The 142,562-nt window shown below is 41.3% G+C and overlaps 2 protein-coding genes across 2 annotated transcripts; both read right to left on the bottom strand.

Annotated features, from left to right (window-relative positions):
• Positions 1 to 31,958: 31,958 nt before the first annotated feature.
• On the bottom strand, positions 31,959 to 95,620 carry LOC131105977 (complexin-2-like). Its single transcript, XM_078788480.1, has 4 exons — positions 95,416 to 95,620; positions 94,327 to 94,435; positions 39,551 to 39,726; positions 31,959 to 33,636 (listed from the first exon to the last, which is right to left on the bottom strand). Exons 2-4 carry the CDS (start codon positions 94,355 to 94,357, stop codon positions 33,442 to 33,444), a joined length of 402 nt encoding a protein of 133 aa, XP_078644606.1. The 5' UTR covers positions 94,358 to 94,435; positions 95,416 to 95,620; the 3' UTR covers positions 31,959 to 33,441.
• Positions 95,621 to 131,428: 35,808 nt separating this feature from the next.
• On the bottom strand, positions 131,429 to 136,799 carry LOC131106486 (major histocompatibility complex class I-related protein 1-like). The gene is made up of 8 exons (XM_078788585.1): positions 136,630 to 136,799; positions 135,887 to 136,153; positions 135,382 to 135,660; positions 134,902 to 135,210; positions 134,606 to 134,698; positions 134,506 to 134,523; positions 134,003 to 134,067; positions 131,429 to 133,903 (listed from the first exon to the last, which is right to left on the bottom strand). Exons 1-7 carry the CDS (start codon positions 136,682 to 136,684, stop codon positions 134,018 to 134,020), a joined length of 1,071 nt encoding a protein of 356 aa, XP_078644711.1. The 5' UTR covers positions 136,685 to 136,799; the 3' UTR covers positions 131,429 to 133,903; positions 134,003 to 134,017.
• Between the last annotated feature and the right edge of the window lie 5,763 nt (positions 136,800 to 142,562).

Here is a 142,562-nt window from a genome sequence, read left to right on the forward strand (position 1 = left end):
GTCTTGAAGGCACGGAGGAAAGTTAAAGCTTGAATGTGACAAAAGCAGTTATTTGTTTGTATGTTAAATGTTTGTCAACTAGTTGTGCTGATTCATTATGCCGATACATATTAACTTGTCCAAACGGCAGCGAGCTACACACACTAACCCGGAAATACGAAGAGTACTTCCGACCCTTCAAAATTAAGTATCATTTGTTAGTAGAGAGAAAAGAATAAATTCAAACAACATACAAAGTCGACTCAACCGTCCTCGGTGTCGTCAGCAGAGGGCGCTGCACACACAGCTTTGACTCTCTGGCCCTTCTCCACGCTCATTTTTGCCTCTGAAGGTCTTTCAAGGTTAAGATGTTATGCTGCTCACCGCCGAGCGCTCGACTTTGATTGTGGTGCCTAATCATGACATAATCCCACTGTGAGCTGCCTCCATGCTGGAAGTGGATCGCTAGCCGAGGACGCTTGGGTTTTGTGTGCTTTTTTCCTATGGAAGGGGCGCAGAGGATGAGAGGGATCAGAGGGGAAGGCACGGTGCTTTTCAGTGGCTGCCAAGCCATTGTGAATACATCAACATACCAGGAGCAGGAGGGAGGCGTCAGTTTGATTTCAGCGTCCCCGGCATGACAAAGCAGAGGCTGCTTGGGGAATGATTAGCGGCGAGATTGACGGCGGAATCAAAGACGCCATGGGACGTGAAGGCCAAAACAATCTAAATGTATATGAGGCGCAGGGCGGGAAAGAAATTGAGCTGTTTGGGTTTGTTCTACGAAAGCAAACACGTCCTCACTCTGTCCTGTTTCAGTGATGCAACCTTTCTTTTCACGGCAAATTATACTTATTATCACCATTTCAACATGAATTGGCAGCATGCGATATGTTTAATGTCCTCATTCTGACACTTGGTCAGCCTGCCGACTCTCCCTGTCCTTTATCTGAAAAGAGCACAGTGAGCGTGACTGGCTTATGAACATTTTTCATCGTGCTTTGAGGCTGCAAATGATTATCTTCCGCCAATTCTGCCTGGCAACAACAGACATATAGTTAAAAATATCAAACATTTTTCGAAATTTTTCTTTATTTTTCTAGGAAGAAAAATTCTCCTCTCAGAAAAATCCTTTATTTAAAATTATTTTATATTAATTTTACAGAAAAATTTCCTTATTTTTCCACAGATGTTTTCTCACCATTTCCTTTATTTTTTGCAGTAAAAATACATTATCTATCCATTATTTATCCATTATAGAATGTCCTTTATTATTTATAGAAAAAAAATGTAGTTCTCTTAATTTTCCAGAAAAATGTCCCTATTTCTGACAGAGGAATTTCCTTTATTTTTATGAAAAAGTCCCTTATTTCTTTCCTGTAATTTTTTCCTCTGAATTACGCACATTTTTCCAGAAATTTTCCTTATTTTTACAAGTCCCTTATTTCTTTCCTGTAATTTTTTCCTCTGAATTACGCACATTTTTCCAGAAATTTTCCTTATTTTTACTAATTTCTCATTTATCCAGAAAAAATTCCTGATTTTCCCTGAAAATATGAATTATTTAGCCTCATTGTCTTTTATCTTTCTCATTTTTTTAAACCTTAATTTCTCGGAAAAATATTCCCTTACTTCCCCTATTTTTTTTTTTTTTTCATTTTAGGGTCACAGGTTAGCCGGAGCTGCACCCTGGACTGGTCACCTGTCAATCACAGGACTGTTCACACTGACAAAGGGTGGATTCCACGGAATGAAATAGATCCTATTTCCTAGTGCAGCCCTTACGAAAATAAAACATATTTATCAATATATTACTTTAAATACATTGTATTATGTTATAATATATTATTTTTCCATTATATTTTCCAATACATTATATATTATAAATAAATGGAATAATATATTTTTGTACAAATATTGTACAATATATTATATATTCATGTAATATATGGCAATATATCGCAGAATATACAAATGATTGCCGCTTTCAATATATTGAAATATATTAAATCCAAATATATAATATATGAGTTTATATATCCCAAATTATATGCAATTTTATATATGTAAAAATATAGTCCTTTTTTGGTCTTGATCGCAAGATATTTTTTACATGTATCAATATATACACATATATGATCTATGCATATATTGCAATAAATTGGAAAATATAAACATAAGATCCCATATATGGAAATATATTTCCTAATACATTGCATTATATTTGCCAATATATTGCCATATATTGTTTTTCCATGACGGAGGACTATGGAGTGCTGGTGGGCGGAAGCCACCTGTAGGTGTGAGATGTATTGACAGTCGGGTAGAAGAGGGTCATCATCCAGGTGCTAAATCCTGATGGATGTGCCCCAGTTGGCCGAGCGCCGCTCCGCTCAACCAAATGGGATTCATTGGGAACCTTTTCAGTCTTCCTGACACAAAACAGGACGCGGTGTTGCATGAGAAGACTGACAGGACACGGAGGTGATAAAGCTGCGGGCTGCAAATGGGATTGTGCTTGCAAGAAGGTGTTCCAGGCACGTGCAGGTATATTTATTAGCCCCTCAGCAGCCTGGATAAGGCAGGTGTGGAGCACCGAGATAATGTACAAAGAGACTTCCCGGGCGCTTGTGAGCTACAAAGCTCTGTGCTATTCTCACTGAAAAAAAAAGAAAAAAAGAAGCCCATAAAGTGCTGATACGAGTGCTCGGCTTGGAACAAGGTGAGTGCTCCATCACCGCGTAATGCTGCACCTCCACTTCTGCAAATGGAAGCGTCACAATGAAGGCTGTGTGGAGATAAGGATGAAACATCGCACACATGTTCTCCATAAGACTATACACTCATGACAAATTGGTTTTTAATTATTCTACAATCCAGAAGCGACAGAAAGATGGCAGATATTATCGGCTGATGTAAATATTGGTGGCAATGCTCACCAAATGATGAAAAGAAGAAGAAGCGGGTAAGTACACAATGTACTGATTGAAGTGTACTCACGGAAGTATTCTATTTGAGAATAAAAGATTACCTCCCCCATACTCACCCGACTCCCTCCTGTTTAGTATGCTGTATCATACTTTAAAGGGGGCCTATTATGCTTTTTCCACTTTTCTGACCAATAAATGTAGTTAGAATGTTGTATTCTTGTTTTAAACGATACCAACGTTTCAGATAATGAGGTTTTCGCATTTGGAAGTGAGCCTTGAAAGAAATTTGGGATGGCTCTGAACGCTCGGTTTCAAAAGGCGTGGTGAAACTGCCCCTTTGTGATGTCACAGAGAGGCGGACTTCCTTATATATATATATATATATATACGTATATATATATATATATATATATATTCTCAAAAAAATTTCTTTATTTCAACTTATTTTCTATTAATTTTACAGAAAATGTTCCCTATTTTCCCATGGATTTTTTTCTCTCCATTTCCCTTTATTTTTTGCTGTAAAAAATCCATTATTTCCTTTTGTTTTTTCTGAGAATGTCCTTTATTTGTCTAGAAAAAAATGTATTTCTCTTAATTTTTGAGAAAAAAAAAATATGAGTGTGTATTTGCATTTTGCATGACATCATCGTGCATTAGAAAGTCCACAGTCCACAGTCCTTATTTCTTTATTTTTTTTCGAAAATTGTTCTTTTTTTCTAGAAAGAAATCTCCTATTTTCTCAGAAAAATTCCTTTATTTCAACTTATTTTCTATTAATTTTACAGAAAAATTCCCCTATTTTTCCATAGATTCTTTTCTCTCCATTTCCCTTTATTTTTTGCTGTAAAAAATCCATTATTTCCTTTTGTTTTTTTCTGAGAATGTCCTTTATTTGTCTCGAAAAAAAATTGTATTTCTCTTAATTTTTGAGAAAAAAAATAAAATTATATAAGTGTGTATTTGCAGGTTGCATGACATCATTGTGCATTAGAAAGTCCACAGTCCTTATTTCTTTATTTTTTTTCGAAAATTGTTCTTTTTTTCTAGAAAGAAATCTCCTATTTTCTCAGAAAAATTCCTTTATTTCAACTTATTTTCTATTAATTTTACAGAAAAATTTCCCTTTTTTTCCATCGATTTTTTTCTCTCCATTTCCTTTTATTTTTTGCGGTAAAAAATCCATTATTTCCCTTTGTTTTTTCTAAGAATGTCCTTTATTTGTCCAGAAAAAAATTGTATTTTTCTTAATTTTCCCAAAAAATGTCCCAATTTTTGACAGGGGAATTTCCTTGAAAAAGTTCCCTTATTTTTTTCTGTAATTTTTTCCCCTGAATTGTGCACATTTTTCCAGAAATTTCCCTTATTTTTAATAATTTCTCATTTATCCAGAATTTTTTTTTTAGAATTAATTAGCCTCATTGTCTTTTATTTTTCAATTTTTTAAAATCTTAATTTCCCAGAAAATGATTCCTTTACTACATACTTCCATATGCAAATGCTGACAGACATGTATACTATGTACGTATGGCTGTGCATGCAAAAGCCTGCTTTAATGGCCTAAACCACTTCCTGTTACCGCATGCTACTTTTCCTACAAGGTTTCTGGGCCACAATTAAAAGCTAATTGTGTTCATGAGACCGTTTGGATGTGGCAGGTTGAAATGAGGCTATTATGCAGAACACAGAAGAAAGTGCAAAGCTATTTGCGGTTAATTAACGTGCTAAATTTCTGCCTCACCATTCATAGGGAAGGTGGGACGTCGATGCCTTTTGGTTTGCTTCCAATTTATGCCGCCTGGTTTGTAGGCCAGCATGGCGAGGTTTTCCGGGGACAGACTTTGCACTCGCACCGGGACGTATTGATCCGCATTGGCAAGCACATGCACCATAATAAGTAAATCCATCTTCCGCAGTCCTGAGGGAGAAGTGGGCAATTCAGGTGCAATTTTCCCATCTCTTATGGAATTGTTTCCTGCTTTTGCATCCCAACAGGCTACAGTGAGCAGACGCAGACAGACTGACTGACTGAGCGAATCCAAGCCTAATAACAATTCATGGTGTTTTAATTGAGGCGTGCTGTTGGAGCGGAACCAAGCTGATGGGTCTAATGTACACGGTGGACACAGTCCCTCCCTGCTGCACACAGGTTTTCATCCACGGTTTCATAACTAGACGTCTCCCCTTGGGGATCCATGAAGGTTTTCTAATTCTAATACATAATGAGAAAATGAACAACATGCTAATGTATTCACTCTAAATCCCATACATAAATATGTTTTTGTTGTTTGGGCTCGTGGCTATGTTTACAGCGGGATTTGGATTTTCATGAGGTTTTTGAGATACATTTTAGACGCATTTTTTTTGAATGTTGTGAAAAACTGTTTCATATCATCAAATAAATGTAAACAGCAGCCAATGACAACACAATTGAACACCAAATGCAGTTTTTAAATGTTTAAATGTTTCTAAAAGTGATTGCACCCCTTTTAAAACATAACTTAGCTGAAATTAATAAAGATTTATTAGTCTGGAAAAGGTTTATAAAGGCATTTTTAAAACTTTGGGACTCCAGCAAAGCACAGTGAGAGCCTTTATCCACGAATGGTAAATATAGAAGAGTGGTGAACCTTCCCAGATGTGGCCGACCAACCAAAATGACCCAAAGAGCGCAGCGACAACTCATCCAAGAGGTCACAAAAGACCCCACAACAACAACCGCAGGCCTCATTTGTCTCATTAAAGGCCTGTGAAGGAAAGATACAGGACAAAAATGGCCTCCAAGGTAGAGTTCCAAGAGAAAAGATTCTGTAATTAGTAAGGTAAACTGTCCATCACTCAAATATCATTCTCTTCAAGTAAATAATCTCACAAAATATCATTGTGACTAACATCCATCCATCCATCCATACATTTTCTATACCGCTTATCCTCACGAGGGTTGCGGGCATGCTGGAGCCTATCCCAGCTGTCTTCAGGCGAGAAGCGGGGTACACCCTGGACTGGTGGCCAGCCAATCACAGGGCACATATAGACAAACAACCATTCACACTCACATTCATACCTATGGACAATTTGGAGTCGCTAATTAACCTAGCATGTTTTTGGAATGTGGGAGGAAACCGGAATACCCGGAGAAAACCCACGCATGCACGGGGAGAACATGCAAACTCCACACAGAGATGGCCGAGGGTGGAATTGAATTAATTGTTTATGAAACATTGGGTTTAACATTCTGTAGACATTAGTAAGGTAAACTGTCCATCACTCAAATATCATTCTCTTCAAGTAAATAATCTCACTAAATATCATTGTGACTAACATCCATCCATACATTTTCTGCGTGCTGGAGCCTATCCCAGCTGTCTTCGGGCGAGAGGCGGGGTACACCCTGGACTGGTGGCCAGCCAATCACAGGGCACATATAGACAAACAACCATTCACATCACCGCAGTCAGTCATATTGTTGGTAATTAAGTTCAATTCATTTAGCAAGCAAACTCAAGACTGATCTTTTTACATATGGCTCCCCTAAAATACTCCCATTTCCCTCCCTCCCCCTGTCCTGAGCAATCCTTGTCATCACGCCTCTTCGGAACGGTCCGCAAGATGACGAGCACAAAGGTCTGAGTGTGAGAGCGGGACTCAGGTGGCCTCATTCATAACTCCAATTTCAACGTGTTTGATTTGTGACGCGTGGAAATGATGAAAAGCGGAGATGGCGAATTTAGACGGAGTAAATAATACTTCATTCAGTACACCTGCAGCATCTAGTGACATCTGTAAAGCCAAAGATAATGATGCTGGCTTTTGATTGACACTTTTATTCATTTAACAATATGCTTGTACAAATACACTGTATCATACTATTATATACTATATCCACTCCATACTGTACATCATTTCATGTTTAATTGCATGGTTTATCACCACAGATCATAGCACTTTATACATACTAAATATTATCATTTATTTATTTGAGGGCTGCATGGCGGTCGAGTGGTTAGCGCACACCCTCACAGCTACGAGACCCAAGTTCAATTCCACCCTCCATCTCTGTGTGAAGTTTGCACGTTCTCCCGGTGCATGCGTAGGTTTTCTCCGGGTACTCCAAAAACATGCTAGTTAATGTTAATTAGCGACTCTAAATGGAAAGCAGGAAGTGAACAAATGTAACAGTTACTGATTGTAAAAGTAGCAGATGGAGGGGTAGGATTTAATAAGCTTTGCTTCTTCCTACTCCTTTTGGACATGTGGAACTGTGAACTGATGATGTGATGCATTCAATTGTAATCTGATGCATGTTCAAATGAAATAAAACCATTACCATTACCATTACCATTACCATTACCATTACCATTACCATTACCATTACCATTACCATTACCATTACCATTACCATTACCATTACCATTACCATTACCGTTACCAAATTGTCCATAGGTTGTCACGCCCTGTGCGGGTTTGTGCATGACAGTTTGTTTGGTTTTTGTGTTGGACTTCCTCTGTTGCCTTGTCTGCCTTGGTTGCCATGGTTACCCACACCTGTCCCTAATTTGTCCTTCTATTTAGTTCAGGTGTGTGCGTCTCCCTGTGTGGGATCATTATCATTTGTCCTTCTGCTACCTGAGTTGCCTTTTTCCTGCTGCCGCAATTATTGCAAAAATAAATATTTTTACCTGCATTCGGTCCTGCTCTCTGCATCCTGGGGTCGCACCGCAACGCAGACATGCCGCATCGTGACATAGGTACTAGGAGACCCTAGTTCAATTCCACCTTCGGCCATCTCTGTGTGGTGTTTGCACGTTCTCCCGGTGCATGCTTAGGTTTCTCTGGGTACTCCAAAAACATGCTAGGTTAATTAGCGAATCCAAATGGAAAGCAGGAAGTGAACAAATGTAACTGTTTGTAAAAGTACCAGTTGGAGGGGTAGGATTCAATAAGCTTTGCTTCTTCCTACTCCTTTTGGACATGTGGAACTGTGAACTGATTATGGGATGCATTCAATTGTAATCTGATGCATGTTCAAATGAAATTAAACCATTACCATTACCATTACCAAATTGTCCATAGGTATGAATGTGAGTGTGAATGGTTGTTTGTCTATATGTGCCCTGTGATTGGCTGGCCACCAGTCCAGGGTGTACCCCGCCTCTCGCCCGAAGACAGCTGGGATAGGCTCCAGCACGCAGAAAAAGGATGGATGGATGTTAGTCACAATGATATTTAGTGAGATTATTTACTTGAAGAGAATGATATTTGAGTGATGGACAGTTTACCTTACTAATGTCTACAGAATGTTAAACCCAATGTTTCATAAACAATTAATTCAATTCCACCCTCGGCCATCTCTGTGTGGAGTTTGCATGTTCTCCCCGTGCATGCGTGGGTTTTCTCCGGGTAGTCCGGTTTCCTCCCACATTCCAAAAACATGCTAGCACCCCGCCGACCCTCGTGAGGATAAGCGGTAGAAAATGAATGAATGAATTTATTTATTTGGAATTTCTTTTGTAGATTATCTACCATTCTTTGACGGTTTATGCAAGCAGGTGTAATTTCCAACATTGGGTGAATTACTTTGACATACAGCATATGTGATATATGATTGACATCTTTGTTTCACATACTACATAAATTATACCTATTGAATTCTTGGACAGGAACTAAATGCTGAAATGTCAGCCGGTGTGTGTGTGTGTGTGTCTGTTCAACATCCGAATGTTCTGCAGTAAAGTGGGTGTGGCCTCCCCCAGACTGCACACAGAATGTGTTTAAGACCACTGCAGTGAACGTACGTGAAGGCGGCCCCCGTGTTGTCCATCTGTCCACATGGACAATAAACACAGGCTGTGTCCTACAATGCACCTGTCTTACTGCAACGACACTCATTGGTCTATTTCAGGCACAAACACAAACAAGTCACCGAGGAAGGCACACACACACACACACACACACACACACGTCAATCATCCTCTCCTCCCTGAGCTTCAAACGTCGTCGCAGAAGCGGAACGTGACGAGAAAGAGAAACATGTCGGTGGTTTGATGCCGCACACCACATGAGAAACAGAAAGACACGCCGCCTGCTCCGCGTTGACTTAAATGTTTCAAAGTCAGAGTCGATCTACCCCTGCAGCACAGAACACCCCCCCCTGCCCACCCCCTCCCTTCTCTGTTTCTATGGAGGAAGGGGAATGGTAATGATGGTGGTGATGAGGGAGGTGGAACAGAGGTCAACATTGAGCTTGCTGCTAATTCAATAAATGTACAAAAATGTAGTATAACCTCACTCGGGACCCACGCGGGCATGCTGGAGCCTATTCTACCTGTTTTGGGGCGAGAGGCGGGGTACACCCTGGACTGGTGGCCAGCCAATCACAGGGCACATATAGACAAACAACCATTCACACTCATACCTATGGACAATTTGGAGTCGCCAATTAACGTAGCATGCAAACAGTAAGTAACAATATATACTGTATTAGTGTCCTGTGTAGCATTATAGAGTGTGCATACAGGGAGCTGGATGCAAATTACAAGCTGACTGATTCTGGAGTTGCTAATAGCAATTTCCCACCAAAATTCATGCCTCTACATGTAATGACCACGTTACATTTTTTCCCCGATATTGTAGAAAACGGTAAATGGGACTGTCCAATCTCTACTTTCGGATTGGATTTGGGATCCAACACATATGGCTGTATGCTAAAAGACAATATTTTTAAAAGATAAAATGACATTTATTATCAACCAGCTATCTGGAAGTCCTTGTGAGCGCTTGGGAGCGTGACCAACCACAGTGGAGTGGGCGTGCCTGGAGGCGGGTCGTGGATGGAATACATTAAAACAGGTGGAATAGGTGCAGATTCTGAAAATCTAGAAAGCTTTCTGTGCTGGTTATTGTGTGTAGCTGCTCTATAGGAGAAAAGAATGTATATTTTTGATAGAAAAGTGGTATATTATTTAAAAATAATAAAATAATAAAATAATAAAATAATAAAATAATAAAATAATAAAATAATAAAATAATAAAATAATAAAATAATAAAATAATAAAATAATAACAACAATTATTAAATTATTAAATTATTAAATTATTAAATTATTAAATTATTAAATTATTAAATTATTAAATTATTAAATTATTAAATTATTAAATTATTAAATTATTAAATTATTAAATTATTAAATTATTAAATTACACTATAACTATAACTACAAATTGATTCACAAATAGACAGAAATTTGACAGAAAACAGTTACATGCTTTCTATTTAAAAGAAAGTCATACACTTTTCATTTTTGTAAAATCTGTGTAAAAAAGTGATCGCTCGCTGGTTAAAACACAACTTAACTGTGATTAATTTAGATTAATCAGTCTGGAAAAGGTTCCAAAGTCATTTCTAAAGCTTTGGGACTCCAGCAAACGACTTAAACTGTGGACGTTTGTTTTATTCTGAAAAGGAAATAAAAGTCTTCTGTATGCTCAGCCATCGTTATTGGTATTAAAGCCAATTTTATTATTTTTGGGAGTTATTCAACATCAGTAGATCTTTAATATGGTTCACTTGTGACATTCCTTTATTACCGTTTCATTCTTAATTCCTCTTATCTTCATGTGAGCTCATCAAAGTTTGCAGCCTGTCTCATAGCGTCTATATTACTTTATAATGAGTCTCTTGTACTATTTTCCATTATTAAACTATAAATATTGCTATTTATTTGAAGTTTCCAGACATTGGAATATGTTTGGAGGCTCATATTTGTTGGGAAATGTTGTAAATAGAAACAATCTGTTCCAGTTTAAGCGTACAGGCAAAGTTTTATGTGTGCTAGTTCTAACTTTGCTAATACACAAACAGTGACGCTGGAGTCTAACTGCTTTGAATGTTACCTAACATCCTGTCTCCATACACCTCGCTGACACTCATCCTTTTCCAAAACCAATTCAACATGCAAGGTTAATACTCAGATGCTCGCTGAACCACATTTTGGACACCTTCGATGTCGAGGTTCCATGCGATTTCTGTGTTTCCGACCGCTACATCCCTGATGGAGGTAAACCCCAATGGTCGTTATCTTCGACAACGTCAACGAGTCCTCAAGTGGCCGCTTTGCTCGTCACATCAAACGTGACGCAGAGACTAATTGGGCCGCTTGATGGACGACGAAAAGAGAAGACTCAAAAATGGAACACACACGATGACAGCGAAGGGTCAGCATCAGGGGTTCTGCTGTCAGGTGTGTGTTAAATAAATATGGCTGCAGGGTTTTTTTTTGTTTTTTTTTGTAGCCTCTCACTGTGTGCCGTCCTTCATGTCTCGCTGAGCTCCTGACAGATGGAGCGGCCTGTCCGACACGCAAGTGGACTACAAAAACGCTCTTCCTCTAAATGAGAAATGTCTTCCTCTGATGAAAGCTTGAACAGCTTCCACCCTTCTGGGGAGACTTTTGACAAGATATTGGAGTGTCCATTTGTGAGCTCACTGGAGCTGGTCCACTTCTTCCACACCAAACTCCCCCAAGCGGGCCTCTAATGACCTTGCATTGTGCACCGGGAACAGAAAAGGGCCGTCCTCAAAGTGGCCCCATAGTGTGGACTGAGAAGGCAGGATCCGTTTTAGTGCAGATGTAAACAGCTGATCTAGGTTTGGAAAAAAAATTTTAAGTGAATTTTTTGTGAATAACGGGATTTTTTTTAAAAATACACTTTTGAGAAAAAAGTTCACTATCACAAAAAATGTTTGTCATATTTTTTAAATATCATATTTTATGGGAAAAAAACTTTTTCAGAAAAAAGTATTGTGATTAATTTTTGTCTATTTTTGAGGGAACTGTTGTATATGTTTAAGACCTCATTTGTAAATTTAAGGAAAAAAAAAGTCATATATTTTAATGAAAAAGGCTCTAAAGGCTTTAATGAAAAGATTTGTTACCAAAATGTGATTAATCACAATTAAATATTTTAATCAATTGATAGCGCTGATATTTGTATTTACGAAGTTGTCAATTTTATAAAATTATTTATTCATTATTATGAAAGTGTTTTATTTATTATTTTGTATTATTTTGTATTATTTTTATTTTTATTTATTTATTTTTATTTGAAATTTAGTTTAGTAAAAAATATTTTTTATATAAAATGTTATATTTTACAGAAAAAAGTTAACTATCACAAAAAATGTTTGTCATATTTTTTGAAATATCATATTTTCTGGGAAAAAACTTTTTGAGAAAAAAGTATTGTAATTAATTTTTGTCTATTTTTGAGGGAACTGCTGTATATGTTTAAGACCTCATTTGTAAATTTAAGGGAAAAAAAGTCATTTATTATAAGGAAAAAGGCTCAAGATTTCTCAAAAGAGATTTACATCCCTACGATTAATTATTTGTTACCAGAATGTGATTAATCATGATTAAATATTTTAATCAATTGATAGCCCTGATATTTGTATTTAAGAAGTTGTCAATTTTACAAATTATTTATTCATTATTATTAATGTTTATTAATTATTATTTTTTAAAATTATATTATTATATTATTATTATTTATTAATTTTTATTTATTAATTTTTATTTCAAATGTAGTTTATTTTTGAGAAAAAAAATATTTTTTTATATAAAACGCTATATTTTACAGAAAAACATTTTCTATTTAAAGAGCTTTATATTTTACAGATATATTTTCAAAATATTTATTCATGAAAAACGTTGAATGTTTTTGTTTATTTATTATTTTTTATAGAAAAGGTTGTATATTTCAGAGGAAATACTCTCCATTTAAAAGTTGTGTATTTTTTTTTTCAAAAACATTGTGTATTTCTTCCTGAAAGGGAACCTGTTATGCAAATTTTCAGCGCTGTTGTATTGAATTATGAACTCCTATAGAGCAGCTACACACAATAACCTGCACAGAAAGCTTTCTACATCTTCCAAAACCTGCACTTATTCCAGCTGTATTTCCTTAGATTTCCAAAACGGTCTGTTTGAATTTATTACATCTGTAGCCTGCTTCTGGGCACGCCCACTCCGCTGTGATTGGTCCAACTCAGCTTGTATGTAAATGTACAAACCTCATTATCTGAAGCTTTGGCATGATTTAACGCAATAATCCAACATTCTAACTACATTTATAGGTCAGAAAAGTATAAAAAGCATCATAGGTCCCCTTAAGCCCAGAGCGGTGTGATCATAACGGGATGTCATCCGGTCCGATCCACAAGGGTTGTGCTGAATTATTGATGGTAACAAATTGATAGCCCGGCTAAAGGTGGGGCTTATCATTAATTCTCTCCCTTTTTTCATCATCTTTTTATGGTACCAATGAATAATTGACAAGTTCATAACGCCACTGTTACTAAGAACATCTTGTTTTTTTTAAGGGGTGACATCACTATATTTTATATCACTATATATTATATTTTCTAAGGAGATTCTCATCTGGTTTTGTAGTGAGGTACGTGTATTACTGCTCTCAGCACGCGTGTGGCTTTACTTAACGTGTATTATTTCTAAAATGATGAATAAATGATGAATAAATGATGCATTCATGCGGAAAATGCAAATGATGGCGGCTCTTTTACCTCACTACTTGTATGTATATATATACTAATATACTATGTACCTATGTTACTGCTGACATCCACCAGGGGGCATACTATGTGCTGTACGTCGGGATTGCTATGCTGTGCTGTGATATATCAACCTGTGTTATGTCTCGCTTTTGTTTTTGTGCTGTTACGAAACATCAGCGCCTAAAATACGACACGCAGCTGATTGGTTCGACGCAGTGAGGGCGGGACAAGCTAACAGACACGGAGACTGTTAAGTTGCGAACTTCACTATTTTGCACATCCCCTGTGAGAAGTACGACATATTTGCCATCTCACCATAATAAACCACCATAATAAAAATTGTACAATAAAGTCAAAATAGTTGTAATCGAAGAAGATGTATTTTTCAGAGCATCAAGTTCAAATGTTAAAGAAAAAATACTTAATTTTTTTAAGTCATAAAATTATGAGAAGCAAGTAAAATAATGAATAAAGATGTTATGTTGGAAAATCCTGTTTGGGGAAAAAAAAGTGACAATGTGACAAGAATAAAATAAAAATATTATGGGAATAAAGTCAGAAGAACGTTGAAATAGTTGGAAAATTAAAAAAATAATAACAACAGCAAAAGTTGACAAAAACAGCTGTAAATTTATGAAAATAAAGTCAAAATTTGAAGAGAAAAAAGTCATAATAAGAAAAAAAATCACAATTTTACTTTTAATATTATTTATCAAAATAATGTACATTTTGGAAAATAAAAACAGCTCTAATAGCATGGCTATAAAGTCAAAATATTATAAGAAAAAGTCAGAAGAACATTGAAATAGTTGGATTTTTTTTTAAATAACAGCAGAAGTTGACAAAAAACAGCTGTAAATTTATGAAAATAAAGTCAAAATGTGATGAGAAAAACATCCCTTTAATAAAAAAAAGTCGCAATTTTACAAGAATGAACTTGTAATATTAGGAGAAATAATGTCATTTTAGTTAACATTGAAGAAATTTTTTTTTCAAACCTCATAAAATTAAAAAACAAAAAATCAAAATAATGTAAATTTAGGAAAATAAGGTTAGGGAAAAAGCTCTAATATTGTGGCTATAAAGTCAAAATATTATGTGAATAAAGTCAGGAGAACGTTGAAATAGTTGGAATATTTTAAGTAACAACAGCAAAAGTTGACAAAAAATTTACTAATTTATGAAAATAAAGTCAAAATGTGAAGAGAAAAAAGTCATTCTAATAAGAAAAAAGTCACAACGAAAAATAATGTCAGTTCCAGTTTAGTTAACATTGAAGAAAAAGTTTTTTTAAACCTCATAAAATGAGAAATAAAAAATCAAAATAATGTAAATTTTGGAAAATAAGGTTAGGGAAAAAGCTCTAATATTATGGCTGTTAAGTCAAAATATTATGTGAATAAAGTCAAAGTATTACAAAAAGATAAATTGATATTAATAATAGTTTTTTTTGCCTTTTTTAACTTCTTGAAATATCCACGTATAAGGAAACGCAGCCATAAGGACACATGGGCGGAGAAGTACTACAGTCTACAATTCCAAAACGTGTCACCGATCCCGCCACCAACGAGCCATCCCGTTGGGTCCCCGTACGCCCACTGCTTGATCCCGGGTCACATGACTGTGCGAGCGTGATTTGGGCGTTGGAGGCAGCGGCACACACATGGCCTTTCAAGCACTCCAGCGCTCTGCTAAATTATTGATTGAGCCCTTTTTCCTGTGGGAGTAAAAGTAGGCCAACATGTCTGCCTTCTTTTTCTGCCTCTGTCTGCCACAGCAAAGCATGTCCATGTTGGAGACGCACCCGATCCCAAAACCAAAATTATACTCCACAGTCTCCACTTGGCTTCACTTTGCACTCAGGCTAAGTTATTCTCATTCGATTTGAATATTTTCTCTTAATATTTTGATTGCATTCTTATAAAATGACTACTGATTTTCTTGCTAAATGATATTTTTATATTGGGCCATAGCTGGGATAGGTTCAAGCGCTGTAAAAAAAATGTATGAATGGAGATAGAAGCCTGCTAGACAAAGATCAATGCATGACATGCTTGCAACTAATTCCTCAATCAGTGTGTGACAAGATGGAAAAAGAGGATGTTGGCAGCTGTCATGCGTCACCGTGGTGGGCTGGGTGTGGGTGTGTGTGTGTGTGTGTGCTACATCTTAAGGGTCCAAGAGAGTGTGTGTGTGTGTGTTTGTGTGTGTGCTCTCCTCTCTGCACGCCTTCATGGTTCCCGTCACATCTGGACTCTGAATGGCTGAGTGGATTTTCACCATTAAATCTCATTATTTTTAAATATTATTTTTATTTCAAGCTGTTGCCGTGCGCTCATTCATTCGGGGGAATTCAAAGTAAATGTTGCATCAGGTGAGCTCCTGACTCTACCGGATCCAGAACCAGAAGCGACAGAATACAAGTCAGTCTTGCAGAGGAGAATATTTATGTGTGTGTGTCGTGCATCCATGTTTCATAAGGACTACACAGTGGACCTTTTTTTAACATTACTGTCATAAACTTAAAGGGAAAATAATAATAAACATGTTCCTAGTCGCAGCACGGTGGACGAGTGGTTAGCGCGCAGACCTCACAGCTAGGAGACCAGGGTTCAATTCCACCCTCGCCCATCTCTGTGTGGAGTTTGCATGTTCTCCCCGTGCATGCGTGGGTTTTCTCCGGGTACTCCGGTTTCCTCCCACATTCCAAAAACATGCTAGGTTAATAAATAACACCAATACGTAATACAGAAGTGGGTTCAGAGTCCGCACTGTCATGACGCAATACGTACGAGAAATCGGTTGTACGCATGTTCAGTATTAACTCATTCAATACCAAAGACGTATTTATATATAAATATTTTTTAAACTTGAATGCCCAATCCCAATGACGTATTGATACTTCTTTTACATTTTTTTACACAAAAGCCAAAAAGAGGTGATGATGCAACTGTACAATAGAGGAGCTCATGTTTGGTGCACCTTTCATTCATTTTCTACAGCTTGCTGGAGCCTATACCAGCTGTATTCGTGCAAGAGGCGGGGTACACCCTGGACTGGTGGCCAGCCAATCACAGGGCACATATAGACAAACAACCATTCACACTCACATTCATACCTATGGACAATTTGGAGTGGCCAATTAACCTAGCATGTTTTTGGAATGTGGGAGGAAACCGGAGTACCCGGAGAAAACCCACGCATGCACGGGGAGAACATGCAAACTCCACACAGAGATGGCCGAAGGTGGAATCGAACTCGGGTCTCCTTGGAAATATTTACAAAAAACAAAAACATTTTGTGTGATCAAGAGTTTTGTTATTGCCAACTATGAACATAAACAGATATTGTTGTTTTGTCACGGTTCGGCTGATAATAGCCTGTTTTGTGCCGCAAATGGCCCCCAGCCTGCATTTTGGAGACTGCTGGTTTAGACCAAAGGTCAAATAATTTCATTCATTCATTCATTTTCTACCGCTTATCCTCATGATGGTCACGGGGGTGCTGGAGCCTATCCCAGCTGTCTTCGGGCGAGAGGCGGGGTACACCCTGGACTGGTGGCCATCCAATCACAGGGCACATATAGACAAACAACCATTCACACTCACATTCATACCTATGGACAATTTGGAGTGGCCAATTAACCTAGCATGTTTTTGGAATGTGGGAGGAAACCGGAGTACCCGGAGAAAACCCACGCATGCACGGGGAGAACATGCAAACTCCACACAGAGATGGTTGAGGGTGGGATTGAACTTGGGTCTCCGAGCTGTGAGGGCTGCATGCTAACCACTCGCCCGCCGTGCAGGTTTAAGCTGTAAAAATGGTGGCATAAGTGCATTTTCCCATATAAATACATTCTGCACAGCAACCAGGAAGGGAAAAGGCATGTAGCCGTGTAGCGTGCAGGAGGTTACGCATTTTAATGTATGCACACGCAAACACAAACACAAACACATACATGGTTCAGTTCCAAATGTGAAAATTATAAATAGCTCATGGTGTTTTATTTGTAAATAAATTCTTATTTTCATGTGTTGTTTATGTTGAAGGCGGCACGGCGGTCTAGTGGTTAGCGCGCAGACCTCACAGCTAGGAGACCTGAGTTCAATTCCACCCTCGGCCATCTCTGTGTGGAGTTTGCATGTTCTCCCCGTGCATGCGTGGGTTTTCTCCGGGTACTCCGGTTTCCTCCCACATTCCAAAAACATGCTAGGTTAATTGGCCACTCCAAATTGTCCATAGGCATGAATTTGAGTGTGAATGGTTGTTTGTCTATATGTGCCCTGCGATTGCCTGAAGACAGCTGGGATAGGCTCCAGCACCCCGCGACCCTCATGAGGAAAAAGCGGTAGAAAATGAATGAATGTTTATGTTGTGGCATAGTTTAGATATTTTGACTACTGTATAAGGTTACATTTGTGTCATAGTGAAAGTTATGCTTAAAATGTATATGAATGTATTTTCTCCCTGATATTTTCCTGACAAACTATTTTTATCTCGTGGAAAAAAACGACGCCTTGCTAACCGCTCGTCTCAGCGTCATTCACAAACGAAAGAGTGGACACCTAGCTCTCAATGTCGCTACCAAAACTCAACAAGATGCTCGTTTTCCATACGCATTTTTTTCACCCGAGGACCTCATGTGCTGGAAGATACAGCTACCCCAATGGGAGTAGCTGTTGTTGACAGAATTAGCATAACTATTTGATATTGTTATCAAAATAAATGCTATCATCATGATATCAAGCCATGCAACGTTCATAGCCCAAATGACGTGCATTGTTAGCTAGCTCGTTTTCTTGTGCTATAATGCACATAAATATGTGTTCACATATAGCACAGGTGAATCTGTTAACTGAAGACTAAAATAAGAATCTATATACGTAGTAACTATCTAATTGTAGCCATCTCTGATTGTTTTATTGTGCGTCGCCTCTAAACGAATGAAATCCGTGGAGAGACCGCAAATAAAAATGTTATTTCCAAAGCGCTTAAAGGCATTTCACGACGACGTGATTATTAAACACTTTGATTCTAATCATGGTGTGCATGGCTGATTTGAATATTCATGAAGCCCAAGAATAGCGCGTGTACTTTCAATGGAAAAATACAAGTGTCAAGGAAGTGTCAAATGGGAATTAAATGAGCAGGATGATGGAATATCATCTTCACAAAGGGAATGGGAAAACTAGCGCTGGTATCTGTTTTACTCCGATTAAATGTGCGGAGATGTAATTGGACCTTAGCACCTGTGTGACTTGGAATACATTTCCAGGTGATTTACGTGTGTTTGTGCATTTTTTTTTCAATTTTATTTGGGCAAATATATGAAAAATTACAGTGCATTTCTTACATCAATCAAAATATAACTTTCCATTATTTACATTTGTATTCAACTATCTGATCACAAGCCCAAAAGGAGTAGGCTGAAGCAAAAGCTTATAAATTCCTACCCCTTTTTGCAAGATATAATCATGTTCATGCCACAGTCTTGTTTTCCCCTGTTATTATTATCATTGTAATATTATTATCATTATTATCATTATTAGATATGGCATTACAAGTGTGGAATATAGGATGTGCCATTTTTTTTGCTGTGTAGTTTTAGGAAATGGATAAAAATTGAAAAAAAAAAATTCAATGTGATTTCCAGTTTAATTGGCTATCGAGAATTACACTTAAAAATCGGATTTCATTAACTTGTGTGATTGTTTCTCCTCTAATTGAAATTTTGATCTCTTTGTTTTTTGATTATTTTCCAAAAATATACACATTTTGTCTTGTTCATGTTCAGTGATAATTTGTTTGAATCGAACTGTAATTTAATCTTGAAAAATTCTGATGATATGTTTTTTTCAAAACAAACTAGTGTCATCGGCAAAAAGAACTGGTTTTAAAAAGTCTGACACATGACAAAGATCATTAATATATAAAGAGAAAAATTTCGGTCCTAGCACAGAGCCCTGGGGGACCCCACAGGCTACTTGCAAATGTTCCAAGTTATAATGGTCCATACTAACATACTGTACTCTTTGTTCTAGGTAACTTTGAATCCACAAAACACGACTATAGTCACATTTATACTCTTTTTATTTACAACATATTGCGCAACTGCAGGGTCTTGAGACACATGCTAACTCGCAAACTAGAGAGCTAGCGACCTAAACGGTAGCCTTCAAGTTATTTCCTTTAAACTTAAATAGCCAAAAACTTACCACTTCCACACGGATAGGGAGGATAACTATTAACAGTTATTTAACCTTTAACATGAACATTAATCAAATGTAATAATTTTTTCTGGGTACATGATACCATACAGCATCCATATCAAATTTGCGCGGGCCGCACTAACATTAAACTTTCATATCAAGGCAGGGGCCTCAAACTAGTGGGCCGCGTGTTTGAGACCCCTGATCTATGGCATCAAAAGCTTTGCTTGGTTTCTACCAAGCAGTCAGTATATAGACAAATGTATAATAATGAAATAAACTCATGCACATGAATAAATAATGATCATAGTAAAAATAGAAAATGTGAATTTCTCAGTTAGTTTGGAGAAAAAAAGGAATTATAAAGCAACTCTTACCAAATAAAAATATAAAATAAATGCACACAATGCCCCTTTTAGCTGATGTAGGGATCTGGAGGCGTATTTTTCCTGATAATGTTGGGTGAATTCCAAACGATACGACCTCAGGGTGAATTTAGAGCTTCCCAATGTTCACAGCATCCTCAGCTTACATTCATCTCAGTCCAAGTAAGTCAAAGTGCACTTAGCAGCTTCATGGACAGATGTTTCCAGCATCTCCAACATCTCTCCTATCAGTTTTCCCAAGACAAAAATGCGGAATATAAATCGCATAAATCTATTCCCGGTGATTTATGCCAGAGACGAGCGTCCATATGGTGTCAGAGATAAGGAGAGGGCCAAAAACGAAACATATTCTCTGACCTATTTTTTTATATCTGACTGCTAACTTCTTCATTTGAAAGCAGAACGACCCACTTCACCAAAAGGAACCTATACTGTATTAATATTGTATTATACTGAATACATATACACCATAACCACATACATTATACAAATAACTAGCAAAATGACATTTACAATTTTTTTTACTAATTAAATAAAAAAATACAGCATTTATTTATACATTAAATTCCACATTAATTAAATTTTTTACATTTATTCACTAATATATAGTATTGATATAATAATGTAATATATTTATTTTAAATTACTTAACATTGTATGATTTACAAATAATGTAATAATTATTTAAAAATGAAATCTGACAATCATTAGTGCCGATAATTATCAGTCCATGACATTTACAATTTTTTTATAATTTTACTAATTTAATAAAAAAATACAGCATTTATTTATATATTAAATTCCACATTAATTATTTTTTTAAATTTATTTGCTAATATATAATATTCATATAATAATGTAATATATTTATTTTAAATTACTTAACATTTTATTATTTACAAATAATGTAACAATTATTTAAAAATGAAATCTGACAATTATCAGTGCCGATAATTATCAGTGTCCATGACATTTACTAATTTTTTTATAATTTTACTAATGAAATTAAAAAATACAGCATTTATTTATACATTAAATTCCACATTATTAAATTTTTTAAATGTATTTACTAATATATAATATTCATATAATAATGTAAAATATTTATTTTAAATTACTTAACATTTTATGATATACAAATAATGCAATAATTATTTAAAAATGAAATCTGACAATTATCAGTGCCGATAATTATCAGCATGAAAAGGCAATATTGGTTGATACCAGTATCAGATTTTTTTTCCAGATAAAAAAAATGCTGCATACCACATGTGTTCATTCCACCACAGGAGATATGTCATGTTATATATAAATCGGTATCAGTATATCGGTATATATATAAACATATATCGGTATAGATATCGGTAGATATCGGTACCGGAAATTGAGAGTTTTCTGCAATATAAATTTCGGCATATCAGCCATTAATAATAATATAAATAAAAGAATAAATATCAATAAATACATTAAAATAAAGAAATTGATATTGATAATTGATATTGTACTTTATATATATATGAAATATAAATATAAAAATATAAAATTTCAACATTGCAATTCTTCATCTTATCCTTTTATATTATTATAATATATTATATTCCAACGTTGAGGGAACGGAGAGAATAGATTAACAGTAACTGAGCTGAAGCTGTTTAATCACTTCCTGTCCATGTCCCAATACTTCTGCCCGTACAGTGAGCCGTGTCTGGCCCACAGATGGAACACAGGGTTGTATTTGATTGATGAATTTCAGTCATGTAAGTGAAAAAGAGAGTAAGGGTTGCTTGTGATGATCTCCAGTTAATTCTCTCAAAGCATCCGACTTCAGGAGCAACATCAGCACCAGCGAGCGGCCTTTCAATTTCAAAGCAACACGTTCACTTGAAGATCAGCTTTCTTGACTGCGGAACAAATGAGCGTCTTAAATTAAATTTGAGACAATTAGTGCTCCCACTGCTTGTAATTGGTTTTCACGGAAGGATCAAACGGTCACATCTGGGGGCGAGATGAGAGGAAGGAGTCGGAGGCACAATAAGGAGGTCCAGATGTTTCATGAAAAAGGGATGTTTTTGTGTCTCCTCACTTCCTCGTTCACCGCCTCATAACGGGTACTCACCGGGTACTCCGGTTTCCTCCCACATTCCAAAAACATGCTAGGTTAATTGGCCACTCCAAATTGTCCATAGGTATGAATGTGAGTGTGAATGGTTGTTTGTCTATTGAGGATAAGCGGCATAGAAGCTAGATAGATAGGATTAATCAACACCCACCAAACATGGTGCATGGACGGATCGAAGCATGCTCACCCTCCCCCAGGGAAACGATTGGATCAGTTTGTAATTACCATTTCTATTAGGTTACAATGAATCAGTGATGTGAGGTAGAAGAGGAATTGAACTGTATTGAATTGTATTTTCTTTTTTAATAAAACTGGACTTGTGAATGGCATATAGAAGGGTTTAGATCAGGGGTCTCAAACACGCAGCCCGCAGGACACTAGTTTGAGACCCCCCCGCCTTGATATGAAAGTTTAATGTTAGTGCGGCCTGCACAAGTTTGATATGGATGCTGTATGGTATCATGTACCCAGAAAAAATGATTATGTTTGATTAATGTTCATGTTAAAGGTTAAATAACTGTTAATAGTTATCCTCCCTATCCGTGTGGAAGTGGTACGTTTTTGGCTATTTAAGATTAAAGAAAATAACTTGAAGGCTACCGTTTAGGTCGCTAGCTCTCTAGTTTGCGAGTTAGCATGTGTCTCAAGACCCTGCAGTTGCGCAATATGTTGTAAATAAAAAGAGTATAAATGTGACTATACAGTAAAGTCTCGTTATATCAATATCGGTTATAACGAATTACTACTTATTACAATACTATTTTCATTTCCCGGCAAATTTCTAGTCTTTTATGATATAATTAGTTCCGTTAGTACGATACCCGGTTATTATGATAATCCGGTTACTACGATGCCCTTTTCATCTCCCGCCAACCAATTTGGTCTGCTTATATCGATACAAAATCAGCTTAAATCAATCTTTGCTTAAGGATTTCAATACCAAAAAAGAACACGGCGAACGGCTGCTTCCAGTCAACTTTATTTTTCACACTTCCACCACCAGAGCACAGCACACACACCGATTCCCGCACTTCCTGGTTCACAGGTCATGCTCAACCCGCCCCACATAGCTGGCCAAACACATGCCTGCAACAGAAGAACCAACTGACATAGCATACACACCTATTCCAACGAAGACACAAGCGTTGAATCGTTTGTGTTAAAAGGTGAAAAGAGGAAGCAGAAGAATAAGTACAATAATAGTAATGTAAACGTTGCAGTTTTTGTTTTCCATACATGTACTCATACAAAATTACATGCCATATCAAAGATCCGCCCACTTTTAATGCAGTTCGGTGCAGGATCGGATATATGGATAGTCCGGTTATATCGGTATTTTTTCCGACTCCTGAGAATATCGATATAACGAGACTTTACTGTAGTCGTGTTTTGTCATGTCTACAGGGCTCTAATAATGCTTTGTTCATTTTAATCTGAAAAAAATAATTTGTCTACCCACCAACTATATGTGGTTTCTTAAGTTTTTATTATTTGCTGTTTTATTATTATTATTATTATTATTATATGTATTTATTACTGATTGATTGATTTTCTTTATTCTTGATTTGTTTATTTATTTTTCATCTTATTTTATGCAGAAAAATAAAAATTAAGATATTTGAGAACAGTGGAATGTTTTATCAGAGCTTTTATTGTAGAAAATCGGAACCAAAGCACTGAAAAAGTTTGTATATTTTTCAGTTTTTAATAAATGCGTTTTTTTTTTTTGGAAAACCTGATGAGGCCCAGCCTTGCCCAGACCCTAGCTCCAGTGGCCCCCAGGTAAATTGAGTTTGAGACCCCTGGTTTAGATTCTGTTCCACAGATGGCGCTAATGCACACGAAAGCTGCTTGCCAACCGCCAATAAACAACAGAAGAAGAAAAACACCACAAAGAAGAACGCAGTCTGACAACTTTCCGTTTGAGCGGGTACAAGATACCTCAATCGGATTGGGGAAAGGAATATTCCACCCCTGGGAATCCGATTATATATTCATTCGGATTGGCACTTTTCTTTGGGAATGAGGTGTATACAAAGGTTACATTCTTTCCGTTTGAGCAAATAACCCGAATGGAATTGGAATATTTAGGTCCATGTATACGTGGCTAGTATGTGATGGAGGAGTGATTAAATAAAGGGTTCAATGCTAATAAAAACAAATATCCTCCAGACTAATTTTGAGGTATTTATGATTTTTAAGGAGCATATTAATTGCATTTGCGATGAGATTTGTTTGACAGCCTCCCCCAAGGAAACATTAACATAAGGAATCAGTATTTATAGACGAGCAAAACATCCTGTTGGTTCCTCTCTGATCTTGACGGAGGAACATGAAGTATTCATACAACACTCGCCCATGCAGTATTCATGTACTTTATTACTGATGCAAACATATATTATGCACTATGCAGGTCTGTGCACAGATGCTTGTTAGATAGTTTGTCGTCAGACATCACTAGGCTAGCTCACTAAATTGGGGTCATGTGACGCCACTTTTTAGGACGCTTTTTTAGAAATGACATCCCGGGAGACGTGTGCTGGAATTGATATGAGAATATTCATCATAGGTCATGTGACTGCCATTACAGTTCCTAATAATCTATTGAGATCCATTGCAAACTAACAATGTTGTTCAGGGGTCTCAAACTCAATTTACCTGGGGGCCGCTGGAGTTAGGTTCTGGGTGAAGACAGGCCGCATTTATTAAAAGTTTATAATTTTTATTTATTTATTAAAAACAGGGGAAAAAATCAATAAAAAAACTATCATCAATGCTTTTGCTTCTGCTATACCCTACACTTTTTCAGTGCTTTAATTCCGGTTTTCCACAAGAAAATCTCGAATAAAACATTCCACAGTCCTCAAATATTTTAGTTTTCTATAAATAATAAATAATAAATAATAAATAATAAATAATAAATAATAAATAATAAATAATAAATAATAAATAATAAATAATAAATAATAAATAATAAATAATAAATAATAAATATAAATAAACAAATTAAGAATAAAGACAATAAATCAATCAATCAGTAATAAATAAGTCAAATAATAATAAAACAGCAAATAAGAAAAACGTAAGAAACCACATACAGTTGGTAGAGAAATTATTGTTTTCAGATTCAAATGTACAGTATTAACAGTTATTTAACCTTTAACATGAACATTAATGAAACTTAATCATTTTACCCAATTAGCAAGTTAGCATCGTACTCGCGTCGTAACTTTAACCACATGTTTGATGAGCTGCTTTATCTTGTGACGTGTATTTACCGTTTTTTTTTTCCAAATCATTTCCTGCATTTATTTGTACCCAGCGTCATAAGCCTTTAGCTTCATTGCTAATCCAAAGCAAAACAGGGCGGGGTAACAGGGTAGGGTAACACTATGGGCGGGGCAAAATCGCATCAATTGTGTTGTGCGTTGTGCACACAGCTTTAAGCTGTCATTTCCGGGCCGTTCGTATTGAGGTGGGGGTCTCAAACTCGCGTCTCGCGGGCCGCATTTGGCCCGTGGGCTGCGAGTTTGAGACCCCTGATGTTGTTGTTACTGGGAACTGTTTGAATTTTGATGAACTTCTTTTAAACCTTCACAGGCGAGCCAGTCAGTAGATTTAATTGAATTGATGGACTGAATGGACGCCGAGCGTTGGCGTGTAGAAGTCGGCGGTGGCGGCGAGCAGCTGGAGTGTTGTGGAGAGCGCACAAAGACATCTCGCTGGGTTTGCTCAGACTATGAATGCTAATGGAATTGATTTAAAGCTCCCATTCCTGCTGGGAGACGACTTTTATTGCAGAGGAGAAGGAGAGAGATCCTCGTAAGCGCTCGACAAGCTCGAGTGGACCAAGGGGACCTCGACAGTGAAATCTATGAGGACCCCGAAGTCTGTCACAGACACAAAAACAAGCACGCAGGAATTATACTGCTTATTTAAAGGTCGCCTGTTATGTAAAAGTGACTTTTTTATGATGTTTATCCCCGGAGCTTGTTTATGAGCATCGAGGGTGAGAAAAATCTATCATCTTGCTCATGTTAGCTCCACTTTTGAAGGAAAAAACCTCCTTCCACATGGACTCACACGCCCTCGGATAGATAATCCCAATACCAGGCTTCACTACACAGCTTAAAATATCATGCTGCCAGTTTTTCTTAAGCGAATATGCTAAGCTCTTAGCTTAGCTCTATGCTAAGCTCGGTCTTCCCTGTCCGGGAGACATCCTGACCAGATACCTGAGCCACTTCCAAATCTATTCCGAGCTTCTCCCGGATGACAGTCACCTTATCTCTAAGGAAGAGCCCAGTCGCCCTATGGGGGAAACTCATTTAGGGCTGCTTATACCTCCAGAATGGAGTACTGCAACAGTATTCTCTACGGTACACATTCCAAAACCCTCAATAAACTACAATATATTCAGAACTCCGCTTCCCGCCTCCTCACCTCCACCCGCTTTCGGGAAAACATTACCCCGGTCCTTAAAAACCTCCACTAGCTTCCTGTTCCCCAAAGCATTCACTTCAAAGTTCTTCTCATAATCTACAAAGCTCTCCATGATCTGACCCCCCCATATCTCACAGACCTGCTCCATCCACACAATCCCCCACGTCCCCTTTGCTCCTCAGACTCCAACCTCCTGGCACTCCCCTGTAAGACCAAGCTCCGAACCTGGGGAGACTTCTTCATTACTGCCCCCACCCTCTGGAACTCTTTGCCCCATTCACTCCGTGCTTGCCCTGACCTTCAAAAAACAACTAAAAACCCACCTCTTTAAATCTGTTTTTAATGTCTAACTTTTTAGAAAGTTAAAAGCCCCTCTTTTACTCATGTTTTAACTTTGTATAAACGAACAACTGTTGTATTTTAATGTATATTTTACTCTGTTTACTTGTTTTTATTCAACTCCATTTTCTGTAAAGTGTCTTTGAGTATTTTGAAAAGCGCTTTTGAAGATCTCTGCTGGGTGGAAGAAGGCAGTCTCTCTCCTTTTGTCACATTCACACACGCGCATTCACATACACAAGCACGCTTATGCACACATATATGAATGTATACACAGAAGTACACACTACACAGAAGGCACTCACAGCACATGGGTGCTTCTCGACACAATCTACCATCTTATCCCTGATGTTTATATAGTATGTGTATGCTATTATTACAGTAATAATGATGTCAAGCAGTGAGATTTTAATTACTGTAACCGTATGGTTGCAATTGTGTTTACTATCACGGTTCATGTCTTCATCGTTACTATTGCTACTGGTAAGTTGGACTGTTTCATTTCACTGATATCATCTCCAGTGTGACCCTTAGCCATCATTGACATTTAACTGTTCTGTTTGTCACTGTTGTTGTTTTGGGAATTCTTGTTGCTGCTGTTTTTGTCTCTCTCTCGACTGCCCCCCCCACCCCAGTTTCTCTTCTTCTTTTCTGTGTTTGTTTTTGCTCCGGTCCGGTCGCTCCAAATGCGCATAACATGGTACAGGGAAGTTGTAGCCAACACCTTTCCTGACACAGAGCAAATCTGTCTAGCATGTAAGGGCATTTAGATCAACAATACTATCTGCCCCAAAGGCTGGACGGGACAAAAAAAAAAAAGCGCTATAAAAATAAAATGTATTATTATTATTATTATATTACAATCTTGTCGTCACTACCCAAAGCTCATAATCACAGGTAAGCGTTGGTACTTCAACTCAACAGTTCAGTACACAAAGCAGGTTTTTGCATGTTTAATGAACAAAAATGTTTGGATCCCCTCACTCTACTGCAACGACAGGAAAGATCACCATCCCAACAACACATTGCAATCCGTTCACAGCCCTTTTTTGCTTTTTATTGAATTGCCGACAAATAAAAAAAAAAACAAAGTTTCAAAAGAAACGTCTCCATTGGGCGTCAAACATGCATCGAAGTAGCACAGAGACACAAAAGGACAATGACAGCTTCTAGGAAATCACTTTATTCTCAGAGTGCGCGGTGAGTTTCCATTTTTTTTATGTGTTTATATTTTTGCATGTAGGTTTACAGACTAAAATATCTGTCTTCAAATGGCATGCAAGTGAGGCTAACAAGGTGGCGCTTTGAAAACACAGACAGGACACCGAAAACGCTTATATCAACAATCGCACACCACGGAGCATGCATACATTTTTCTGGACAGAATAAGGAAGAAGAAGAAGAAGAAGAAGAAGAAGTGAGAAGACTTTGCAGTAGAAAAAGAATGCACCTTTGAAAAAAAAATAAAAAAATCCAAAACACAGAAGGAATTCAACCCAAAAAAATTAAAAACAACCACCAACTACCAGAGGACGGAAACAAGACCGGCTAGAGGACGAGAACACAAAAATACAAAAATAGCGCGCTAGCTAAGTCGAGGACAGATGCAAGAGGACGGTTACATTCAAGTCACATCTAAGAGTACTTTTATTATTAAGCGGCGTCTTTTTCTCTTCTTATGACATTAATGAGACAGTTTGTCCAGGCAGTGTCCGAGTAGCCATCTGGAGCGTAACCAACCCCAAAAATTATTCAAAATAAATTAAAAAAATAAATAAATGTGAAGGTGGTCTTATGTCATAAAGAAGGGCACAGGAGTTTGGACTCGTTACAAAATTATCTGCGTAAAAGTGGGGCAGTAGTAGCTTTTGTGGAACGTTGTTGCACGAGAAACGACGACAGAATTACAATTCGTGCAGAGCTTATCCAGGACGCGATGTTAGCCAATTGGTAGAATACCTGAGATATGCAGAAAAAAAAAAAAGACAAGAGAATGTCATCTAAGTGTTCTTTGGTTTAACTGGATGACGTCTCTAGTAACGACTCGCGCGTCCGATTGAGCACAAAGGCAGTTTCCTAGCACGGTAAAAACCACAGCAGGTTGTAGGATACACAACGCTGGCACCACGGTCGATACAAGCTGGGTTTGAGCAACTTTAACATGGGGATGGATACCAGATTTTGGAAGCTTTGTAGCTGGAAGAATATCAGCGTACGTCCTCTGCCAGATGCGTTCACAGCCGCACAGAACAGTAGAACGTTGCAAAATCTGTTTGTTTTAACTCTGCACACAACTTCCAGGTCGCAATAAAGCAGGGGTCTCAAACACGCGGCCCGCAGGCCAAATGTGGCCCGCAGGACACTAGTTTGAGGCCCCCGCCTTGATATGAAAGTTTAATGTTAGTTTGATATGGATGCTGTATGGTATCATGTACCCAGAAAAAATTATTACGTTTGATTCATGTTCATGTTAAAGGTTAAATAACTGTTAATAGTTATCCTCCCTATCCGTGTGGAAGTGGTAAGTTTTTGGCTATTTAAATTTAAAGGAAATAACTTGAAGGCTACCGTTTAGGTCGCTAGCTCTCTAGTTTGCGAGTTAGCATGTGTCTCAAGACCCTGCAGTTGCGCAATATGTTGTAAATAAAAAGAGTATAAATGTGACTATAGTCGTGTTTTGTCATGTCTACAGGGCTCTAATAATGCTTTGTGCATTTTAATCTGAAAAAAATAATTTGTCTACCCACCAACTATATGTGGTTTCTTACGTTTTTATTATTTTTATTATTTTATTATTTTATTTTATTATTAGTTTTATTATTATTATTATTATTATATTTATTTATTACTGATTGATTGATTTTCTTTATTCTTGATTTGTTTATTTATTTTTCATCTTATTTTGTGCAGAAAAAATAAAAAGTAAGATATTTGAGAACAGAGGAATGTTTTATCAGAGCTTTTATTGTAGAAAATTGGAACCAAAGCACTGAGTTTGTATATTTTTCTGTTTTTAATAAATGCGTTTTGTTATTTTTGAAAAACCTGAGCCTTGCCCAGACCCTAGCTCCAGTGGCCCCCAGGTAAATTGAGTTTGAGACCCCTGCTATAAAGAGTTTACACCCTCCTTATATCAAATCAAAAAGATGCCATATTAAAAGTTCTGTGTTGTCTGAGTGGTTGTGAACGCATCAAGCTACATTCGCGGATGTTCTTCTAGCTATTTTTGCTGATATTCCTTTAGCATGGTTGCAGCTCCGGTATCGGAATGCATCAATCTGTGCATCCCGAATTGAAAGCCATTAGTACTTTTTCTCACATTTGTGACTCTGCAGGGTAAAAAAAAAATGTAAATGACAAACGCAGGTTATAACTTGTCCATTTCAGACATACGCTACGCCAAATCGTAAAATGATCATGCTGATTTATTTACTACAAATAATGTATCTTTGTTTATCTATATGTGCCATTGATGTATAGTACTTCTAATATAAAATAGATTGGGAAGTACTGCACTACTCTACTGTGTCATTCTTTGTATTGGTGTATAATGCTGTAGCTTCAGGCCATGTCCACACTAACATGGATATTTTTATAGGTGCTTGGGACTTTTTGACATAAATGTAGGTTTTTAGCGCTAAAAACAGCCGGGCTGAAAATGACCCAAGGCCATGTTCAGGAGTAAAACTAAACCATGTAGAACCTTTACAACCACGAGTAATGATGTTAAACTATAAGAAACTACTTTAATTTGTCCCTTTACAAATTTGTGCTCAGAGTCCTGTACAGTCATCCCTCGTTTATAGTAATTAATGGGTTTAAGACCCGATATAGCATTCAATGTTAATAAATAAATAAAAGCACAGAATACGTTTTTTAAACATTATTACAGCTCTGTTGACTCTCCTATTATTAATGTTGACACACTGCGTAACTCTTATGCTGCAGTGACTCCGGACGGCCACTAGCTAGCGAGCTAACATGCTAACGACCTCACCAGCTAGCCTCAAATTGATTTCTTCGAAACTTAGAAGCAAAAAACTTACCACTTCCCGACAGGATGGGAGGAGAACCTTTTTTTTCTCTATCACGTCGGACATGTCATTGCTAACTTCGTGCAATGTTAAGTTAATGTAATGTTAGCTAATGTCTCAATGTTTTGTGTAGTACCAGTAATGGAAGTCTACCATGAAACTGTCATAAATTATGAATTAATTTCTGAAAATGTAGAAAAGAGGGTGATAACTGAACTCTGAATTGCGAGGGACAACTGTATATTCATGTTATGTCATGTGACTAACCCAGGATATGGCTTCAAACCCCCCCTCACAATTGTAACGCTCTAATAGAGTGGAAAAATGTACCATTTAACAATTTTTAACGTATTTCTTCAATTATTTCACATAAAAGAAATAGGAAAATACCGCTAAAGCCAGACAAAAATGCTAATAAGCCACTCAATAAATGTCACTGTTATTTTTAAATGAGTACACGCCGCTTCGTTCAATTGTGGTCATAAACACAAAAACGCCTTATGTACATATTTTTGATATTATGTGACACACGCGTTTTTGTTATTGTTATTGTGGCCGCTTGTACCAGTGAATATGCTACATATGATGCTAAATGTATAATTATGTTATTATACAATTGCCCGTGCAGGTGATAATTGATGGATAACCAAAGTATTTATTTTTGATTGCGAAAAAAATTATTGGGATAATATTATTCACGCGTTCATTCATTTTCTACCGCTTTTTCCTCACGAGGGTCGCGGGCATGCTGGAGCCTATTCCAGCTGTCTTCGGGCGAGAGGCGGGGTACACCCTGGACTGGTGGCCAGCCAATCACAGGGCACATATAGACAAACAACCATTCACACTCACATTCATACCTATCGCCAATTAACCTAGCATGTTTTTGGAATGTGGGAGGAAACCGGAGTACCCGGAGAAAACCCACGGGTGGAGGGTTGAATTGAACCCTGGTCTCCTAGCTGTGAGGTCTGCGCGCTAAACACTAGACCACCGTGCCGCCCGATAATATTATTATTGTTAAAATTATGTTAAAAAGCCATTAAGCAAGAAAGTGATATATTGACGCAAATTTTTTCCAGGCTTTTGCAGGCCACATGAAACGATATACGGACCAAGTCTGGCCCCCGAGCCATTAGTTTGACACCTGTGGTATAACGGATGCAAAATATAGTTCAATTTTTATACATTTATGCATTCATTTGACTTTTTCAGGCTTCTGCTTTGGCCAAAATATGCATAAAAATATGCACAATGGACAGAGATCCACTGGCGAGTTTTTTTTAGATGACATAATATGCATTTTTTTGCAAATATCCTCATTGGTGCGGACATGGCCTTAGGCTCACACTGAGGCCACAGGACTGGCGGAATGTCTGAAATAGCTGGAATGTTTTGGACAGATGTCATGGAATGATTACGATTTGATAACCCTTCATCTTATGAGTATAATAATAATAATCATAATAATGCTAACTACAATACAAAGGCTGTACCACTTCACTTTGTAAAGACGGTGTGCTCAACATTCATGGAGTAACGTTATATATATATACATATATATATATATTCCTTCACGTTTAAAAGACACAACAATGAAGATTGTCATTGTCGACATGATAAACAATATATTGCACTGTTGCCACTGTTGTCTGTCTGCGCTTTTGAAGCTTCTGCTTGTTTTTTATTGTTTCCTTTTATAGAAAAAAAAACATCGCAAAAGTAAAGAGGCGGTGAAAATGACAAAGCAGAACCACTTGGGGCTGCCACAGGACGACAACTAAAAGATCTCTAAACAATCTTTTCACTGCTTGGAGACAAACTTTATGTCTTTTTTTTTTTGTACATTTTTATAACCACCCCTTTCTTTGTGGAAGAACATTTGAAGTCAACAATGGAGGCCGATACCGAAATGAAAAGTGGGAAAAGCAGTTATTGCCTCAAAGAGTTGATGACTACATCACAGTGTCACAAATCATGCCAAGTAAAAACGTCTGCTGGGACATCAAACCACGGTCTTGTTACGTAATGGACTTCACTTTGTCGCACATTCACGGCTAATAAGTGACACAGGAAAAAGGCGCACCCAAGCGCACCCACGCACCCCGTGTGTATCAAATATTACTAAGAACATAAAAGGAGAATGATTTGGAAAGTTAAAAATATGGCTTGTACTCATCTATGTGTTATATGTCGTATATTTATATATTATTATCTGTGTTTGGAATGTATTTACAAATAAAAGTGGGGGTGATAAACTTCTCATCAGGCAGGACGCATGTTTTAAAAAGCAAAAATAAAACTAGGACCCCCTTTTATCAGAGGAGCGTTGTGCAGTCGCAGCACATTTAGAAGAGAAGAAGAAGAAGAAGAAGAGCGTTTGGATGGACATGAGCGCAGTATGGAGGTTTCAGCCGAGAACGCGGTTACTTTTTACTGAACATATCCATGAGCGGAGTCGGGATGAACTTCATGACCGTGTCCACGATGCTCTCCTCTTCCTCCTCGTCGCCGCAGCCGGTGGGCACCGCCTTTTTGGGACGGGTCAGGCTGCCCTCGGAGGCCTGCTCCATGGCGGCGGCCGCCTCCGCTTCTTTCTCCTCCTTCTTCTTGATGCCGTACTGCACAGCAAGCACAGAGACAACGCAGGTTCACGCGTTAAAAACACGTGCGGTCAGTCATGCAGATGCTTCTGGACCCATGCAGCAGCTCCACAGTCGCAAAGGAAGCGTTTGTATAGTTCATGTATTATTTAAGAGTACCGACAATTATCCACCCCCCAAAAATCCAACTGCTGACCCCTGGTGGTTTAATGGTACATGCTTCTGTCTTTCATGATACATGACATGGCTTCCAGGACGGGCATCTGGCCTATTGACTTGCTGTGGTGACCCCTAACCGGGGCTAAAACTGCTGTGACTCAGAGGGGTCTAAAGGTACCTCCGTGGGTTTAGAGTACTGTTGTCATCAGACGGCAACAATGGCGGCACTACAAGACTATTATATACAGAAAATACACTTTGATACTGGGTCAGTAGCCACGTATACATGGAGCCAAATATTCCAATTCCATTTGGGTTATTTGCTCAAATGGAAAGAATGTAACCTTTGTATACACCTCATTCCCAAAGAAAAGTGCCAATCCCAATGAATATATAATGGGATTCCCAGGGGTGGAATATTCCTTTCCCCAATCCGATTGAGGTATCTTGTACCCGCTCAAACGGAAAGTTTCTTTGTGGTGTTTTTCTTCTTCTGTTGTTTATTAGCAGTTGGCAAGCAGCTTTCGTGTGCATTAGCGCCATCTGTGGAACACAATCTAAACCCTTCTATACTTTTCTATTATTCATAAGTCCAGTTTTTCTTTAAAAAGAAAATATATGTCTATATAAAACATGCCCCGAGTTTAATTATAAAATATTAGCAAGATTGAATTTGATCTGATTTGACGTAACACGCAACTCCAGACGTTCTTTGGTTTTAAAAAATGGAGGTGAGCAATCGGCACTGGACTGCTAAGGAAAGTTTGTTTTTGATTCAAACTAAATTTCAAGACTGGACCAACGAAAAACTGGAAATACGGAGTTATTCCAACAAGTGAAAGAACAACTCGGGGAAGTCGGTATCACGTGATGTTGATGTTTACGTTTTACTGCGTATGCCCCATTGACTATTCTGGTTGATTATAGCAGCGCATGTAGACAAGAGATTGGAATATTCCTTTCCATGTTTTCAGAAAAGCCATTCAGAAAGATTCCATTCGGGAAGAGAAAAAACTCCTCATGTAAACGTGGCTAGTGTTACGTAAAAGGAAACAGCCCTTTTTTTATTTTGCCCATCATTCATGATAATTTCTTTCCCTTTTCTGTGCATTCTAGTGCGAGAAAACGAGTTAGACTGAGCTAGCTAATAACAGATAGCATATCTATTTTGATGATAAAGCCCTCACAAAAAAACAACAAAAAATACGGCAACAGTGTTCCATTTACATAACTGACTTGTATATCAACCAAGCTGCAGCGATATTATTATCATAACAGACAATTTCGCTTCAAGACTCAACAAGCATTTTCTACCCGAGGACTGGAGCACACGTAATGTGCTGGAAGACACAACCATTCCAAGGAGAGCGGACGTCCTAAGTGTCGTCTCTGTATCTATGTTGCTGTTGTTGATGGAACTAACATAAGTATGTATCAATGCGCTTAGCAAAATTTTTTGGGGGTGTTTTGAATCATCAAAAATACGGAAAGATACCACAACTATTACATGTACCTGTACATATATCAAATGATGCAACGTTGTTAGAGGGCTTCATAGTTGAAATAGATGCATCCCAATGACATGCATTGTTAGCTAGCTCATATTAACTCATTTTCTTATAATGCACAGAAAAGGGAAAGAAATGTGTTAATGTTTCACATAAGGATTGTGAATGGCGGGCAAAATAAAAAAAATGCAGCTTTAAGAAGAAGAGTTTTCTAGTCATTTAAAAATTATAGTAATAATAGTTAAAAGTGTAGAAAAACATTTCAGGTTGAGCGCGGCACAATTGACCCCCCCTCCCCAATCTTTGAATAGAACTAGCCACCGCAAATGCACACAGGCCTTTTTTTGTATGTATATTCATATGAGTGCTGACTTCATAAAGATGAAAGATGCAGTTTTGCATGCCGTTTGAGACGCCGTCTGTTGCCTCCGCCTGCGGGGATTTCATCATTGCCGCAGAGGAGCAACAGCGAATGTCATGTGACATCTACATTTGGGTTACGGTATTGTTGCACCTCTGGTTTGTACGTATTTATTGCATCAATACTGCTGTGTACAAACAGTATCTCCCAAAAGTACATTGTGCACATTGTGAATTTTTATACATTTTTTCAATTTTAACAGTTTTTTATGTTTTGTTTCACTTGGACAATGTACAGCGAGGCATTTCCTGTAAATAGCCCCTGGGTTGCACTTTGGAAACCCCTTCTTTTATAGCACTTTTTAGCTTGTTAGCTTCCTGTTGTGAGCGAACAATGGTAATTAAAGAGAGGAGTAGGATGTTACTACTGACTAGTGTCAGTAAAGCCAAACTCAGAGGAGAAAGCGTTCGCAAAAGTGGGCTGTCCGTCCTCTGAATGAGTCGTATAAGTAAAAAATAATAATATTCCCAAAGCCGACTGAGTAGTCAGTCACATTTATTGCAAATGTTAATCCAAAATTGGAAAATGTACTAAAAGCCGACCAATCAGTGCCTTTATGGGTGGTATCTACGTGACGCAAGTGTTACTGTTTAATTCCCACACCACATTGTGCTTGATGATGTGCCCAATGCAGGAGAGCGAGGCGCACGACGCCGAGCCCAGGCTGGTCAACAGGCAACAGGAGCCTTGATCTTGAGGCAGAGATGCGGAAAATGAGATGAACTCCTCCGTGACCCGGTTGCTGCACCCCCCGAGCTCCTTATAATGGGATTGTGGAGCAATAAATATCCTAAAGGAAGACGACCCCGCTTTCTGCTGCGTCGACACGCTCGGGTGTGTGTTTAGAGAGAGGGGCCGTAGAGTCGTCCTGGGATCACTTAGACTAAAATAACTGCAGACTAAACAGCTTGTCAGCCTTTCTTTGCCGTCATTTGCCTGCAATCCACTCATTCATTTACTACCGCTTATCCTCACCAGGGTCGCTAGAGCCTATCCCAGCTGTCTTCAGGCGAGAGGCGGGGTACACCCTGCTCTGGTGGCCAGCCAATCACAGGGCACATATAGACAAACAACCATTCACACTCACATTCATACCTATGGACAATTTGGAGTCGCCAATTAACCTAGCATGTTTTTGGAATGTGGGAGGAAACCGGAGTACCCGGAGAAAACCCACGCATGCACGGGGAGAACATGCAAACTCCACACAGAGATGGCCGAGGGTGGAATTGAACTCGGGTCTCCTAGCTGTGAGGCCTGTGTCCTAACCACTCGACTGCGTATGTTAAAGTAAATAATGCAAAATAGGCAAAACTCACCACTCTATGCAAGTTTTTATTTTATAATACCGCGTACTTCAACTTTTTTTTTACAATGTCAACATCTGCCGCAGTAAAGTATGATCACAGGCCTGCGTGCTAACCACTTGTCCACCGTGCAGCCATACAATCAGTCTAATTACTTCTATTTTGTTTGACACAATGGCGACACGATACGTTAACATTACTACACCAATCGGCTACATTATTATCTTTTTATGATACCATATATACCTTCAATTAAAATCAAGTAAGTTTATGTAATTGCTCCAAGCTACGTTATTTTCCTTCTGGACAAGTAAACAAGCTATTTCATTGTCAACAGTAATAACTGAAGTCATTACTCCATGGGTACATAAAGTGCCATCTTGGATCCGTATTCGGACTGAGGTCTGCCATTTGGTGATGGCTGATATATAGCATACTGCATACATACATGCACCATTAAGAGTTTTATTAGCTTTTTGACACATATTGCATTAACTGTGAAAGATTGAATTAAAAAAAATGAATGCATTGTCCATGTTTCAGCATAATGGACTGTCAAGAGGCCCTACTATAATATGGCACATATATGGACCCACTGCATGTATTACATTATATTCATCATAGCACTTATTTCTTAACTGAAGGCTTTTAGTAAAACGCTGCTGCTACGGGATTGTTGCGACTAAACTGACAAAGAAAAGGCAGAACAAAAAGTTTCACATGACATCCATATATAAGTCCCCCCCCCAACCCCACAGACCCCAAAAGATTCATGTCTTTCTGTGTTGGGTTCTGTCTCCATGTTTGCGCTTCTTGCCGCCCGCCGTCTCGTTACGCTGCCATCTGCCCCGCTCAGCCTTTCAGAGTTATTCCAGAGTAACAAAAGCTCAGAGAGACGACAGATACGCTCAGTCAAGCCCTTGCCACGCGTCCCCGAGACGCGCTGTTGCATGGCGGGCTCGCTTCTTTCTTCCCTTTCAAAACAACTGTGACACTGTGACTTCGCCATGTAGACATATTTTTATGTAGTTATATAAAAAAAAAATGAAAAAGTCAATTCAAAATATAATCAACATTGAGTGTATTCATCAACAATGTAAACTGGTTTATCTGGTTCCAGACCAGGACTGTGATAAGTGGAATTCCAGGAAGTAGAGTATAGAACCTAATTACAACCTTGAAACTACAGTATGGCTTTTAACATTATTAGAGCCCTCCAGACATGAAATAACAACCCTATAATCACATTTACACTCCGATTACTCAACATAGTAGATGTAAATACAGAAAATAAGCAATTTGAAACATAAATAAGACATAATCGAGACTCACATTAGCATGGGGGGTCATTATCACCGCGCACGTGACTGTAGAACATGCAGTGTTTTTTTGTTTTTTTTGCCCGGACAGCAAATGACATGCATCAGATTACAATTGAATGCATCACATAATCAGTTCCCAGTTCCACATGTCCAAAAGGAGTAGGAAGAAGCAAAGCTTATTAAATCCTACCCCTCCATCTGGTACTTTTACAATCAGTAACTGTTACATTTGTTCACTTCCTGCTTTCCTAATATAGTTTATTGGTTTTTTTTTTGTCTCGTAACGAAGTAGGAGGTGATATGAGCATCCAATGCCATAATGGGTACCATAGTAAGTGTCAATATAGTGATATGTATAGCACATCATGACTGGTTCAAGACTCTTCATCCTTGTATTTAGCAAACATCAACTGCTTGTATTGTTTCTTGAATTGGCTCATCGTTGTGCATTGTTTGAGGGTCTTACTCAATCCATTCCATAGTTTGATTCCACATACTGAAATGCTATGGCTAGCATAACGTAGTCCTAGCATAGAAGTGTTTCAAATGTACTTCTTTCCTGAGATCATATTTCTCCTCTCTTGTAGAGAAGTATTGGATGACATTTTTAGCTAATTGCTTATTTTTAGCCTTATGCATTATTTTAGCTGTTTGAAGATGAACTATATCAGCAAGTTGAAGTATTTGTGATTTTAGAAATAAGGAGTTAGTATGTTCTCTGTCGGCGGCATTATGAATTATCCTTACTGACCTTTTTTGCAGTACATTTATCGAGTGAAGATTGCTTTTATAGTTATTATCCCATATTTCCACACAATAAGTAAGATATGGTAGAACCAGAGAGCAATAAAGAGTGTGGAGTGATTTCTGATTGAGAACAAATTTTGCTTTTTTTCAATATTGAAATATTTCTGGCCACCTTATGTTGTATATTTGTAATATGAGGTTTCCTGCTCATATTTTCATCTATTGTGATCCCCAGAAATGTATTTTCCTTTTGATTTGACTCTTGACTACGCTTGTATGCTTCACTGCTATTCATTTTGTTGCATTTCGCTGGTTTGAGTTTGGAGGTCAGTCTGTACGGTTCAGATCAATAAATAGATATCTGTTTCTAAATGTTTTTCCGTGTTTACATTCCGTGACGGTGTGTTCAAGTTCTGTCTGTTAGATGGGCTCCATCTTCTCATGTTAGTGCTGATAAGTGTCAGTTACCTTATCCCTGATGCCCTGTCGGATGTTTTCTCTCTCTGCCTCCATTCTTGCATATTTGGCCTTCCTCTCCTCCTCCTGTTGCCTCAGTGCTTCTTGCCTCTCCTCCTCCTTTTTCTGAGCATCGGGGTCCTTCTCCTCCTCCCCTCCGAGCATCTTCCCCATGTCTTTGGTGGCCCCTGGCATGTGAGAGACATGAAACCATTGTTCATTCATTCATTTTGGACCACTTTTCCTCACGAGGGTTGTTGGGGGGGGTTGGGGTGCTGGAGCCTATCCCAGCTGTCTTCGGGTGGGGAGAAAACCCACGCATGCACAGGGAGAACATGCAAACTCCACACAGAGATGGCCGAGGGTGGAATTGAATTAATTGTTTATGAAACATTGGGTTTAACATTCTGTAGACATTAGTAAGGTAAACTGTCCATCACTCAAATATCATTCTCTTCAAGTAAATAATCTCACTAAATATCATTGTGACTAACATCCATCCATACATTTTCTATACTGCTTATCCTCACATGGGTCATGGGGGGGTGCTGGAGCCTATCCCAGCTGTCTTCGGGCGAATGTGGGAGGAAACCGGAGTACCCGGAGAAAACCCACGCATGCACGGGAAGAACATGCAAACTCCACACAGAGATGGCCGAGGGTGGAATTGAACCCCGGTCTCCAAGCTGCGAGGTCTGCGCGCTAACCACTCGTTAGGCACACGTTCTGCTTAGGGATCATTGAAAAGTCGCGGCGCTGCTGTTTAAAGGCCCTCAAAGTCAAACACAAACGCAACTGGCCTTCACTTGAACCAAAGGCAAAAGCGGCCCTGCCAACGGAGGCGATGAGGTGGGCGTCGAGATGAAAGGCACGGCAATAAATTATTACTCATTCTCTCAAAAGGAATTTACATCTCCTCATGCAAAGTGTCCACTTGGACCTCGGGTTAGGACCCGAGGTCCAAAAGGCTGAAAGGGACTCTGATAACTAGACAATTGGACCAATTGAGACGTTGACCTTATGATCTTATCGCCATTCTGTGATCTTTAGACGCACTAATATTATTCATAATCATAACTTTGCACTCCGGTCATACCAATTTGGGTCAGGTATTCTATAATATGGAACTGGTTTTATTCTGACTGGAATAGTAACCAAAGAAAATGTGACTTTAGGAGACATAGAAGAGCCCACTTTCACCTTCAACATCAGGAGCCTTGGCGGAATTCTGACTGACCCCCACTTGCTAAATAAATTGAACGGCACCGTTTTTTAGTCAACTGCAAATTTGAACGCTGAATTACGTGATGCATTTGAACGCAACCCATCATTGTGCATAACAACACAGTGTGAGCTCTGCTACTATTGAAGAGACTCGTAGACAAATACATATTTAGACTTGTGTGGTATCTTTTAGCTTGATGGACATATTCAGTTCATTTTGGAGCTGCTAATACACAAATATATGGAAATCTGTCATTTATGTCTCCGGAGTACCCGGAGAAACATCCCGGAGAACATGCAAAATCTGAAATATAACATAAATACCTGTGCCACATAATGCAAACATTTGTAAATAAGGGAATAAATATTGATAGTCATGAATTATAAATACAATATTCATTCATTTTCTACCGCTTATCCTCACAAGGTTCGCGGAGGGTGCTGGAGCCTATCCCAGCTGTCTTCGGGCGAAAGGCAGAGTACACATATTAGACAAACAACCATTCATACCTATGGAAAATTTTGAGTCGCCAATTAACCTAGCATGTTTTTGGAATGTGGGAGGAAACCGGAGTACCCGGAGAAAACATGCAAACTCCACACAGAGATGCCCAAGCGGCCAACATGCAAACCACTTGTCCACCATGTAGCCCCCTAATGGCAATTAATCATTAATTAATGAAAACGTTTAATCATTTGACAGCACTAAAATAAATAATTAAATAAAAATCTGAAATATACTCTATTTTCTGGACTATAAGTTGCTTCGGAGTATAAGTCACACAAGGCCAGAAATGCATAATTAGGTAGAAAAAAACATCCATAAGTCACACTGCAGTAAAAGTCGCATTTTTGCGGGTAATTTATTTTCCAAACTACTTGACCAAAACAGACATTACGTCATCTTGGAGGAGCAGGTTCTAGAATTAATAAAAGAACAAAGAAACCGGCTGAATAGGTTTAAGATATGCTAACACAATGGTTATTCAGCTACACAAAAAATAAACATAAACAGAAAAGGTGTCCATTGTTTATGGAACATAAACAGTTTTTTTCATTTATAAGTTGCTCTGGAGTATAAGTCACAGGAACAGCCAACCTATGAAACAAAGTGTGACTTATAGTGCGGAAAATACGGTAATATAAATACCTGTGCCACATTATGCAAACATCTGTAAATAAGGTGATTGATAGTCATGAATTATAAATACAATATTAATTCATTTTCTACCGCTTATCCTCACGAGGTTCGCGGGGGTGCTGGAGCCTATCCCAGCTGTGTTGGGGCGAGAGGTGGGGTACACCCTGGACTGGTGGCCAGCCAATCACAGGGCACATATAGACAAACAACCATTCACACTCACATTCATACCTATGGACAATTTGGAGTGGCCAATTAACCTAGCATGTTTTTGGAATGTGGGAGGAAACCGGAGTACCCGGAGAAAACCCACGCATGCACGGGGAGAACATGCAGACTCCTTACAGAGATGGCCGAGGGTGGAATTGAATTAATTGTTTATTAAACATTCGGTTTAACATTCTGTAGACATTAGTAAGGTAAACTGTCCATCACTCAAATATCATTCTCTTCAAGTAAATAATCTCACAAAATATCATTGTGACTAACATCCATCCATCCATCCATCCAAACCGGAGTACCCCGAGAAAACCGGGGAGAACATGCAAACTCCTCACAGAGATGGCTGAGGGTGGAATTGAACTCGAGTTTTTGAGCTGTGAGTCCTGCGTGCTAACGACTCCACACCCGTGCAGCCATACATACAACAATCGGCATCAAACAATTCAAATAACTGGAAGCAATTAAACACTGTAAATGAGGAATTACTGTACTAAATTACAAAATTTAGACTTATTATCATATAATTGGTGCATATTTGAATTAATGTGTGATTTTCCCATTTCAAGAGCTCATAGTAAGAACTAGTTTCAATCTAATTACATCCATCTATTTTCTATGCCTCTTAACCTCACTCGGGTCAGCTGACTAATATGGTACATTTGCATCTTCATCCTCTTCCTCATCCTCCACACCTCCTGAACATCCCCACTGCAAGACTAATAAAGGTGCATCACATCCCGTGTCATGCTGAGGTTCCACAGACAAATCCAGATGGTCTGCGTGTGTGTTTGGCGTTTTCCAGTCGAGCGGTTGGAACCAAGCCACCTCGCCGACGTCGCTCTCACGAACCTTGAACTTCCACCACTCTCTGCTCACTTCCAAGCCGCCGGAAACAAATTGATTGTAACGAAAACCGAGCCTCCCGTTCTCACAGGATGTATGAGAAAGGTGTAACTCCCTCCCTGAAAGAAGCCCGGCAGCCCCCCCCCTCTGGAGGAACGACTCCACACAATCGTCTGCTTGAGCCCTGAAATTGAAGTGACAGCAGCGACCTTGAGGTTCCTGGCTACGGTTTGGAACTAGCGGTGTTGACAGCATCCGTCCATCGTCTTACAAGCGGGGTGACGACGCGTTAATAAAACGGCCGCGCTGATGTTGACCCCGTGTGGTGTTAATGAACTCTTTGTATGCCGACAACTGACAACATCCTGTGTGGGCGCTTTGATCACATGGAGGATTTAGTCATGTATGCGACGGACTGTGACGATACTTCTGTGGGTATGAAGTACGTAGTATATGCATATGCATATGCATATACTACATATACATACATAGTAGTGTGTAAAAGTTTCAGGCTGTCATTAGATTTCACAAGATGGTGGAGACTAGCGCTGTGCCTCAAATCACAGTACTTATGAGTTTACAGCAACCACACAAATACTGCAATAAGTTTCAGAAAAGGTACCATATTAATGTTAAATATTTTATCTCAACAACAAGAATACAATTACTAACAATAACAAGTAATGAAGTACACAAGAAATTACTATCACTATCTACTACTATCACTAATTTTGCCGGCCTCCATATATTTCCATGTACATGGGTTGTTATCTGCACTGTCTGCATCCTAGACGCTTAGAACAACGGCGTTCCATAGAACAAAAAAAGTGAGACCTCTTGTCGGCCATAAAGTCCCTTAGTCTCTGTGGGAGGAGACGGGGCCGCCGGCATACACACACATAGTGCAGCAAGGTGGTCTCATAGGCAGCATTCATTCATTTTCTACCGCTTATCGTCACGAGGGTCGCCAGCCAATCACAGGGCACATATAGACAAACAACCATTCACACTCACATTCATACCTATGGACAATTTGGAGTCGCTAATTAACCTAGCATGTTTTTGGAATGTGGGAGGAAACTGGAGTACCCGGAGAAAACCCACGCATCCACGGGGAGAACATGCAAACAAAGAGATGGCCGAGGGTGGAATTGAACTCGGGTCTCCTAGCTGTGTGACCTGTGCACTAACCACTCGTCCACCGTGCAGTCTTTAATAATAACATTCATTAATTTTCTACCGCTTATCCTCACAAAAGTCGAGGGGGTGCTGGAGCCTATCCCAGCGGTCTTCAGGCAAGAGGCGGGGTACACCCTGGACTGGTGGCCAGCCAATCACAGGGCACATATAGACAAACAACCATTCACACTCACATTCATACCTATGGACAATTTGGAGTCACCAATTAACCTAGCATGTTTTTGGAATGTGGGAGGAAACCGGAGTACCCGGAGAAAACTGGCATTGAACTCGGGTCTCCTAACTGTGAGGTCTGTGTCCTAACCACTCGACTACCGTATATTAAAGTAAATAATGCAATATAGGCAAAACTTAGCATGATGTCACCACTCTATGAAAGTTTTTATTGTGTAATCCTGCATGTGTCCTACTTTTTTACAATATCAACATGGCCGCAGTAAAGTATGATCACTTTTACTCCAACTCTTGCATCGTTTCTTACCAGAGAGTTTCGCCGCATACATAAAAGAGCAGAACTTCCTGCAGTGACTTTCATGAGTAAACGCCTGGAAGCACGCCTTGCATCGGGCTTCACTCCGGGACAATAAATGTGCTGATTGGGACCGAAAACTTTGTGTTTGACTTTTTTGCTTTCAGCTTGAGGAGGTTTTCCGAAACTTGTTGGGATAATATATTCTAATATATATAAGGAGGACAAATTGGAAGCATGATTACCTCCAATCCCTGCTCCAATCCCGCCATGGTGACATTTTTCTCATCAACTAAGTAATCATTTTGAAATGTCATTGCTTGACAAATGGAAAAGGGAGCATTCGATGCCGTATGGTAATGTCCTGAGTGGAAAGGAAAGTCTTGAATTCTAAATATCCACAAAGTACTTCCTGTCTGCTTGGCGACGCCGATCGTCAATCACCAAATGCAGATGAATGCACTTCAGACGTAATATTCTCTCTCATATTTCACCTGCTCTGGCGTGTCTCCCCCAAGGCTACGCGCTGCTAATCTTGATGTTCAAGGCTAATTAGCTTGTGCGATGGCGACAAAAATGCTGTGCGGCAGCGCGAGACAGACGTCCTTCCCAAAAGACTTCACGTCGCCCAACTGTGGAATCTGTGGAACGGTGAACAAAACCAGGAAATCCGGAAGAAACAATTACTGAGCCTGAGGGACTACAAAAAAAAGTATGTACTCTCTTTCGGGGTACTTTGTCAATGGGATGGCACCAACATACTTTGTCTGACAGTGTGGAGGGTGATGATCTTTCACGGTATCTTGTCTTTGGCGGAGATTGAGGAGAATCCAGTATGTGCTTTCCCAAGGTCAGGGATTATTTGATGGATTTCCTTTGTGGAGCGAGACTCGCAGTTGCAATCCTGTGTTCACTTGATGGCGAGATATGTTGCCATGACAACCACAGGTAAAGATAGACACATATAGAGCTTCTGGGAAGTCTTTGTACAACAACTGGGAGTGTGCTTGTTGGGAATTTTTTTATTCCAGATCATCCCAAAGGTTTGAGGTTCAGGAGTTCCGGTTCTTCCACATTCCATTAATATTTTTGGGTGTTTGCAATGGATGAATTGGATTTACATCAGTTTCAGTTTCAGTTTCAATGTTTCAGTTAGGCTGCACGGCGGTCGAGTGGTTAGCGCAAAGACCTCACAAGCTAGGAGACCCGACTTCAATTCCACTCTCGGCCATCTCTGTGTGGAGTTTGCGTAGGTTTTCTCCGGGTACTCCGGTTTCCTCCCACATTCCAAAAACATGCTAGGTTAATTAGCGACTCCAAGGTATGAATGTGAGTGTGAATGGTTGTTTGCCCATATGTGCCCTGTGATTGGCTGGCCACCAGCCTCTCGCCCCAAGACAGCTGGGATAGGCTCCAGCGCCCCTGCGACCCTCGTGAGGATAAGCGGTAGAAAATAAAGGAATGAATGTTTCAGTTAATTCAGTTAATTAATTCGCCAACCAGACTAACCACGGTCCATTGTACCGAGTTCCTAAGTGTACAAATATGGACCATCTGTTGTTTGATGCCAATATTCACTCACTTCTTAGTCATGTTCTTGCAAAACCATTCGACAAATATTCTGGAAAATGAAGGAAAATTCTAATCCACCATAGGAATTTCCACCAAACCTCCACAAAGTCGGACACATACAAATGATCGGTCGTGATCTGTGTTGTCGCTTTCTGATGCCTTTTTGTTACAGGGCACCCTGTGATTGGCAGGTGGCTCTCTGTCCCACCTGCTGCCAATTATCATGTTGGCGTTTTAAGCATGGCAGCTCGTGCTGAATTTCGCCAGATTGTCCCCTGACGCTTCCTCATGCTCGGCAACATATTAGTCTTGTCTGACTAATTTTTTACGGTATTTTTTGTTTCTACTTGTTGGTTTTGCCCGCTTGACTTTTAGCCAGCAGTGTTTTTTGTCTTTCATTTGTAGTTTTGGTTTGTGTTCAAGTCCTCGCATCATTTTTTCTTTGTTTAGACTTACTGTGGACCATTTGTATTCAAATAAATATTTTTGTTACTTGAAGTGTCTCTGGGGGCTGCACGGCGGTCGAGTGGTTAGTGCGCAGACCTCACAGCTAGGAGACCCGAGTTCAATTCCACTCTCTGTCATCTCTGTTTGGAGTTTGCATGTTCTCCCCGTTCTCCGGTTTCCTCCCACATTCCAAAAACATGCTAGGTTAATTGGCCACTCCAAATTGTCCATAGGTATGAATGTGAGTGTGAATGGTTGTTTGTCTATATGTGCCCTGTGATTGGCTGGCCACCAGTCCAGGGTGTACCCCGCTGGGATAGGCTCCAGCACCCGCCACGACCCTCGTGAGGACAAGCGGTAGAAAATGAATGAATGAAGTGTCTCTGCATCTTGGGTTCCAGAGTCTTAACATGATCCAAAATGTCTTGAAGAATCAGGGACTACTTTACTTCTGAAGACGAGTGTCGGACATGACGGCTTTGTGGGAACTTGTGGCTCAACTGGGGACTCATTTTAGCAGGAGACCGCCGCCTCTTAGCGGGAAGAAGAGCAGGATTGTAAAGAAGTGTGTGAAAAGAAGTCATGGATGGTCGACTCACTTTCTGGATTAGACTTCCTGTAACAGAAAGACTGTGTGTGTATTTTTGTATGCGTGTCGCAGTGGCGGGTGCTGCGAAATAAGAACAAAATGTACGACTCTTCATTGCCGGCGTGTGTGGCTTGTGTTTGTGTGCGAACGCTGCAGGTTTCCTGGGTGAGAGACCACATGAGGATGTCTCCCCTGAGAACGCACAAAGCAGGAAGACCATGGATGACTTAATGTGGTTAATCGGCCAATTACAACCACAAAGTGACTGAATAAAAGTGAAAACAGCCCAGAAGTAGAAGAGAGATGTCGTGTGAGTCCAACAGGATTAAAAGGCTGTCTCTCATTTTGTTCACTTCCGTACTGAAGTATGCCAAAATGCAAGGCACTGTCCGTACCTGGATGTTGCACCCAAAATGCTCCAAATGGCGAGTGTCCACCCATAACAGAAGAGGAGGAACTAAGTTTATGGGTTGATATTTACCACATTCATTGTCTATTCAAGTCTGTAATAATTACTACATACAGTACTTGATAATACAGGTTGCATAGAAAATGGAAGGATGATGCTATAGGCAAAATATACAGCATACATGTACTACCACTGCTAAAAAAAAAGGCAACATTTTGTACATGTTTCTATCTTTATGCTTCACCGATAATGCTTTTTGCCAATCGTCTGTATTTTGTACTTTCTTTGGCACCCTTGAACACATCATAGTTGTGTGCTGGGATGCTATGGAAACACTAACTTCGAAAGTGAGCATTAGTCTTCTATTATTGTTCATTAGTGGTGAGTACCTATATATTCATTTTCTACCACTTATCCTCATGAGTGCCGCGGAGGGTGCTGGAGCTTATCCCAGCCAATCACAGGGCACATTTAGGCAAACAACCACTCACACTCACATTCATACCTATGGACAATTTGGAGTCGCTAATTAACCTAGCATGTTTTTGGAATGTGGGAGGAAACCGGAGTACCCGGAGAAAACCCACGCATGCACGAGGAGAACATGCAAACTCCACACAGAGATGGCCAAGGGTGGAATTGAACTCGGGTCTCCTAGTTATGAGGCCTGTGTGCTAACCACTCGCCGCCGTGCAGCCCCATAATATATTATTCATTCCGCTTATCCTCACGAAGGTCGCGGGGGTGCTGGAGCCTATCCCAGCTGTCTCTGGGCAAGAGGCGGGGTACACCCTGGACTGGTGGCCAGCCAATCACAGGGCACATATAGACAAACAACCATTCACACTCACATTCATACCTATGGACAATTTGGAGTCGCTAATTAACCTAGCATGTTTTTGGAATGTGGGAGGAAACCGGAGTACCCGGAGAAAACATGCAAACCCCACAAAGAGATGGCAAGGGTGGAAGTGAACCGGAGTCTACTAGCTGTGAGGCCTGCATGCTAACCACCCAACCTCCGTGCAACTGAGTACCTATAAATTTTAACTTTAAATGAGTTTAATAAATATGAGGCCAATGGAGGGGCTTAAACCTGACTGGTGTCCCAAGTGAACAATGGCAATTGAAGAGAGAACGGAAGAATGGTGGAGCTTAATGTCATTTAATAATTCCGACAATAAATGACCTTTATTGCAAATGTTGATTGTATCGATTACTTATGTTAGTTACTCCCGAAAAGCTGGGCTCAACTGTAGTCCAATTGAGACAATGCTTTCCAATGTCATCCATCATTTGAGGTGTGAAGGTACGCCATAGTTAGCGTTTGGGACGTATTTCGGTTGGGTTCATTTTGGGTACAGTCATGAAAATAAATGCAAAATTTAAATATTCACCAGGAAGACCAAGAGGTCCCAAACAGGAGACTTTAATGACGGAAGAGGTTTTCCAAGCTCTGTTTTCTCCCTGGCATTATAGCTAGGTTGATTTCCTGCATTCTGTATGCATGTCCGCCACTGCCATTGCACGCCAAGCCTGATATTCATGCCTGAGAATGGAGCAGTACAAGAACGAGGGGGGGGGGGGGGGTAAACAGACGCTAAATGTTCTTTATATAGCTTAGAGTTTGTGTTAGTCTTTAACTGGCTGGCCAAGGGAATCAATTGTGTTGCATGTTCACTTGTTTTTCCCAGATAAAAACAGAATAAATTGACTTTAATTGGACTCTTTATTCTGCAACACCAAATCAATATGCTAATTTACCTCGCCTGCTGCACGGCGTGCTGCTTAAAGCCACATCATAAAAATAATAATAATGTGCACTTGCTTTACCGCAACGAAAGTGCAGATTTATTTTGTTTCAAAATGGACCAGTAAAGATTTCACAAGCTATCAACTAGAAAATGTGTCTAATGAGCGTCATTATCCAATACTTTCAAATACTGAAATCATCAAAGCAGCTTGGTAGGCTATTATGACGTCTTTTTGAAGGTCATGCACAAGTCGCAGTTGCATGGCGATGCTCAAAGAGCTCCGTGGGTGTGATTCCACTCCCACGTTGTGTTTTTGCGAGTGCCAGACCTTGAAAGGGTGTAAAAAAAAATCACTTTTCACGCTCCTTTTTGGAACCTGAAGAGCTTCATATGAATTTATTTAAGTATTTAAGTATTGACCAAAGCCGAGGCAATGGTTTGACTCTGGAACAGACCATTTTTAATTCAGTTATTTCCTATGGGGAAAAAAAACATGTTTTTTTAAAAGCTGCATTTTGCACCAAAATACAGTTTGAAGTTGGGATTTATGACCCATTTTTCTGCATCTAATTGACACAGTGTTTGTTCACGGTGTGAGGTAAAGAGGAGACATAAAGAACATGCAGCCCACCACTGACCCAAAATATCTCGGTGAGTCTCAGGGGTACAAGAGGCGAGCATCAGTCCTGTTTGTGAGCATTATCATTAGAAGACAGCCTCATCCGGCACGACACAAAGAGACAGGCCACATTTATCACCGTCGAGGTCGCATCAAGGACAAGGCCGACCACACACACACACACAGATAATGCAGGTCTTCACAATCCAGTAAACAAGCTAATGGACATTTGAACAAACTGGAACTGCTTTTGAGTATGACAGCTTGTGAAATGTGAACTGCGGAGCAGCAATTACAATACAGTTGGCTACGCTGCACATTCATTTGTGTCAATATTCGTCCATCTACCACACTCAAGTGGAAAAGGTAGGGCGGCATTTTGTAAAAGAGCGTACAAAAAACAATCAATATGTGAACAAGTTGTATACAGTACATTGAAATCAAAATACACACGTGAAACGCATTGTGTTATCAGTAAGGATGGCATACTGATACTGTAACATGCAACATACCGATAACAGAGGAGGGGGAGTGGTATCTGTAATGGTAATGGTTTTATTTCATTTGAACATGCATCAGATTACAATTGAATGCATCACATAATCAGTTCACAGTTCCACATGTCCAAAAGGAGTAGGAAGAAGCAAAGCTTATTAAATCCTACCCCTCCATCTGGTACTTTTACAATCAGTAACTGTTATGATCTCATTTAATTTTTAAAAATTTTGTCTGTATTTTTTTATTTATTTATTTTTGTCACATACCGTAGTACAAGGTGGTGTGACTATACAATGACAAAATGGGTACCATAGTAACTGTCAATATAGTGATATACTGTATTTTCCAGACTATAAGTCGCACTTTGTTTCATAGGTTGGCTGTTCCTGCGACTTATACTCCAGAGCGACTTAAAAATTGAAAAAACTGTTTATGTTATGTTATGGACACCTTTTTTGTTCTTGTTTATTTTTTGTGTAGCTGAATAACCATTGTGTTAGCATATCTTACACCTATTTAGCCTGTTCTTTAATATTATTAATATATTATTATCAATTATATTAATATTATTAATGTTAGAACTTGCCTTCCAAGATGACGTAATGTCTGTTTTGGTCAAGTAGTTTGGAAAATAAATTACCTGCAAAAAATGTGACTACAGTAAAGTCTCGTTATATCGATATTCTCGGGAGTCGGAAAAAATACCGATATAACCGGACTATCCATATATCCGATCCTGCGCCGAACTGCATTAAAAGTCGCTCCGGAGTATAAGTCGCACAAAGCCAAAAATGCATAATTAGGTAGAAAAAAACATACATAAGTCGTACTGGAGTATAAGTAGCATTTTTTGCGGTAATTTATTTTACAAACTACTTGACCAAAACAGACATTACGTCATCTTAGACAAAACATATCATGACTGGTTCAAGACTCTTCTTCCTCGTATTTAGCAAACATCAACTGCTTGTATTGTTTCTTGTATCTGTACTCGTTTCTCACCTTTATCCATTGTTATGAAGTATAAATTAGGATTATTCTAGCACTTGTCTTTTTTTTTTTGGCCCCATGGAGGGTTATTTCGGGCCCTATGATTTCTGCGTTAATGGAACCACAGAACATGGAAATGTACATATCAATGAAATGTTCTCATCGTGATGAAGTATTTCCCTGGCCGGACCGCTCAATTGTGGTAGAATCTCACTAGGCTGCCTCCTCCGGAACTAAACATGCTGAACACACAGAGATGCCATAGCAGCCGATCTCCTGACTGTGTGGCCGACATGCTAACCACTCACGCACCGTGCGGCCTTTGAATTGGGCCATCCCGAGTTACTGTATTTGCATTAAGATGTCAACTTTTTTGTCTTACATTGCACTTTTGTTCATGCATTATTAGAACGAGATGACAAAATGACCCCCAGGCTGCACGTTGAACACCCCTATGTTAAATGAATAAACATAACTTAGCATGGTTATGTTATGGTTGGTTAAAGACATCTGATGAGATAGCGTATGGTGCAAGTTAGGTCTGAATGAGACATTAGCTGCTGGCCTGACGATGCTCCAGTTGCCTTTAAGTCTCGTCTTCACGTGCGGGACAAACAATTACACTGGACCAGCTTGACTTGACAGTTCCAAACATGGAATCAAACAAATTTAAACCAACAAGAAGCAGACAGAATTGTTCCACTTGCAACAAAACGCGAAACACTCGGAATGATCCTCAGCTTGTTGGATGCTGCTCTATATGTGAAGCAGCGGGAACGCTTTCACCTGTCATCCCCCCTCAAATCAAATGGTCGGCAGCTGGCGGCTCAGCGTACCAAATCAACAAGCATTCAACCTTGGAAAAAGAAAAAAAATCTGAAGAATCGCCTGAAGAAGCAAAGCATGAAGCAACCACCTGCTATCGACTTTTAATGTACCGCGACGACGGTCACGTGGAAACATTACGGAAACTCATTTGTGAAAGGAAATGCTTCTGCTCCTGAAATATGTGGGAAAATATGCAATATGTTATATATTATATACCTAATCAGATGGACATTTGTCAAATAGCTGAATGGATAAAATACACAACTGTAACTTTAAAGTGTTTAGCTTCATCATCACCAAATCTGGTACACTAAGAAGCATTCATTCATTCATTTGCTACCGCTTATCCTCACGAGGGGTGCTGGAGCCTATCCCAGCTGTCTTCGGGCGAGAGGCGGGGTACAATCACAGGGCACATATAGACAAACAACCATTCACACTCACATTCATACCTATGGACAATTTGGAGTGGCCAATTAACCTAGCATGTTTTTGGAATGTGGGAGGAAACCGGAGTACCTGGAGAAAACCCACGCATGCACGGGGAGAACATGCAAACCGAGGATCGAAGGTGGAATTGAACCCGGGTCTCCTAGTAAGGCCTGCGTGCTAACCACTCAAACACCGTGCAGCCATATTACTTTTTCCCAAACAATTTTCCAAATATTAGAGCATTATTTTGGTATTAAATGACATTTTCCTCATAATATTCCATCATTGAATATGACTTTTTTTCTTTTGGTATTGTGACTTAATTCTCTTACAGCTGTCTTCTACATTTTCTTATTGTAATATGATAACTTTTTTCCCCATGGTATTTTGATTAATTACAACTTTATTATGTTGTGTTTGTCACATTCGTCAATTAAGCCACCAATTAACCTAGCATGTTTTTGGAATGTGGGAGGAAACCGGAGTACCCGGAGAAAACCCACACATGCACGGGGAGAACATGCAAACAGAGGCCGCACTAACATTAAACTTTCATATCAAACTGGTGTCCTGCGGGCCACATTAGGCCCGCGGGCCGCATGTTTGAGACCCCTGCCTTATAAGATTGCATAATCACATAGCATAGCACAAAGCTAAAAGGAAATATTAGCACGCAGCATAAATGATGCAGACGAGTCGTTGTCACCTTATGCATCGATGGCACCAAGCCAGCTGCTGCTTCACTTCTATGTATTCATCACATTACGCTCATACTTTGATCCCGAACACCAAAATATGTGCCCCCCCATCCACCAACCCCACCCCACAGTTATGCCTTTGACTCCAATTTCCCAGCCAGCCTCTATGCTAATGCCGGGAGCCTCCATTCAATCCTTCTATGCCTCCAACGGCTTTGGAGAGGCTCGGCCTGCGAATTAGCTCCACGGATGTGTGGCTTCCCGCCACGCATAATCACCCGGGTCTCATCCTCTCCTTCCACTGTCTGAGTGCACTCATCCATCAAGGGGCGGGCGAGCCGGATGGGGTGGGGGGGTGATAAATCTGAATTCAATGATACCTAATGGCATTAATCAAACAAGAGATTGATGACCAGTCGCCAGCCTCCACCCCTCGTTTACATTCGGCTATGGGACATTTTGACCCGGTGAGTTATGTACTGTATAAATATAGAATGTTCACGCTCTGACTGTCTGTGTGCTTCCACTGGACGCAACACTGGAATGTTTACAAAGCAAAAATTCTCTAATATATGACACAATAATGTAATATTGGAACATATACAATATTCGTCACAATCCTATGAAGTCCAATACAACAAAACAAAACACCATGTCCACATATAGTAGTGGCGGGGGCGATTATTTACTCAACGACAGAGAGTACTAGTACTAAACGATATATGAGATTGGGTCGTTTTAACATTACTTTTCTTAAAAGTACAATGAAAAAATATAATCTGCTAATATACTTTCAGCGGCATGGCGGTTGAGTGGTTAGCGCGCAGACCTCACAGCTAGGAGACCAGGGTTCAATTCCACCCTCGGCCAGCTCTGTGTGGAATTTGCATGTTCTCCCCATGCATGCGTGGGTTTTCTCCGGGTACTCCGGTTTCCTCCCACATTCCAAAAACATGCTAGGTTAATTAGCGACTCCAAATTGTCCATAGGTATGAATGTGAGTGTGAATGGTTGTTTGTCTATATGTGCCCTGTGATTGGCTGGCGACCAGTCCAGGGTGTACCCTGCCTCTTGCCCGGAGACAGCTGGGATAGGCGCCAGCACCCCTGCGACCCTCGTGAGGAAAAGCGGTAGAAAATTAATGAATGAAAAAAGTTGTCATATTACAATAAGAAAATGTACAAGAATAAATTTTAAAAGTAGAAAACAGCTGTAAGAGAATTAAGTCACAATAATAAAAGAAAAAAAGTCATATTCAATGATAAAAAAATAAATAAACTTGGAATATTATGAGGAAAAAGACATTTAATACCAAAATAATGCTCTAATATTTGGAAAATTGTTTGGGGAAAAAGTAATATGGCTGCACGGTGTTTGAGTGGTTAGCACGCAGGCCTTACTAGGAGACCCGGGTTCAATTCCACCTTCGATCCTCGGTTTGCATGTTCTCCCCGTGCATGCGTGGGTTTTCTCCGGGTACTCCGGTTTCCTCCCACATTCCAAAAACATGCTAGGTTAATTAGCGACTCCAAATTGTCCATAGGTATGAATGTGAGTGTGAATGGTTGTTTGTCTATATGTGCCCTGTGATTGGCTGGTGACCAGTCCAGGGTGTACCCTGCCTCTTGCCCGGAGACAGCTGGGATAGGCTCCAGCACCCCTGCGACCCTCGTGAGGATAAGCGGTAGAAAATGAATGAATGAATATACTTTCAACTATGTTACACTTTTCCGCACTCGGTGCGTATGCTATCTGCCCAGCCTCCACCCGCTTGTATGACTTATGGCACAAACACGCCAAGGAGTGAACTCTCTTCCTGACTACTTGGAGGTGAAATAAGAGGACAACAGACACAACCTTGTTGCTAAGTCAGGTTAGCATACCGTAACAGTAGACGTACTTAAAGTTGTGGCCAATGGGACCCACGGCAGCCAATAAAATATTGTTAGATTTCCACGACTGTGTCCTTGTATGCAGAAACATGAGGAGAAGACGAGCTGAAAGCATCACAATGTTTCTTAAAGCGGAGCAACCGCATGGATGTGATTTATTCCGCACCGTCCCGCCTGGAAGCAGCACGACAGTTATTAGTAAAAATAACACATGATTCACGCTGTGCGTCAGTTCCTCTCCAATAATTGCAGCCCGTCTCCTTCTCCGTTGTAATGATGTAATGGCGTGTAATAAAACATTTGCCATGCCACCTCGTGGGGAGTGGGTACATTTATTCTCATTATCAAACATGCAGCACATTGTTATTGATTCTTTGCTTTGTTGGGTTTTTTTTTTTTGGTCGATTTAATCGGCGGCGTTGCTTATTCCAGATGACCTGTGACCTCTCTGCCTTATTACCAGGTTCTTTTGGTGTTTGTCACCCAGGCAACCTGATTTCATTTGCATCGCTTTGTTTTTTGGGCGTGGTGATGTTTTTATTTGGTTACTTTGAAGAAATGCCGACACTACGTACAGGAACGAAAGCTAATTGGTGGAGAGCAGGCTGTTTTGAAGGGTTCAAATAAACAGCAGACCTCAATGGATCAATATCCCTTTTTCTTTGGCTTTTTTAGACACAATCCTTTTGGACAGGAAGTTATCTGCAGAAAGTCAAAGTAGGACAATGGAGCAGATCACTTCTTTTTCCATGATTCCATGTGGGGCCCCAATTTACACTAACCTGAATTTAATTTGATGCATGTTTCAGAGTAATATCAATACATGGGAAATAAACTGTTAAATAATATACTCTTCAGAATAAAACATTAAATGAAGAACCAGTCATGATGTGCTATACATATCACTATATTGACACTTACTATGGTACCCATTATGGCATTGGATGCTCATATCACCTCCTACGAGGTATGTGACAAAAAAACCTTAAACTATATTAGGAAAGCAGGAAGTGAACAAATGTAACAGTTACCGATTGTAAAAGTACCAGATGGAGGGGTAGGATTTAATAAGCTTTGCTTCTTCCTACTCCTTTTGGACATGTGGAACTGTGAACTGATTATGTGATGCATTCAATTGTAATCTGATGCATGTTCAAATGAAATTAAACGTTACCATTTTCTACAGCTTATCCTCACAAGGGTCATGGGGGGTGCTGGAGCCTATCCCAGCTGTCTTCGAGCCAGAGGTGGGGTACACCCTGGACTGGTGGCCAGCCAATCACAGGGCACATATAGACAAACAACCATTCACACTCACATTCATACCTATGGACAATTTGAAATGTTTTTGGAATGTGGGAGGAAACCGGAGTACCCGGAGAAAACCCACGCATGCACGGGGAGAACATGCAAACTCCACACAGAGATGGCCGAGGGTGGAATCGAACTCGGGTCTCCAAGCTGTGAGGCCTGTCAAGTCAATGCAAAGTACAACCAGGCATATTTAAGCAAAATATGTTAAAAAAAAAGTGCAATAAGTGTGATCAAACACGATGGCATCAATCCGTGTAGCCTGTGTAGCTTTGTAGCTGTGTAGCAACCCTACGTAACACAGCAGACATGTTGGATTTGCTGTCGCACACTGATCACGTTTTTTGATTGATTCAAAAAAAATGTTTAATCTTGGCTTTTATCAATACTGATAATTATCTCTCATGTTTACTGACATATGTTTTTTTTTTACGGAAGTCGGTCAATAAGGGCATACTTGATAACAATGTACTACTTAGTTAAAAAGTGCATGGAGTGCCGTAGTTCATACTTGAAAAGAACTTTAGGTGGGTGTACTTCTAATAAAATAGAAAAGTTTGCTACAGAACAGATGCCTACTGAGTTAAGCGAGGGACAGGAAGTGTAATATAGTCGCAACGTGTACTCTGGAAACAAAAACAGTGCGGCCCAGCCTGAGCTTGAGCTAGCGGGAGTCATGGTTCGTGATGTACTTTGGTGGGCGTACTTGAAAACAACTCGGGTGGACTTTCGGCACCAAACATGTTTTTTAGTCTCCTCTTCAAGTGTTGATGTATTATATATAAAAAAGAGATCGAAGTTAGGAGAATTGTTGTTAGGAAGAGGATAGCCTTGTTATGTTTCAGCGCTTCCTCCTTTGTGGAGGCTGAGGCGCAGATGAAAAATCATCACTGGGTTCTCATCACTGATTCCATAAGAGCAGCACGGCGTGGCCCACATAGCAACAGCGTTGCATTGCTAGATAGACCTGTGATGTTCATCGGGCGAGCAGAGACTCCCCCTGCCTCCGCACCAATTTGAAAGGCTTCTTGCGGAGAAACTGCATTAAAAAAAAAGTGCGAATCCAGGTCAGCTTTTGGAATTAAAAAAAAAGATGAATTCCTGAATATGAAGCTAAAGATGAAAGCGAATTAAACGGTGAATAAGTCCGGTCTTTCTCCAACCACAGTATGACGGAGTTAGACCGGAATGGAGGATGGAGTTGAGCTACATGCAGTTTGTCCTCATTCCACCTCCGAGACGGAGAAGTAGAATCGGCTTCCTGTTATTAGTTATGTGCGGTCTTGCCTTCAAACAAGTCAGTGAGCGTACATCCAAATGATGGAGCTGAGCAAACATCTGCACGGAAACACATCTGAAGGCTGTGCGACTATAAAGGGAGGCCGTCAAGGTGAGGTCAGCCAGGACGCCGCCAGGTATTATTAGACCCAAAGCACACACGGAGCCTCTAATGGTGGAAGCCATGAGTGTGAGGAGAATCACTAATGCAAATACGAAGTTATCAGCGGCAAATGCAATTACAGAGAAAGCTTTCCATAGCGTAATTCAGTAAAGATGCAGACGTGAGTATTCAAAAATAAAAGTAAAAGTGACACGGCTGCCTTATTTTAACATCCATGTAACTCAGGGTGTACTCTCGCCCGAAGTCAGCTTGGATAGGCTCCAGCAAAACCCTAGCGTGTTTCACACATTCATGTACCTTTATGCGGTCCCTCGTGGAAAAGATTTGGACGTGCTCGCACAAACAGTCATGATGTGCTATACATATCACTATATTGACACTTACTATGGTACCCATTATGGCATTGGATGCTCATATCACCTTCTACTTTGGTACGGGACTAAAATAAAATAAAAAATAATACAAAAATAATTTAAAAAATAACTTAAACTACATTAGGAAAGCAGGAAGTGAACAAATGTAACAGTTACTGATTGTAAAAGTACCAGATGGAGGGGTAGGATTTAATAAGCTTTGCTTCTTCCTACTCCTTTTGGACATGTGGAACTGTGAACTGATTATGTGATGCATTCAATTGTAATCTGATGCATGTTCAAATGAAATTAAACCATTACCAAGTTTGATGCTCGATTTCAAAGCAGCACATTTATAGTGACAATGAAACCCTCCCAGACCACAACATTGGTAATGGTATTATATATTTTTTATATTATATTATATTTATTTTTTATTATTTTTTTATCACATATTAAAGTAGGAGGTGATATGATCATCCAATGCCATAATGGGTACCATAGTAAGTGTCAATATAGTGATATGTATAGCACATCATGACTGGTTCAAGACTCTTCATCCTTGTATTTAGCAAACATCAACTGCTTGTATTGTTTCTTGAATTGGCTCATCGTTGTGCATTGTTTGATGGTCTTACTCAATCCATTCCATAGTTTGATTCCACATACTGAAATGCTATGGCTAGCATAACGTAGTCCTAGCATAGAAGTGTTTCAAATGTACTTCTTCCCTGAGATCATATTTCTCCTCTCTTGTAGAGAAGTATTGGATGACATTTTTAGGTACGTGACAAAAATAAAAAAATTAATTGAAATTTTTTAAAAAACTTCAACTATATTAGGAAAGCAGGAAGTGAACAAATATTACAGTCACTGAATGTAAAAGTACCAGATGGAGGGGTAGGATTTAATAAGCTTTGCTTCTTCCTACTCCTTTTGGACATGTGGAACTGTGAACTGATTATGTGATGCATTCAATTGTAATCTGATGCATGTTCAAATGAAATAAAACCATGTTTCACACATTCATGTACCTTTATGCGGTCCCTTGTGGAAAAGATCTGGACGTCCTCGCACAACAAAGCTACTATACATGCACCACAGCTAATAAAACTGCAGCCTCTTGATGCTATCTATACTACCTTTAAGGGTTAAAGTAATAACAGAAAATGTAAGGGTGGTGCAGGAGTGATGGATAGCGCAATAGTCGGGGAAAAAAATGATCCTGTAATCAGGGCGAGGGATTACTACGGTAACACAGCCCGTCTTTGTTCTCAGTCGAGCAACAGATGTCTCACTCTGACACTTTAACAACTGTCTGCTGTTCAAACAAGCTTGTGGCTGGCTAAGAGGTTCTAATTTTACATCACATAGAAACGACACTACAGTTGGAACCTGAGGTCTGCGTGGGCAGCCATGTTAGCATCCATTACACCTGATGACAAGTAGTTTAAGTTTAAATCAGGGGTGTCCAAACTTTTTCCACATACTTTGACTATAGACCAGGGGTCTCAAACTCAATTTACCTGGGGGCCACTGGAGCTAGGGTCTGGGCAAGGCTGGGCCGCATCAGGTTTTCAAAAAAAAAAAAAAAAACGCATTTATTAAAAACAGAAAAATATACAAACTTTTTCAGTGCTTTGGTTCCGATTTTCTACAATAAAAGCTCTGATAAAACATTCCACTGTTCACAAATATCTTCATTTTTATTTTTCTACACAAAATAAGATAAAAAATAAATAAACAAATCAAGAATAATGAAAATCAATCAATCAGTAATAAATAAATAAATATAATAATAATAATAAAACGGCAAATAATAAAAACTTAAGAAACCACATATAGTTGGTGGGTAGACAAATTATTTTTTTCAGATTAAAATGAACAAAGCATTATTAGAGCCCTGTAGACATGACAAAACACGACTATAGTCACATTTATACTCTTTTTATTTACAACATATTGCGCAACTGCAGGGTCTTGAGACACATGCTAACTCGCAAACTAGAGAGCTAGCGACCTAAACGGTAGCCTTCAAGTTATTTCCTTTCAACTTAAATAGCCAAAAACTTACCACTTCCACACGGATAGGGAGGATAACTATTAACAGATATTTAACCTTTAACATGAACATTAATCAAACGTAATCATTTTTTCTGGGTACATGATACCATACAGCATCCATATCAAACTTGCGCGGGCCGCACTAACATTGAACTTTCATATCAAGGCAGGGGCCTCAAACTAGTGTCCTGCGGGCCACATTTGGCCCGCGGGCCGCGTGTTTGAGACCCCTGGTATAGAGCATGGGTGTCCAAACTTTGTTGTTGTTTTTCCAGATGACAAAGCATATAGTATCTCATTAATAACAATACAATATGCCAAGGAATAATGACTATCAAGCTGCAGGCTGAAAATGGCCCCTGGGCTGCTCCATGTTCTGTACTGCAAACAACTATTCACACTTCCATTCACACCTATGGACAATTTACAGTCTCCAATTAGCCCAACAGCAGAAGTAGCAGAAGAAAACCCACACAAGCAGGGGGGGACAACAACATGCAAACTGTGGAACAAACAAGTGAATCACTGCATAATTTCAGTGTAGTTACTCTACCTCACCTGGAAGTGTCATTTTACTCGTGATAATGATATCAAAATAATCATGAATATTGTCCACTGATGTGCGTTATAAATAATTTGCATATATAATGTGCATTTGGCAATCAACTACAGGACAGATATTCGCAAGATTGATCCCATATTTTGCGGAAAATGTCCCCTATTTTGAAATACAAATGCTGACACGGTGGTCGAGTGGTTAGCGCACAGACCTCACAGCTAAAAGACCAGGGTTCAATTCCACCCTCGGCCATCTCTGTGTGGAGTTTGCATGTTCTCCCCGTTTTCCGGGTACTCCGGTTTCCTCCCACATTCCAAAAACATGCTAGGTTAATTGGTGACTCCAAATTGTCCATAGGTATGAATGTGAGTGTGAATGGTTGTTTGTCTATATGTGCCCTGTGATTGGCTGGCCACCAGTCCAGGGTGTACCCCGCCTCTCGCCCGAAGACAGCTGGGATAGGCTCCAGCACCCCTGCGACCCTCATGAGGATAAGCGGTAGAAAATGAATGAATGAAATGCTGACAGGTATGCACCAGCCATCATTTCTCCTGGGGGACACCGAGGCACCTGGAATGCCTGGAACGCCTCACCAGGAAGGCATCTGGACTAGATACCCAAGCCACCTCAAATGGCGGCTCTGCATGCGTCCACTGTGAGCTCCTCACCCTCTCTTTCAGCTGCTTGTACCCGCGATCTTGCTCTATTGGTTCTTCCCCAAAGCTCATCCAGCATCGGTGAGGACTGCTCTTCACCATGACGGTCCGGTACAGCAAACACATGACTTCACCTCATGCGTTAACAAGATCCAGAGATACTTTAAGTCCTCCACATGAAGCAAGACCTCACTCCCAACCCCAAGAAGAACCATGTCTCAAAGAGCATTGTTAGTTTTTAATTGTTGCCCACACACAGCAGACCTAGAACCAGAACTACGAGTTCCAACCATCCCATTGGGCCACCATCATATTTCCATATCACCACAGTTGAGGGCTTTCCACAAGTTCATCTCAAGTGCAAGTTCTAGCTCCAAGAAGGACCGCTTGTGCTTTCTAACACTTCTTATGATCCCGCCTCCAGCTGCATGTTCACTTTCTCAAATGCTCACACCAACTAGACTCTGCCAGGGTGATGCATTCAGTGCCTGGCCTCATCTTCACACCAACTCCTACACTGTGTGTGCCACTCCCGGACGTTATTGCACATGACAAGAGCAGCTCAGTCGGAAAATAAAGCCTCGTTCTTCGGTCAGGGCTGAATGGGGAAAAGGTGGGAAGAGTTGTGCGTGCGGAGATTTTAAGAGGCTAACCCGGACCGGAGGGTGTCGGGGAAGTGATGTCACTTTGGATGAAGGTTCAACAGCACACCGACATCATTTAGCGGACAAAAGGCTGGCAAGAAAACCAACTCATCAACACTTCTCAACTATTAGCACGACTTTGGCACTGAATTGTAAATTAGACTCATTGCCATCTGCAATCTCCTCATCAAGACCTCGTCTTCCTCCATTTGCATTTTCTAAATGCTAATGTCCATTTTGTCTCTGGACGGATGCTACAGTAAAATATGCATGCAGAAGACTAAAAACTTTTAGCATATCCGTATGTGAATTCAAATTATACAACAGATGCCAGTCAAAGAACCAGCACAAATATTGTATTTATCAGAGATGCAGCAATTAATTAGTGATTAATTGATTATCTAATTAATCCACAACTGTTTTGCTAATTTTTCAGCCCCTTGTACCGAGTTATGGACTGCTATAGAGCAGCTACACACAATAACCAGCACAGAAACCTTCCTAGATCTTCCAGAATCTGCACCTATTCCAGCTGTCTTTCTTTGGATTTCGTGCTTTCCGACAAATACAGCCCGTCTCCAGGCACGCCCACTCCCAAGTGCTTAGGAGTTTTGTGCTACTAGCTGCCAAACCCAACAGAGAGCATACCTGGACTAAAGCGCACGTCCACATAAAGAAGCCCAGCCCATCTGTGACATCACAAATCGCCAGTGTTTGAATGCCTTCTGAAACTGATTTCCAGATTTATGTTGATGTTTTCTACAAATGTTTTCCACAAATGGCTCAGTTTTCAGCCATTTGTACGGAGTTGTGGACTGCTATAGAGCAGCTACACACAATAACCAGCACAGAGAGCTTTCTAGAGCTTCCAGAATCTGCACCTATTCCAGCTGTATTTCTTTGGATTTGATGCTTCCCGACAAATACAGCCCGTCTCCAGGCACGCCCACTCCCAAGTGCTTAGGAGTTTTGTGCTACTAGCTGCCAAACCCAACAGAGAGCATACCTGGACTAAAGCGCACGTCCACATAAAGAAGCCCAGCCCATCTGTGACATCACAAATCGCCAGTGTTTGAATGCCTTCTGAAACTGATTTCCAGATTTATGTTGATGTTTTCTACAAATGTTTTCCACAAATGGCTCAGTTTTCAGCCATTTGTACGGAGTTGTGGACTGCTATAGAGCAGCTACACACAATAACCAGCACAGAGAGCTTTCTAGAGCTTCCAGAATCTGCACCTATTCCAGCTGTATTTCTTTGGATTTGATGCTTCCCGACAAATACAGCCCGTCTCCAGGCACGCCCACTCCCAAGTGCTTAGGAGTTTTGTGCTACTAGCTGCCAAACCCAACAGAGAGCATACCTGGACTAAAGCGCACGTCCACATAAAGAAGCCCAGCCCATCTGTGACATCACAAATGACCAGTGTTTGAACGCCTTCTGAAACTGATTTCCAGATTTATGTTGATGTTTTCTACAAATGGCTCATTTTTCAGCCATTTGTACAGAGTTGTGGACTGCTATAGAGCAGCTACACACAATAACCAGCACAGAAACCTTCCTAGATCTTCCAGAATCCACACCTATTCCAGCTGTATTTCGTGCTTTCCGACAAATAAAGCCCGCCTCCAGGCACGCCCACTCCAATGTGGTTGGCCACACTCCCAAGTGCTTAGGAGTTTTGTGCTAAACCCAACAGAGAGCATACCTGGACTATAGCACACATCCACATAAAGAAGCCCAGCAATCTGTGACATCACAAATGACCAGTGTTTGAACGCCCTCTGAAACGGAGCGTTTTGAGCCATCCCAAACTTCTTTCAGGTGTCACTTCCCAAAGCGCAAACCTTGTTATTTGAAACTTTGGCATCGTTTAACACGAGAATATTACATTCTAACTACATTTATAGGTCAGAAAAGTGGAAAAAAGCATAACAGGTCCACTTTAAATCCAGTTGAACAATTGCAAGAAATTATCCTGTGCAATGTTGGATCCTCAGAAGGTCCTAAGTAGAGCTTCAAAATGCAAAAAGAAGAAACGGGTGTGAAATATAAAAAGCAAGTATTAATGCAAAATACGTTGTCAAAAGGCTATCAAGGAAAGACCGCAGCCTTTGAAAGCCAAAATCTTGACAAAAATGTGCAATGTTAAAATTCACTCATTCATTTCCAGATTCATTTTCTACCAATGTTTTCCACAAATGACTCACTCAGCAACGAGCGGTCAACAGAATGACGGCGAGTGAGATTTAATACGCCGTTTACTGCCGTACACATAACATATTTTATACTGTTAACCTGCCGTCGCCTCCACAATAGACACAAATTCAACATGTCGTCCACTATTGTGTCGGCTTTAGATGCTCACCGATAACACAGCCCCTCTCCCTTTGTCTTGCAGCACAGAGACGGCCATTGATGTCGGAAGTGTGCACCGACGTGATAACAAAGCCGACTGTTCTCTCTCTGGAGTTGCACGGTCACTGAAAGTGCGGTCCTGTCTTTCTGGCTACCACTGACTCCATTGTTTTTTTTAATATTGGGACACATGACTTACAGGAAGTGAGACGTGTAGTGCCGCCTTTTTGCAGCCGCAACAACTACCACTGTGCACGAGAGACCAGATTGGGGTTCAGTGCACTTCAACAGGCCTCTCTCCCCAGTGTACTTATTTGTCCACAGTAGGACTTGAAAGGTCTTAGTTCTGAGCTACTGCCGATAGCTCTATGCTATCTCCTCTGTTCTTCAACAGGGTTGCTTTCCTGACTCAGGCCATTAGAGATATGACATGTCTTTATTACACACTCCAATGTAGTTGCAGAGGACCAAGCATACTGGTCGGGTCTGGAACTAATCCAACTAGGAGGACTGGATTCCACACTGGTCACTAGGTGTCTGTAATGTTACTGTAATGTCCGGTGAGATTTGAATTATCTCACAACAGGCACAAAAATCCTAAACATGATAATATACATGATATACTAACCTCTTGGCGTCACTTCCTGTGCTCCCCCCACTCAGCTCCCTAGCACCGGAACAAATTTACAGCAACAGAAATGGCTAATTTACTCTTATTGTGTCTAGTATATTGGGTAATATGAGTGTAAAGATGACTATGGAGGTGTTATTTCATGTCTGGAGGTCTCTAATGATGTTAAGGTCTTAAACAGGTTTTCTATGCTTAGTGATATTATCACACATCCCCACATTCTGGTCATTCTATGACTCGGCTATATTATATACGATTCCAATCACACGTCCATATAAGGAGGCCAGACAATCTGTGACATCACAAATCGCAAGTGTTTGAACACCCTCTGAAACTGAGCGTTTTGAGCCACCCCAAACACTAATGATGTTAAGGTCCTAAACAGGTTTTCTATGCTTAGTGATATTATCACACATCCCCACATTCTGGTCATTTTGTGACTCAGCTATATTATACACGATTCCAATCACATGTCCACATAAGGAAGCCCGACAATCTGTGACATCACAAATCGCAAGTGTTTGAACACCCTCTGAAACTGAGCGTTTTGAGCCACCCCAAACACTAATGATGTTAAGGTCCTAAACAGGTTTTCTATGCTTAGGGATATTATCACACATCCCCACATTATAGTCATTCTATGACTCGGCTATATTCGATTCCAATCACATGTCCACATAAGGAAGCCCGACAATCTGTGACATCACAAATCGCAAGTGTTTGAACGCCCTCTGAAACTGAACGTTTTGAGCCATCCCAAACTCTAATGATGTTAAGGTCCTTATTTACTCTTATTGTGTCTCTTATATTGAGTAATATGAGTGTAAAGATGACTATGGAGGTGTTATTTCACGTCTGGAGGTCTCTAATGATGTTAAGGTCCTAAACAGGTTTTCTATGCTTTGTGATATTATCACACATCCCCACATTAGTCATTCTATGACTTGGCTATATTATATACGATTCCAATCACACGTCCATATAAGGAAGCTGACAATCTGTGACATCACAAATCGCAAGTGTTTGAACGCTCTCTGAAACCGAGCGTTTTGAGCCATCCCTGATGTAATTATACCTCTTGGCCTCATGTAGAGTACACTCGTCGTATATTTTTCATTCAGGTTATTTGTGTTATGACTACTTGAGGTGTCAAGCACGCCCGAGCGCTTTCTAAATTGCATAGTGCAAGCCCCTAAATATCATAGTAGGCTATGTGCTTAAATGCACTATTTAAAAATACGCAGAGTACTACTGCAGCCTGTTGTCAAAATGCTGGGTGAAATCACAAAAGCCAATTGACATTGTGGTAGATGGCTGCAAGGCAGCGTGACTACAGCACGGCTCTTTATTAAAGTGCATTGTTCATAAAAATCACAACAGAAAGTGGGTTTAGCCATTTTTCACAATAGGCCAAACATTACAATGTACAGCTCCTTCAGTGTCGCTGAATACGGAAAAAGAGCTGATTGGAATGTTTTTAATTTGAGTCTTCCTTCCAGATGTGAATGAAGCACAGCGTGAGGCGGGAATCTCTGGCGGTTGCCGTGTCGTAATTCACATTGGCAATCAAGAAGGTCCGCGTTCATCAAACAGAATGTTGGATTCTAAATGAAGCTTGGGATTCGTCACCTACAAAAAAATAACTTTCTTGGTTGCTTTAATGTGCACGGCCTCATTGCACATTCTGTCTGATGTGCTGATGAGATGTTGCTAGTGTTGTTGAGGTGTTTGCAAATGTGAGAAAGATGCTTTATTTTAATCCTCGTGCTCGTTCGCGGTGATTTACCGGCAATGCGGGACTAAGCAGACTCATTTCGTGCGCCTCTCCTGCGGCCACAGACACATTTAGCCGTCCCCCAAAATCGAGGCGGTCGCCATTCAGTTCACATCTGCAAACTAATTAGAGCGCCATTGTGTCGGCTGGCATCATTTCCACGTCTGTTTTATTCCCACTGTTGCTCTCCTTTGCAGGAGTTGGCATCGTGTAAAGGACACGACGTGCTGTTGTCTGAGTCGGACTTCAGTGACTGAGCTGTGGATTGGTCTGAATCCATCTACATGGCATGGACGCACACCGGAACAAAGGTTTAGTTAATACACAATACACAAGTATTAGGACAAGGGCGTACTTGCCAACTAGCTAGGTATACTTGGTTGTGTAACAGTAAATTAGACCTCACTCACAATTAAAAATCTCATTTTATGCCAATAATATTGGTTGGATGTCCAACATTGGTGTAAACGTGGACTTAGGACGAATCGTACGTGGCTGGGCCTGCTTCACACCAAGTTTGGCGAGTGTAGCACACTGATTTGTGCCCAGACGCAGCACACTGAGGTGGGCAAGGGCATGGCACGATCTGCACCTGTAACTCATTGCAGGTTGATAATAATAATAATAATAATAATAACAATGGGCGGCACAGCGGTCGAGTGGTTAGCGCGCAGACCTCACAGCTAGGAGACCAGGGTTCAATTTGCATGTTCTCCCCGTGCATGTGTGGGTTTTCTCCTGGTACTCCGGTTTCCTCCCACATTCCAAAAACATGCTAGGTTAATTGGCCACTCCAAATTGTCCATAGGTATGAATGTGAGTGTGAATGGTTGTTTGTCTATATGTGCCCTGTGATTGGCTGGCCACCAGTCCAGGGTGTACCCCGCCTCTCGCCCAAAGACAGCTGGGATAGGCTCTAGCACCCCCTGCGACCCTCGTGAGGAAAAGTGGTAGAAAATGAATAATAATAATAATAATAACAAAAAGCACCAAATTTCACAATAGAAATACCCCCCCCCCCCCGTGTGAGTACAGGTAGATTGGGATGCACAATATTTCATTACCAATACCTGTATACCCGACAGAGAGCATACCTGGACTAAAGCGCACATCCACATAAGGAAGCCCAGCAATCTGTGACATCACAAATCGCCTTCTGAAACTGAGTGTTTTGAGCCATCCCAAAACTTCTCTCAGGGGTCACTTCCAAAAGCACAAACCTCATTATCTGAAACTTTGGCATCGTTTAACACAATAATATTACATTCTAACTACATTTATGGGTCAGAAAAGTGGAAAAAAGCAACAGGTCCACTTTAAATCCAGATGAACAATTGCAAGAAATTATCCTGTGCAATGTTGGATCCTAAGGAGGTCCTAAGTAGATAATATTCATGTTGATGTTTTCCACAAATTACTCATTAAGCAACGAGCGGTCAACAGAATGACGGCGAGTTAGATTTAATACGCCGTTTACTTGCCGCTGTATATCTGCCGATGCCGATACAATTCCGTGACCAGAGCTCTGTTTGCGTTCATATGCCAGCCAGTCCTGCGTCACAGACATGCTAGCAAAGGTAATCAAAACACAGAATGCATGAATTACACCGGTATTGGAACCCCATACTGATGCTGGATCAGACTGGCCCAATCTGTAGTGACGTGGCCAAAGACGTGTTATGTAATTCATCTCACAAGTAATTAATGATAGCTGCCACTTTGCAAAATATAAAAAAAAAACAATCAGGGAAACCCTAAAATCAGGTAAATTGACAGTAAAATAGCATAATTCCTGGTGGTGTGATAGTACACTACGATTGCCTTGCATGGCGAGGGTTGCGTCAGGAATGGCATCGGGCATAAAAACTAAGCCAAAACCATTTATGCAACTGACTTCCTGTGGGGATCTTTGAAAAGGTAAAGTCTAAAGTGAAAAACAAAACAAACAAATAAAATAGCAGAATAATGATGGAACAAACTTAAGTAACCAAATGTTTTGTACATGTCTGTCTCCCTCTTAAGTGAGACCCGTTTTGTTTAAAAAAAAAAGTGTGGCACTGAAGAAAGTGTATGCAGGATGCCCGTGTAGCAAAAATGCAGCAAGCTAAGGCAGCTATAAACAAACACTTTGAAGTTGACTTCATTTTGCCTTCCTACTGATGTTTGGCTACCCGACTTTACAAACGCAACTCTTAGAAAGAAAAACACTACAAAGATAACTGCCGCAAGATATGTGTGCATGTGTGTGTGTGTGTGTGTGTGTGTGTGTTCTGGCCGTGCCACCAGAGCCGTATAGAAAGCCCAGACTGGAGCAGGCTGTGGGCAGCATATTCATCCTTTGAAAGCTTAGAATCAGCCTCGGGACTGAGTGAGTCATCCCTCCCTCAGCTGTCACCTGAGCTCAGATGCTTGCCGGTCAGGGAGACAACCCAAAATCCCAAAATCAAGGCAGACTATCAAATCCGGCCCTAAATGAAACCTTAAATGCTCTGCATTAGTCCGTAGTGCAACTGCACTCGCCGACATTGAACTAACTAGCTATGTTATCAGATCGATACTGGAGCGTTGCGGAAATATGACTGCTTTCTGTGACGTAAGTACGGTCCCACTCATGCACTAAAAATACTTTTGTTTTCCATTTGCATACATTGTAAGGCTGCTCCGAAATCCTACGCGGTGCGCATTAAAAAAAAAAAAGCGAGGAATATTTTTTGTATTCAGTCATCAAGAAGAATGACTGGATGGCACCTCCACAAGCCCGATGTGTGTGCACTGCTTTGGAAGCCTGACCAGCTTTGGAAGTACATTATTGCATATAATAAATTCAAGTCGGGCGGCACGGCAGTCGTGTGGTTAGAGCACAGACCTCACAGCTAGGAGCCCAGGGTTCAATTCCACCCTCGGCCATCTCTGTGTGGAGTTTGCATGTTCTCCCCGTGCATGCGTGGGTTTTCTCCGGGTACTCCGGTTTCCTCCCACATTCCAAAAACATGCTAGGTTAATTAGTGACTCCAAATTGTCCATAGGTATGAATGTGAGTGTGAATGGTTGTTTGTCTATATGTGCCCTGTGATTGGCTGGCCACCAGTCCAGGGTGTACCCCGCCTCTCGCCTGAAGACAGCTGGGATAGGCTCCAGCACCCCCGTGACCCTCGTGAGGAAAAGCGGTAGAAAATGAATGAATGAATGAAATTCAAGTCGAAATAAAATAAAATAAATTAATGTTATAGCTCCTCCCCCAAGCTGATGCCAGAGGAGTGATCACATTCAGTGAAATTTTTATTTTTTTGTGAATTATTTTAGATTTTTTCTATTAAGAAAGTTTGTGGAATTTAACTGCAAAGGAGCAACTGCAATACAAATTGCCGATGTACAAATACGCATGCGTGTGCACACCAAACCTAACTGTAGAGGAGTGATCACATAACAGTTGGCTTGGCTACATACGTGTGCACGTTTTCATATTCATATTTCATATGTGACTTTCAACTGCAGCCAACTCCAGCATCCTGGATTGGATTTCATTTCAAAACAAAAAAGGTGATTTTACTAAAAATGGCCTGCACGGCAGACGAGTGGGAAGCATGCACACCACACAGCTTGGAGACCCGTGTTCGATTCCAACCTCAGCCATCTCTAGTGTGGAGTTTGCATGTTCTCTCCAAGGGTTAATTGGTGACTCCAAATTGTTCTCCAGGTGGTTGTTTGTCTATATGTGCCCTGTGATTGGCTGGCCACCAGTCCAGGGTGTACCCCGCCTCTTGCCCGAAGACAGCTGGGATAGGCTCCAGCACCTCTGTGACCCTCACAATGATAATGGGTAGAAAATGAATGTCATCGACATCAAACGCTCCCATCACCAGTGACCTGGGAAGCAGCAGGCCATCTCCATCCGACCAACAAATATCCTCCTTAATCAAATAAAGCAAGAAATCAAATCAGGTGAGGAGGAGTGACATAAATCTTTGATGTTTACATGAGAACTTTCCCAACACAAGCAATGTACGCGCATCAATGACTAACATAAATCACATATGAGATGGGATATTTGAAAAACGTTGTTAGTGTCACTTTGAACGTGACGCATTTGCTAGCCTGATTCCACCTTCCATCTCCATCCTGTTGCATTCCGCACCGTGGAGGTACTATCTTCACGAGACAGATGGCAACTGACATCGCTCCAATCCTACCACCGGCATCGTGGGTCCCGGACCCCCTGCATTGGCCACCTCCCCTCGTCCACATGGCCCGGGCGTGTCTCCCCTCCCAAACTATTTCAGCATGGCTGGGCCCGGCAGGGATCAAAGCACAGAAATTCAAGGGGTGTGTGACTCGGCGCTCCACGGCACACTCGGCATATGATGAGCAGCGGGACGCGCAGAGGATTAGGAGCAGGAAGGACAACACGTTCATTAGCTCAGCACAGGACGACCCAGCGCGTGTTAGCATCCGACCTCTACGCTGATAGAATTCCTCATCTGAATAGCGTTTCTCTGCCAAAGTAACCGTGGGTTAAACCATGAACCCAGGAACCTGTTAAAGCCTTTTAACAGGCGGGATGGTGAACTGCAGTTGTCCTACATTGACATCGCAGCACCACACTCGACAATAAGCATGGAGGTGCAAAAGGAGGTGAACATCAAATACTATTTGTCATATTTGGCCATAAACTTGCATCATTTGTGCACTCAGTCATCGCTTGTTTATTGTGGTTAATTGGTTCCTGACTCAACCACAACAAGTGAATTTCCGGTCGTAGGATTAATTTTCATAGCTATGAATATTTATATTGAATATTATATTAATATTTACATACATTTTAACAGCCCTCTACATATGAAATAACATCCATGTAGTCACCTTTACTTTTGTATTAGCCAACATAAAAGATATAATCAAAGAAAATAAGGCAAATATCACCCACCAAAATAAGAAAAATAAGACAAATAAGACAGACATATAAGTCTGTTATCTTATTTATGTTTGTTCCTTGTTTTTTGTCTCATCAATGGCAAAAAAGGCGAAAATGCCTCTCGCCCATTTTCGCCTTGGGTACACCCAAAACTGGTGGCCAGCCAATCACAGGGCACATATAGACAAACAACCATTCACACTCACATTCATACCTATGGACAATTTGGAGTCGCTAATTAACCTAGCATGTTTTTGGAATGTGGGAGGAAACCGGAGTACCCGGAGAAAACCCACGCATGCACGGGGAGAACATGCAAACTCCACACAGAGATGGCCGAGGGTGGAATTGAACCCTGGTCTTCTAGCTGTGAGGTCTGCGCGCTAACCACTCGACCACCGTGTCGCCAGCTTTACACTTATATTAGCCAATATAGTAAACATAACAATGGCAAATAAGACGTGAATAAAAGTCCTGCCAATGTGTGTCACAGTAAATATGTTCCCTAAAGGGGCCTTAGTGGCGGGCGGACAGATGTATGTGGAAAACAGGAAATGACATCGGAGGTTTAGAGTTGAGCTTTACCTTGCCATGGGTTATGGCTCCAACAGTAGCCCGTGTTATTATGATTATTATGTTATTATTAAGGGCTGCATGGCGGTCGAGTGGTTAGCGCGCAGGCCACATATCTAGGAGACCCGAGTTCGATTCCACCCTCTGCAATCTCTGTGTGGAGTTTGCATGTTCTCCCCGTGCATGCGTGGGTTTTCTCCGGGTACTCCGGTTTCCTCCCACATTCCAAAAACATGCTAGGTTAATTAGCGACTCCAAATTGTCCATAGGTATGAATGTGAGTGTGAATGGTTGTTTGTCTATATGTGCCCTGTGATTGGCTGACGAGGTCCAGGGTGTACCCCGCCTCTCGCCCGAAGACAGCTGGGATAGGCTCCAATACCCCCGTGACCTTCGTGAGGATAAGCGGCATAGAAAATGGATGTATGTATGTTATTATTATTATTGCACATTATTATTCACGTAGCAAACCAACAAACAAACAGCTCAACACGTACAAAATACAAACTTAAACTGTTATACATGTTTGCAAGGCATGCTGGGTACACCACACTACAATATAGTGAGATATTTAATGTACAAAATAACTTCACCGTCTGTTAAATATTATTTGAAAACAGCACATTTTTGATAACACAAAGACAAAAAAAAGCTTTCTTTTGTCTGTTCACACACAAACACGGAGCCTTGTCACGGCCAATTATGCAAATGAAGGGTGAAGTCACTCTACCCGCCCCCATTGTTAAATGAATACCTCTCTCACAGTAGCAATCAAAAGTCACTATTACTACCTTTGTATCGTGCATAATCTTTCATAAGAGTGCTTGTACTGGATCACATTAGATGACACTTCACTTATGGACTTAGAACGTAGAACGTTATCACGCCAGGAAATGGCTTTGCTATTGGCGACAGTGTTACCAAGTGGGTCAGAAGGTGCCAGAAAAAGCAATGTTTACCAGTCAGGAGAGAGCCAGCGTGGAGATGATGACTGCCAGATAAAGGACATCATTCCGGCTTGCTTTCATCTTACATCTCTTCTGCTGTGTGATGGTAAAGATACAAGCATGCGAGTCCATCAACTCTCTTAAAAAAAAAAGACAATCAAGACCGGGATGGTGTGGGAGAACACGGGTGGGGAGGTTGGATCATTTACTCCTCTCTGTGGAGTGGTGGGGGAGACACTCCGCATCCATGACGACACGCTGGAAGCTGACATATTGAGGAGGGCGGCCATTTTGGAGGCTGTTCAAGAACAGGTGGCAAGTCTCAGATGTCGGGTTGCACCCTCGCCAGGGAAAAAGGCATCCAGCAGTCATCAAACTGGGAGCGAGAGCCAAAACTGGCGACGTCACCCGTGTTATTTTAGGCAACAGTGGTTCCAAAATGGAGCTTTTGTATGCAGACGGACAACAGTTAATCTCTCAGGTTAGTAAACGATCCATATAATATTCTATCTGGATGACTCAGGCGAGGCTTGGGAGAATGCGATACGCTCGGATGAGACCAAAATTGAGCTCTTTGGCATCAAATCGACTCAATGTGTTTAGGCAGAGAGATGCTGAATATGAGCCCAGCGCCATCATCCTTACTCTCAAACATGGAGGTTGTCTCTCTCACAGCAACTACCCTCACGTCCATCTTCACTACATCCATAAACTTCCTCTTTGGTCTTCTTCTACGCCTCCTACCTCCTACCTGGCAGCTCTAAACGCAGCATCCTTCAGTCCCAACCATCTCAGTCTGGCCTCTCTAACATGTAATGTCCCTGTGATGGATTCATTCCTGATCCTATCCATCCTGGTCACTCCCAATGAGAACCTCAGCATCCTCATCTCTGCTACCTCCAGTTCTGCTTCCTGTCTTTTCCTCAGTCTGACTGACAGTCGGAGTGTCTCTAGACCAGAGGTGGGCAAACTACGGCCCGGGGGCCAAATTCGGCCTGCCAACTGCTGAAATACGGCCCGCCCGTTCTTTCCAAAGTATTCCATTGAAACTTAACATACAACCTGGCATCACGGCTTGAGCCAACCTTTTGATGGTTTAGGTAGCTTTTTCATTAATTTGGTTATTTGATGTCCCTGGAAAAAGGGACACAAGCACATATAGAATCAGAATCAGAATATGGTTTATTGCCAGGTATGGTCAAACACATACTAGGAATTTGTTTTGGTATAGTAGGTGCAGACACATCTATTAAAAAAGAATGAAAAATACAAAATATACAGAATAAACTGTATAAATATAAGTACACAGTCTGTTTTTAGCAGGTTGCATGACACTTTTACACTGATACAATAATTCCAGGTGGACTGTTAGAATTATGTGTGTAAAATATATAGTCTGTTTTGTTAAATCAATTCGGCCGGCGAGTCAAAAACTTTGCCCACCTCTGCTCTAAACCAAACAACATCACCTTGGTCTTACCCTCCATGTTCCTTGCCACCTCTTCAAGCGAGATCTACAACAATTTACCATGAACCCCTCTGATGTTGAATGACCTCCAATTGGAGAGACTGTCGGCACAGAGGTCCTTTCGGTTCTGGCAGAGTTTTTGGCCGCTAAACGCGTCAAATCTCTTCAAACAGGCAACGTTGCGTAATGCAGGTGCAAATATTCAGTGCAAACAGATGACTCATCCCAGCAGAGCCACTGCAGAGGTGGCTGGGAGATCGTCTGTAGTGAGATGAATGAACGTTTGTCAATCTGTTCATTTTTAGCATCCGTCACCAGCGTGGTTGACGGTGCTCGCACGTGGTGATGGAGCACCGTGCATAATTCTGCCTTTGCAACGAGAGGGTAAGAGGTATTAAGCACTATCATTTGCTAGAGCTCTTGTGGGAGGTCATGTTTAAATGTTTAATAGCCGTTTGTCTGTTAGTTAGCGGGATTACGCAAACACTGCTAAAGCTCTTTCTGTGAGATTTAGTTGGGGGGCGTAGGAAGCCAACCAATGAAGACCCCGTTAAATGTTCTTGTCTCCTGGTGTCAAAAGTATCTTTAAAAAAGTCCCTTATTATGCAAAATATACTTTTTAATAATGTTCTAACAGTAATGTATGTCCCTTGAGTCTGTCTATGAGCACCAACTTCTCTTCATGACATCATGAAGGAAAAATATCAAGGATGTGATTATCACTAAATTAAGATTTTTAAATCTTCACTACACGTGCTAAAATTACATTTTGAGCTTTTTCGACTATCCGTCAGTCAGCTACAGACGTGGGAGATGCAAGTTTCCTTCAAAAAATAAGCTAACCTAGCATGATGTCCCTGTTACCATGTGAGTGTCTTAGAGATGTTAGCATTTTAGCATCACATAGCTTTGCTAGTGTTGCTAACATTTGTGTCCTCCTGCCCCGCTCCTTCATTTTATGTTATATGTAATGTCTTTATTTTCTCTTTGTTACGCCAAATTGACAAGCTAAAAACTTACCACTTCCACATGAAATGGGAGAACTCCTGCCATGTCTGACTCTATGCAGTGTTAAGGTAATGTGACGTAACTTAGTGTCTCTCCAATGCAACGTTACTGATGTGTAGTGACCAGAACACTACATATGACTTGTGTTTTTTGGCTAACAGGCTATAGTCAACCACTAAACAGCGATGCAATGTAGCGAAAGTCGACTGTTCGGTGTCTAAACAGCAATGCAATGTAGCGAAAGTCGACTGTTCCGTGTCTAGTGCGTTGGACATGTGCAGAATTACAAATGACACGTTTTACAGCAGGGCCTACAAAAGCGAGGCTTGATTTTGGACAACACGCTTCCAACGCTTCCACAAATGAAAAATACCATACTGTGGGGCTTTTCATGCAATCACTGTGCACGAAGGCGTTAGTCGGGCCATTCTGTTGCATGCAATCTTTTTGCAAACAAACATATGCTAACTACCGTGAACTATATAGCTCTAAGTCATGTTTTTCCAGCCTGATGACATAAACGTCCCCCGGTACGTCTGTAAGGGTTCAAGAGCAGCACTTGTGACTCAGCCATTTCTTGGCATCCAACTTTCAGGTCTACACTGAAATGTGTATGAGCAAATAAACTGTGACAGCTCCTGCAGGCACAGTCGATACTTTGCTTGAAACTCGGATATACAGTATAGCCGCATTACTACTGTATACAGTCTTTGCGGACACGTTATGGTGAAAGAATACGCTAAAGCAGGGGTCTCAAACACACGGCCCGCGGGCCAAATGTGGCCCGCAGGACACTAGTTTGAGGCCCCCGCCTTGATATGAAAGTTTAATGTTAGTGCGGTTTGATATGGATGCTGTATGGTATCATGTACCCAGAAAAAATGATTACGTTTGATTAATGTTCATGTTAAAGGTTAAATAACTGTTAATAGTTATCCTCCCTATCCGTGTGGAAGTGGTAAGTTTTTGGCTATTTAAGTTTAAAGGAAATAACTTGAAGGCTACCGTTTAGGTCGCTAGCTCTCTAGTTTGCGAGTTAGCATGTGTCTCAAGACCCTGCAGTTGCGCAATATGTTGTAAATAAAAAGAGTATAAATGTGACTATAGTCGTGTTTTGTCATGTCTACAGGGCTCTAATAATGCTTTGTTCATTTTAATCTGAAAAAAATAATTTGTCTACCCACCAACTATATGTGGTTTCTTAAGTTTTTATTATTATTATTATATTTATTTATTACTGATTGATTGATTTTCTTTATTCTTGATTTGTTTATTTATTTTTCATCTTATTTTGTGCAGAAAAATAAAAATTAAGATATTTGAGAACAGTGGAATGTTTTATCAGAGCTTTTATTGTAGAAAATCGGAACCAAAGCACTAGAGTTTGTATATTTTTCTGTTTTTAATAAATGCGTTTTGTTTTTTTTTGAAAACCTGATGCGGCCCAGCCTTGCCCAGACCCTAGCTCCAGTGGCCCCCGGGTAAATTGAGTTTGAGACCCCTGGTTTAAAGGTATCAAATCTACCCAGACACACACACACACACGCTGCAGCTTTTATGTTTTTACATTTTCTCTATGCCACCCTTGGTGGAAAACCACCCATGCATTCATGTTTCATCTGTGAAAATGAAAGAACCTGTTGATTAATTTTGCGCTTTCATAGCATCCTTGAAATGAAAATAAGAGGAACCATAACACACATTAACTTTAGTGTGAATCCAACATTGGCACAATGAAAGCAAATAAATTAAAAAGTAAAGAAAAGACCGTCTTCCCTGACGTGATTAGGTGTTGTGAAACCAGACCAGCTAATAACTACTTGATGTTTCTCGCCTACATCGCACCCCCTGCCCCCATCGCCTGCTGGGTGCAGTTGAAAGGGCGCCAGCTGTTGTTGTTGTTGTTGTACACTCACGCCATCGATCATGCGCTCGTGTAATCACACAACAAATACATAACGGTCTTACTTTATTGGAGAAACAACTCCATGACAGATGGCTAGTCGTCGCCATGCCACCCAGATTTTTATGCTCTTAGAGGAACGTCTGCGCTCCAAATTGGATCATGAATCAATAACACCTGCGAGAACAGCGAGTCAAGCGTGAACGTCTGTGCACGTTCGTGGAACTACGCCGCCAGCTCATCCGTCCGTGCACATGCATATGAGAGAGAGGATGTTCGCTCGAAAAAATACAAATCACCTGACCTGAGGTGCACTGCTAAACTCTGTCAAACTAGTCTAGTGTGCTGTGGGAGATCATATCTAAAATATGATCTATTTATAGTATCTTTGTTCATCTACAGTGGTTTTTGTTTCATGTAAGTCACACTGTTTCAGATCATCAAACAAACTTCAATATTAGTCAATGACAACACAATGCAACACAAAAGTGGTTGCCCAAAATGGAGATCTATCGGTGTGGAGAAGGTTGAAAAAGCCATTTCTAGAGCTTTGGGACTCTAGCACACCGCAGTGAGAGCAATTATCCACAAATGGCCGAAACTATGGAACATTGGTGAACCTGCCCAAGAGTGGCCCGCCAACAAAATTACCCTAAGAGCGCAGCGACGACTCATCCAAAAGGTCACAAAAGACCCCACAACAACATCCAAAGAAATGCAGGCCTCATTTGCCTCAGTTAAGGTCAGTGTTCAACAGAGTGGAAAATACCGTTTGAGGAGTCTGAGGAGATAAAAGTTGAACTTTGTGGAAGGTGTATGTCCTAATAGAAAAAGAACATCATACCAACAGTAAAATATGATGGTGGTAGTGTGATGGTCTGGGGATATTTTTATGCTTCAGGACCTAGAAGACTGTGATAAATGGAACCATGACTTCTGCTGTCTCCCAAAAAATGTCTCAGCCAGCTGAAACCAACTTGGATTCTGCAGAAGATCCACAACAGTCCAGCAAGTCACCGTGCTCCTGTTCATGATATACACAACCTCAAATGACTTAATGCATCAGAGTGTCGATATTTTGATTTCAGAATCGATTTAAGAGCATAAAGATCTGGTATAGGAGGTATCGATATTTTAGTATCATCGCTACTCATGGAGAATGAGTGGCGAGGTGCAGCTTTCAGGCTGAAGGCAAATCGATCTAGCTGGAAGGTTTCAGGGGGCTGGACTGCTACGGGCTTGGGGGCTGTTTTGCCTCGGGCAGAGCTGACAGAAAGCATGAGAGAAAATACGTACATAAATAATCCACCTGTTGCCATTCATACAACATCATTGAATGGCGGTGTGCCCTGAGATTGTTCTAATATTTTATGAAAGTGTCTTAATAGCAGCTTGGGGATACACGGAACTAGAAGTAGACGTCACGGGACTTGCACGGGGAAAACATTCAACTCCACACAGAGATAGCCGAGGGTGGGATTGAACTCGGGTGAGGAATACACAATACAAAAAAAAAAAGACATTAATGCACACTTAAATAATGCTCATTAATTAATTTAGTGTTCCTTAAGACCACAAAGTCAAACTATTAACACCGTGGAGGCAAAAGTCAGCTATTACAGCAAACTTGCATTTGCTGCCTTCTTTAAGCTTCACCGTCCAAAAAACAGCATCTCAGCTTTGGGATATAGTAGGTGAAAATGGATATTATTAATATGAACTTTGGTGCCCCCCGCCCCATTTTGTTTTGTTTTTTTTATTTAATAATCAAAATGTTTCAAATGTATTTTTAAAATATTTTGACTTTATTTTTTATAATTTTTTTCCTAAACCTAATTTTCAAAATTTTCCTTGAATATTTCCACTACATGCTACTACAATGACATTATTCATTCATTTTCTACTGCTTATCCTCATTTGGGTGCTGGAGCCTATCCCAGCTGTCTTCGTACACCCTGGAGTGGTGGCCAGCCAATCACAGGGCACATACAGACAAACAACCATTCACACTCACATTCATACCTATGGACAATTTGGAGTGGCCAATTAACCTAGCATGTTTTTGGAATGTGGGAGGAAACCGGAGTACCCGGAGAAAACCCACGCATGCACGGGGAGAACATGCAAACTCCACACAGAGATGGCTGAGGGTGGAATTGAACTTGGGTGAGGAATACACAATACAAAAAGACAAAGACATTAATGCACACTTTTAACTAATGCCGCCTTAGGCTTTAGATTGTTGCTGGGAGGAATTCCCACGATGGAACAAGCTGAATTTTGAACCTTGCTGGATTGTTCGGATGCGTATCGACCAACGGTGGGCAATGAGGTTCCCCAAGGGGCCACAAATATGAGAAGCAGGAAATCTATTGTTTTGAGAACAACTGGTAAAACTAAATATGATGGAGAAGCTTAGCAAAAACATTTTTTATTGATCCAAATTTCTCAAAAACAATATGTGCATTCAAATGTACACCATCATTTCCTCATGAGAGTCGCGGGGGGCACTGGAGCCTATCCCAGCTGTCTTCGGGCGAGAGGCGGGGTACACCCTGGACTGGTGGCCAGCCAATCACAGGGCACATATAGACAAACAACCATTCACACTCACATTCATACCTATGGACAATTTGGAGTCGCCAATTAACCTAGCATGTTTTTGGAATGTGGGAGGAAACCGGAGTACCCGGAGAAAACCCACGCATGCACGGGGAGAACATGCAAACTCCACACAGAGATGGCCGAGAGTGGAATTGAACTCTGGTCTCCTAGCTGTGAGGTCTGCGCGCTAACCACTTGTCCGCCGTGCCGCCCCACACACAGATTAATTTTCCATGAACACAGTTCCAGACGTGTCCCACGGGTCCTACTTTATCCAGGTCTGGTCTAGACTATGAGTCACCGTTTAACTGCAGACAATGACGTTTAACAACGGGGTACAATCATTTGCTGCACTTTATCTTAGACGTGTTTTGATGTGGTCAGTGAGTTGGTTTTCAGGTTGGCTGCTGTCATCTGTCATGTTTTTAGAAGACAGTGAGACAGCGAGGCCTTCGGGGCGAGATGAAGCACCACGATGACAAGTGCATCATCAGTTCATCCATCATCTTCACATTGACGCGGTTTCTAAAAAGGCAGGTGAAGTGGAATAATGTTTCTTTTCCATTTGTACACGCTGGTAGTACAAATGAGCAAAGAGAATTGGATTCATTATGATTGACTACAAACTAACGTGCAGGAATGACGATACACAACAACATAGAAGCGTCCATCACATGACACCAGCATTACGCTTCTATTTGTCCAAAGACTTTTGCAAACTTTGCCTAAAGAACTTTCACTAAGTCACTCCTAGCCTTGATTTAGTTCAGCCATTCAGAGGTGGACTTGCGGGTGTTTGTCCTGCTCCAAACAGACCCAGACCACCACACTACCTCCACCGTATTTTACTGTGGGTATGATGTTCTTTTTCTAAAATGCATGGTGACTTTAATGGCAGATGTAATGGGACACACACCTTCTAAAAAGTTTAACTTTTGTCTCGTTAGACCACAAAGTATTTTCCCAAAGGTCTTTGAAATCATCAAGATGCCTTAATGTTTGTTTTTCGTTATGGAACTCTGCCATGACTGTTTTTATTCACAACGCTATAAATATTAACAATATTAATATATATATTATGTTCATTCATTCATTTTCTACCACTTATCCTCACGAGGGTTGCGGGGGTGCTGGAGTCTATCCCAGCTGTCTTCAGGCGAGAGGCAGGGTACACCCTGGACTGGTGGCCAGCCAATCACAGGGCACATATAGACAAACAACCATTCACACTCACATTCATATATTATATTATTCATTCATTCATTCATTTTCTACCGCTTTTTCCTCACGAGGGTCGCGGGGGTGCTGGAGCCTATCCCAGCTGTCTTCGGGCGACAGGCGGGGTACACCCTGGACTGGTGGCCAGCCAATCACAGGGCACATATAGACAAACAACCATTCACACTCACATTCATATATTATATTATATTTTATTATATTAATATTAGTATAAAATATTAATATTAATAACAACTCTGAATGTTCTTCATGTTATTATTTCATAGTGGTGAATGCGCAGGTCACACTTTTTCACAAACTTCAGTTGCCAGGTCAGGATTGTATTAGTGACGGAGACGTTGAGTGGTTGTTGCTTAAGTGTTGCATAAGTGATACGGTTTGTATCACTTATGCTCCACTCCTGTCTCATTCTGACTCTCGATGTGATGACTCTTCATGTGAGGAATATGTCAACCAACGACGACGCCAACAGCGCGGCTGCACTGTATCTATGCTCGACTTTTGGCAACACAGCACACGTCCATGATTTCAAAACCACGCATGTTAGGTTCATTGGCCACTCCAAATTGTCCATAGGTATGAATGTGAGTGTGAATGGTTGTTTGTCTATATGTGCCCTGTGATTGGCTGGCCACCAGTCCAGGGTGTACCCCGCCTCTCACCCGAAGACAGCTGGGATAGGCTCCAGCAACCCCTGCGACCCTCGTGAGGATAAGCGGCATAGAACTTTATTCTCATAATATGAATTTAGTATAAATATAATTATATTATAATAATATAGAATAATATTAATATAATATATAATAGTATAATATTAATAATTTATATTATAATATATTAATATTATATTATACATTAATAAATATAAATATTTAATAAATTAATTCATTTTCTACCGCTTATCCTCAAAAGGTTTGCGGGGGTGCTGGAGCCTATCCCAGCTGTCTTCGGGCGAGAGGTGGGGTACACTCCACACAGAGATGGCTGAGGGGGGAATCGAACCCAGGTCTAACTGTGTGGACTGCATGCTAACCACTCGCGCAACCAATTTTTTTCCCCTTTTTTTAATATATTGTTTGTTTTTACTGGTCTTTGTTGGCAATTGACATCAGATCGCGTTCCCGTGTATTTTTATTTGGCTATGAGAGGAGGGTTAAATTCACTCCATTCATTCTACTATGGAATCAACACACTGTTGAGGCAGATGCACAGAGTGAACCCTCTTGTCACCCAGCCTGTTTGGTAGAGAGAGGAGAAAAAAACTAACACGCATGCACATATCAATATATAGTGGAAGACAAAATTATCGAGTTTGTTTTGTATTTATTGTGCGGTTAGTTGATTAAATTATTGTGACCGTCCTAATTGGTCAACACACTTCCTATCCCTCATTGTGTTCTATGCATTACTAGCATGACGATTGAAAGCCTGTTCGGAAGAAACCAATGGAAAAAGGACAAGCTCTAACAATGATGTCATCGCTGTTAAAGAGCAATTCATATATTGGCAGGCTGACGTTTTCTTCTTCAGCCTTCAGTGAAACATTTAGAGATTCTCCAAGGGTGGGCTTTGGTCGACGCACTGTGGCATCATGCTGTGCAGTGTGGGGGCGTCAAAAAAGCGGCGGCTATCATTACTGCGTATCAATTCATCAGGATTTTACGGCCTACCCTCTTGTGAAGGCGATTAAAATGGGCTGATACTGGCCGTGAAACATTTATTCTAGTGAACTGCGTCGGCTCCGAAGCCAGCAAAGTGTGAAGAATCTCATTTGACTTTGTCGGCCTGGCTGGCCACCCATGCGCAAAAGGCTCTCTCCACGAAAGGCGGCAGGAAGCGTGTGTTATTTAAAGCCGATGTCATGTTATCTAAGCGTGTAAGGTAGGCCGCCTTCCCGTGTGCTGCTGCTGTTGCCGCTGCTGGGAATCTAAAGAGCACTGGCCGAAACGGTGGAAAATTGCTTGGAAGAGTCTGAGCACGTGCAGAAGTGACAGGGATAAATAACAAGCGGGATGTCTCACTCCTCGCCCTGCAACGCTGCACACAAATCTCATGTTTACCTTCTTTAAATCAAATATGACAAAAACCAGTGATTGTGCGTGTATGAGACCCGGTCTCTGCTCTTCGAAAGGCAGCCAGAAGAGAAAGAGGAGGGAGAATTCGATTAAATGGGTGAGTTTGTTGTATTATATGTGCGTTAGAAAACTAACCGTGTTAAAACAAGCCTGAAAGCCCATTCAGCTGCAGTGATATCCTTCCTTATATTATCTTCATATCACTGCTTTTTCCAGGAAGGCCTTGGCTTTTTATACATTCTGTGCAGTAAACGCGCTAAAACAAATCAATGCAGTGGGACCCTCATTTCTGTATGATACACAGTCTTGTTATTGTACAACATTGGGCATAACTAACGGTTGTATTTACCATACTTCCATCGATCGCCCATTGACGGTATCGATATTGGCCCGTAATTAGCTTTAATGCCGATCCCCTCAGCTTCACCATCCAGAAGCTGAGGGGGCTTCGACTCAGTCAAAAGGACACGCTTGGCCTCAAGGTCGACTGAAATCCCACACTGGTTCTGTGACCTTCACATATAGAACACAAAGTGTCCTTCAGCCACATGGATGGGGATGTCCCATGGCTAATTAGGACCTTCACTGTGGTAAGCTGCATTTACGTTAGCTACCCCAGTTGACGCTTAAGTACTGTAATGCTTGTTTTTTTTATTGTTAAATTTAGCAAAACAGCGATAAAAAACAGCAAAAAATGTAAAAGTAAGAAAACGTTGACATGTTGAAGGTAATAGCCCAACTAATCATAATAAGATGAATACAAATAAGCTTTTATTTTATTTTTTACAGATAATACTTTATGTATGACTTATTTGCATATCTACTTTGGATTGAATTTTAGCCTTTGTCACAAAATTAAAAAATACCAAACCTACCAATTAATTATTTCTGCTAAAACCAGCACATCACACTTGGCAAAAAGTGAAACTGCTACACTGAGTTCATGCTTAGCACATAAACTCTTCAAAATATTAATTTGCACTGGTTACACAGTAGAACCCCGCATATTTATGGATTTCTACATTTAGTTTTGTCAGGAAAATGTCAATTTGTGCACTTTTTCCTCAAAAATAAAATGTTTTTTTCACCATAAATCGGACATAAGTCATAAATGCTAATAAAGCATAGCATGCACAATAATACAGCATGTGGTACATTCATTTAAACAGATTTTAATAATGGTGAGACTATAGGTTTTATGTAGAAAAACAGTCAATTGTTCGACGACTTTGCTTTGTGTCGTGAACTCCACCGTAGAAATGAGTGTTTTACACACTTCCATTTCCAGAAGTATTATTTCATGATTTGGAAAATGTGCCCATTGCTGAAACATTTTCAATATGTTGCCTGAACTTCGGCTGCATTGTCTTTTACATAATCATTCTTGCATACAGATAATGTTTGATAGCAAATGCTACATGAACTGTGTGTCATAATGAACGCTGCATAGCTACGTATTTCAACTCACATATTACTGGTACTCAGGTTATGTAAACAACTATTGAGAAATTATATGTAATTATCTTTACTGCCATAATGAATATTATGATTGCAACCCTGCCTGGTGAGGATAAGCGGTACAGAAAATGGATGGATTTCAACTACTGTGATTAGCTGTAAATGCGTCAGTAACAATGTATACGGTATAGTGATTTATCGAACAGCGCCATGTTTTAATCTCTCTTTGCTACACAGGATGGACGACAAGAGGGTTCACTCTGCACGTGCCTGAACGCATTGGCTATATATGAAATGAACACAGAAGAAGAGAGTGAGCATCTTCTCGGCTATTAAGCGTCTTTGTGCTAGTAGCGGGGCTGCACGAGTGCTAGCAGTATGAATGAAGGCATAAATGCGATAGTTTGTAAGATGAATGCCACAGTTCTCGATTACGTTTTCTCAAAAATTAACAAATAAAGGATCGCCGTTTCGTGGTTGACAATGGACTATTATTAGTCAAAAAATATTGAAACAAGTATTACATAGTATTCCAGACACTCGACGTCAGCAATATTGCACTGATGAGACATAGCCTTACATTATATTAACTCAACTTGCACTGCGGCCATGGTTGCAAAGTCCGACATGACATAGTGTAATTGATAGTGCTCTTCCCATTCAGTGTGGAAGTGGTTTTGAGCTTCTTACTTGGTCCTTCATCCTCATGTCTACAGGGCTCTAATCATGGTAATCATGTGCCCCGCCCCGCTTTTACTCATGTTTTAACTGTGTATAAACGAACGAATGTTGTATTTTAACGTATCTTTTACACCGTTTACATGTTTTTATTCAACTCCATTTTTCTGTAAAGTGTCTTTGAGTATTTTGAATACGTTAGCGCTATACAAATACAATGTATTATTAAATGTATTAAAAAAACGTACTTCTATGCTCTTCTACTACAAAACTATTCAATTTATGAATAGTGAAAAATTGACTTTTCACGGTCAGGTTCTTCTCTTCCCATTCAGTGTGGAAGTGGTTTTGAGCTTCTTACTTGGTCCTTCATCCTCATGTCTACAGGGCTCTAATCATGGTAATCATGTGCCCCGCCCCACTTTTACTCATGTTTTAACTGTGTTTTACACTGTTTACTTGTTTTTATTCAACTCCATTTTTCTGTAAAGTGTCTTTGAGTATTTTGAAAATGTTAGCGCTATACAAATACAATGTATTATTATTAAATGTATTTAAAAACGTACTTCTATGCTCTTCTACTACAAAACTATTCAATTTATGAATATTGAAAAATTGACTTTTCGCGGTCAGGTCTGGAACCAGTTAACTGCGATCAACGAGAGACTGTCTCCACATAACAAGAGTTTCTATTTATTGAATGTGAACATTCTGGAGAACAGACTGTATGTTTTTACGAGGTGTAAAAACACAAGTTTGTGTTTGTTGTTTACTTGTTGTTGTGTCACAGGCTGCTGAGGCCCACAACCCCCAGCATGACCGATACTGCTGCTGATTGCCACCAAATGGTAGTGTCTGCATTTGATGCTGTATGTGACCATATATATGTATATATATATATAAATATATAAATATAACGGTCAATCTTGAGTGTTTCAGTGTGTGCTTTCATCCCCTTTTTCTTCGTTTTTGTACAAGGCCTGACGACACACACACACACACATACACACTTTTCCCTGGTGCCTCTCTGATTGAGGTTTCCTCGCCTCGCCCTTCAGATTTACAGTAATGGTGGCAGTGGGAGGGAGGGAGGGGGGTGGGGTTGTGCCGGGATAGAAGAAAGGCACAGAGAAGTGAGGGATGGGGGAGCACCAGCCATGATGAGGCGCTTAGAAGCAAGAGTGAGTGACGGATCGAGGATGCCAGAGAAAGTCCGAGGAGGAAAAAAAAAAAACATGCTCCGTTAACAGCGTTAACGGTACAACCTCGGCTGACGACGTGCCGCACATTTTTAAAAAGCAGTTTGTCCCGTTTCATCTCATCCTCATCATCCTTTTCCTCCCGGGGCCTGGCGAGGAGGAGGAGCTGTGGGTTACGGATGCAGGCGGCTTTTACAAGTACATTTGATGCCATGGGTGATAAATTCTCACCAGCATGGAGGCCATGAGGGCCAGAAACACACACACACACACACACACACACACACACACGCTGTACTCATCATTCTTCCTGCCTTGCAGATTGAATCAATTTGTCATTTGTCCACTTTTCTTCCAATGAGCTATACAGCCCAAGGCTTTACAAGCATGCAGCAGTAGTCTTGGGGGAGGACACCTAAGTACACTAAAAATACAGGTCCAAACCTCATTAACGTGTTATGCATGCATGCATGGGTTGTTTACAACAGCGGCAAGTCGTGAATTTCACACTTTGCTGGTGTCCGACCTTAATTACCAAACATCTTAGTGCTGTCACTATGACGCCTCAGCCATCAATACATCATAATACACAATACACAGGAAATGGAGTAATACGGCACATTACATTAGATATTTATTTAGTAGCTACGATAAATGACACGAGTCAGGTTTTTAAATGAACCCAATTCCACAAATGCCTCACATCATTCCCAGCCCAATCAGCAACGACGTAGAATGCATTTTACTCACCAAATGGAACGTATCCATCCTTTGTTTACTTACAGAGGCTGTTGTTGAAAAGGAAATTAAACAAATCCTTCACTTTAGAAAATCTACTTGCTGCAGATGACGTCAGCTAGCTCTGCCTACTAGAAACGCCAGTCAATTAGCTTTCACCTGTAAGATAGCTGTAGTATTATATAGTATTATATTATTATGTTCATTCATTCATTTTCTACCGCTTTTTCCTCACAGGGGTCATGGGGGTGCTGGAGCCTATCCCAGCTGTCTTCGGGCGAGAGGCAGGGTACACCCTGGACTGGTCGCCAGCCAATCACAGGGCACATATAGACAAACAACCATTCACACTCACATTCATACCTATGGACAATTTGGAGTCGCTAATTAACCTAGCATGTTTTTGGAATGTGGGAGAAAACCCACGGATGCATGGGGACAACATGCAAACTCCACACAGAGATGACCGAGGGTGGAATTGAACTCTGGTTTCCTAGCTGTGTGGCCTGCATGCTTAACACTTGTCTGCCATGCAGCCAATACTGTAGTTGTTCATTCATTCTCTACCACTTATCCTCAAGAGGGTTGCAGGGGGTGCTGGAGCCTATCCCAGCTGTCTTTGGGCGAGAGGCGGGGTACACCCTGGACTGGTGGCCAGCCAATCACAGGGCACATATAGACAAACAACCATTCACACTCACATTCATACCTATGGACAATTTGGAGTCGCTAATTAACCTAGCATGTTTTTGGAATGTGGGAGGAAACCGGAGTACCTGGAGAAAACTCCACGCAGAGATGGCCGAGGGTGGAATTGAACCCTGGTCTCCTAGCTGTGAGGTCTGCGTGCCGCCCTATTATATTATTATATTACCTTTCGTATGACCACAAACTCCAAAAGTACTGTGCCTCTGCAGTGTGACATTATATTGCTATGCAGCTCCACTTTCTCCTATTTTTATGCACAGGGGACCTCATAACGTTTGATGAGGCATCTGCTTCTCACGTTGACATTTTTATCAAAAACCTAAATATGAAAGTTTACCAGAAGATGCAACATAGCACGAATCCTTTGAAACCGTTTTTTTTTTCCCCCCCACAGGTGAACGTCACCTAGCTGTCAGCCGCATAGTGTCGCAGCACTGCAGTCGCAGATACACAAGCTGTTTGTTCACATGCGCACACACACACACACACACACACACACACACACACACACAGCCGACGCTCTCCTAGCCTCCCTTGACATAAAACACTTCAGGACCTGAAGAGCTGCACTGCGGGCCGGGGAGGGTCCCCGAGTCGCGGAGGGGAGGCGACCTTGCCCGTCACAGACACGACCAATGGAATACAAATGTGGGGCCGGGTGGGAGCAGATGGAGTGTGACTGTGCTCGGTAGCTCACAAGAGGGTGAGATAATTGCCTGACAGTTAATCCACGGCACACTCGGAACTCGTTAGTTAGACGAAAGGGAAGTGAACTTCTCCACAAATACTCTTCCTAAGCTTGAACTTTGCATCAATCGGCCTGTTTCTCCTTGTGAGTCTTTCACACACACACACACACACACACACACACACACACACACACACGCCTTCGACCATGCAACTGCCTGTACCGACCCGTAGACACACACGATACACAAAATGTGAGACGAAGAACGCCACGCTGCACGCACAAAGACCTTCCAGATTTGAGCAGTAACATAAACATCACATTGCACTCACGCCGACATGTTTTATGGCGTATTCTTACACAGCGTCCGCTTCCAATGCAACACTGGAACATCACTGTTGTTATTTCCGTCACAAATGTGACACCATAGCTGTGTCTCAAATGGAATACGTCCATCAGTGCACTTCAATCAGTACACTGTCCTGAGTGTGCACATTTTGCCAGTGTCCCAAATCCCGTTCCTCTTCTTCTCCTCATCTTTTTAGTGGTGAACTGCAACCACTCGATGGAGCATTTTCACCAACTTATTTGACGTGATGTCCGTGAATGCGCCTCACGTTTGTGCTGTTCACTTGTTACACCATGTTTATGGATGACTTGACGTGCCGTCCGTCTGACACAGTTGCAGATATCTGCTGGTGAAGAATAGCCTTAAAGGAGCACATTTGGGGACTTTGTCATTCACAATCCTTATGTGAAACACATTTCTTTCCCTTTTCTGTGCATTATAACGCAAGAAAATGAGTTAATATAAGCTAGCTAACAATGCGCGTCATTGGGACACACCTATTTCGACAATGAAGCCCTCTTAAGAAAAACTTAACGCTGCATGGTTTGATATACATGTTGTAGTTAAGCATGAACACGTACACTGATAAGTAATAGTTACAGTATGAAAATGCATCAAGATACTGCATCTTCTTTTCTAAGCGCATTGATACACATACTTATGCTAATTCCATCAGCAGCAGCTGCATAGATACAGCGACAACAATGGCCGCTGTCCTAGGGATGGCTGTGTCTTCCAGCACAAGACGGTAAAAAATGCCAATGACAAACGAGCATGTTGTTGAGTCTTTGCCGCGAAATTGAGAGCTAGGTGTCCAATCTTCAGTGTGTGAATGACAGAGGCTAGTGTCGGCGTCGTGTTAGTCTGCCAGATATCATTTTTCATGGTAATATCGCTGTAGCTTGGTTAATATACGAGTCATTTATGTAAATAGAACACTGTTGGTGAATTTTTGTGAGGGCTTTGCCTTTAAAATAGGTATTTCCCATGACTTCAATTGTTAGCTAGCTTATATTAACTAGTTTTCTCACACTAGAACGCACAGAAAAGGGAAAGAAATGTTCATGTTTGATATAAGGATTGTGAATGATGGGCTAAATTTCCCCCCAAAAAAGAGAAAGATGGCGTCTCACCTCTGCAGTTCATGTTGTGTTTTATAATTTTTTATAATTTAAAGAAGTTTGAATTGAAAAATGTCTGCCAAACCATTTGAGAACCACTGTATTAGACCCTTTCAGTTTTTCAAATGCTAACTGCCCAGTAGCATGTCGCCTTGGTCATGTCGGTCGGTGGTTTATGTTCATGAGATGAGACCAAACTAAAAGCACCGAGGTCAGCTACTGGTAAAGGAGTTAAATAAATTATGGTTTATTCCCCAAACGCTACTTTTAACTGCGTCTCATTTAATGTTAATACAGAGCTAAGGAGGCTGACTCCACTGTACTCGACATAAACACTCTCTAAAGACACACAAAGTACTTGAACCCATCCATCTACATATTCATACATGATAACAGGTTGATTTTATTGGAGGATCCGCTATGATAATAACGTCACGTCCAGGGAGTGATTGCAGTTCCTGTTCTAGAATGAAAAGACAGCAAATTACAAGCCGTGGTTATTAGGGCTCGAGCACTGACCAGTGCGAAAGCCCTATTGTTATCGTTCCGTTTATTAGGGCTCGAGCACTGACCAGTGCGAAAGCCCTATTGTAATCGTTCCGTTTTTTATTCTGACGAAAGGACGGCCATTTTGAGGGCCTTAACATGCCCGAAAACTCACCAAATTTTGCAAGCGCGTCAGGTCTGGCGAAAATTTCGATCTGGTGGGGGTCCCGAAAACAATGTTCCAAAATTGACTCTCTAGCGCCACCTTTAATTTTTGAAAAAATTGGCCCCCGCCACCAGTTTCACCTATCGTCACGAAACTTGGTGGAGACGTCTATCGTGACAGGACGGACCAAAAAGTCTCAAGAACCCATATTGGAAAACGAACAGGAAGTCGGCCATTTTGGATGGCGGCGGCCTTTTTCGTGCCAGAAGTTGGGGTCGTATCTCGACGAACTCCTCCTAGGGGGTTTGACCAAATGAGTCCGTTGTTGCATCAACGGACACTAGACGGATGGCCGACGTTAAATTGCGAAGGATTTTGGGATATTCCATACGATGTGGGCGTGGCACGCCCCCAAATTTTGCCCATTTTCATATGTCCGGGCCTTGCACGCTGAGCGTAACTGTAGACGTGAATAACTTGGCTCCACGTGGTCAGATCTTCATCATACTTGGTACATGTGATCATGGCCCCGCCCCGAAGGTCCCCGTAGGTCACTTCCTGATTTCGTCGCAGCGCCACCTATTGGCGACAGGCTAAAGGCGTGTCATCTACATGAGGCCTTTTCTGCCAGGAGATTCATCAGATGAACATCAGGGTCACAAGGTCACTGCCTGACAGCCTGGTGAAGCCTGTTGATGGACCATGATGCAGGAAAAGTGCACGTGGTGGGCGTGGCCTGGCGGCGAATGCTCAGGCCTCGCCATTTACATAGAAAAGGTCATCATTCGCCCGCAAAAGGTCGCATGGGCTTGAAAACTCATAGGGGGGGTCAGAATCCAGGCCTGAGCGGCCTGGTGTGGCCCCCATATGAAACCAAGCCAAATTGACTCACTAGCGCCACCTAGAAGTTTTAAAATAATTATCCCTCGCCTCCCGTTGCACGTATCGGCATGATTTTCGGAGGAGACATCACTCGTGACAGGACGCACAAAAAAGTCTCAATAACCCATGTTCTAAAACCAACAGGAAGTCGGCCATTTTAGGTGGCGGCGGCCATTTGGGGGCGGATGTATGGGTCGTATCTTGACGAACTCCTCCTAGGGGGTTTGACCGAATGAGTCCGTTGTTGCATCAACGGACACTAGACGGATGGCCCACGTTAAATTGCGAAGGATTTTGGGCCGCTCCATAGGATGTGGGCGTGGCACGCCACCAAACTTTGACCATTTCATATCTGTCCCTGCCTGGTGTCTGGCCTTGCCTTGAAGCAATGTACATCAAAGTCAATACACAGTTTGACTGACAGACTGATGATGTCAGTTGATGGACTATGATGTGTGTAAAGCACATGTGGGGGGCGTGGCCACGGCGAATGGTCAGCCTTCGCCATTGACCATCAAAAGGTCATCATTTGCCTGCAGAAGGTCACAGGCTGCTGAAATCTTAAACGTGAGGCCTTAATCCAGGCCTGAGCGCCCTGGTGGTGCTCCCATGTGACACCAATCTAAATTGACACACTAGCGCCACCTAGAAGTTTCAATTCATTATCCCTCGCCACCCGTTACACGTATCACTATGATTTTCGGTGGAGACGTCTATCATGACAGGACGCACCTAATGCTCCAGAAGCCATGTTCTAAACACAGCGCCACCAACTGGTGGAAATGTATATCTGCCGTAACTTCCTGATTCATGGTCAGATTGTCTTGAAATTTTTTTTGGTGTGTTGGGTCAATCTCTGGTCTGTTATACTGTGTGTACATAGACTCTATAGCGCCACCAACTGGTGGAAATGTATATAGCCGTAACTTCCTTCCACATGGTCGGATCAAGCCCAAATTTTTTCTGGTGGTTTGGGGTACCCTCTGGTCTATGACTGTGTGTGTACATAGACTGTATAGCGCCACCAACTGGTGGAAATGTATATAGCCGTAACTTCCTTCCACATGGTCGGATCAGGCCCAAATTTTTTCTGGTGGTCTGGGGTACCCTCTGGTCTATGACTGTGTGTGTACATACACTGTATAGCGCCACCAACTGGTGGAAATGTATATAGCCGTAACTTCCATCCACATGGTCGGATCAAGCCCAAATTTTTTCTGGTGGTTTGGGGTACCCTCTGGTCTATGACTGTGTGTGTACATACGCTATAGCGCCACCAACTGGTGGAAATGTATATCTGCCGTAACTTCCTTACGCACGGTCGGATCGGCCCCTAATTTTTTCTGTTGGTTCGGGGTACCCTCTGGTCCGTTACCGTGTGGGCCAACCACTCTATAGCGCCACCCACAGGCGGAAACGTATATCCGCCGCAAGGACCTACCGCGTGGTCCGATCGTCGTGAATTTTTTCATGGCGGTTCGCGGTGTCGGACGGGACGTGACCGCGCACCCGCCTCGCCGCCGCTGTCGCCCCCTCCTGGCGGAAAATTGCAAGTGCCGTGACTCCCTTACCGCTTATCCGCTCGCCGCGGTTTTTCGTACGGCGCGTCCGCGCGCCCGTCCGGTCGCTGCGCGCGACCCCGACCCGCGCGTACCCCCGACCCGCGCGTACCCCCGAGCGCGTCGGGGTGCTCGAGCCCGCTCATCACTGCTTGCAGTTTTAATTATCTTTGTTTCCCTTCAGGTGGGAAATGTGCGCTCAGCAAGTGCAGATAAGAGCACCTGCACCAGTCCATTTCAGAAACCCTGGAACGGGTAGCCAGTTCTGGTCTAAAGTCCACCCAGGGAGGCCCCAGCAACACGTGAGCGAGGTGCTCATGCAAGCAGTACTAAAGCGAGTGTCAAGGTCCCGGAAGGTACCAAAATCATTTAAGTAGCAGGAATATCTTTCAAGGAAAAGCTGACAAACACCATTTTTTTGCACACCATAAAAAAGGGAAATCTTACCTCCCAAAGCTTGTTTCATTACGAAATTCATGATGATGGCTTTTTTATTCCCTGCCTAGTCGAAGCGATGTCACATTCACAGGTTAGGGACAAGAAGAGGTGATGAGATCTGGAAGAGAAATTAATTGTCTACTATATTGAAAGTGGCATAATAAAATAGTTTTATGTAAAAATAAATATTGTTAACAATGATGGATTAGAATTATTATACCAAAGTGTCCTTCTTGTGTAATAATACTTATAAAAATAATGCTAATTATAATTATTATTACCAACAATGACACAACTCTAAGCAACAATCACAGCGACACATCGGGAACGCAACACAGCACACTACACAATCTCCAGTTCAACAATACACACACACCACCTGCACACACTAGCACAGTAACAGCACACACCCACACACAATCTGCCCACACAACCACCTCACAACTGGGATGAACATGCACACAACTTAAATACAACCTGTTTTCCACATTGCACACAAATCAGTACACACAGCCCCCCCGCCCCCCCCCCCACGAATGACACACTCTAGTGCACAACCTGCACACACCAACGCATAATGAGCCCACATAAGTTACACATGCTGTAGCACACAACTAGCACACAACTAGCACACAAGTAGCAACACAGCCAGACCAAAAAGATGTGCTCGTCAATGTGCGTGTTGACCTCTGCGTGCGTGGACGCGTGCACAGGTCAACACGCATTAACTTGAAAGGGGAAAAAGTGCACGTCGGGAGTCCTCGTCGTGCACGCGGACCGCGCGCGCCTACGCTCCTGGTGTGTGCGGATCAAACTTTGCATCGGAGCAGCCTCTCAAAGCGCACAGCCGGGCTCGTGCACGGCGTTGAGGGGCAGACAGACACCTTTGGGCGCCCGTGCGCGTGCGTGACGACAGTGGTTGTCACTCGTCGTGCACGCGATCGAGCGTTGTATCGGTTTGGAAAGGGGAGAGAGGGGGAAAAAAAAAAAAACAGCCTCGTGCACTTCCTCGTCTCGACGCTTTCAGCACCACCGCGAGTGGACAGCTCCACTTGACCGCACGCACATCCACAAAAGCGGCATCGAACAACGGTTTACCTGCGAGCCTCACGCGGTTAGAGAGAGCCTGGTCGAAGTTGTCCTAGCAGCTCGTCCTTCGCATCGTCTGCAGGAGAAAAAGATGAAGGAGGAGGAGGAGGAGGAGGAGGACGTCCTTGCTGCTTCCTGCACGCACGGAGAGAGCGAGGAGGAGGAGGAGTGTAGGAAGAGGGTGAGATGGTGCTGGTTCTCACCGTGACAGGATGGAGAGACTGGATCGCATGGCGGGAAGAGGAGGGAAACGTCCCACTAACGACCCATCATCTGTGGCCCCGCCCCCTCCCAACATGATGGAGATCAAACGTTCAGGCCGCTGATACAGGAAGCGCAGACCTTTCAGTTTATCAGGGCGTTCACGGCTGAGTGCAGATCCAGTTCAACGTGCATACTGAACAGTTCAGGTCCACTTCTGGCCGTTACAGTCCGCTTGCATTTGGGCAGGTGTTAGCACCCACTTTGCACAACTTCGTACAAAATACCAAACATCTGAAGCGATATTATCATTGTTAATGAAGGCCTTTAATTAACAACAGCATGTGGGGCAATGTTGGATGGAGAAATGATGTCAACATTTGCAATAAAAGTGGCTGTTGCAATTATTACAGTAGATGAAGCTGGAGGGGTGCTGGAGCCTATCCCAGCTGTCTTCGGGCGAGAGGCGGGGTACACGCTGGACTGGTGGCCAGCCAATCACAGGGCACATATAGACAAACAACCATTCACACTCACATTCATACCTATGGACAATTTGGAGTGGCTAATTAACCTAGCATGTTTTTGGAATGTGGGAGGAAACCGGAGTACCCGGAGAAAACCCACGCATGCACGGGGAGAACATGCAAACTCCACACAGAGATGGCCGAGGGTGGAATTGAACCATGATCTAGCTGTGAGGTCTGCATGCTAACCATTCGCCCGCCGTGCAGCCCCCATTAATATAATATTAATTCATTCATTTTCTACCGCTTTTCCTCACGAGGGTCGCAGGGGTGCTGGAGCCTATCCCAGCTGTCTTCAGGCGAGAGGCGGGGTACACCCTGGACTGGTGGCCAGCCAATCACAGGGCACATATAGACAAACAACCATTCACACTCACATTCATACCTATGGACAATTTGGAGTCGCTAATTAACCTAGCATGTTTTTGGAATGTGGAAAAAACACGCATGCACGGGTAGAACATGCAAACTCCACGCAGAGATAGCCGAGGGTGGAATTGAACTCTGATCTCCTTGCTGTGAGGCCTGCGCGCTAACCACTCGGCAGCCCAATTTATGGTCATATTAACACAAATAGTGTCTGCCTGCATTCTGCATTCTTCCATGTTTTATATGTACAGCATCTATTGATATCATAAATAAAAGAGCCCTATGAGGCCATGAGCTCGTATACCACACGCTAACCCGTGTCATGCTCAATGCACACATGGCAACCCGTTTATCAATATGATTGATTGTAGGACATAATGCTGATGGTATGACTGCGCTTCGCCGCCGTGCCTGAAAGCGCCCTAAAAATCACTTAATGTGAATTGGTATCGATCCCTGCCTCTCATCAATAGTCATCTAAGAGGCCAATGGAGGCCGCAGGGAACCTTGGGAACATGATGGAGAAGAAGAAAAAAAAAAAAAAGCATCAATGTCCACTGAAGCTGAAATAAACCTGCAACATGTGAAGAAGCTTTTCACACAAGTAGTCCCAAGACTGCAACGGGTCCTGGAAGGCACCACACTGCTCCGTGAAAGCCTGATCAACATCCAACAAGATGACACACTGCAAAGATAAGAATGATCAGATTTAATTTCAACAGCATGTTTATTATTATTACAGGCGTGTCCGACTGCACCACAACATACTAAGAACCGTGGCGGATAATATTGACTGAAACATGGCACAATATAGGAGAAACCCTTATGATCCTCCATTGTGACTGTGACTCACTAATTAGCGCCGGCTCCTCCTGCGAAAACCACAATCTTCTCCTACACAATGACCATGGTTATTTCCCTCCGTGCCAGATAATATAGTAATTACCACTTCCTGTATGGAAGCTGGTGCAGGGCGGGGATGCCGCCATAGTGCTGTTACTTATTAGAGCGCTCTCACTGCTGGAACCACAACACAAACCACTAGAACTTCCTCCTGAGCATTCAGACAGATCACTTCACTGCATTCAGACGACTGCACAATATTCTTTGACTTGGATTACATTGAAAAATTATTTTAAAAAGCGGTGATTTGCAGAGACAATGCAGTTCATCGTTCACATCCACGCAAATTTGGGGGTTTTTGGTCATTTTTTTTCTACAAGTAACACAACTTGTTTACGTAAATGTATTCTCTAAGGCAATTTGTACTGTCAAACGTTTGCAGCCTTTCTTGAAATGGTGACTGTTACACCCGCAAACGTAATAACTGCCCACAAACGTAATATTATTACATTTGTAATAACTACTATTTTATTACATATGTGGGAAAATGAAAATCTGTAACTGTAATAAGTTCCCACAAATGTAATATGAGACAAAATAATGATCTTTGTGGTTGTTATTTGTTCTTTCTTCTTTTAATGAGGGAGAAGGTGTAGATGTCATTTTGAGGATTTTAACAAGATAATTCTTTTTTTGTGGACAAAATATTATTCAGAGTATCATTTGAATACATTAAAGGAATCTTTAATTAAATTATCATTTATTTTCAATTAAAGATAATTGCAATTGTTGTAATAAAATTATTATTACTATTATTATATTTTATTATTTCTTTTGATTATTTGTTCCTCATATACACAAAATCGCACACAATGATATACTGTAACTAAAACACACATGTACGCCCACAAACAATGTAATAATTTCCTGCAAATGTAATATCTATTCCATTTGCAGGAAATTCAGTATTACGTTTGCAGTGGGCAAATTTAATTATGTTTGTGGGAAATGTATTACATTTGCGGGATTATTACATTCAAAGCTGCAGATTTGTATTACGTTTGCGGGTGTAACACTGACTTCTCAGTGCATGCAGGAGTCCCCCTCTTGTCAGCTTGCACTGCTCCTCACAAAGCACCAGTCTTTTGCTGTGTGTATGTTAGCGGCCCCGCCTCCCCCCGCAGAGACAAAGCAACTGTATGACCGAAAAGAGGCATCATTCTGTTTGGCGTTGAATACACACATGAAGCATCGAGATCCGTGGTTCTTCACCTTGCTGGAGGTACTGAACCCCTCCAGTTTCACATTCATATTCACCAAATCTTCCTTTAGTGGAAAAATAAAACAATGAGGGTACGATTGAACCCAGGTTAAGAAGCACTGGTCTAGGTGTTCAACCAATGCACACAGTGAACCTCTTCCTGCCTTTTTGGAGACCTGAGGAAAACAGACACACATGCACACGGCAATATACCATGGCTGAGGTATCTGGGGTGGTCATAATGCTCCCCAGTGGCAAGGTTCTGGGGGTGTACAGGTTTTGCCCTGAATTCGGCAAGGCTCTGGATGTTGACGGACTGAGGCTCTTCAACATTGCGTGCAAGTTGGAAACAGTACCTCTGGATTGGGAGCTGGGGTGGTGGTCCCTCTATTCTTCCAATGATCCTCTCTGGGAAAGTCTATTCCAGGGTGATGAGAGAAGGGTATGACTGTTGGTGGAACCAAAATGTGGTTTTCGTCCCAGTCACGGTACACTGGACCAGCTCTACACCCTTACAAGGTTCCTGGACCCTACATGGGAGTTTGCCCAACTGGTCTAATGTGCTTTGTGGAAATGGACATACATTAACTCCATTGACTTTTCAGTCATTGTGTTAAATGGCCACAAGCATGATGTGCGTTACTCATGTTACTCACACGCAGTAGCAAATAATCGTGAGGTTGTCCAGCCTGAAGGTCAAACATTTCATCCTCAGGGGAAATTTGAAGGCTGAGCCCACATCAGAAGTCTCAAGGGGGACGGACGGTTTTACAGACACTAGCTTGCAAGGATTACAATCAAAACGGGTGAGATTAAAAAGGCAGCCAAGTCATTTTCAATTTTGTCCTCATTAGTCGTCTTGAAAGCGTTGCATTGTGTACGTCTTGTGCTTCTGCTGCAGCAACTGTAAAACACACTTAAAATATCAACTGTTGTGTTGCTTGCTGAAGCGTATTATTTGAGTGGAAAACACACACACACACACACACAGGGTCAATATTAATTCAAATTGATCAATTACTGGGATGCAAGTTAGGGGAGTCGGCCAACACAGGCAAAAATCAATAGGAAAAAAAAACCCTACAGAGACCAGTAATCATTTCATGCCCCTTATATGTGTGTGTGTGTGTGTGTGTGTGTGTATGCTAATTGTTTTGCACCTACAGGTGTCATGTGTGCATTCACACGGCTGACTCATTAAGTAACACATCACAAAGTAGCACTTTGGTGCACAAAACGGTCCAAGTGGGCCAACCAGAGGCCTCGTTCATGCCACACGCCAGTTTGCGGCAGCCATTTCAAGCCTGACGACACACACACACACACACACACACACACAATGAATCATAACATCATGCAGTTATAACTGAAAGTACTTAATGTACGCTATACATACTTCCCGAGTCTCCTAATGGGCCTCATTTGTCTCTAACAGCCTTTCCCCATCACAAATTGTTATTTACTGTTTGTGTATTGTGAGTTAGTCTCAAGACTGGGTCACAACTGTGGGGTGCACGTGTGGTCCAAGACACACACATCGGGAAAAATTGACATTTTGCCTAAACCCGTCATGACAAACAATCTTAAAAAAGCTCAAAAATCAGCATGTGACCCACACGCCCTCTTGGCCTTTAAGTTTTTTGCATGTACACCAACCATAGAAGGTAGGAGGTTGACATCGAGTTCATCGGGACAAACGTGTGATGGCGGATGGCAACTAACCATCTCAAAGAAAACTCCCATAAAAGAATAAACAAAAAACAAAAAAAATCAGCGACTGACGCTTGCCTGATGCTGGCTTATAAATGTTGATGCTTGCCTGCAGTGGCTTTTTAATATTCCAAGCAGGCTTTCACACAGACGCCTCTGTCAGAAAGCGCCGAGTTGGCATTTGTTTTAGCGACTCATGACACATTGTAGAAACTGCTGAAAGAAATATATTGAAATATAAATATTTATAGGTATATTCATACCACAAAACGTTTTTTCCACATCTGCTGGTGGCCTGTGGGGTTGCATCATCTTTACTGGCTGCCATAAAGTGTAGATACAGAATATTACCGCTGGACTTTGAGGTTATTATGCTACTAAACCAGACTATCTGGACTAGACGAGAGCAGTATTTACATTTATGGAGCATGAGGGGAGAAATATCACAGCACACCAACACACAATATATGAATAGCAACAAGTGGATTTACAGGCTAATAATGTACCTTCTGCCACCTAGTGGATGAGCGTTTAATTGGCCTAAATCACTATTCGCCACTCGTGTTTCATTATCCGATACCGGTGCCACACTGGTACTGTGAGAATGGTGCCAGGAAAAGTAATACACTTAATATTACGACTTTATTCTTGTAAATTTGAGAGTTTTTTCCCTCTGAATTTATGACTATTCTCGTAATATTCAGACTTTTTTCCTCATAAATTTCTGACAATTCTCGAAATCGTATTTTCTTTTCTATGTGCCCTACATACAAATGTACAATCGTAAGGTTGTATTCAAAGACTTTGTGATTATATGTAGTATTCTACACTGGTCAAAAGGTGTCAGTGTTGCGACTAATGTTTGGTGAGACACACAAGCACCAGATTTGTACCCCGCCTCACGCTCAAAAGACAGCTGGGAAAGGCTCCAGCATACCCCTGCAACCCTAGTGAGGATAAGCGGTATTGAAAATGGATGTATGCTCTAACTAAGAAAAGATTCGATTTATAAAGAATTCTACTTCACGGCTAACCACACGGTTTACTGGTGATACCCATCTCAATACGTCGCTGGTGATTATTTGGAGTAAATACTCATTTTGGAATTTTGTCCAGGCACAATGCTTGGCAATTATTGGATTAGACTCATCCGGCATGAAGACGACCCCTAGTGGCTGTGAGCAGCATGACATCAGCCCCTTATATGCTATAATCTTGAGGCAACATTATTTATTACTGGATTTGTCTTAAAATGCTAGATGATAAAAAGGTTTTCCTAAAGTATCTGCCTCGGTGATGAATAACGAGTTGGCTCGTGAGTGATTCATGGAGGCCCACTTGTCCCTGAGCCAGTTTAATTAAATTGATCAATCTGGAACACAGCGGAGGTTCGTATGCCCGGCCTTCATGTTCTTTTACTGGTAGACAAAGATGAACACTTCAAGGCAGCTTGGGTGGCATTTTGGGAACTTGCTCATAAAATATCAACGTCTGACACAGTCAGAATATGAGATATTTAAGAACCGACTTAGGATGCTAACCCTAACCCTCTATATTGACTATGTGAAATGTATATGTATATTAACAGCCTGGCATACTGTACATGTGAAGCACATACGAAGCACAAAGCACCGACAACTCGAAGACACCAAACGCTGAACTAAATAATCAAACAGGAAATTAGACAAATGAGTGCAAGGGAGCGGGAAAGTAGAATAGGAAGTAACAAAATAAGAGCATACAACCGGAACTAATGCATAGAGGATAAACATAAGCTGGGAACTTGCTCATAAAATATCAACGTCTGACACAGTCAGAATATGAGATATTTAAAAACTATATTGAGACGCAGGTACAAAGGAGCGGGAAAGTACAATAGGAAGTAATAACAAAATAAGAGCATAAAACTGGAACTAATGCATAGAAGATAAACATAAGCAAGTTGTCATGGAGACAAACAGCCAGGACGTGACAGTTATAAGTGAAATACCTGATTTTGTGGTGTTTCGTCATTGAGATGGGACCCCGGTACGCAGGTACAAAGTTTCCTTTTTAATAATGATAGTATGGAGGACCAAAACTGCCAAAATAATAAATAAATAAAAGTGGAAATAAAAACAAAAATGAAAAAAAAGAAAAAATTAAATACAAAAAATAAATATAAATGGAAATAAAAACAAAAATAAAACAATTTTTAATTTTTGAATCTTGTTTTTTATTGTTGTATTTATTTTTGCTTTTATTTATTTATTTATATATTTTTTTATTTTTGTTTTTATTTCTATTTATATTTATTTTTTTGTATTTAATTTTTTGATTTTTTTTCATTTTTGTTTTTATTTTCATTTTTATTTATTTATTTATTTATTATTTTGGCAGTTTTGGTCCTCAGAAATGCAGAAGGAAAAACTATTCAAATGAGGGGGCGGTCCTAAGTGTGTCTTGGGTTGAACTGTTCGCCTATTGGTTGATCGACATGTGAGTGCGAAAATCGACTAGGTCTGCCTGCAAACAGCCACAGCAAGAGGAAGTCACCACACCACTCTCGTCCGATTCGTCCGAAGTTGAAGCTTGTGAAAGCAGAAAGTAAAGAAAGAGTCAACACACCTGAACTGGAATTAAGTAAAAGCGTAACACATCAGCTGTTTCATACTTACCACGTTCCAAATCATCCAAACGATTGGCAGCGTCCCTGAGAAGCTCGGACACCGACTTCCTGGTGGACCCCGCCATTATTGTCCCGGTAAATGTATACTTTTCTCCCTGTATACTTCCTTTTGCTGTGGCCGTTTGCAGGCATACCTAGTCGATTTTCGCACTCACATGTCGATCAACCAATAGGCGAACAGTTCAACCCAAGACACACTTAGGACCGCCCCCTCATTTGAATAGTTTTTCCTTCTGCATTTCTGAGGACCAAAACTGCCAAAATAATAAATAAATAAATAAATAAAAGTGAAAATAAAAACAAAAATGAACAAAAACATAAAAAAATTAAATACAAAAAATAAATATAAATGGAAACAAAAACAAAAATAAAAAAATATATACATACATAAATAAATAAAAGCAAAAATAAATACAAAAATAAAAAACAAGATTCAAAAATTAAAAAAAACATTATTTTTGTTTTTATTTCCATTTATATTTATTTTTTTGTATTTCATTTTTTGATTTTTTTTCATTTTTGTTTTTATTTCCACTTTTATTTATTTATTTATTATTTTGGCAGTTTTGGTCCTCCATACGATAGCCGATATGCAGCGGCAGGACACCAGCAAAGACGGCTACAGCAGCGGGGGAAGGTGCAAGAAACAACGCACCTGAAGTAAATAGAAGGAGAACACAAATTAGCAACAGGTGCGAGTGAAACAGGAAACGCAAAACTCACGGACACAACCCAGGAAAAACAGGAAAATATAAAAAATATAACGAAAAATATGATGATTAAAAACAATAAAATGTACTTAATTTAAATCAATAAATGAATAAATGTCAAAATAAGGTTGAGGCCATTTTTTTTGTTTTGTTTAACCTGTTTAAAAAATTTCAAATATCTACATTTTTGTCGTGAATATTCTAGTAAACGTTTGGACACCCTGGGCTTTGAGAGTAACATTTAAATATTAACATTAAACATTAAAAGTTGCAGTGTATTATTCATTATTTCTCCAAAGGTGAGACGCGTGAAGACATTACCACTTCTCTGCTTGACATTTCAACTGCGGGTGGTCTCGTTCTTTCTTTGCACAAGCGGCCGTGGATGTCATCCATACTGATGAGGAAAGGCTGCGTAGCCTCCTGTAATGGGGGTATGATTGGAAATAAATGGCAGTTATTCATGAATGTATGCCGTAACCATGACTAGATGTGAATATGGCTTGAATATATCAAACTATGTATATCTCAAATAGATCTTATTTGGCTTTATGTGCTGGGGGCATCAGTGCTGTCAGCTTCATTAGCGACCTGAAGCTCCCTCAGAGAGGTGAAATTTCTTTATTTTAATGAGCAGCACCTCTGGACCAGCTTGATGTCCCGATCTGGCTGGCAGTTTCTGTCCCGGCTTGTAGGACAAAGATCAGCCCAGAACATACACGAGGACGCCGCACTTGGCAGGAAGTCAGACAGGACATTGAGGCCACTAATGAAGGTGAAGCTCACTCTGAATGGGAATCATGGAGAAGGTCACAGGTAGGTGATTGGCTGGAGTAGACATTAAGTGTAGTGTCACACGCTATATTGTCACAGTGGTACACCCCCAACCCTTGATGGAGGGGGTATGCATGTGCATGACCTTGGCCTGTTGTTGTTGTGATAGGCTATACATTCAATAATAGCGAAGCATTAGTAGCTACACAATTGCTATCATTAGCTGACAACCACTGTTGTGCTTGAACGCGTCACACTGCATTACCCACGAGGCATTGCGTACACGAGTGCAACAAACCAGACCTTCTTAAAGAGAACCCACTATGCTCATTTTTAGCGCTTTGTATTGAGTTATAGACTCCTGTAGAGTAGCTACACACAATATAATACAGAAAGCTTTCTAGATCTTCCAGATTCTGCACCTAATCCTGCAGTATTTCAATTGACTTTATGCTTTATGCTTCCAACCCAAACCCTGCACTCGGCTAGGTACGCCCACTCTGCTGTGATTGGTTGCGCTCCCGAGGACTTCTGGATACTGTGGGTCCGTGTTTATTGAGTGGGGTGTAGGAGTTGATAATAAATTAATAAAGTATTTGGAGGGCTAATTGAAAAGTGTTTAGGAGCTACTGGCAGCTTATTGTCAGACACACTTTGTCAGAGGCATCGCTGGTGGCGTGGAGCTCAGAAGCCAAACGAGTATACGAACTGCAGACAATCTTGGCACAACATCGGTAGAGGAAATATGGTCATTACTTTTTTTGCAGGCACTACCTGTACTTTCAGACATCGAGCTGTGTTGAGCATTCCGACTTTACCGCACCTATCCCGGCGAAAGCACGTTGCATATTTCACGTTCATGTTCACAAAAACAGAGCTTGGGGAAAAGCAGGGAGCGTATGGCGCCTACAGCCACGCAGATAAGGAAGCTCGCTCCTCTGTGACATCACAAAGGAACAGTTTTGCAACGCCCTCTGAAACTGAGCATTTTTAGCCATCCCAAACTTCTTTCAGAGCTCACTTCCAAATGTGCAAACCTCATTATCTGAAACTTTGGCATGGTTTAACACAATAGAACATTCTAACTACATTTATAGGTCAGAAACGTGGAAGAAGCATCATAGATCCTCTTTAAAATATGTGGCTTTAACAGTTCTTACATAAATGTGTGTATTTATTTGAATTTATGGTATGTGCTGAAGTGGAATGGACAGTGACGATACTGGGCATGAATAGTACTGATTTGTTTCCAACACGTGGGAGCAAAGGTTTCAGTGTGAGCTTTAAATTCTAGCATGGTGAAGCCTTTTTTTATTGCGGAGATTTATTGCTGTGGTGTAGTAATCCTCCACAATGATTTGTTGCAAAATGAAGTGGCTGGCCTCAGCACAAAGGTGCGCGGGCGTGCACGTCGGCGTGGAGACGGCTGAGGGCTGCTCATCTGGTACGCTATGCAAACAGCGGCACAATAACGCCTTCTGTCATTTCACACCACACGCTCGCTTTTAATGGATTTCCTCATCGTTCCGTGCAGTAATAGTGGCAGCGTTTGCGACTGTCAGCACGAGCGTAACACGATTCTCGCGTGCATCGTTGTGCTGTTTTTATACACAGCGCGCTGTTTTCCTTTTGCAATAAAAACCTTTGATTGTTGCTTGTTCCATCACAACAGTGCTAAGACAAATGGTTGTGTTTGAACATCAGGTTCTATGTACGCACTTGGGTGTAAGAGTGGTTACAGCCATGGTATTCAAAGAGCAATCTAGATGGAAGAAGCAGACAGGCCGACTCTTCTCTGAGTATGGTCATATCCGTGCATTAGCATGACGCTGGAGGGCGAGGGAAGATAAGGCAAATTCATTCTCATTCATCCATTCTGATGATGGCATAATGGAGCCCATTGGCTGCTTGAAGGGCTTCTCATAAAAGACGCCTGCAGACGTCTCTGTTATTTCATTTGGATGACGGAAGGGCCTTATTTAAGATTTGCATAATAAAAGCTTTGCATTGCGGATGACTAAATATGTGGTCTGATAACATATAGGAGGATACCCAGCGTGCTATACATGATGACCCAAAAACACTAGCCCTGTGTCAGCACTTTGGTACACTGTCTTTTGGTAATGGTAATGGTTTTATTTCATTTGAACATGCATCAGATTACAATTGAATGCATCACATAATCAGTTCACAGTTCCACATGTCCAAAAGGAGTAGGAAGAAGCAAAGCTTATTAAATCCTACCCCTCCATCTGGTACTTTTACAATCAGTAACTGTTACATTTGTTCACTTCCTGCTTTCCTAATATATTTTAATTTTAATTTTAATTTTAATTTTAATTTTAATTTTAATTTTAATTTTAATTTTAATTTTAATTTTAATTTTAATTTTAATTTTAATTTTAATTTTAATTTTAGGGCGGCACGGCGAGCGAGTGGTTAGCGCGCAGACCTCACAGCTAGGGGACCAGGGTTCAATTCCACCCTTGGCCATCTCTGTGTGGAGTTTGCATGTTCTCCCCGTGCATGCGTGGGTTTTCTCCGGGTACTCCGGTTTCCTCCCACATTCCAAAAACATGCTAGGTTAATTGGCCACTGCAAATTGTCCATAGGTATGAATGTGAGTGTGAATGGTTGTTTGGCTATATGTGCCTTGTAATTGGCTGGCCACCATTGGCTGGCCCAAAGAGCTGGGATAGCTGAGGACAAGCTGTAGAAAAGTAATTTTAATTTTAATTTTAATTTTAATTTTAATTTTAATTTTAATTTTAATTTTAATTTTAATTTTAATTTTCCATTCCATAGTTTGATTCCACATACTGAAATGCTATGGCTAGCATAACGTAGTCCTAGCATAGAAGTGTTTCAAATGTACTTCTTCCCTGAGATCATATTTCTCCTCTCTTGTAGAAAAGTATTGGATGACATTTTTAGCTAATTGCTTATTTTTAGCCTTATGCATTATTTTAGCTGTTTGAAGATATTTTGAGTGCACTGTCAGTACCCAGATATTGCAGTGAAAGTGATAAGTACACAATGCTGCATACTTACCATCGTCAATATACTACAGAATATAGTATTGCCTAGCATCAATCAGATTCCACAACTGCGTCTGCGGAATGGGTTCTATTTGTGGAGAGTGGTATGATTTATTCATTCGTCCATATTTCAGGTGGGCAAGAGCGGAAACAGCAAGTGTGGCTGCACCTCGATGGTCCACGTTGAGAGAAGTGACGCGTGTTCTCTGCTGTCTCGTTGCAGCGATGACAGACAGCCTGTCACACCTTGATATGTGGGATCTTCTTTCTCCTGAATGGCAGCGTGCCGTCAAGCCCGCTCTTCTTTCGCAGTGAACTTTCACGTCCACGTCGGCACCAACCAAACTGGCTCAACACGCAGGCCGCGGGAGGCGAACGTGCCCTCACGCTGATGCGTGTTAAATAAATGAATGGTACTCGCCACACATGGCCTCCGACGTCATGCCTCGTCTACATTTTTCAGTATGCCGTGTGCATATTCAGCCACGTGGAGTTTATTTTTAACCTCAGGGCTCCACATTGTGATCACCGAGTGTACAAACAACCATTCACACTCACATTCATACCTATGGACAATTTGGAGTCGCTAATCAACCTAGCATGTTTTTGGAATGTGGGAGGAAACCGTGGAGAACATGCAACATGAACATACAAACTCCATACAGAGATGGCCCCATTTGCAGCCCCATTCACAGTCAGTCCCATTATAATGTGTTTAGGAGCAAAGATGACTCGGTCCGACGGTCATGGGAAATAGTGCAGAATGGACATCCACCCACCAGGATTATCATAGATACCAGGCTTATCCTTTGTTTCTAATGTCATAAAAATTAGGCATGTTTGATCATTATTGATACCGATAATTATCGACCCAATATCAGCATAAAAATGCAGATGATATCAGTATCATATTTTTTCCAGATCATGAAAACCGATGCTGTATACAAAACATATGACGATATGATACGATATGTCATGTTACACATATCGGTATCAGCTGATATCAGTATCGGAAATTGAGAGTTAGACAATATCGGTTTTCAGCGAAAAAGCCAAATAATAAAAATACAAAAATATGCAAAATTAAAAAAATATATGAATTTAAGCCACAAAGATTAATTTCACTCAATAACTAATTATTCATTGATTAACCTAGCATGTTTTTGGAATGTGGGAGGAAACCGGAGTACCCGGAGAAAACCCACGCATGCACGGGGAGAACATGCAAACTCCATACAGAGATGCCCGAGGGTGGAATCGAACTCGGGTTTTGAACTCGCCCGAAGACAGCTGGGATAGGCTCCAGCACCCCCCCCCCCCCGTGACCCGCGTGAGGAAAAGCGGTAGAAAATGAATGAATGAATGAATACACGTTGAAAGGTATCGGTATCGGTATTAACGTTTAACGTTAGTTCGATATACAGTGGTACCTTGGTTATTGTCTGCCCCAGTTAACACACGTTTTGGTTAAGAACTCAAATTTTTGCAAAATATTTTGCCTTTGCTTACGTTCTCCCGCTTTTTTTGCATCCAAATTTTGAAGCTATAAAGACAAGACCGTTGTCATTTTAAAATAATTACCATAAATTTATTGATCAGTCTTTGATTTTTTTGTTGGTTTTTGTTCCAAGTGCTCTGACCATTTTTTGTGGAGTTACAAATATGCATAAATACAAAAAAACGGAAGAAAAGAATCCCTTAAAAAAACATCCTGGATCCATACGGTGATTCGGATCAACCCCAAAATGTAATCAGTTCTTCCATATTCCATTGCTGACATTTCCTGAAAATTTCACCCAAATCCATTCATAACTTTTGAAATTATTTTGAAAACAAAGAAACGATGCGCTTGGCAGACTTAACAATAGATGATGACTTTGTTGAACTTCATGAAAAGGTCACCTTCTCACCCCAAAAGATATCAGTGGATAGTAAGACAGACTCCGCAGACTCAGATTGATGTACGACCTTCCCGTCGTGGCGGGAATGAAGGAATGCACGGACGCCGAAGCAGTCGAGCCAATCTGGGCAGATAACATTAGCGCATCATGGCCTGTCATGACCATGAAGCAGCTCTTAGTTGCTGAAGATCTCTGGAAATCCTTCAGGACAGGGGTCTCAAACACACAAAATGTGGCCCGCAGGACACTAGTTTGAGGCCCCCGCCTTGATATGAAAGTTTAATGTTAGTGCGGCCCGCGCAAGTTTGATATGGATGCTGTATGGTATCATGTACCCAGAAAAAATGATTACGTTTGATTAATGTTCATGTTAAAGGTTAAATAACTGTTAATAGTTATCCTCCCTGTCCGTGTGGAAGTGGTAAGTTTTTGGCTATTTAAATTTAAAGGAAATAACTTGAAGGCTACCATTTAGGTTGCTAGCTCTCTAGTTTGCGAGTTAGCATGTGTCTCAAGACCCTGCAGTTGCGCAATATGTTGTAAATAAAAAGAGTATAAATGTGACTATAGTCGTGTTTTGTCATGTCTACAGGGCTCTAATAATGCTTTGTTCATTTTAATCTGAAAAAAATAATTTGTCTACCCACCAACTATATGTGGTTTCTTAAGTTTTTATTATTTGCCGTTTTATTATTATTATTATTATTATATTTATTTATTACTGATTAATTTTCTTTATTCTTGATTTGTTTATTTATTTTTCATCTTATTTTGTGCAGAAAAATAAAAAGTAAGATATTTGAGAACAGTGGAATGTTTTATCAGAGCTTTTATTGTAGAAAATCGGAACCAAAGCACTGAAAAAGTTTGTATATTTTTCTGTTTTTAATAAATGTGTTTTTGGTTTTTTTGGAAAACCTGATGCGGCCCAGCCTTGCCCAGACCCTAGCTCCAGTGGCCCCCAAGTAAATTGAGTTTGAGACCCCTGCTTTAGGGAGTTATTAGTAGAGGTTAATCCGGTCATGTCATTGTCTAAGTCTCTGTCAGGAAGATGAAGTATCGAGACCACTAAGAAATAAAAAAAGTCATGATGGCGTCTTTGTTTTTTCGAACATAACGTATGTGCTGTCATAGCCACAAAAAACTTCAGCTGTCCACGAATAAAAGTGTCACAGGCGGTGGCGGCACAAGACGCCTGCGCTGTGTCGCCGTGGCATTTCTCAATGTCAGCGACACAAATGTCAGGTTTTTATAACCTTTATGCTGTCAGGTGAATCATCTCCTGCGACGAGCGGCTACAGCCATGTGGAAACATGAAGGCAACCCCGTGTTGTCACTCTTCTGTTCCTGAACCATGGGATTGCTTGGGTTATTCTTTTTCAGATATCAGAACCAGCTTCACTAAATGGAAGGATTTCCTTAAAACATACAACCAGTCCAGGGTGTACCCCACCTCTAGAAAATGGATGTCTGGATGGATGGATGATATAGGATAAGTAAAGCCCAGGTTGACTTGGCCCACATTACAGTGAACTATCAGCACTCCGTAATGAAGAAATAAGACTGCAGGGGTGAAAGGCTGCATCCCTCTTTGGGCAGCTCATTAATTAATTTAATGTTCCTTAAGACCACAAAGTCAAACTATTAAGACCGTGGAGGCAAAAGTCAGCTATTACAGCAAACTTGCATTTGCTGCCTTCTTTAAGCTTCACCGTCCAAAAAACAGCATCTCAGCTTTGGGATATAGTAGGTGAAAATGGATATTATTAATATGAACTTTGGTGTTTTTTCCCAATCCATTTTTGCTGTTTTTTTAAATTTAATAATCAAAATGTTTCAAATGTATTTTTAAAATATTTTGACTTTATTTTTTATAATTTTTTTCCTAAACCTAATTTTCAAAATTTTACTTGAATATTTCCACTACATGCTACTAAAATGACATTATTCATTCATTTTCTACCACTTATCCTCATGAGGGTCACAAGAGTGCTGGAGCCTATCCCAGCTGTCTACGTACACCCTGGACTGGTGGCCAGCCAATCACAGGGCACATATAGACAAACAACCATTCACACTCACATTCATACCTATGGACAATTTGGAGTCGCTAATTAACCTAGCATGTTTTTGGAATGTGGGAGGAAACCGGAGTAAAACCCACGCATGCCCGGGAGAACATGCAAACTCCACACAAGAGATAGCCGAGGGTGGAATTGAACTCGGGTCTCCGAGCTGTGAGGCCTGCACGCTAACCACTCGACCGCCGTGCAGCCTAAAACATTAAAACTTATTATTTTCCTCATAATATTTTGACTTTACTCTTAAAATTGACTTTTCTCGTTAGAATAAGATTTTTCCTCTTCATATTTTGACAGTTTTTCCATTTCTCCAGTTTTTAATCAAATTTTCCAAGTGTTTTGTCTACATTTTCTTATCATAGTTTATTGACTCTATTCCCGTCATGTTTTGACTTTATTCCAACAACTTTTTCACCAACCTAATTTTCTAAAAATTAATTTTTTTCTCATAATAATACTTCAAAATAATGTCATATTACGGTATTATATCTTTTAAAGTTAAATACTGTTAGATTACAACTGTCTCACTTAATATTTTTGACTCTATGCTTATAAAAGTACTGCTCATCTTTCCATTTTTGCTCTTGATTATTTTTTTTTGCTTATTAAATTTCATTCATTCATTCATTTTCTACTGCTTTTACTCACAAGGGTCGCGGGGGTGCTGGAGCCTATCCCAGCTGTCTTTGGGCGAGAGGCGGCGTACACCCTGGACTGGTGGCCAGCCAATCACAGGGCACATATAGACAAACAACCATTCACACTCACATTCATACCTATGGACAATTTGGAGTTGCTAATTAACCTAGCATGTTTTGTGGGATGGAATGTGGGAGGAAACCGGACACTTCTGCTATACAGTATATTAGTTCATATTTATATTTCTGTATTGTTTGAGAATTATATATATTTAAAAAAAAACCACAGAAGTTGTTCACATAAAAGCTAAGCAGTTTGTACCCAAAATGGACCATTCCACGATGTAAAAACCGAAGTACGTACCAAGCAGTGAGGATGGCGTGCAGATAGCTACTGTGCCAACTATTAACTGTCACTGGCCTCTTGGGAGTTGATTTGCATCAACTTGCCTTTTCCTTGTGGGAGCCTCCCATCTTCATCATGTCACCAAAGGACTCCTGCAAATGTTGAAAGGTCAGTCAGTGGCGTCATCTCTCTCACACACACACACACACACACATTGTAATGACACTGAAGCCAGCATGTGACGACTGATGTCTTTTTAAAAGATTTATACGACAACAGGAAGCTGACATTTCATCCCCACTTGTTGATACACTCGGCTGTAATTGCTGTCTTTTATTTGCATGAAAATTGTATGACATTTAGCGGACGCTGTGTCCACTCCGATGGCTCACAACGAGAGGAGCAGGAGCTTTAGCGTCAGGGCTGGACACCTCCGCTCTCAGCAGCACATCATCACGCCGCGCTCGTGTTAAAGCAACAGTCAGAAAAAGTTGTTCTTGTTAAAACCAGTCGGTTGAATTCTGGCATGGTTCGGGAGTTGGCTGGCACTTCTCAAAGTAAGGTTCAATACATGAACAGGGGGCGGAACTTGCAATTAAGGGTGGGTCCAGGCTGGTCCACCAATGTAAAAGACTTCTATTTTTAGAAAGTCTTTGTTTAATAAAATAAATATAAATGTAATTAAATAAAAATACTCATTAATTTTTTACCTCTTATCCTCACAAGGGTCGTGGGGGTGCTGGAGCCTATCCCAGCTGTCTTCGGGCGAGAAGCGGGGTACACCCTGGACTGGTGGCCAGCCAATCACAGGGCACATATAGACAAACAACCATTCACACTCACATTCATACCTATGGACAATACCTATGGACTAATTAACCTAGCATGTTTTTGGAATGTGGGAGTGCATCAACAAGTGGAATTGAACTCGTGTCTCCTAGCTGTGAGGTCTGCACGTGAACCACTCGTCCACTGCGCTGCCCAATAAAAATACTATTAAATAAATATATCTTCAATTGAATCAATTAATGGCGACAAGGTAACAAATTTGTAAATATGGAAGGCAATTTGGGGGCGGGGTCACATGGGACATCCATCTTTTCATGGTGCTCCCATGCTGTGGGTTTTAAAGCAGCCTCAATAAGAATATTCAAATGTCACTTAAAGCATTGTTAAAAAGAACAGTTAAAAAGTTTTTATCGAGGCCACAGTTTGACCCTGGAACAGATTATTTTGGTTTCCCTAATTTCAAAGCCTGCTTTATTTTCCTCCACGGATGGAGCCGATGTTTTGATGCGACATGGCGGGTGTTCACAGTGAGGAACAAAGGTGAACATATGATCTTCACTAGACTTCATCATCATGGTGACCTTTCAAAACAATCGCCTTAATGAAGCGGCACATTAGCTTCGCATACGTTTCCCGTGGCGCTGCTTAACATGCTCGCCGGGCGCCACTGGTCATAGTCATACTGTACCATGGATGGACCATTCATTGGTGTCCAACACAAGATGGTGGATGAGGTCAAAAGTCGTGTTTTTGGGTCGGAGACAGCCATTTTTGTTTGAAAACTAAAACATAAAGAACTATTCAGGCAGACCGGGAACAAAAAAGTGACAGTTGTAACACTCTCAGTTTGACCAATCAGAAACAAGCTGTGGTGATGTCATCAATACAGACCACGCCCCAAGCCTCCATTGCAGAGCCCAAAAAACGATTTTTCCATGTAAGAAAGTAACATTTGTCATCACAAATACTCTTTACATATTGTTCATTGTGTTGAGGAAACAAATGTTTGACTTACCTAAGCTCAGGGGTCTCAAACTCAATTTACCTGGGGGCCACTGGAGCGAGGGTCTGGGCAAGGCTGGGCCGCATCAGGTTTTACAAAAAAAACAAAAAAACGCATTTATTAAAAACAGAAAAATATACAAACTTTTTCAGTGCTTTGGTTACGATTTTCTACAATAAAAGCTCTGATAAAACATTCCACTGTTCTCAAATATCTTCATTTTTATTTTTCTGCACAAAATAAGATGAAAAATAAATAAACAAATAAAGAATAAAGAAAATTAATCAATCAGTAATAAATAAATATAATAATAATAATAAAAACTTAAGAAACCACATATAGTTGGTGGGTAGACAAATTATTTTTTTCAGATTAAAATGAACAAAGCATTATTAGAGCCCTGTAGACATGACAAAACACGACTATAGTCACATTTATACTCTTTTTATTTACAACATATTGCGCAACTGCAGGGTCTTGAGACACATGCTAACTCGCAAACTAGAGAGCTAGCGACCTAAACGGTAGCCTTCAAGTTATTTCCTTTCAACTTAAATAGCCAAAAACTTACCACTTCCACACGGATAGGGAGGATAACTATTAACAGTTATTTAACCTTTAACATGAACATTAATCAAATGTAATATTTTTTTCTGGGTACATGATGCACCAGATTACAATTGAATGCATCACATAACCAGTTCACAGTTCCACATGTCCAAAAGGAGTAGGAAGAAGCAAAGCTTATTAAATCCTACCCCTCCATCTGGTACTTTTACAATCAGTAACTGTTACATTTGTTCACTTCCTGCTTTCCTAATGTAGTTAAAGTTTTTTATTTATTTTTAATTAATTTATTTAAGGTGATATGATCATCCAATGCCATAATGGGTACCATAGTAACTGTCAATATAGTGATATGTATAGAACATCCAATCCAATGTCCATCCAATCCATTCCATAGTTTGATTCCACATACTTAAACTTAATTAACGGGTGGTGTAAGCCGTTAAAGCAGCTATCATGTGACTGACACATGACCACAAACTAAAGCACAGCTGTCAGAATGCTATTGATTTTAACACCGGGCACTCTCTCACGGACTCCTGAGTGTTGGCTGAGCAGACGTTGTTGCCGCTGGCAGTCCATCAGCAGGGTAATGGAGTTAAAGCAGCCGTGATTGGACTGCACCTCCGGGGGCCTCGGGGGTCTCTACGGAGAGGGGGAGTGCTAACTTTAATCATAGCAAAGGGGTTCAACGCGTCAGACACTTGAACGTATCAAAAGTGTCAACGTCCTCATCAGCGCATGCAGGGCGTACTCACGCTAGGTATTCGTACCGTGCTGGACTTTGGTCCCGTTGGGTCACTGCTGGCTTGTACTCACACTGAAGTATTCGTGCTACGACTCCTTTACTGTCCTTGACTTTTGCTCGTTTAGAGTCATTCTGGTTATTTCTACTGTTTTGGTGCTGCCTCCCCCCAGTTTTGACAGGTTTTGTCCCCCAGGATGTGGATCTGTGACGTCCCTTACTGTGAATTATTTATTCAAATCCCTGCAGGTGGGCGGCACGATGGTCGAGTGGTTAGCGCGCATACCTCACAGCTAGGGTACTCCGGTTTCCTCCCACATTCCAAAAACATGCTAGGTTAATTAGTGATGCCAAATTGTCTGTGAATGTGAGTGTGAATGGTTGTTTGTCTATATGTGCCCTGTGATTGGCTGGCCACCAGTCCAGGGTGTATCCCGCCTCTTGCCGGAAGACAGGTTGGATAGGCTCCAGCACCGCCCTCGACCCTCGCGAGGATAAGTGGTAGAAAATTAATGAATGAATAATTAGTTATTGAGGGAAATTAATCTTTGTGGCTTAAATTCATATATTTTTTTAATTTTGCATATTTTTGTATTTTTATCATTTGGCTTTTTCGCTGAAAACCGATATTGTCCAACTCTCAATTTCCGATACCGATACCAGCTGATACCAATATGTGTAACATTACATATCGTCTATGTTTTGTATACAGCATTTTTTTATATCGGTTTTCATGATCTGGAAAAAATATGATACTGATATCATCTGCATTTTTATGCTGATATTGGGCCGATAATTATCGGTATCAATAATTATCAAACATGCCTAATTTTTATGACATTAGAAACAAAGGATAAGCCTGGTATCTATGATAATCCTGGTGGGTGGATGTCCATTCTGCAGTATTTCCCATGACCGTTGGACCGAGTCATCTTCGCTCCTAAACACATTATAATGGGACTGACTGTGCCACCAGTCCAGAAGACAGCTGGCTCCAGCACCCCCCACGACCCTTGTGAGGAAAAAGCGGTAGAAAATGAATGAATGAATGAATCCCCGCAGGTATGAATGCATCCAAGCTACCACACAATAAAATGCAGCTTTACAGCGACCTTGAACGCAACAGCGCATTAAAAAACATAAACAATATTATCAAATCAAGTCATGATAAGAACTGAATTTCATTTCATCACCGTGGGCTGACGATTTCAAGATAGATTTTCCATTCTGCTGCTGAATTATTGATGCATGCGGCACCACCGGAGACACGCCGACCCCCAAAAAAGTCAAAATGTCATTTGTGCTAATGAGAAAGAGAAATGTCAGCGAGTGGAGGTCAGACTGGGGCCAAATGAGGGGCGTCATGTCACTGGTCTGGTCTCTGTGTACATGATTGTGATGTCTTTTTTGGGGGGACAAACAGCCTGTTAACTTCAGTTTCTTAGTAAATATATGTACCGGTAAGCAGTTATTTTTAAGATACCATTATAAAGTATGTTTGACATACAGTAAAGTCTCGTTATATCGATATTCTCGAGAGTCGGAAAAAATACAGATATAACCGGACTATCCATATATCCGATCCTGCGCCGAACTGCATTAAAAGTGGGCAATAATGCACTCGACATTGTTCTATAGTATAGAACAATGTCGAGCAGCTTAAATCAATCTTTGCTTAAGGATTTCAATACCAAAAAAGAACACGGCGAACGGCTGCTTCCAGTCAACTTCATTTTTCACACTTCCACCACCAGAGCACAGCACACACACCGATTCCCGCACTTCCTGGTTCACAGGTCATGCTCAACCCGCCCCACATAGCTGGCCAAACACATGCCTGTATAGAATCTATACACACGAGAGAAACCAGAACGCCAGCATGTACATATGAAAAACAGTGATTATTGCAAGCGATAAAAAGATATCTGAATACAACACAATTAAATACATGTATTTGTACGCTTGTGTCTTCGTTGGAATAGGTGTGTATGCTATGCCAGTTGGTTCTTCTGTTGCAGGCATGTGTTTGGCCAGCTATGTGGGGCGGGTTGAGCATGACCTGTGAACCAGGAAGTGCGGGAATCGGTGTGTGTGCTGTGCTCTGGTGGTGGAAGTGTGAAAAATAAAGTTGACTGGAAGCAGCCGTTCGCCGTGTTCTTTTTTGGTATTGAAATCCTTAAGCAAAGATTGATTTAAGCTGCTTTTGTATCGATATAAGCAGACCAAATTGGCTGGCGGGAGATGAAAAGGGCATCGTAGTAACCGGATTATCATAATAACCGGGTATCGTACTAACGGAACTAATTATATCATAAAAGACTAGAAATTTGCTGGGAAATGAAAATAGTATGGTAATAAGTAGTAATTCGTTATAACCGATATCGATATAACGAGACTTTACTGTAGTACTACTACCCCTACTGTGTGTGATTTCCCTACTGTGTGTGATTGTGCGATTGTGTGTGTGTGTGTGTGTGTGTCTAGTATGGAGGGTGGGAGGGAGGGACTTTCTTAGTATTTGTTTTTCCTTTTAATTGTGTTAATTGTTTTGAATTCTGTAAAGCACTTTGTGTTGCATGTCTTTGAAGGAAAAGTGCTATACAAATAAAGTTGATTTGATTAGTAACGATACAGTAATAATGTTGGTACAGTACAGGAAATTAGTACACGGAACAATGATATAATGTCTAACAAGCATATTTTAGGATGGGGGGGGCGTGCAACGCCCACATAGAGATGCACCAATGGAGTTTTGAAAATGGATCTTTAGACTGTGCCACCGTGCTGCCCCTGCACAAGCTAATGCATCTAGCCTTGCTGCTGCTGACCTTTCAAAAGCATCCGTCTCGGAAAAATATTTCATATTTGTGTGTGAGGTGGGTGATATTATTTTTTTTTAATGAAAAGTTAGCATAGCTGAAATGTCACCTCAATCCTTACAGTGTTATTCCAGTCTTTGTCTGACCATCTGCAACAAAACAAACACTATACAGTTTCTCCGCAGTCATGTTTAAGGTCATTACACATCAATAATGGTCTGCAATTTCTCATAAAGACATACAATGTGGAAGAGTTTGTGATGGGTGAGAGAAAACACTAAGCTGCCTTGATCTTAACGGGTCTAATCTCTTCAAAAATCAATAGAATTCTTACTGTGACATAAAGTGACATGGCATCCATTTTTCATGAAGACGCTTTGACACTGGTAAAGCGCCGTAGAGAAAACATGTACCTGTCTTGTCTAACTATTGACTTCAGCTGCCATGATTGTCCAGCCATGCATGCGAGAGGCGGACAGGTCGCCAGCCAATCACAGGGCACATATAGACAAACAATCATTCACGCTCACATTCATACCTATGGACAATTTGGAGTGGCCAATTAACCTAGCATGTTTTTGGAATGTGGGAGGAAACCGGAGTACCCGGAGAAAACCCACGCATGCACTGGTAGAACATGCAAACTCCACACAGAGATTCCCAACCAGAAATTCAAACCCAGATCTTCCCTATCTCCTGAAGATCCGAGAAAAATTGTGACGGGTAGAGCGCCGAAGAGAAAACATGTACCTGTAATGTCTAAACTTTGACCTCAAATGAACTGATCTCTTTAGAAATTATTGCTGTGACATCGAGGGTCCTCGAGTTTTGGGAAAAAATTGGGGGAAATTGTGACGGTAGAGCGCCGAAGAGAAAACGTGTACAGTACTGAACACGTCTAAACTTTGATCAGAGCTGGATTGATCATCATCAATCTGATCTATTTCCAAATTAATAGATTTCTTGCTGTGACGTCAAGGGTCCTCAAGTTTTAAAACAAATTATTGGGAAATTGTGACGGTAGAGTGCCGAAGAGAAACCATGTACAGTACTTAACACGTCTAAACTTTGATCACAGCTGGATTGATCGTCATCCATCGGATCTTTTTCCAAATTGATAGATTTCTTGCTGTGATATCAAGAGTCGTCAAGTTTCTAAAAAGATTCTTAGGAAATTGTAACAGGTAGAGCGCCGAAGAGAAAACATGTACAGTACTGAACACATCTAAACTTTGATCACAGCTGGATTGATCGTCATCAATCTGATCTATTTCCAAATTAATAGATTTCTTGCTGTGACGTCAAGGGTCCTCAAGTTTTGAAAAATTTGGGGGAAATTGTGACGGTAGATCACCGAAGAGAAAACATGTACAGTACTTAACACATCTAAACTTTGATCACAGCTGGATTGATCGTCATCCATTGGATCTTTTTCCAAATTGATAGATTTCTTGCTGTGATATCGAGAGTCGTCAAGTTTCTAAAAAGATTCTTGGGAAATTGTGACGGGTGGAGCGCCGAAGAGAAAACATGTACAGTACTGAACACGTCTAAACTTTGATCACAGCTGGATTGATCGTCATCAATCTGATCTATTTCCAAATTAATAGATTTCTTGCTGTGACATCAAGGGTCTTCAAGTTTTGGAAAAAATTTGGGGGAAATTGTGACGGTAGAGTGCCGAAGAGAAACCATCACAGTACTTAACACGTCTAAACTTTGATCACAGCTGGATTGATCGTCATCCATCGGATCTTTTTCCAAATTGATAGATTTCTTGCTGTGATATCAAGGGTTGTCAAGTTTCTAAAAAGATTCTTGGGAAATTGTAACAGGTAGAGCGCCGAAGAGAAAACATGTACACTACTTAACACGTCTAAACTTTGATCACAGCTGGATTGATCGTCATCAATCTGATCTATTTCCAAATTAATAGATTTCTTGCTGTGACGTCAAGGGTCCTCAAGTTTTGAAAAATTTGGGGGAAATTGTGACGGTAGAGCACCGAAGAGAAACCATGTACAGTACTTAACACATCTAAACTTTGATCACAGCTGGATTGATCGTCATCCATTGGATCTTTTTCCAAATTGATAGATTTCTTGCTGTGATATCGAGAGTCGTCAAGTTTCTAAAAAGATTCTTGGGAAATTGTGACGGGTGGAGCGCCGAAGAGAAAACATGTACAGTACTGAACACGTCTAAACTTTGATCACAGCTGGATTGATCGTCATCCATCGGATCTTTTTCCAAATTAATAGGTTTCTTGCTGTGACGTCAAGGGGCCTCAAGTTTTGGAAAAAATTTGGGGGAAATTGTGATGGGTAGAGCGCCGAAGAGAAACCATGTACAATACTTAACAGCATACTTAGTAGCACCTGAAAAAAGCACTTTTGCTCCAGATGTGCTCCAGTGCTGAGATGTGCCGCTATGCCATCATCCAAAATACATAGGAAGCAAGGCAAATAGGTTAAGAGTGCTCTATATGCATGTGTTTGAAGTGCTTGAAGGCTGAATCAATGCCCCCCAGACGTAGCTCCAACTAAACACATGCATACATAAGCAATGGGGGAACTCTTACGTACGCATGAATAATAGATCCTTGCCAAGTGCTACAGATGGAGAACAGCAGAGCGATGCTAATTGTTGACCACTATCGCTTTGCCGGCGCATCAAGAGTAATAGCCTACTTGCTTTATTTAAATCACTTTCACCTTTTGATGGAGCAGTAACAGGGTGGTGGGGGCGAAGGAAGAACCAGACATGTTGGGTGACTGGTGGGCACCTTGGCCGAGTGTCATGACTGGTTAAGGCTGAAAGGGAGTTGATTTTAGGAGTCAGTTTTTATTATTATCATCATTATGACGCTTGGGGAGAAGGAAGTCACAGGTTTCACACCCTCTTTGGATGAAAAAAATGCCCAAAACAACAGCATGTACAATACAATGTATGTTTTTTTTATACTTTTTACATAATTCTAAATATATATAATCATAGTTTGTGTTTTTTCAGTATCCGTTGGTGGAAAAACTTTGGACACCCCCGTCTGCAAGCATCCCCCAGCACCTTATCTTTCTTACGCTCGTACATGAACCAGGAAGTAGCAAAGACAAGTTTGTATGTTCTCCCCGTGCATGCGTGGGTTTTCTCCGGGTACTCCGGTTTCCTCCCACATTCCAAAAAAACATGCTAGGTTAATTAGCGACTCCAAATTGTCCATAGGTATGAATGTGAGTGTGAATGGTTGTTTGTCTATATGTGCCCTGTGATTGGCTGGTAACCAGTCCAGGGTGTACCCCGCCTCTCGCCCGAAAACAACTGGGATAGGCTCCAGCACCCCCCGCGACCCTCGTGAGGATAAGCGGTAGAAAATGAATGAATGAATGAATACACGTTGAAAGGTATCGATAATTATTAGGGTTTATTATCGCGATAGTTCGTTATACAGTGGCACCTTGGTTATTGTCTGCCCCAGTTAACACACTTTTTGGTTAAGAACCAAAATTTTTGCTTGGGGAGCGGGGTGGTGGGCTCTGGGTCGTGGGGGGGCCTCGACCAAGGGTTGGGGGGTGGGACTGGCCGGTGGCTCACGGGCGGCCCCTGCTATTTGCCGGTGTCTGGTTGGCCCCTTCTGTCTCCGGTCTGGTGGCGGTCTTCCCGCCTCCGGGGTGTCCTACTCGGCGGGTCCGTGGGTGGATGGGAGATGTGGTGGAGACGGGTCGGCGCTGTGGCGGAGGGTGGGACTGGGGGGGCATTCACTTTTTGCGGCTGTTGGGGTGTCATTTACCTGGTGGGCTCTGCTGCCTGGTGTGTGTGTCTCTGTCCCGCCCTGGCACTCTTGGCTCACGTGCCCGGGGGGCGGGGTTGGGCTCTTCCCCATGCGGGTCCCGGTTCTCCTGCGGCCTCTGTGGTGTCACTCCCTGGGCTGCCACGGTGACGGATGTGTTGCCGGGGCGCGACCCCTGCTGTTCTGGTGGTTGTAGGAGCTCGTGGTTGGTCCTGTGGCCCAGGGCTTGCTCCGGGCGGCTGGCTTGCCCGGCTCGGTTGGTCGGTAGTGCGGGGTGGGCGTGTGTGGGGCCCCGGTCCTGCCTGCTGCACTGCACCACCTCACATACATGTAGGACTTTGGGGGGTGGCCTACAACTGGTTATGCCGGGGGCGAAGGGTTTCCTTGCGGATGCCTTTTTGTCCTCGGCATTCCTCTGGCTTGGTCACCCTTCAATTTTAACCGCACCTTAGACACACATTTCTGGGGGGGATCTGGGCAGGCATGGGACCCACCATTGCCATAGGTCAGCCATATGGGGCAGGCCTATTTTTAATTGCACAATCTACACAATACCATCATCACACACACAGGTGTAGCGGGCTGGACCGGAGAGCTGGCCCGCTGGCTGCTGGGGCTTGGCGGCTCGCTCGGGGTGCCCTGGGCTGCAGGATATTTTGGTCTGGTCTGCCTGGCCTTCCTGGGGGTCCCGCTGGAACCAGCTGACGCCGGGGCTTGCCCTAGGGTCATGGTTGGCGCTACCTCCCTGGGTCTGTAGTGGGTCACGGGCACAAACGTGCCCTTGGGGGGGCGTTCGCCGGCCTCCAGGTGGTGGGGTCCGCGCTGCTGGTGGCCTGAAGTCTACGGTGGTGGCTTGGGGTTGTTGCGCTGTGGTGGCTGCTGCGGGGACCGGGCTGTGTGTTGGGAGGGGGCCTGATCCTGCTCATGGGGACGGGGGCCTGGGTGGCGTGTGAGGATGGGGAGCATGCTCCTCGGAGTGGGGGCTGGGGAGTGCTCTTCCAGGCGTTTGGGTGTCTGCTGCCACTGGTCCTATGCTCTGCTGCATCGCTGTCCCTGTCTTTGCCCATCCCCAGTCTTGCCTTAGGGTTGTCGGGGATGGTTCTCCGGTACGTGGGTGGAGCGCTGCTGGTTCTGGGGGCGGGGGGCGGTTGGCCCTCCCGGTGGATGGTGGGGTCCGTCGGTGGCCTTGCGCTGGTCTTAACTCCTCGGCTCTGGTGCCTGGCCTCCCCATGACTTGGAGCTATGGCTCTCCCTCACGGGGGTGAGCTGCCCGGCAGGTGTCGGCCGGCGCGGTGGAGCGCCTCACCACTCGCCTGCTCGCCCCCTCCGCTTGCTCATGTGCGGGCCGTACCTCCCTGGGCTCGGGGCCTGGTTGTGGGTCTGGGACCCCTGGGTCCCCCGCCCTGTGATGCCCCCGACGCCCCACCCGGGGACGTCCACAGTGTGTGCTTGCGTGTGTCTGTATTGAGTGGATGGGGTGTGCGCGTGTGTCTGAGATTATTTTATGTATTTATTGTTTTAAATACTTAGATAAATAATGATTAGTTTTATTATAATTATATATATATATATATATGTGTGTGTGGGTGTGTGTGGGTGTATATGGCCACATAGATATACGGGGGGGGCTCTGCGGGGGTCTGACGCAGGGCGTTCCATCTATACTGCCTGGTCCTCCATGGGGCAGTGTGCCCGGGCCTCTCCTGGGGCGGGCCGGGTTCTGCTTCCTGGGGGCGTGTGGGGGGCGGTGCCTCCGGCCGTGGACGGGCTCCCTTCCGGCCGGCGGGGGCGCCCCTGTGCCCACGGGTGTGTGGCCTTCGATGCCCTTCTGCCCTAGTGGGGTATGGTCTCCCGCTGGTCTCGGGGGTGCGGCTCTCCTCCGGCCTGCTGGCGCCCTGTTGCCGGTTGGGATTGCTCCTCTATGGCCTCTTGCTGGTCTCTTCGGGGAGTTGCTTCGGGGGCGGGTCTTGGGGAGTCGGCCCTGGCTTTGCCCACACCCACGGGGCCGGAGGATCTCTGGCGGTGGGGGCTTGACCTGGCTGCGCGGGGCGGGGTTTGCTGGGTGGTAGAAGGCAGTCTCTCTCCTTTTGTCATTCTCAGTGACAATTACACATTCACACACTCGCATTCACATACACAACACACCTCCATATGGGCACTCACAGCACATGGGTGCTTCTCTATAGAATCTACCATTTTATCCCTGATGTCTATATGCTATTGGTAAGCTATTATTACAGTAATAATGATGTCAAGCAGTGAGATTTTAATTACTGTAACCGTATGGCTGTAATTGTGTTTACTATCACGGTTCATGTCTTCATCGTTACTATTGCTACTGGTAAGTTGGACTGTTTCATTTCACTGATATCATCTCCAGTGTGACCCTTAGCCATCATTGACATTTAACTGTTCTGTTTGTCACTGTTGTTGTTATGGGAATTCTTGTTGCTGCTGTTTTTGTCTCTCCCTCTACTGCCCCCCCCCCCACCCCACCTTTCTCTTCTTCTTTTCTGTTCTTCTTCTTCTTGCTCCGGTCCAGTCGCTCCAAATGGCATAACAAAAACATCAAATAACGGCAAATAAAATCATGGTACAGGGAAGTTGTAGCCAACACCTTTCCTGACACAGAGCAAATCTGTCTAGCATGTAAGGGCATTTAGATCAACAATAATATCTGCCCCAATGGCCGGACGGGACAAAAAAAAAAAAAAAAAGAACTAAAATTTTTGCAAAATATTTTTCCTTTGCTTACATTCTCTTGCTTTTTTTGCATCCAAATTTTGAAGCTCCGCTGAATGAATGAGTTTTTTCATTGAGGGAGAAAAAAATCCAAACGTGAATAAGTAACACCCCATCCCCTCTGAAGATTTAGGACTCCAGCAAACCACAGTGAGAGCCATTATCCACAAATTGAGAAAACATGGAACAGTAGTGAACGTTTCCAGGAGTGGTTTGCCAACCAAAATGACCCCAAGACCACTCATCCAAGATGTCACAAAAGACCCCACAACAACATCCAAAGAACTGCAGTCCTACCTTGCCCCAGTTAAGGTCAGTGTTCATGATTCCACCATAAGAAAGACACTGGACAAATATGTCCTACATTAAGACTGATACATTAAGACTCGTCTTGAGTTTTACCAGAAAACATCTTAATGATTCCCAAGGCATTTGGGAAAATACTGTGTTCTGACGGGATCTGGTATAAAAGTAACGTCACATTCCAGAAAAAGAACGTCACACCAACAGTAAAATATGGTGGTGGTAGTGTGATGGCTCGTGGCTGTTTTGCTGCTTCAAGACCTGGAAGACTTGAAGTATTAAATGGAATCATGAATTCTGTTGTCCTGAACGAGAACGTCTGTCTTGGATTCTGCAGCAGAACAATAATCCACAACACAAGTCCAAGACCCTGGACAGCCATCCTCGCCGTAGTACAGGCCACAAGCTCATTGTCTTGTGTTTACTCCAAGGAGCCATAAACATCACCAAACTCATTAGACTAATTAGAAGAACAAAATGCAGATCATTATCGAACATGCAAGGCTCGTCTCGCTTGTGTGGAATTGATTTATGGAAAGGTGTCCAGTCCGACATACGAGGGCATCGATCCGCCTGCAAATAACACTGAAGTACAGACGGGGAATGGAAAAAACACCAGATGCACCGCGGCCTATTAATAACTGCAATTCATTCATTCATTTTCTACCGCTTTTTCCTCACGAGGGTCGCGGGGGTGCTGGAGCCTATCCCAGCTGTCTTCGGGCGAGAGGCGGGGTACACCCTGGACTGGTGGCCAGCCAATCACAGGGCACATATAGACAAACAACCATTCACACTCACATTCATACCTATGGACAATTTGGAGTGGCCAATTAACCTAGCATGTTTTTGGAATGTGGGAGGAAACCGGAGTACCCGGAGAAAACCCACGCATGCACGGGGAGAACATGCAAACTCCACACAGACATGGCCGAGGGTGGAATTGAACCCTGGTCTCCTAGCTGTGAGGCCGCCATAACTGCAATTAATACATTAGATTATCGGTGGCACTTTCTTTTTTTTTAAAGCGACAGCGTCACAAATGTTCCCGCACATAGGACATTGTGCGGAAGCGGAAGGCTTTTAATTAATGAATTCACGCCATGAAATGTAATTGGGAGAGGAAGCAGAGCATTTTGTAGGGAAATTAAAGTGGTTCAGGGGGGAGGGGGGAGAGGGGGGATAAAAACAAATGAAGTAGAAAGAATTTGTTGGCACCAGCCATCACATTAGCATATTTTCATGAGGGCTTTTCCCGAGGCCTCGGCTTTGTGTTCTCCTGTTAAATAAAGCCAACTGCTAATGAAGCAGGAACATCATGGCGCCGTTTTTTCCAGTTTGAGTGTGGACAGTGACAAGTGTAGATCATTATTTGACTTTTTAGGAGTCAAACTTTGGGCTGGAACTCCATAAAGCTGTTGCCAAGTGATAACGCCGTGGATGGCGAATGTCTGGGAGGAGGAGGAATGGGAGGCAGTGACAGCTGTGAGTAGTTGACAGAGGAAATGTTTGCACTTCTCTGCTTATTTTCCATCTCAATCTCAACCCTGGCGGCACGGTGGTCGAGTGGTTAGCATGCAGACCTCACAGCTAGGAGACCAGGGTTCAATTCCACCCTCGGCCATCTCTGTGTGGAGTTTGCATGTTCTCCCCGTGCATGCGTGGGTTTTGGCCGAGGGTGGAATTGAACTCTGGTCTCCTAGCTGTGAGGTCTGCGCGCTAACCACTCTACCGCCGTGCCGCCCCTGGATATATCAGTATTGATACAGTGAAAAAAATAAGTATTTGAACACCCTGCTATTTTGCTATTTCTCCCACTTAGAAATCATGGAGGGGTCTGAAATTTTCATCGTAGGTGCATGTCCACTGTGAGAGAGATAAACTAAAAAGAAAAATCCAGAAATCACAATGCATGATTTTTTAACAATTTATTTGTGTGATACAGCTGCAAATAAGTATTTGAACACCTGTGTATCATCTAGAATTCTGACCCTGAAAGACCTGTTAGTCTGCCCATTAGAAGTCCACCTGCACTCCATGTATCATCCTGAATCAGATGCACCTGTTTGAGGTCGTTAGCTGCATAAAGACACCTGTCCACCCCATACAATCAGTAAGACTTTAACTTGTAACATGGCGAAGACCAAAGAGCTGTCCAAAGACACCAGAGACAAAATTGTACACCTCCACAAGGCTGGAAAGGGCTACGGAGCAATTACCAAGCAGCTTGGTGAAAAAAGGTCCACTGTTGGAGCTATCATTAGAAAATGGAAGAAGCTAAACATGACGGTCAATCTCAATCGGAGTGGAGCCCCATGCAAGATATCACCTCGTGGGGTCTCAATGATTCTAAGAAAGGTGAGGAATCAGCCCAGAACTACACGACAGGACTTGGTCAATGACCTGAAAAGAGCTGGGACCACCGTTTCCAAGGTTACTGTAGGTAATACACTAAGACGTCATGATGTGAAATCATGCATGGCACGAAAGGTTCCCCTGCTTAAACCAGCACATGTCAAGGCCCGTCTTAAGTTTGCATATGACCATTTGGATGATACAGAGGAGTCATGGGAGAAAGTTTTATGGTCAGATGAGACCAAAATAGAACTTTTTGGTCATAATTCCAATAAGCGTGTTTGGAGGAAGAAGAATGAAGAGTACAATCCGAAGAACACCATCCCTACTGTGAAGCATGGGGGTGGTAGCATCATGCTTTGGGGGTGTTTTTCTGCACATGGGACAGGACGAGTGCACTGCATTAAAGAGAGGATGACTGGGGCCGTGTATTGTGAGATTTTGGGGAACAACCTCCTTCCCTCTGTCAGAGCATTGAAGATGGGTCGTGGCTGGGTCTTCCAACACGACAACGACCCGAAGCACACAGCCAGGAAAACCAAGGAGTGGCTCCGTAAGAAGCATATCAAGGTTCTAGCATGGCCCAGCCAGTCTCCAGACCTGAACCCAATCGAAAATCTTTGGAGGGAGCTCAAACTCCGTGTTTCTCAGCGACAGCCCAGAAACCTGACTGATCTAGAGAAGATCTGTGTGGAGGAGTGGGCCAAGATCCCTCCTGCAGTGTGTGCAAACCTGGTGAAAAACTACAGGAAACGTTTGACCTCTGTAATAGCAAACAAAGGCTACTGTACCAAATATTAACATTCATTTTCTCAGGTGTTCAAATACTTATTAGCAGCTGTATCACACAAATAAATTGTTAAAAAATCATGCATTGTGATTTCTGGATTTTTCTTTTTAGTTTATCTCTCTCACAGTGGACATGCACCTACGATGAAAATTTCAGACCCCTCCATGATTTCTAAGTGGGAGAAATAGCAAAATAGCAGGGTGTTCAAATACTTATTTTCTTCACTGTATATAAATTAACATGTTTTCAAAGGTTACTTCATACTGACTGACATGAACCAAAGCTGCACGGTGACCTAGTGGTTAGCGTGCAGGCCCCACAGTTAGGAGACCCGAGTTCGACCCTCGGCCATCTCTGTGTGGAGTTTGTATGTTCTCCCCGTGTATGCGTGGGTTTTCTCCGGGTACTCCGGTTTCCTCCCACATTCCAAAAACATGCTAGGTTAATTGGCCACTCCAAATTGTCCATAGGTATGAATGTGAGTGTGAATGGTTGTTTGTCTATATGTGCCTTGTGATTGGCTGGCCACCAGTCCCAGTACCACCAGTACCCCGCCTCTCGCCATAAGACAGCTGGGATAGGCTCCAGCACCCCCTCATGAGGAAAAAGCGGTAGAAAATGAATGAATCTCAACCCTCGGCAAAACCAGTGTTGACTTGCAGCTAAAAATGGAGATCACAAAACAATCGCCCTGCCACAGAAACGCTCCACCAGTTCACGACATCGGCGATATTGTCATCAACAGATCATGTGACGTGTATATTCACCTAGCTACAGCGACATTGTTGTTATTATTATTAACATTGTTACAACCATCAAACTATGATACTGGTGTATCGATACCACATTGTCTTTTTATCTGTTTGTATATCTTTACAACGCACAAGAGACAAGAAGGACGTATGTGTTCATGTCTAATGTAAAGATTATGGATTATGGACAAAATTCCAAAAAAGTGCAGTTTTCCTAAGTGAGTAGCAAGACATTTCTGTCATGCGTCATGGTCTGGGCTGCACGAGTGCTGCCAGACACTTGGGAGCTGTGGTTTATTGTTAATCAGAGCTTGATCCTCCCAATTTAGCATGTGTTGGGTCATGCTCAAATGGAATGAAGGAAGTATCAGAGATTATAGTCAGTCAAATAACTTCTCATAAAACGTACACACTCACCTAGCACAGTGTTGCGCAACACCTAAGACAGGAGTGTCCATGTGCATCCCTCGGCTGGTTTATACTGGTTTTTACATTCTAAAAATATCAAAAAACAAAAATAAACAAAAAATATATTAATATTAAAATATTAAATAATAATATTAAATAATATTAATGTTAAAATATAAAAACAAACAAGTTTTAATCTATCAAGAAATTTAAAATAGCATCATAAATTTAAAAAAAAAATGTGAAAATTTAGGAAAAAATTTAGAAAAAAATAAAGTCAATATAAACAATATAAAGGTATAATTTGGGGAAAATTAGGTTGGGAAAAAGTTCTGGGAATAAAGTCAAATTATCATGGAAATGCAGTCATAATATTACGAAAGGAAAATGTACTAGAAGAAAAGTTGAAATACTTGGAAAATAAAAACAAACAGCAACAAAAAAGTTGTATTCTAATGAAAAAAGTCACAATTGTACGAGGAAAAACTGTATCATTTTAGTAGCATACAGTTGGATTTTTTAATTTTTAGTTTTATTTTAAAGTTGTGATATTATAAGAAAGTAAATAAGGTTGGGGGAAAAATTAGAATATTATGGGAATGAAGGGATAATATTATGAGTACAACATTTACAAAGATTTTTGAAGAAAAAAGGAAAAAATAAAAGCAAAAACGGGTAAAAAAAAACAAAACAAAACAAAGACTGAAGTTCATGCTCATAATACGCTTTTTCATGGAAAATTATTTACAGATGCATTGTTGTCACCTGTCACTCACACCAGCCTGATTTTCACTGTCACACAGACTTAGCTTTCACTTTCTGGGCACACAGGCTAAAGTTTCACTTTCCTCAATCTTCCTCACTGATCTTGAGGATTCCAGGAACATTTCAGAATTACGACACTTGTCGTTTCGGCCTCCTTATCATGTTGGAAAACCGTTTCCCAAGGGTAGTAAATACATATTGAAAACCTGCAGGCCACAAAAGGTCCCCCGGTCAGACTTTGGACACCCCCCCCAGCGTAAAATGAAGCCACATGTCAGCGGCTATCATGAAAGGGGGCTTCAGCTGCAGTCCACCTGCAGTGCTAATTAATGAGCATGCTGCGACTCCCACTCATGCGCCACCCAGGATAAACAAATCCACATAAATCATCCCGCTCCAACTCGGATGTAAACTAAAGGCGATGGCTTTTTAATCATAATTGAATTGGCGGGAATTCCCAGTCGTCAATATTCCTCGCACGGCTTGGTATCATGTTGTGGGGGGGTTTAGTTCCACTTGACAGCTTCATTGCCTCGGTTCCATTCATTGTGGGACGCTCGGGCAGAACTCCAAGGCTTTTCTGGCCTCAGCTTACATGAAAATATCACATAATTACTGCAGGAAAAGTAATCACGTCTGCGTGGGCTATTTTTAATAATTCATCGCTGATAGAATCAAAGGACGTTCGACTCGTCCTCTGCTGGAAAGGAAAATGTGTTCACGCTGCAGAGGTTTTAATCCTCCGCTTCCAATCAGCAGCCTCTCATTTGCATGCCTGGTGGTGCAGTGCAGCGTGCAGCAACAACGACCAAAAGAAAGGAGCTTGTCAGCTGACACGGTGTCCATGTGGAGACAGAGAGACCATCAATTTGACACTTTCGCTTGGAAGCATCCAAGAAAATATCTTGCCTTTATAGGTTTCGGATGACGACAGAGGGCAAGTCGCAACTTGTTGTGTCTTTCTCGTGAGTCAGAAGGAAGAAGTAGTTGCTGTGTTAGAATCCCGCTTGAACTGGAAGGTTTTTTTTTTTCCTTTTTTTCTTTTTTTTTATGTATTTTGGCAGAACCGGTCCTACCCGAAATGCCCCCCAATCAGGGGGGCATTTACATCACCAATATTTTTATTTGTAAACTATTAAACAACTCACCCTATTTACATGACTAACAAATATGGCGCTAAGTGGGACCCATTATGCTCATTTTCAGCCTTTTGTATTAAGTTGTGGATTCCTATAGAGCAGCTACACACAATAACCAGCACAGAAAGCTTTCTAGTTCTTCCAGAATCTGCACCTATTCAGCTGTATTTCTTTGGATTCCACACATAAACATTGGCATTGTTTTTTTTTTGTTTTTTTTCGTTCTTTTTTTCTTCTCTCTTTTCGTCACATATTTGTGTCAAAATTAATGTTTTGCTTGAAATTTATCTTTTCACAAAAAAAAGTTTTTCCTTCTTTTTTTAGTTGGGAACTGATATTTTCTTGAAACTTACCTATGTTCTACTTCTGATTACTAAAGAACAGAAAAATGTAGAAAGAATTTTTTTTCTGATGGAAGACAGGAGTATTCAGGATATATACGTATATATGTTTTTGTTTTTCTTTTTTTTGTTTTCCTTTTTTTTCTTCTCTCTTTTCGTCACATATTTGTGTCAAAATTAATGTTTTGCTTGAAATGCATCTTTTCACAAAAAAAAGTTTTTCCTCCTTTTTTTAGTTGGGAACTGATATTTTCTTGAAACTTACCTATGCTCTACTTCTGATTACTAAAGAACAGAAACATGTAGAAAGATTTTTTTTTCTGATGGAAGACAGGAGTCTTCAGGAGTCTAATATTCAGTGTGTCTTGGAAGATCAGGCAAAATGATGAAAAATGGCCGGTATTGAAGGGGTCTTTTAATATAGCTGTATGCCTCAGTTTATCAATATTCATCAATACCTACAGGATGCTTTGCTTTTATGCAAATAGACTTACTATGCGACCTCTCCAATGCGCTCTCCGATGTCCTTGTGCATGGCCAATTTTTGGGCGAACACAAGGTGTGAGACAGGCCACCTTGGACGGCAAATTTGTGGATAAAACATCTGTTGTTCAGTATGAAAAAAAAAACTGGAAGTTTTCATGCTGTGTAACAAGGCAGTATTAGTCGTTTCACGCCGCAATCAAGTTAGCAGTACTACAACACATGTCGACATAAACAGAGCCAGGTTTCAGAAAAAAAACGACAAAATGGTTGACCATGGCCATTCATAAGAGGAACTTATGTGTCAATCACAGGCTCGTGTAACCACAGCGACCGACCTACAGCCAAACAAGCGAGGGGTAAACATGTCGCAAACAAGGCGTGAGCACAGTGGACTCAGCAGACAGAGCCACTGATTGCTTTCATTATTCCCCCTCAGATCCAAATGTCAACCAGCAGGAAGGGAGCAGCCCCATTGTGTTGCCCGATAATTAGAGGATCCATTTTCAGTCCTGCAAGAAGCGAGTGCTCCGGGATCAAAGCTGGAGAGTCCCAGCCTGGACTCTTTACAAGTCGGAACGCTGCCTTGCCTTGGTACCGCCAACTTAGCCAGCATCTTTGTTGTTGTCATGTTTCTTCTTCTGTGCTTTAGAACTAAATGATGCACACACTGAGCGCCCAGAAAAGAATCATGTTCACATAAACATTGGTAGTGTTGTTCAAAAAGGTGATTTCTTTTATGCATTTTGGTCCTACCCAATCAGGGGGGCATTTACATCACCAATATTTTTAATTTGTAAACGATTAAACAACTCACCCTATTTACATGACTAACAAATATGGCGCTAAATCGGACCCATTATGCTCATTTTCAACCTTTTGTATTGAGTTGTAGACTCCTATAGAGCAGCTACACACAATAACCAGCACAGAAAGCCTTCTAGTTCTTTCAGATTCTGCACCTATTCAGCTGTATTTCCTTGGATTCCACACATAAACATTGGTACTGTTTTTTAAAAGATGATTTTTTAAATTTATTTTGGCAGAACCAGTCCTACCCGAAATGCCCCCCAATCAGGGAGGCATTTACATCGCCAATATTTTTATTTGTAAACTATTAAACAAGTCACCCTATTTACATGACTAACAAATATGGCACTAAATAGGATCCATTATGCTCATTTTCAACTTTTTGTATTGAGTTGTAGACTCCTATAGAGCAGCTACACACAATAACCAGCACAGAAAGCTTTCTAGTTCTTCCAGAATCTGCACCTATTCAGCTAGATTTCTTTGGATTCCACACATAAACATTGGCATTGGTAGTGTTTTTCAAATAGGTGATATTTTTCATGTATTTTGGCAGAACCGGTCCTACCCGAAATGCCCCCCAATCAGGGTCAGCAAATGGGAAGGCAGCAAATGGAGCCATGAACAAAAACACAATTGAATCAAATGTATTAAAAGGCCAAGAAGATACGACACAATGTGATTTTCAACCCATAAGCATCAAATCTCATCAACACATCTCATCTCCTTCTCCAGTAAGATCCAAGTGTGATGGCATCCCTCAGTGATGGAGACATCTCTCTGTGTTCCAGCACACAAACCATCCTGGGGGAAGAAGATGACAGCACATGACCTGCAAAAGCACGTGAACCCAAGTGGAAATGTTAGCGATGGGCACCATGAAAGACAAGCTGAAGATCATCTAATTCCACACAAAGTCAGAAGAACTAACTTGCTGCGTCTTAACTCAGCCTTCAGCCGTCACGTCCTCCGGGACCTCGGTACCACCGTCACAAGCTGTCGGACCACAAACACACAGTGAGCTGGTTATGTTCATGACGTACAATCAGAAGGTGCATCTTCACTCGTATCAGATCTTTGAGGTGTTACTCCAACATTTGTTGTGACTTAGATGAGAACCATGAAGAAGCAGAGCGCTGCTCTTCTATTTCCTGACTAGGGGACCTTCTTCCTGAGTCAGCAAACATCAACATTTGATGTCTCACTTGGATGATCCTGATCATGATGACTCATGTCAAAGGTTACACATGTGATACTTTTACGTTAGTCCTCATTGGAGGAGTTGCTTTACTTGTACTTTTACTTTCCACTAAGAGAAAAGAGAGAAGTGCTTTTCAGGCTAAACAAACGTCTACATCAGACTTTTATACGAGTGATGCTTCACCAGCGCGTTCATTACTGTGGCTTCAAGAAAAGAGAAGATGTTTTACTTACCAGCTGGATCGTATTTGACTGAAATGAAAGAGAAACAAGGTGAAATGCACTTCTCACAAATAGCAGAATGCAGACTTCTTTGGGGCTTCTTGTCCCTCACCTTGTCTGTTTCTGTAACGCACGTACAGGAGGATGGCCGCCAGGAGGACCACAGTGACGCCCACCACCGTGGAAATGATGACGACAGTCCAGCCTGTTGAGAGCAAAAAAGCGCAAACTGAATGAAAAAGCAGGAAGAGGAAACCTTCATGACTACTTTGCATGCATCCTATCAAACGTCAACCATTGTTATTGTGACACGGATCAATGATGGTGAAAGTCGGACTTCTGACAGGAAACGTCTCCAATGTGCTTGTTTGGAGGACACAAGCATTGGACTAAATGTGCCCTTCTCACCTTCATGGCACGCGTTGCTCAGGATGCTTCTTCTCTCCAGCTTGGTGACCATGTCCTCCTTGACGCCAGCCAGCTGAAACACACATTCGTACTTGCCCTCCACTTCAGCCGTCACCTCCACTTTCAGGTCCACCGCCATCTGGAAGGTTCCATCGTGGTTGGGGAGCAGTTCTCCGTGCTCCACGTCCTCGTGGAGCTCCTCGCCGTCTTTCCTCCAAAATATGACGGCTCTGTCGGGGTAGAAACCTGTCGCGAAGCAGCTGACCGGAGAAGATGGAGTCTTCTGGAGGAGAGACACCTCTGGAAGCTCTGCACGGGAAGTGGCATGACGTGTGAATGGAGGAATAAATGGACAGAAGGTGGAGAGGAGTAAAGATGGAGAGAAAAGGAGAGAAAGCCAAAGCTTGTGATGCTAGTAATCTTCCTATAGGGGGCGTGCTAACATGGTTACAAAGGTGAAAGTACATCATGTGGTTCTACCTGTTCTCATTAGGACCTCCCCCCCATTGTTCACATACTTCTTCAAGTAAGAAGGACATTGCTCAGTGAAGTAAAACTTGACATATTCATGATAAGCGTTGTCATGGTCCCAATCGTGTTTGGTGCGGACAGCTTGTGGTTTTGCTGCGGTCCATGTCCATGTCTTCGTGTCCAATGATAAGAAGTCTTCTCCATCATAACTGTCCTGGTACCATCCATCAACCTCACCAGTCTCATCATTCCATTCACAGCCGACCATCAACTGGTAAATGTGAACACCTGAGAAAATGACACAATGTGTTGTAAAGCAGAGTGAAACATCATCATCATCATCATCAACATCATCACACTATTTAATTTCTATCAATCATGTCTTTTTTGTAGGTGATTATGGGATAGACAGAGACAAAGTATCAGTGTGGTAATGTGTGTGTTTACTGCAGTATAAAAAGTGTGTAAGTACATCAAATATATTTTAATAGTAGAAAGTTGAACATAAACAAACCTTCAGTGTGGTTGAAGAGCCTCATTCGATTTTCAATGTTGAATTTGAGGGCATATTCAGATCGTTTATTAATGTTTGTCTCTCTTTCCCAGTACTTTGGATACTCTGCTGTGATTTTGTTCATCCAGTCCTGTTTGGGTTCTGCTTTCCTGCTGTTGCTGTCATAGTGAGCAATCCCAATGTCGTCAACATAACCAACACTCACATACTCTGGGAAGTTTGGAACTTGAGTGGACGCAGTTTTGAAATACTTTAGCGTGTGAATCACTGAAAGAAAAAAAAGCAACAAATGTTATTATTTTGTTTCATGCTCGGGAATCTTGTACAACTCATCTTTGAAATTATTTTGTCTTAATGTAAACATGAAAACACTGTTTATTTCACAATAAAGCGTCACTTCCTGTTGTAAGAGAGCAACACATTTTACACACATTTGATGTATTTTATCTTTATAAGTTAGTAGGTTTTTAATAACTAATAACTACTTCTACAACTGTCATTGGTTAATAAATAAGTTTCATTCTTGCGACCCGAGTTTAATTAGTAAAATAGACGTTATTTTATTACAAAAAATAAAAAATAAATTCTACTAACAATACACAAGGATGTTCACTCAACTATCTTCAACAATAAGCTTGTTGTATTTCTTTGTAACTAAAGATGGGTATAATCACAACAAGTAATCAAAAAATTTAATATTTGGGTCAAATTAGATGATAAACTAGTCAAAAAAGTGTACTTACCAGGCACCACGCTGTGTATTTTCACAACCAGACGAAAGAATAAAAACAAGTCCATGGTGAGCTCAAGTCTCAAGTGCAGAATAAAAACATGTTTTCTGTTTTAATCCGGCTAACAAAGTATGGAGAACTACCTCGACTAGCAAACATGAAATGCTAGCTAAGGTGGAGACGTGTTTTGATACTTCCGCATCTGGGCCAATGAGAATTCAGGAAAAAATTGACGTCACGTATCGCTGGGTAAACGTCTCCGCTATATTTTGTTACTTTGGGAAGCTGGATATGGTTTGTTTTAACATACTATGACACTATCTAACAGGTGTAGCGTGTGTTGTGTTGTAATTCGTGGTTATAAAATGGAGTTATCAGAAGTGTGTGTAGATTATGTAGGAGGTGAAAAGTAGCGACAGTGTGAAGTTGGCGGTGACGCAGCAACATACTTGTTTTTCCTGCTCAACAAACAGGAAGTAGTGTATCATAATAGAGCGCCGCCTATGGTTATCTGGTATATGTCTGGTACAGGCTGGTGTGAGCTTCTTGGAAATCACGTGATCTTGCTTTGTTGGCAGGGCAAAGCTTCTAGAACTAGAAATTAGTGGTGATTAATTGATGTAAAGGTGCAGGCTATGAAGGAACAGACAGGATGAGGTGAAAGCCGGGCCGATCGATGCCGGGTTGTTAGCATCACTCCATCAATGCGGGATGTTTGCATGGCTGTGTGGGGGCTGCCTGTGGAGGATTAGCTAGCTTGGTGGGATACCAAAAGTCACCTTGCTCCCGACGTGAAGGATACACAGCTCAACCTCATGCTTGCTGGTGACGCATCACAATGGCCGCTTATTTATTTCCTATAAAGACTCTTATTATTATTATTATTCAATGCACCTGTATTCTGGAATATCAATGTTCATTTAGTCCTCACCTACTTTTCTTTCTTATTTATATTGTTTTATATAAATTAATTTATTTTTTTGTATTTATTCTTTCATTTATGTACTTTTTTATTGTGTTTTTTAAATCTACTTTAATATTTAAAAGTTAAGAACAGCGTTTTGCAATGACCATTTCATCACTTTTATTTGTATTCATTTATTTCACTTGTGTAATAATTTTTTTAAAACAATTATTTTGTCATTTTATTTATTATTATATTTTTAACATTTTTAAGTATTTCATTTTTTATTTTTGTTTTTTTTTAAATGATACCTTCTAAGTCACTGTATTTTTCAACACTTTCATTTACTCTATGTTCTTTTAAAAATCTTACTTTAATATTTAAAGTTGAGACCCACTTTTTCCAATGGTCAAATAGTCCTGATGCTTTTTTTTTGTTTGCTCCCCCCCCCAGCTTTATTTAATTTATTTTTTGTCTTATTTTTATTTTATTTTAAAAAATTATACCTCTTTCTCCTAATGTGCCTTCAAGGACCACCGAACAATACAACTGTGAGGCATGTTTTTTTTTTACAGTAACAGTGGTCCATGTGTGCTGTACAATTTACCTGCATAATCACATATTTAAATTAGGGCTGTCAAAGTTAACGCGTTAATGACGAGTTTTATTATTTATTTGCATCTACTGTGGCTGTGTTTTGATTCATCACAGATTACATGGCCTGCCAGGTGTTGTTTCTAATTGTCATATACATGCTACTTTGACATAAGAGTGACCCAACTAACCATTTTTTTCCAGATTTTTACATTTCTCTGATGATTTTTGCATTGAACTACCAGCTAAATTGGAGTTCCAGCTGCTATTGACGGGCTGTCAATGTGATGACGTGACTGAAGTCCAGTGTTTTGCTAGCGTTAGCAATTTAGCATGGAACTATCACAATGATACACATTAGCACTGAAAGTCATCAAATCTTACCTTTATGCATTCCCACATAGTATCAACATTCGGGAGCAAGTATGAGGTGAAAGGAAAAGCGGGAAAATACATGAAAATATATCCATACAGCCCTCTTTGTATCCGGTTCGTCGGTGCGTTCAATGACCGTCAAAAAAGTAGGACAAATGGCAAATCGCATTAAACATTCAAAAACTGTGGAAAAATAGTATTATAATAAAATATTTACCAAAAATATGTTTGCTGACTGTATTTTTTTAAATAACGGTCCAAAGTTCCCAAATTGATATCTCTTTACATAAAATTTGATGTAATTATCATTGTATTTGCACATCAAATTGTTTACCAAAAATATATTTCCCCTACATATTATAGATAAAAACTTGATTAAATGTGATTAATTGAGTTAACTGTGGACAAAATACAATTAATTGCGATCAAATATTTTAATTGATTGACAGCGCTAATTTAAATATATTATGTGAATGAGGAATGGCGGCACGGCGGTGGAGTGGTTAGCGCGCAGACCTCACAGCTAGGAGACCAGGGTTCAATTCCACCCTCGGCCATCTCTGTGTGGAGTTTGCATGTTCTCCCCGTGCATGCGTGGGTTTTCTCCAGGTACTCCGGTTTCCTCCCACATTCCAAAAACATGCTAAATGTTTATGCTAAACATGCCAAATTGTCCATAGGTATGAATGTGAGTGTGAATGGTTGTTTGTCTATATGTGCCCTGTGATTGGCTGGCCACCAGTCCAGGGTGTACCCCGCCTCTCGCCCAAAGACAGCTGGGATAGGCTCCAGCACCCCCTGCGACCCTTGTGAGGATAAGCGGTAGAAAATGAGTGAATGAGGAGTCTTTTCTGTAGAAAAACAATAATAATAATATTAATTTAACAATATGCAAATATACGGCATCATACTCACCTTATTTAGCCACACGAGACAAATCAAAACATTATAAAGCGCTCTCAGTGTGATGCGATGAAGGCGTATTAGAACCAAACTGAAAAGACGGGGGGGGGGGGGGGGGGGGAGGTAGTAAGTCACAAAATTATAACAACACAAGAGAACATTTGTTAGATTATACCTTGTGATAATAACGTGGTCTTATAATAAGCCTGTTATGCCGTATTAATACCGGGTGTGTCAAACATCCGACCACAGATTGTACAAATCCACAAAGCGGTAAAGGTACTTTTAAAAGGCATTTATTGATTAAATACACAGTTAGGTTTAGACAAAAGCTCCTGTAGTTTTTGTAAGTAAGAAATTCCAGACCCTCACGCCCCCTCCTTAGAAATGCGGCAATGGAATCTGACATTTTCTAACACATCTGCAATAAATAATACAAAAGTAGACAAGGAAGGAAGGGAGAAAAAAGCAAAAAGACACCTTAACAAGTGCCCGTTTCACCTGAAATTCGTACTAAATGTCACACAGTCAGAACAACAACAACAAAAAAAACCAAAAAACAGAAAAATGAGAGCAAAGACAAATAAATCCAGTCATGTGTTTCGGGTATAAGAGTGAACGCTGAGAGTTCCTGATCGCTCGGAGGACCAGAAGGCATTTAGTGACCTGAGGACCTGACTGGAAACATACATGAAGTTCTGTGTTCAACGCTATATTGCACTTTTTTTTTTTTTCCTGGCAAATACAACCATTTCCAGACTGTGACCTGAAAAAGAACACACAAATGTTTTATCGTTGTTCCATGTCGAGGTGACATGAGGTAAACATCCACTGGCAAAGAAAAAAAAAACTTTTCTGGGAGGGGCTTAGCGGACAAAAATAAGAAGTCAATAAATAAAAGTTGGAGTACGCCCACAGTGGAGCTGGTGACTGCAGCTCAAAGGTCACAAGCACCATGGTAGTCTCATTTTTCTTTGCTGCTCGATGGACATTATGGATCTGTTGGGATGCCGGCCCAACAAGTTCTAGAGGAGAGCTTGAGACAAAGCATTGGAACACAAAGAAAACACCTCGCTGGAGGACTGGAGGTACCGTTTCACGTTGCCAGGAAACCTTTTTGTTTCCAACGAGACCCAAAATGGCCACTTTTCCAGGGTTGATGCCTAAAAACAGCCCAGCATTACCGCTGGGTTCAGTTAGTTCTGATACAGTGGAACCTCGACGGGGGTGCGATTCTCTGCCAGGACACTAGGGGCGGTGTTTCCCCCCCGCAACCTCGTTTGGCGTCTTTCATCACGAAAGAATGATGGCAATTAAAGACAGTGTTACTTAGTCATGGGTTCCAACAGCCCCTTTTTATTGCAAATGTTGATCTGAAATCGTAAGTATCAGTGAAGTTGGGCTGAACAAACAGGAAATATTGTACTACCATCCGACCAATCACATGCTTAGATATTTTGTGAAGTAATGGGTTCCAACAGCCCCTTTTTATTGCAAATGTTGATCGAGTTGAACGAGTTGTGTGTACACACAGGAAATATTGTACTACCATCCGACCAATCACATGCGTAGATTTTTTTTAATAGGCTATGAAGGAGCGAGCCGATGTATCCATAAGTACTGGCTCGCCACAAATACATTTCATAAGTATCTGTGAAGTTGGGCTGAACGAACAGGAAATATTGTACTACCATCCGACCAATCACATGCTTAGATTTTTTTTGAATAGGCTACGAAGGAGCAAGCCGATGTATCCATAAGTACTCGTTAGCAAAAACTATTTTATTGTTTTTTTTGTTTTACAGTGATTTCTTTGTGGCGAGTCAGCCACAAATACATTTGTTTTCCCTCATGAAAATATTATTAATAAGTTATAGTATAACTTAGTTAATCACTATGTGTTAATGTGTCATAACCAATTACGCAAAAACGTCATGAATAGAATGACAAATAAGATTGCAGTGTTACTCAGTAATGGGTTCCAACAGCCCCTTTTTATTGCAAATGTTGATCTGAAATCGTAAGTATCTGTGAAGTTGGGCTGAACGAACAGAAAATATTGTACTACCATCCGAAATCATATGCTCAGATTTTTTTGAATAGGCTACGAAGGAGCGAGCCGATGTATCCATAAGTACTCATTAGCAAAAACAATTTTATTGTTTTTATGTTTTACTTATGTTTTACAGTGATTTCTTTGTGGCAAGCCAGCCACAAATACATTTGTGTTCCCCCATGAAAATATTAATAAGTTAATTATAGTATAACTTAGTTAATCACTATTTGTAAATGTGTCATAACCAATTACGCAAATACGTCATGAATAAAATGACAAATAAGATTGCAGTGTTACTCAGTAATGGTTTCCAACAGTCCTATTTTATTGCAAATGTTGATCTGAAATCATAAGTGTCTGTGAAGTTGGGCTGAACGAGCTGTGTGTACACACAGGAAATATTGTACTACTATCTGACCAATCACATGCGTGGATTTTTTTTTTAATAGGCTACAAAGGAGCGAGCCGATGTATCCATAAGTACTCGTTAGCAAAGACCATTTTATTGTTTTTATGTTTTCCTTTTGAGGGAAAACAAATGTATTTGTGGCGAGCCAGCCACAAGTAAATGAAAACATTAATAAGTTAGTTGTAGTATAACTTAATCACTATTTGTAAATGTGTCATAACCAATTACGCAAAAACGTCATGAATAGAAGGACAAATAAGATTGCAGTCCTTCGGGAAACCGTGAACAATAAACATTAAGACAGCGCCAGTGTCTTGTAATACTCATGTCTTCCACTGGAGGCAGCAGTGAGTCAATAAAGCAGCAAAGTCTGGTGGAAAATGGCAACAACTGACTCTGGAACAGATTTTTTCCAGATTCAACGTCAGAGGTTCCACTGTATTTAGGTCACAATTTTCAGGAAAAATGAGGCATGATGATTTCAACAGCAACAACATTCCCTGCGGGATCCCTAATGTAGACGACTGGGGCCTGCCTTTGCACCTATGCATTGCTGTGCGTTAAAGAGAGACTGGAGAACGTGCGGGCGTGGGGGGGTGTTTTTTTTTTTTTTAGCACCATTGAAAGCACCAATTTTGCAGACATAAACTCCATTGCTTCGAGGAGGACGCAAAAAAATAAAAATGTGTCCGGAGTTTCCGGAC

Source organism: Doryrhamphus excisus, linkage group LG23 (genome assembly GCF_037039965.1).
Source record: "Doryrhamphus excisus strain RoL-2023G ecotype Guam linkage group LG23, RoL_Dexc_Guam_v1.1, whole genome shotgun sequence".
Lineage (NCBI taxonomy): Eukaryota > Metazoa > Chordata > Actinopteri > Syngnathiformes > Syngnathidae > Doryrhamphus > Doryrhamphus excisus.

Bases quoted from the DNA above. Each gene is read 5' to 3' on its own strand.
- LOC131105977 (XM_078788480.1), bottom strand. From the start codon at position 94,357: ATGAATTTCGTAATGAAACAAGCTTTGGGAG. The intron at 39,727-94,326 runs GTAAGATTTCCC...CTCACATGCCAG, and splicing joins AATGAAACAAGCTTTGGGAG to GGGCCACCAAAGACATGGGG. The intron at 33,637-39,550 runs GTAACTGACACT...CTTGCTGTGCAG, and splicing joins GACAGGGCATCAGGGATAAG to TACGGCATCAAGAAGAAGGA.
- LOC131106486 (XM_078788585.1), bottom strand. From the start codon at position 136,684: ATGGACTTGTTTTTATTCTTTCGTCTGGTTGTGAAAATACACAGCGTG. The intron at 136,154-136,629 runs GTAAGTACACTT...TTTTTCTTTCAG, and splicing joins AATACACAGCGTGGTGCCTG to TGATTCACACGCTAAAGTAT. The intron at 134,699-134,901 runs GTGAGAAGGGCA...TGCTCTCAACAG, and splicing joins GAGCAACGCGTGCCATGAAG to GCTGGACTGTCGTCATCATT.